Source organism: Aythya fuligula, chromosome 3, assembly GCF_009819795.1.
Source record: "Aythya fuligula isolate bAytFul2 chromosome 3, bAytFul2.pri, whole genome shotgun sequence".
Classification (NCBI taxonomy): domain Eukaryota; kingdom Metazoa; phylum Chordata; class Aves; order Anseriformes; family Anatidae; genus Aythya; species Aythya fuligula.
The window spans coordinates 88496730-88639490 of record NC_045561.1 but is presented as its reverse complement, the minus strand read 5'-3'; the positions used below and the strand labels follow the sequence as shown (position 1 = coordinate 88639490).

General features: G+C 38.6%; 1 protein-coding gene across 1 annotated transcript; it reads right to left on the bottom strand.

Annotated features, from left to right (window-relative positions):
• Window positions 1-67718: 67718 nt before the first annotated feature.
• Window positions 67719-141829, bottom strand: LMBRD1 (LMBR1 domain containing 1). Its single transcript, XM_032184293.1, has 16 exons — window positions 141739-141829; window positions 141006-141182; window positions 132904-132964; window positions 123102-123199; window positions 122333-122400; window positions 117110-117198; window positions 114933-115006; window positions 101545-101670; window positions 99733-99885; window positions 88713-88777; window positions 87850-87952; window positions 86595-86699; window positions 85204-85353; window positions 84174-84252; window positions 69338-69429; window positions 67719-69207 (listed from the first exon to the last, which is right to left on the bottom strand). The coding sequence occupies exons 1-16, from the start codon at window positions 141796-141798 to the stop codon at window positions 69088-69090; spliced, it is 1620 nt and encodes a 539-aa protein (XP_032040184.1). The 5' UTR covers window positions 141799-141829; the 3' UTR covers window positions 67719-69087.
• Between the last annotated feature and the right edge of the window lie 932 nt (window positions 141830-142761).

Below are 142761 nucleotides of genomic sequence, written 5' to 3'. Positions count from 1 at the left end.
GAAACAGAGCTTGGTTAGAAAACACAGAGTAAGGTGGAGCAAGAATTATGTGTTTAGATTACATTTCTAACTCAGGACCAACCCTTACCTATGTGGTTTAAATCCTTTAGTTAATCTTAACCACAGGAATTACTTTCAAACACAGGTTATCTGAGTATGGAAGACACATTTAATTTTCTAGGCACATTTCACATACATTCTCCAGAATTTTTAGAATTTGAAATAAAATCCTTTTTGTCTCATCTATACAATCCTAAATTTTTCAGGTGAGATGAATCCAAGAATTAACACATTCCAAATGTCTCACAGTGGTTCAGTCAACAAAGACATTTCATACTGCAAAAACCAAGGCCAATGCTTGTACCCCACTCAATGTTATTTGACATTAAAAAATAAAATGCATTAAAAAATAATGCATTCTTACTAGCGTGTCTCAGAGAGTAATGGATCATTATAGGTAACTCATTCTTTCACGTTGGCTTCACACTTCCACTAGCCCTCTTTTCCTTGTTGCCAAGTTGTTTCCCTTTACTAGACTCCTACTTACTCCTTCTTACTGTAACTACTCATGTCATTATTATACATTAAGTGCCTCCTTATTTTTTCTACATTTCATGTCTAACAGACCCCATCTCTCAGCTCTTAATGAGGTTCATGGTAAGGTCAGGGAGAGCACAGCTCTCTGATGAGTCAGAAAGGTATGGCAGATGGTGCACTGATGTGTTAATTAACTGGCCACTTTTTCTAAGATCTTCCCATTGCTGACCTCCTGCTGTTAAGAGCTGAGAAATAATGGAAAGGGTTAATGGGACAGAAGATTATTCAGGAGATCAAAGCTTCATTCCATCTCCTGCATGTTAAGTGCCCTCTCAACAGTCAACAGCAAAAGGGATGAAAGTAGGTGACATCAGTGCATGTCACCTACATTATAAAATGATGCAGACTGCCACAAAACTCAGGCTTCCTTACAAATTTTATAGGATAGAAGTGGGGTAATGTTGAAGGAGAAGACTTGTCAAGCTGATATTGCCAAAAACACCGGCGGGGAGAAAGAGTAATAATGTAATAGCTGGAAGGAAAGAGACAAAACAAAAGTCTTCTACCAAGTAGCCAGCCCCACTGTTTTTGTACTTTCTAGGGAACAGAGAAGAACTGTCCCAGGTGAATTCCCTCACACATTTAGTTCTTTCCTATCAGTTTTAACATGTTTACTTTTACAGAGAGAGCAATTATCCAGGGATAGCCTCAGTTTCCTCCCCTCCAAACAGAAGTCCTTTTTACCTACAGCTAGCAGCTCTTTACACCAGCCAACAAGGAAACTCAGAGGCCATTTCATCTTCAACTAATTGTGTCCTCACTAAAACCTTGCACTGTCACATGGGAGTCCTGTGTTGGGTCCCTTCTCATAAGATTGTGCTAAACATCTATGATGAAAAGCTATTATTCTTTCTTCTCATATCTTCCTCAAATCCCATTTTTCTCCAACAAGGGGGAAGCCCACTCACTCCTTTTCCAATACCATTATGCCTGCAAAAATCCACAGTATCCTCTGGTACCCTGACAGTACTACTTGCCTTTTTGACCAATGTCATTTTACTATGTGTGCTCACATTTTACTATGTTTGTTCACATTGTATTTATACCCATCTGCTTTTCCCTTATTTTTATGCTTAACAGTAGCTGGGCCAGGGACTATTGCTTTGTTCTATATTTGTACAGTGCCTGGAGTTCAGGTAAGGTATCTGCTTTATGAATACAGCTCCCATATGCAATGGCAATATATAAAAATAAAACAATGTTAATCATAGAGATAAGCTTAATAACTTACCTAGAAAAAATAAAAATAATAATAATAATAATAATAATAATAAAAAAAAAAATCCAAAGACTTTACAGTACCTCTGCATTATTTCTGAATTTCTAGGAATATTTATAGGGGAAAAAAAAATAAATAAAAAAAATCACACATTTGAACAGCTAACAGCCTTTGTGTGATTCAAAAAATATTCAAGTTTATACAAGCCTTTCAAGCACGGTAGAGCAAATCTATGGTGGATTCATTAATGACAATTCTTGGCAGGCCATCAGTCATCGTACATCCCTCAAAACAATCCTTTTTATGCATCCTTGCTTCACACACCATCCCCTGAGCTTGCATACATTTTAATCCACAACCTTCTACTTCTTGTTTCATAACCAGTTAAATGGGAGCTAATGCTACATGCTTCGCTCTATGATCATAAAGTCATAGAATCAAAATATTTTAGGTTGGAAAGGACACTTAAGATGATCAAGTCCAACCTTCCACACTACCAAGTCTACCACTAAACCACATACCTAAGCACCACGACTACACGTCTCTTAAATACTTCCAGGGATGGCAATTCAGCTACCTCTCTGGGCAGCCTGATCCAATGTCTAACCACCCTTTCAGTTAATACATTCTTCCTGATATATAACCTAAACCTCCCGTGGCACAACTTGAAGCCATTTCCTTGCACACTATCAGTTGTCAACTGAGAAAAGAGACCAACATCCTCCTTACTGCAGCCTCCTTTCAGGTAGTTGTAGAGAGTGATGAGGTCTCCCCTCAGCCTCCTGTTCGCCAGACCAAACAGCCCCAGCCTCCTCAGCCACTCCTCGCATATCTTGTTTTCTAGTCCCTTCACCAGCTTCATTTCTCTTCTCTGAACATATTCCAGCAACTCAATATGTTTCTGGTAGTAAGAGGCCCAAAACTGAACACAATATTCAAGGTGTGGTATCACCAGTACCAACAAAGCCCATCTAGGAGTAAGCAGGGAGAAGGTCAAGATTATACTAAATACTTAAATAAGCTGTTAGACACCCATGTGTTTATGGAAATACCTTTAATCTCCTCTCTATCCCTTTTGGCCCCTAAATTCCTTAGAAAATATGACTAATGACTATCTCATTTGGATTGTGGCAAATTAGTTTCTCTTTGCATTTGGATTTTTTTTTTTTTTTTTTTTTTAAGATATTAATGTACAGAAGAGTAGCATACAGCATGTACATCCAATGCTGAGAAACTGGAGAGGGTATGTTATAGGACTGCTGAGATGTTCAAGGGCTGAGAGCACATAGCCCACAGGACGAGGTGGAAAGAATTAGGCTGGTTTAATTTGACAGAAAAGAGGCTAAGGTGCAAGACAGTTACCTGTCTACTATCACTCCTTGGGAAAAAAAAAAAAAAAAAAAAAAAGCCTGACTTGGAAGTAGCAAGTGATATAAAAAGTGTCAACACCTCTAAGTTGTGGTTTAGAAAGTTCAAATTAGACACTAAAAATATCACCAGAAGGGCATTGCAGTACTGTCTCAGGTTGCTTGAAGAGGTCATGGAGTCTGTGTTAGCAGCTTTTTGGGTCTTCCCTGGGCAATATGGCAACATGGCTGACCTGCTGTGGCAATAGTTCTGTGTCAGGCAGCAGAGATGGACTCAAGACCTTCAGTGTTCTCTTCCAGACAACATTTTTATGGTTCTGTGATTTTATATTGCATTTTTTGAAAGCACCAAGACTCCCACTGAACATTAGAAATGGCAATGTCTTTAAAAAGCATCCCTTTTTACCTTAGCTGATCATCTGTAAAATGAACACCATACCTCCCTATGTCCCAAAGGGACTATGTGGATGAATCAATTAATTAATTATGTGCAGCTGTCATCTACTACATGAATGCCAGATCTTAAATAAATAAATGAATGAATGAACAAATAAGTAAATACATGACAAAACCCTGTGCTGGTCTAAACTGCTATAGTGACTGAAACAATATTACACTAATTTACTACAGCTGAGCTACCAGCCCATGTTATTTATTCATCCATATGAGCAATTGTTAAGTTTAATGCTGCTCAGTATGAATTATTAAAGTGAAGAATTTTTGCACTCTAAATATTGGCTCTCTGAAAAGTGACATTTACCTCAATTTAGTATCACCAGTGGGGAAACTTCGGAGAGAGTTCTGAAGGACTCCAGAAAAAAAAAAAAAAAAGAAAAGAAAAAAAAAAAAAAGAAAGCATTTAAAGGACTATGCTTACTGAAGACTAGTCATAGTAACAGAGTGCTGAGGACTAAAAATATCTGAAAATTCTAGCCAGTTATATTCCTTCAAAAGCATTTACATTTTGGAACTGCTACCTCTTATGCAAATATGACGGACAAATAAAGGACCCTTAAAATACTTAAATGGCTTCTATGTTTGCCTGAAAAAAAAAAAAAAAAAAACAAACAATGCAAAGCCCACACAGTCAAGCAAAGCACCATAAATTTAAACTGTTTTCAGACACGCCTCCCAGGAGATGGAAGAAAGGTTTGTGAAAAGGCTAAGAGTGCTTCACAGAAGCAGAATCAGTGCCTGAGGAGAAGACCATCATTCATAGGGAATGGAAGGGTGCCAAATAAAGATGTTGCTGCCCAGACTTCTCCAACCCTTTCTTAAAGGAGAGGGCTAATTCCTTAAGGAGCTGTTACAGAATTACTCTGTCTCCTTGAAAATGGAGCATTACACAAGAAATCACTTCTAAGGGAAGAGGAAGTCCTTTCTGAGAAGCCAGGCCAACCTCACAGAGGGTGGTAGAGAGACTGAATGTGATAAGCATTGTAAAAGTGCTTAGATTAGGTTAAGTATCTCTTTATTGCTACAGAAAGCTAGCTGAGCTTTGAAGTAAGAGAAGGTGATTAATTTCATATGGAAAAGATACTGCTAGGACTGGTCACTAATTAATTAAATTGGAGAGTAGTGCTCAGGTAAGAGACTGAGCAAAATGCAATACACTTAAGAGCATGTTCCAGTGATTAGCCACTGGCAGTCTGAACAAACATCCATACTGTCACATATAAACCCTATTTACTAGATGATCAGTCCCTGCTAGTAGAGTGCAAGAAGAAAAAGGTAACAGTGCTACTATCTGTAAACACTTGCCATTTGGAACTTCCTGAGGGAAGATATTAGAAATAGAATCTCTTCTTTAATAACAATAAACCATACTTATACATGTACAATAAGAAATATAGGCTAATGGTATCATTAACAGAGAGAAAAAGAACTCACAAAATAAAAACCTCTGTCAGCTACAACGTTTCTTCACAGGAGGCTATCTAAGGCAAGACAGCATTGATCCCTGCAAAACATATAGCTCTGTTCTCTTAGTTCCCCAGCAATAAGGGAAAAGCAGAGTGGAGCACAAAGCAGAGCATGGATGTGCTGCACAACAGGCAAGCACACAGACAACTTCCTTCTGAGCTGCTGTGAATATTTGTATGGGGACAGCTACAGCCAACCCCATGTTCACCTTGCCTTTGTAAATCAGCCCCTGCCTGACATGTAGCCCTGTATAGTACTGAGTCCAAATCACTGCTGTCCTCTTACTGTGCTTTGAACACTCCTGCATCCAGGTGGGCATACAGTTTTCAGCTCCTGCATCTGGTCACACCAAACACCAGCAAACTAAGTGCACTGGTGTCTACATACAGATAAATATACTCATTACATCACATTACATTGCTCTTCATTTCCACTAATATATAATGTTTTCTTCTGTTTGAGTTTCCCTAATTTTCCCTACACAAGTCTAATAAAATAACATTTTCAGTTCATTTCCAATATGGTCAGCAAAAATGACTGATGTGCTTGGACTATAATAGAAATTATTTACTAGCAGAAACTGTGATGGCTATCCAAATAGTGAGAAACCAAGGCTACCTATTGTGTTCACTGAGTAAGGCAAATGTCATCTGAGAAAAACAGCATGTGATTGTGTGATTGAAGATTATCTTAATGGATGCACATACGAGACACAGGGAAGATTGTGAGGTACTCTGGTATTTCCAGATTTTTTTAAACCTTGAGTTTTGGAGTCTTGGTAATGCTTTTTTAACAAATTTCCTAGTGGCATAATTTCAGCCATGACATGAGTCAAGAGGTTTCTATTATGTAGTGGGAAAGAAAAAAAAAAAAAAAAAAAAGTAAATGCCTGAACTGGATAACTGATAGCAGTAGCAAGTTAGCATCATTCAAAATTGAGTCCATATTAGCAAACTGAAGTGTTCCAGGACACGGGCACTGTCTCTGAAATTTGTTCCTCTCTACACTATAAACTGCTAGAATAGCCTCTGCCGTGGCTTGATCACTGATCTCCCAGATCAGTGCCCGGAAAGGCTTACAAGTGGCCAGAGATCAGCAACAATGTGCAGCCACCATATTCTGGAGCACAAATTGGTACAGATGTGGCTAGACAGCTCTAGATAACTTCACAGCCAGAGGACAGGCCCTAGCTCTGTTTGGTTCAATGGTATAGGGTAGCTTTTAATACCTTCCTTCACGAGCTGGTTCTGCCCCAAGTGACATTTTTCCTCACCTTCTTCTTCTTTACTCTAGTTCTGCTGGATTTCCAGATCTTGTCTCCTGGCTCAGTCCCAGTTTTCCCTCTAACCCGTTCATTTCCAAGTTCACGGCCCAGTTTTCTCTGTGGCAACAATAACCCATCTGATAACAGCTGACATTACACTAGGCTATGGGGAGCATGTGAAAGTCCTTGAAGCCAACTCAAGAACCCTGCCCAAAGCTAAAGCCCATGAGCATACAGAATTTTCGTGTCCACAGACAACAAACTCCTATAACCAGATATCATCATTATAAGTACCTCTTTTGGCAACTGAAATAGCTGCTGTAGCTCTGGCAACCTTCTAATCACAAACTAGAATGAAGCTACTTCCTAACAAGCTATTTATTGAGTGCCAGCAGACCAAATATTATTTGCTGCAGAAAAACAGGAACAAATACACATTTACAAGCCTGAGAGTTTTCCATACTTGACATCACTAGGCTTTCAAACCAAAATGGGGAGAAATCACAGAACACAGTGCTAAGTTTTCATTCAGGTCTGCTATAATATGGAGAATGTGCTCTTTGTACAGAAGCTACTTTCACTAGCAGATTAACACTGTTAGAAGAACTGAATTGTGAACAGAGTTGTATTTGCTCAGTTGTGGAGGAAAAGACCACAGTTCTCATCCAAAACAGTAAATTCATGTTCACATGTGCCCCTGTGAATGACTGTCCTGGCACTAATAAGTATTATGATAGTTTGATGCATTTGCACACAGGGTCATGAAAAAGATAAGTATTATAATCTGAAAATAATGTAAAAATACAAGAACATTTAATTGCCTCTGTCTACCCTTGCCTTTTAATCTAGAGTTGGAAAGAGAGATGTTTCCCTATCTGCCTCTGCCTGTTTTATAATGTGTTAAACATTTCTTGCTAGGTTTTCCAATAATTCTCATTTAATTTATGAAAGTTTAAAAAGCTCAGAAAATGGACGAACAGTAAAATGAGAGTTATGTTTCATGGTATAAAAATGTTTCAGTACAACTGTTTTAAGCTGTTGGGATATCATTGCCATTTCATTGAATGAAAGAACTCCTTTTAGTTCTGTTTTTTGGTTATCAGAGCCTTTGGTAATAGATATAACATTTCTCTGAGTACAGGAGGCAGCAGAGAAACATCCCTATCTACTCCTAGAGGAAACCGACATGACAAGAAGCAGTTGATTTGTCACAGTGGGTACAAAAAGGAATTATCGTATAAAACAGTGTATCTATAAATGTAATTTCCAGTAAAGACTAGTTGGGTTATGCAGACTGCTGTCCTCATCTCAGAGGAATTCATAGGAATAAGTCAGATACCAGTAGCGTAAAGGCCTCTTTTGGCAACTGCAATAAGTGCTGTAGCTCTGGCAGTAACTTACATGAAGTTTTAGGCTTTAAAGTCACTTGTATTGGCAGACAGAGCATGGGCAAGGAAAGCTGTATTTTTCTCTGTTCTCTTCAGAAAGCACTGAGGGATCTTTTAATTTCCTCTTGAATAATCACCAGAAACAGGCACAAGCCTGTTTTTGACTTCTTCTTGTGCCTTTTTTAAGTAGGTCATTTTCTTGGATGGCTTTTGAAAACTATTTATTTGAAGCATGTCCTGATAACATAGTTGATGCCAATTATGCACTCTCTGCCCTCTCTTGCAATACTGTTCATTTATTAATTTATTCTAAGTGGCTAACACATTGTGCCTTTAATGCCTGGAAGCTGCAGCAGGGATCTGTAAAATGCTGAGAATATTATATTCTACTGTATTCAGAGGTCCCCTTCTTCATCTGAGGCACCATCTGGGCCAGCCACCATATCTGGGTTTGAGAGCTCCCTCAATACCATGCACAAAGCATTTCTAACAGGAAGGTGGCTGTTGAATTTAAAACCAACAAGCAAACAAGCAAAGAAAACCCTATACAAGCCCCTCCATTTATTTATATCAGAGACCTGTGAAAAATAAAGTATACAACAGACAAAGATCACAGTTCTCACTATTGACCCATCCCAACCAGATAGAGTGCTATTGTCAAATCAGCATATACAGAAATCCTGGGATGGATTTGTAGAGAAAGGCACTGCATTTGGCACTTAAATTAGAATAGTAAAGGGGAAAACAGAGGACCAAGAAAAGGAAGAACATTTTATTGCCTCATCTCTTCAAAACTGAAATAAAATATTATAGGTGGCATGAGATGACTGCTGCCACCCTTTAAAATCTGTTAGCTGGTAGTTAAAAGGACTGTAGACATTATGTCACACAAGCCACTTTTTAAGTTAGAGAACAAAAGTTATCCCACAGTACATCAAAGCCCTCACTGATACAAGGCTGGCAAACCAACCTGCAGTGGCAGTTCGTTCTACTGATGTGCCTGTCCTGTTCATGTCACCCCAGTGTCTAGTACCAGCTACCAGTGCATGAGGGGACATGAGTAATGTTGGTCAAGTCTGAAGCTTTCGCTGAAGAGGAAGAATTTTGCAGGCAAAATAGGCTTCTGTATTGATTTGTTTTAAAATATATATTTTATATTTTTTCCAGAAATATATATGTTATGTAATTATTCTGGAAAATCTGGAGGGCATTAAAGCACCAGCTTTAATCATGATTCCTTGTTTGTAGCAAATCTTTTCCCAAACAATCTCTAAGAAACCTTCATCTGCTGGACGACTGAGCTGAACAGATGAGTTACTGAGTTCCCTTGTGCCTGAGGAAGTACCTGAGGAGTACACTAAGTTGGTCTTCACAGACTGGTAGGAGACGTTTTAGACTATGCCTGCTTGGAGCAACACAATGAGGCCTCTCACTGCAGGAGCTGATAATATATCCATGCCAGGGTATGTCCTGAAATCTGTCATCTTGAACATACTGTCACATTAACACATCTATTTTCCACCCCTCTGCTAGCTTCTTTGGTGCAGACGGTGGCACAGTTCTGCTGTGCAATGCTGACAAACCCATAGATCTTCTAGGCTCAGACCAACAAGGGCTTTGTGGGTAGGAATCAAGGTTCCGACCTTCATGAAATGTTATGAGAAGCCTGTATGACCAACATTGATAACAATTGTGTTACTGCAGACATGCACCGCGATGTTCCATATCAATAATAAGTTTGTAAATGCTAATGATGAATACATTGTGTTAGCATAGGCCACATTCATAAAACAACAAAGAGTAGTTTGAGAGGACCCACTCACCTCCACTCATGTGTGACAGGTGTTTCTAGCCACTCAGGTACAGCAGAAAGCATTAATCATGGACAGAAACATCCAGATCAAAGTCTATCAGGAGAGAATAGTACAAGAAGAAAACAAATGGGCTGTGACATTTCCATACTGTGTCCAAAGCACAACAGAAAAGAAAGAAAACTTAGCTGGGGATCCACTGTATAACAGATTTAAGTTGAATAACCAACACAGCAACTAATAAGACTACCTTCTTTTAATGTTTTTTGAGACTGGCACTACATGTACTTTCCCTCAGTATTCTATGTGGGTTTCTCCATATTCTGTAGTAACTGTTTGTATTTCAGAAAATTCAAAATAAAAGCACAGCTAAACCTCATGTATGTTAAGATAATTAATGGAACATTGTATTGACCTAGAGGTATTTAGTGATTTTGAAAGGAAAACACCTGTTTTTTTTTCAGGTATTCTTTCAGATATTTATGCTAATAACACACGAATGCAAGGAGACGTGGTATTCTCTAATAGAGAGTATAGACTGACACCACAGAAACATGTAAATTTATGTCATCTAAATAATGAATCATGTCAAAATACTAAATCAATTTCAGTTCTTATAAATGATAACAGATGTGATTTAAAGTGTCACTCCTTAGAACTACTAGAGGGATTGCTATAATTAATCATCTGAAATCAAATACATCACTTGTAAGCTTGTTGAAGTCAGACAACCTAACATCCTGGTTTCTAATCATTTCCCAAAGGATGATAGCCTATTTAAAATAGCTAAACTGTTTTTGTTAAAGAGTTGCCACACTTGACTCCAGAAATGATTATCTTTCAGGGGAGAGGGTGAAGAAATCATTATGTGCTGCATTTGTTGCACACCCAAAGTTTTGTCAGTGTAGGCACAGTAACTTTTGTTCTGCATTCAGATGCAGTGGTATAAATGTAGCAACACCATTAAAATCTGTGCAGTTACCATGAATTGACATTAGCGCAAGCAGAATGTGGCCACAGTGCATATTCTTTTTCATTAAAACTCTAAAACACTTTAAAAGCCCTTAGGAAAGAAGTACTGAAAGAAATTTGATGTATATGAACAGTTATTGGTATGTATACTTCCACACATAATAAGCCTGAGCATATGATGGGACAGAGCACAGCTCAGCACCAGTGCCAGGGAGTAACGACAAGCTCTGTACTCCCACTTCTGCTGTGTGTACACTCAGTGCTTGCTCCAGCCCTGACTGCCTCGGCGGCTCTGTGCATCTAGGCTGGAGCAGAAAATCTGGTAGCCCAGTACCAATTTAAAGCATGTGATGAACGAATTGTGATCTCAAAGGTGTGCACATTGTCAGCTACTGATATGGCCTCTGTTTCCACGCTTACTTGAATAGGCATGAATATTCAGGAGCATCAAATTCACAAAGCATAGAAAAACGTTCTCTAATCTGTTTTACACACACACACCCCATACTCTTCCCATTCTAGAGCAGTGGAGCTGGGATATGCTCAGTACAGCATACTCAGCTGACAGCTGGATGTCTGCTCTGCAGCAGCAGCTCCCAGCTCCCTCTTGAGCACACACAACACCATGGGCATGGATCGTGTGAACAAGCACAGGGGTAACTGCACGTGCAAATGCACATTCCCAGATCTTTCCCATTTGTGTCACTTTGTATCTAACACACTCAACCATTTTCTGTAATTGCTCAGAGATGAGCATTAGCCATGTTTTCTGGCCAGATAAACTGTTTAAATGGAGTCCTAATCATCATTTTCTATCTAGCTTTTCCATTTACTTCTGATTCTTACCTTGTGCTATTTCCTTCCTTTCATGGGAGTCCACCATCTGTCTCCTCATGAAAGCCATCCCACCCCCTCTATCAAAAATTTGTTTATTTTTTAGTGTCTCTTTTTTTCCAGCCCCTTGCCAGTGTTGCTAGCAAGGGCCACTCAGTAACTCATCTGCAGACTCCTTGTCAGTTCGAACAGACTCCAGCAGTCACTCCAGCTCTCTGCATCAAGTTGCTAAGCAACATGCTTATCAGAACAGCTTTTTCTTATTCTTATTATTTGGAGAGGCAAACTTTTTTGTTATACTGCAACCATTTTAAACATACGTTCATGACATAATTCCCTTTGATTCAAAATACAGGAAAACGTAGCTCAGGGGAATGAAGGAGCAAAGCAAATGAATCCTGCTGTGGTGCAGAGATAATGTGACATTTGCCTGCATGGGTACCGCTATACAAAAAAAAAAAAAAAAAAAAAAAAAAAAAAGACAGGTATAACAACACAGCCTTATGTTTTGCGGCTCAGAAAGCTTTGCATGCAGGACCCCATCCCGATACTAAGTCTTCACATTCTTTGCCAAGTGACTGGAGGGGGAAGAATTAAAATTAGTCTTAGAAGCTAAGAAACAGTGGGATTATTAATGTTTTAATTAAAAGAGAGGAATCTCGTACACCCGGTGAAGCCTCTCTGTAGACCAAGTCCTTGAAAGCAGAATAAAAGGAGGTTGCAACAGACAGGTACTAAAGAGATTTGTTGGTTGGTGTTTTGTTTTATTTTGTTTTGTTTTCATATTTTTCTAATGTTGTTAGAGCAAAGCAGTAACTCCATTTAAAGAAGTCAATTCTTGAAGCAGTTACTTATAATAGGGAAGGCTAGCAAGACAACGTACTGTGACTTAGGAGCCTGATTTTTAATCCTGGTCCTTCAGAGACTTTCTGTGTAAACTTAGATAAGTCATTTATCTTCTGAGCTTGGCTCTCCTGATATAAATTTGAGGCATTTCCTTTCTATCTCATGGGATTCACCACAGTCAATTAACATTTTACAAAATCTGGAGATCTTCTGGTGGAAGATATTACATAAAAAAAATAAGTAATATTTTAAAGGGCCTGGAACCTCCCATTAAAAAATAAAATAAAATAAAATAAAATAAAATAAAATAAAATAAAATAAAATAAAATAAAATAAAATAAAATAAAATAAAATAAAATAAAATAAAATAAAATAAAATAAAATAAAATAAAATAAAATAAAATAAAATAAAATAAATCAAATAAACAAAACATCTACTCTGGCTAGTACAAGCAAGGCACCTTTGCTCTCCACTTGAGAGATTAATTTCATAATGATTTCTGCCATCTCCCTTCCTTCACCCCCCAAGTGTATGACTGAAATATTCAAAATACATATACATATATGAATTCCATGCTGATGTCAGTGCAACTGAAAGATGCTAGTTCAAAAGGTACAAGGATGGAAGCAACCTAACCACAGGGAAGATCCAAAGCTGGCACATAGTCAGTAAAGACTAGTCTTGACACTGTAGTTTCTCTTCCGGTGCTTGTATGGTTATTTCTATTAATCTAGACATTTAGACACTGGCCTCATTTGAATGTAAACAGTCTTACTCCTCCATAAGGGACTGTTTCTCTGCTTGGATTTAGGCATGTTAAGAGGGAGGCAGAATGAAGAATACAGTCTGTCAAATAGGATTTGTTTCATCTATGAGAAAAATATATTTCTAAAAAACAAAAACAAAAAACAAACAAACAAACAAACAAACAAAAAACCAAAAAACACTGAAAGTCTCCTGCTCTGAAAAGTTAGAGGACCAGAGAAAAAAGAGCAATAACAGGTGATGCAGAAAATGTGTTTATATTCTGGGCTTCACTCCTCCAAAAATTAGTTTGCTGAGGCTTAACAAAATGAAATTTAACAATCAGCAGGAAAGTAAGCCAAAAAAATAAGAAGTTCAATATTTAGTGAGGTAATGTATTCATTTCCGCAGGGCCTTATGACTTTCACCATATGCACTAGGGAAATGGGGTTAGGACAAACTATTTTGAGCCCTTTGGGCTCAAGAATGTTCTCATAAATCTACTAAATTTCAACTAAAGAACTCCCAAAGGAATGGAAAAAGGAAAAAATGTACTATCTTTAAAAAAGGGGGGGATGGGGGGCGGGAACAGAGATCCATAGAATTGACTTCAATTCCCAGAAAGATTCTGGAACGAACACCTAAACAATCAATTCAAAAGAAGTAGAAGACAGCAAGATGATAAAAGACAGCCCACATGAGTGTGTTAAGAACTGATGATGTCAAACCCATCTAATGTCCTTGTCTGCCAATATAATTGTCATAATGGATTAAGGGGAAACAGTAGATACAATGTATCTTGCTATAGCAAGAACTCAGAAACTGTCTTGAGACACATTCTTCTAATAAGGATGAAGAAATATTACCTAGATCAATTGTTCCCACACCGTAAATATAAATACCAGCAATGTTACATGAGCCACTTCAAAGTGAAATGCTGTAGCAGCTGCTTCTGTGCCAGAAGAGGTAGGCATGGGACGTGCACTTTGGGCTTAGCTGCAAGAGCAGGAGAGACAGACTTGGCTGCAGAAGTGAGGTGGGTTTAAGTGAGTGAAAAAAAGGGGATGTGGGAGGTGAAGTATGATAAGAGGAAACAAGAGAAGTGAAAATCATGGGTAGGGGTAGGGCAGGTAGGGAGCATAAGGTAGGAGTGACAGAGATGGTAAAGACATGATAGGTTAGAAACTTGGACTATCAAATTAGAGCATACATGAATGCATTTTTGTTTGGGCAGTAGTCTCACCATAGCAGACTGTGCATCCATTGTAACATTGATCTGTGCCTATATTTTCAAGAGGCTGTGAATTTGGCAACTGATCTGTGTCAGAGCTAGTGCACTGCTGCTCTGTTGGAGCTGACCACAGTCCTGAAAACCTTGACAAGTGCATAAAAATCCTCAGATTTCAAAGGCAAAAGATAGCCTGGCTCTTATAACAAACTCTTTAATGGACAGAGAAGTGAAATGCCACCTGGGAAAGCTGTGGAAATGCCTTCTTTAAAGGCGTCTGATGACTCTAATGTTCATCTGTTAGAAGCTACCTTTTTGCAGCTTTAGAAGAGGATTATGCTGGATAATCCCCTCAGGTCTTCTTCAGACCTGCATTTCCCTGGGGAAATTTTTTTATTACTATTTTTTTTTTTAATCTAACATCTGAAGCAGTGTTACACTCTCTGGATAAGGTCCAGTGAAACAAAGGTAAATTCTTCCACCAAAGCCCAGACTTCCAGGCAAGCTGAAAAAGCTGACCTCTCTTCCTCAGAACCTCACCTGACAAGTGTGCTAGCAAGAAGTCTGCCTGTTATCTGCCCTCCTTTGTTATTCTCAAAAATTGTGTTAAAAGCAAAAGGAAACACCCTCTATATGAAGAACTAAGAATTTACTGCTAAGCCAGTGAGTGCTTTAACAGTCTACTAAAAATATGTTACTGTTAGTCCAGTTGCAGGAATACTGACATTCATTGTCCAAATTGATTTTTAAAAAGCCCATTTAACACTCTTAAAATTGTTATACAAGTAAGCCTACAAATATCGACCCCTTTTTCTGAGTGTCATACTCATCCTTCCGATGCACCTCAGAGAACTCAGGCTGACAGCTTCCTCCTTCCTTAAGCAGAAGGGGCAGGAGGTGTTATGACAGATCAGCAGGAGGAGCATGATGCTCATGGTGGGAGTTATTTCTCCTCAGTCCTGGGACTGATCACTTTCCTTCTCCCGAGCTGCCAGCTGCAGTCTGGCAGTGCCCCCAGCCCTCTGCACACAAAGGGCTGTTGTTTTTTCAAGCAGTCACTGGTGGTGGTGGTGTCACCAATAGGGCCATCCCTGTGTGCCAGAGCAAGAATGCCTCCTCCCAAGAGGGCATCTCTATCTGTGTCTCTAACAGTGTCCTCGTCTACATGTCTCCTTCTGGGTCTCCTCATTTGTGTTCTCACATACCCTCCCAGGTAAGCCCACACGTCTCCTGTCACTAGCAGCTTCCCCTTTTCTTAAACATGTATGAGCAGTGCGTGCTCCCCTGACTGGTATCTGTTATGGGGCACAGTGTGGGGTTTCCAGCCACTGCCAAATCCACAGAACTGGCCATGACCCCCTGGGCAGTTCCTGCCTCTTCACACAGGGTGCCCTGCAGCCCCCAGATGCCCAAACCCCACCAGGTATTCCCAATGCAACCTTAATTGGAAAATTAATCTTCACTTAATACTCAAGACAAGCCTACATGTCCTAAGGAAAAGAAATGGGCTTCAAGAGACATCGTGGGCTAGGACCTGTCTTTGACATAGGAAAAGGGTCCTCTGGGTCACTGAGCCTGCTCTGAACTTAGAAATCAGGGAGCTCTCAGATTAAAATACATAGGATTTCAGCTCTCAGTATAAAGAAGCCAGGTCTGGTTATGAATGACAGAACAAAGTTCCTTTAGCAACCTGGGATTTATATTTGGATTTATATTTTTTTATTGTTCTTTAAAGCTTTGGGAGACATCCCACTCTTACAGTCCTTCTTCAAATATCATAAATATTTGGTATGACATGTTTAATTAGTCAGTCTTCATAGACCAAGCAGTACATCCACTTGATACTGGCAACAGTATAGCTTATTATTGAAAAATGTATCTGCTGCTAATTCCCATGTATATTCCTTAAAAGAAGATTAATTCTTTAGAATAGTAAAAGTCTATATAATTAGGAGTAATGGAATCCAATTAGGGGAAAAAATCAAGGAATCAGCAAATATCCCTGACAGTTAAATCTATTTGGCTGGCGAATGGCATCTCAAGGAAAATAGTGCACACTCCATCTTTTGTTCAGTCTGCCTTTAAATGCCTTGAACTTCAATAAATGTTCAATATAAAGCAACCCTGCACTGACAGAGTGAGTTACAGCCTTACTTCATCTAGCTTCTGATTTTATATCATATTTCTTGAATTCAAAGAAGAGAGCTTTTCACATAAACCATACAAGCCATTATTTATATTCCAATATAGATTAGACTACATTCAGAAATAAATAGTTATAGATACCTAAAGCAACTTAGGGCCTTTTGCATTGATTTATTGATGGCTACTCCAGATTTCAGCTGCACTAAAAGATGCAAACTTTCACCCGAGGCTGCAGTCACTGCTTTCAAATCACCAAGTATGTTCCATCAATATTTACAGATATTGCCTCCAGAAGGATAAAAGAAATACACTGTATGCATCTAAACGGGACAAATCCAAAGCTGCATTAGAATATACCACCCTTTTGGAATACATTGAAATAAGCATTTGTGATTGCTATCAACTGAAGTTGTGTCAATCAATCAGTTTCTTCCATGATTTCCTGAAACTTGTTGCTAAATTTTTAGAAATGGGTGACTTCAGCCACTCACAGGGACAAACTGTGCTCACTAACTCACCAACGGCAAATAAAGCAAGGGATTTTCTTGCTAGGTTAATGACCTCTGACTATGCTGTGCCATGGTATGGACTCATACCATGAATCGGTCCAATGGATACACTGTCCAGAAAAAGAAGCAAGGTTACACTCAGCATTTGTTTTCACCAAAAAACATTGGGATATTTTAATGGGGAACAGGAAGAAACATGCCTCTTATGAAGTGCTCCAGGTATTGAAGAATAGAGGATTTTTTTGTCATTATTTTAATAGATAACTTGGTCTACAGGTGTCAAGTTCTGCTGTGCTAACATCAGAAGGTTAGAGTGCCGCAGCACAGCACTTTGTCTACCATCTCTGCAGGTTAGCAGTGGGTTCCAGCTCCTTGATCTTGCTTTATTTCCATGCTGATCTATAACTTCTCAGGGACAAAGTATTCCACCATAAACAGGAAAAACCACAAATGAGCCTATGTCATAAACCAATTAGTCTGGTAAAATTAAATACTGAATTTCACCTTTTAATGCCATTTTATATTTTCCAAAGTCTCATTCAAATAGAGGAAAGTCATTTTGGTTGAAAACTTAAGGAAAATAACAGTTATTCGGAAGTGATTGATCAGCAGTAAAATCTTTTCTTATTCTGAAAATAATTCCAGACAAACTGTATTGCTATGGGATCCACGTGATTTTATTGATATCATTGTGGAGAATCTGTAGAATTTACAACATGGTTCTGTAAAAAGGACCTTGAAACCTGAAGACACATATATGTCAACAAGCTTCAATTAGACATGTTACAGTTAGAGCTGGTTGAGGAAGACAATTCACATTTATAGGCTGAGACTTATTAAGCTTAGTACTTTCACATCTTGTTCTTTTAACCAGATTCTTTAGCCAGCTTGAAATACCTTGAAAAATATGTCATATGCATCAAACTGTAAAAAAAATAATAGTACGTTTACTTTCAAAAAAAAAATGAGAGGTTCTCAGGGACTTATCATGCATTTCCGAACAAGAGAAGAAAAGAATGTTTCTGCACAACCACAATAAATTATCATCCTTATTGTTGCACCATTTTTTTCCCCTTTTCCCCTTTACCTGGTCTTAATCCATCCTGCCTCTCTATTAATTAAACAGCATTATATAAATCTTAAATCACATTGCAGGGTACTTAGGATTCAGCCCATTGGTTAGCAATTAACCTACCTTGCCTTTAGTCATAAACCCTTACTTCATAGCCCTGCTTTTGATATATGAATCAACAAGTCTGGGAGACTGCAACTCAGTTCAGATTAATAGCTGACCAAATATAAGACAGATTTTTCCATTTAAAGATAACCCTTTCTCTTTGAAACTTACTGCTTTCTCAAAGGTATGTTAACCTGACACAAAGCTCTGCCTTAATGCACCATTAAATTTGAGATTTCACACATAAATGCCTGTGGTAAGATTCCTATTGATTTGCCACCTCTTGCTCGGCATACTCCTGCCAGGAAAGCTCTGCAGGTTTCTGCTGATCTGCTAAGGTACCTCAAGGCAACCATCTGCATCTCCTATTTGCTTCTGTGAGTACAACCTGTCAGTTTAAGAAAGAAAGGAGCACTGGGCATATACATCCTCACAGGTAAACAGAGGGCTCAGTTTGTCCCTTAGGAGATGCCTCACCTATCTCTCTGGACACCTCTGGGACTGCCTTTGGGCCTGCAGGGTGGAGGTAGTGAGACCTTTGCCAGGTCAGATTCAGATGAGAGCCTGATGGTGGATTCTCTACCATTTCTAGTCTACCTTGCCACATAGCTATATGCACACAACTCTCTCCACCCAGGACAGTGAGATAGAGATGCATCACACACACTTGCCAGGCTATGGCTCCATCCTTCCTCTCCAGAAATTTCAACACTTCTGGTAGCACCAAAGGGATTTCTTCTTTGTTTCCTTCCTTTTTGACATGAGGCTGGCCTTCCCCAAGACAGGTTAAGCCATTTCACTGTTCATTTATACTCACCTTGTGGACAGAACAGTGCGCAAGCAGCAAACTGCAGATTTTAGTAAGGCAGTGGTGGGATCAGACAGAGCTGCATCAGGAACTCTGCAGTAACTGATGTAAGCAATAATCATATTTATTCAGGAAGGGGCAGAACTGAAATGGAAACAGAACCTCTTTTTGTTCCCTTCCTTTCCTACAGGATAGGAAATGCTGATGAAACAGAAGAGGGGAAAAAAGCAAAAACACGAGGAAAAGTGAGGGAGGGAGAGATTAGCAAAAAGAAATGGAGCTTCAGCTCAAGGTATCACAGTAACAAGCCCTAAATAAGGCAAAATCAAAGCATAATCATCAATATTTTAAATGCATTTCTGACACCAGAAATTCTGGGGACCTAACTAGATCTAGATGAAACATTAATCTCTTTCTTGATTAGCCAAACTTCAGAAAGAGATATGTGGCCCACTTAAATTGCTAATATCTGAATTACATTTATTTCCCTGTTGACTACAAATAATTGATTTGGTTTCATCATAATGAAATTACTAAGGTTACTTCAAAAAAACAAACAAACAAGCAAAAAAACAGTTTGGGAACATTTCTTGGCTCCTGGCTTCTGTGCAGACATTAGGCATAACAATAACATAGCAACCTATAAGCAGTTGATTCCAAATTTCTCCTAAAGGGGAAGATTTTGAGAACAAAATAAATGATAGTACAACTGGGGATATTTCCACAAGATTAGAATGACCTTAATACAAGATCATGTCTAAGTGTATTTATTTGACTATGCCTCTTTAAAAGAAAAATGTCTAATGCAATAAAATAGGAGCTCATTAGATCATTGCTTAGATCAGCTTTTTTTGGACTCTTTATTGATATTTTCCACCTCCCACAGCCTCATTATCAAACTGGCAAGCTTCTTGCTTATTTTCCTCACTTCTTGTGGAATATATAGATTTCAGATCATTTTTATCCTGTACTTAACTTTCATCCACGCTGGAATTAATCATTCTTTTTCCACACCACTTGAAGGACCAGCAAAATGCACCACCTCACCTTTACCCATTTAAAGTAATTACCTTTAGTATGATTAATAAATGAATGCATTACTGGCATGTGGAGGTGGTTTTGTTTATTTAATATTCTTTGCCTGACCAGCAGTAGCATAATAGCAGGAATATGAAAAAGCAACAGACAACTAACATCACCCTGCTTTCACAAGATGAGCAAATGTTCATATGGACAAAAAGGAAACTTTCCCTGGAAAAAAAGACCTTTTGTTGCCAACTCATTGAGCTGTGTGTGACTCAGGGTATCAAAAGCCATTTTCCTGTTCCAGTACTGATTTCCTCTATTATCTTGTACAAGTTTGCTTAAGCTGTGTGTCTGAGCAAAAGAAACAGGTATCTTCCTTCCTTTAACTGTTGTCGTGACTATTTATGATATGCTCTTCAAGGAAAAATATTTGTTCTCTTTGTGCATGTCTGGGAAAGGAGGGACTGAGCTGCCATGTAGGTAGACATAACCTGTATTTTTCCCTTTGCTCTGCACAAGGGGTATTTGATATCTGAAATTCACTGCTTCACTTGTGCTATGTTGTGCCCAGTGAGCATTAGCCAGTCCACCAGGCTTTTGGACCAGATATGTTACATGCCACAGAGTACTCACTACAGAGCATTGTGGTAGATCTTAGAGCAAAGCTCATACAGACTTCTGCCATTTGGAACACACCAACAGGACAAACATCCTTATCAAGAAAAAGAATTTCTTTATAATGCCACAATTAAGCCTAGTATCATATATTTTTCCAAAATACCACAGGGTAAAATAATAATGTTATTAGGAAGCAGTGCAATTTACTATGCATTTTTCTTCTAATTACATGCAGACACAGATTTAGATATAGCTATGCTTCTCAAATGTAGACTTATTGTTGCTTTTAATTCTACAAACTAAAATGAAAGCTTACTAGCTCTAATAGTTGTTTAAATTCAATTTTCCAATTGAAATTATATTTAAGCTAAAGCACACACATAGACACTTTAACTATCAGTCAGAGATACCTTTATTGGTTGCCTTAGTCTTCTTATGGCACCCACTAAATTATGTCTTTTTGCAGAATGTATGGAATTTCACCAGATATTCTAAACCTGGAACTGGGGAAAAAATAGTTCTATCTGATCTTTTATTTTATTGCTAGGGGTCAAGCTCTACTGATTCTAACAACATCAGAACATGATCCAGAGAGACAGAGTGGAATACACCTCCCTTCTAAGCCACCTACCCTTAAATGTCTACCTAGGCATGTCCACAGGTGTACTAGGTATCTAAATTACCATTATAATCAACCAAGATCTAGCCATTACAGTCAGTGACTAAGGATTAGTTCAAATCACTTAAAATGGGCATCTGAATTTAGTTATTTAATCTGCATTTTGAAACATTATTAGCTGTATTAATTAGGTTTCCAATAAACTGCATTGAATCCTGCCTTATTTATCTCCAGTTGACTACTCCCATACCATCTGTGTTCTATTAGTGAAAACTGACATGTTGCAATCATCTGGAAATCACTAATCAGTTAGTGTAGCCTTGTAATAAGCGGCACTGCAAGGTGCTGTTTCATGAATGGGCTGCACCTGTCACGGTTATTTGTGATTTGAACAACTTCTATTTGTGGTTACACCTCCAGGGCTAATGAAGCCTTGAAATGGTAGATTCACAGTTCATGGGGCAAGGGCTACATACAGAAAACACTGCCCAGAATGCTATAAAATGATCACCCAAGACAAAATAAGAATTCATTGTTACAGCCAGATGCAATGTCAAATCACAGGTCTTGATCAAAAAGTGTCTGAAGTCTCATCTCAGCCTCTCCTCCCTAACTGATGCTTTCTCCAACTCCTTAGCATCAGCACAGTATAGTCCCTAATCTGTTAGCTGATTGTGCCTTGGTCACACCTGGATGCTGGCCTAAGTATTCAGCCCTGTAAGCTCATATGTTGATAGCTGGGTGTCAGTACAAAAGTAAAACCACTGCAATCCTTTCCATACCATCAAGCTCTCTTGTGGTCCAATACAGAGACGGAATGTCCAGGACAGAGTTTGACATGAAGTGGGCAAAATATGTGTGATTGCAGGTGTCATTGTGTTGGGTTTACATGGCAAAGCTTTGGTAGAAGGGGACAGGGGGGCTGCAGGGGTGGCCTCTGTGAGCAGAGCCCAGCAGCTGCCCCATGTCAGAGCAGAGCCAACTCCAGACAGCTCCAAAAGGGACCCGCTGCTGGCCAGAGCTGAGTCAAGGAGAGACATTGGGTGGGTCTCTGGGGGAGCAGACTGAAGAAAGGGGAAAAAACTGCTGTGCAACAGCAGCTGAGAGAGAGTGTAAAGTGAGAACTAGCCCTGCACATCCCAGGGTCAGTGCAGAAGGAGGGCAGAAGGTGCTCCAGACATGGAGCAGGCTGTCCCCCTGCAGCCCATGGGTCCCACATGGAGCAAATCTCCACGCTGCAGCCCCCCCATGGATGGAGGAGCCCCCAGTGGAGCAGGTGGATGTGGCCTGGAGGAGGCTGCGGCCCATGGAGAGCCCCTGCAGGAGCAGGCCCTGGGCTGGAGCTGCAGCCAGTGGAGAGGAGCCCACGCAGGAGCAGGGGGTCTTTGGGGAGCTGCCATCCACCTGTGGGGGACCCGTGCTGGAGCAGTTTGCTCCTGGGGGATGGACCCCGTGGTACGGAGTCATGTGGGAGCACTTCTTGAAGAGCTGCAGCCTGTGGGCAGCCCCCACAGGCTCAGTTCGGGAAGGACGGCATCCCATGGGAGGTACCCCATGTGGAGCAGGGGCAGAGAGTGACCCTGAAGGAGCAGCGGAGACAAAGCTTAAGGGACTGACTGCAGCCCCTATTCCTCTGTGCTGTTCAGAAGAAGGCAGAAGTGGGTGGATGGTGGGAAGGTGTTTTTCATTTGCTTTTAGTTTCTTACTGCTCTAGTTCGCTAGTGATAGTCAATAATTTTTATTAATCTATGTTGAGTACAATTTTCCTGTGATGGAAATTGGTGAGTGATCTCCCTGTCCTTACCTCAACCCTTAAGCCTTTTTCCATTGTATTTTCTCCCCCTCTTCCTTTGAAGAGGAGGAGTGAGAGAGCAACTACAGTGGAGTTCAGCTGCCCAGCAGGGTACAATCACCAGAGACATTCATAAACTGTGCTATGAGTAGCACCAACCACAGAAGCACATGTTAATGCTGTTACTGGTCCATCCAGTTTGTGGCTTTCACATCAAATGCCTTCAGTCAATCTCCAACCAAGGTGACATAAACCTGACATTTTTTAAGTGTAGGAAATGATGTATTAAATTGTGAGGTTCTACATGTTCTGGAGTGAGTTCTTGCACTGCTTACCATGGGAAAGATGATGAAGACCCAATAATCAGATGAACATGAAGGAAAGCATCAATTAGCAAGTTTGGGGATTGAAGAGTTGAAGACTGCAAGCCCAATAATTATTTCTTCCAACTTGGTGTTTTCTTTGGCATGATTACAGCATTACTATGGTCTCCTACTGAACATTGAAAGCTGGAGAACTCCCCATCTGTTGCTGTTATCTGTGGTCCCAACTGTTCACATTTTCAGGAGTGTGCCAAAGCACTGAGTCACTCATTTGTTACCTCCTGCACACAGTTTTCAAAAGCATTAGGGAGCTCAGTCTCACAAAGTCATTGCTGATGCAAATCCTTGATACTGCTGAAGACTTCAAAAGGGAACTTTGAAACCTTTTGCTGTTATTTATCTTTGTAGGAAGTGACAGAGCTACGTTTAAGTCAGGTTCACAAATATTATACTTTTATCCTTTATAATGACTTTATTTTGGCAAGCACCTCATGTGGAACTTGTCTCCTCATTTTAGTTACTTGTCCTCATCAAATGGTCTTTTAGGACTAACATTGACTATCATAAATCGTAATTGCTATTAATTATATGTTTATGATATCACCAACAGATGTAAAGTATGAGACAGTGCAAACAAACATAAGATGCAACACCAAAGGCTTGCAAGCTAAATAAACCATTTATTTTTTGTTTGTTCTTCAGTACATCATTCAACCTTTTGCAGCATTTTTTACTTCTTAAAATCTAGCTTCTTTAAACCTGGCACTTACTGACAGGTCACTAACCTACATGGTTTACTGTGTCTCAGAAGTGTGCCAGCAAAACCAATATCCTTGCATGATACAGAGGCATACAATCCAAGGAGACATGTAAATGTATGGTTTGAATATTCAAATTCACTCATACAGCTAGCTACCAATAAGCCAAAAATCATCTGAACCAAAATAGCATGTATGTGAAAGAATCAAACAAGCAGGATCTTTCAGGAATTGTTCTTCATTTCAGAAAAAGTAAGTAACTATTTCCTTCTTATCCATCCCAGGTTAATACTACCTTATATATATTTATATACTATTTAGAATATATTTACATTCATTATACGTACATATATATACAATTATATATATATATATCAACATTTCCTGTAGACACTTTCAATAACTCACTTTCATCTGTGAAGGGTGGTGCAAAGATTCCTGTTCCAAAGAAGACCAAGGCTTTAAGTCTACATGGTACCATTCAAATACATTATGGATATCCAACCAAGATCTGAAGACAGATTATGCCATCTGATATGTTATCAAAGTCAAAAGGCCATCTCAGCTTGCATGTGCTTTGTGGAAAAAATAAATAAATAAATAAAAAGCCTTCTAGATCCCATCTGGCTCATGCAGAGGCAAGTTAGATATGCTTTTACCGCACTTCAGAAACTTAGTGTCCACATATATCCTTGGATGAACAGGGTGGGAATACATTATCTTAAGAATATTTATGTCTCGTTACCATGGTATTTGCAGACTTCAATTTTTAATTAAGCAACTACTTTTTTTCTGCTTTCCTGTATCTGAAGAACTAAGACCCTGAGTGGTTCTGTGACTTGTATAAAGACCAGAAAGTTTGAAATTAGTATGTAACATCAGCTACTGGCCTATCATATCATACTTCTCCACAAATACCTTTACAAAAAAAATAAAAATAAAAATAAATTTAAATTTTCATGACTATGTAAAGCATTCTAGACAGTTTGGTAAAGGCTGTCAAGCATGAGCTCTTTTGCCTGTGATTTTTTTTTTCAATCATTACAGTTAAAGGAACCATTTTGTTCATGTAATATGGTCCTTAGACCATCAAGAACTTACAAATCTACTTAATATTTTATGAGGGTAATAGCATTAAAGCCAATAAACCTATCAGAAATGTGCCATTAGGAACATCTGCAGGATTTGTCACAAACCCTGCAAGGAAGAAATCTTACTATTCACCAAAATACCACATTGGTAATTACAACAATTAGTGTAAATACCTTCATTCATAGCCCTGGCTCAGTCCCATGCCATGGACACCATGCCATGTGACAGCATCTGATGTGACATGTCTCAAATGACACAATCATGGCCTCCCTGCCCCTTATTTTCATCAGGATACATCTAGCTCATATGATCCATGAGCATGCACATGAGGAAAACAAAAAAATATATTCAGGATTGTAACAACTAATGCCCAGACAATGTGGTGAGCATGCAGTCAGTGAACATTTACTCTACTTCAATTACTGTCATAGCATGAAGGCAGCATGCGATATTCAGATAAAATTAACTCCTATCCCTCCCCTCAAAGGCAGTACTTGGAACTAAAAGCCTGCATCTTCCACAACTAGCAGGCAAAAGAAAAATTTAACTTGTTGCAGTTACCATATTTCTTTCATATCGCTACCCCATCAGCTAAAATTGCATAAAAAACAAGTGAAGGAGCTGCACAAATAAACCATCAGCCTGAATAATACACCATCCTTTTGGTACTGTCTGCTATTGCCCAGAGCAAAATAAAAATTTTATTTGATCAGTGTTACCTTAGGTACTTCTATTACCTTAATTTCCTAAATTAAGTAGTAAAGAATATCCCTCTGCTGATGCTTTTTTTTTATTTCTAGGTAGAGTGTATTTCTGTGCATGACAAAAAAAAACACACGTGGCAGGAATTTTGCCAGGACCTTGCACTGAAATGCTGTTGCTTTGGCACTTTGGTCAAGGAGTGATACAGCCAAAATCTTCAGGATGAGATATTTTCTTGAGCAAAGATGGACATTGTGGAACAAGGAAACAGGGAAGTCTGCCATCCAGCAGTGAGAGAGGGACTCCCAGCCAACAGGACTTTCAATTTCAGCCCGCAGAGGGCCATTGCACACAGTAGTAGGTAGTCAGCTGCTTTCATAATCTATCAAGATCTTCAGCTGGTACGTGAATGTAAATCTGTTGGATTAACAGAAAAGCTAATTTATCCAGTTAAGGATAAAGCTTGGCTTCAGTTCAGCCAAAGATAATATTTTTTGTTGTTGTTGTTTGGTCGGTTAGTTGGTTTGGTTTGTTCGTTTGTTTTTAAATCAAGTTCTCTGACATAAACAGATAGCACATAACGGGAAGAGAGAAAACCTTCACTCTAAACCCAAAATGTGCTTCTGTGCAGTGGAATGAGAATATCATCTTGGTTCCGGGACAGATACAGACATGGATGCCAGAAGCTGGAATAGCAGGGCTTGCATTTTTTAGCATTATAATTCTAACTTCTTCCTTATAAGTTTCTGTTGTTGCAGTATTCTGCTGGATAAATGCCAGCCTCATGAGTATGTAAGTCAAGATACTTTAGTTATAATTGGCATAAATAATTATAGGTACTTCAAAAGGTGAAAAACATAAATGTCTCATAAGAAAGCATTTTTTGTGTTATGTGCTCCTCTATACCAGATAGATTGATTTTCAGTTCACTCAACCTCTTTCATTTCTCCAATTACCAACCTGAGCTTAATTTGGAGCAAACATACCCAGCAGGTAAGATGAGAAAAGGGCATTCACTTCTAACAGCCAATGTGAATCTCCCTTTCATTTATTTATTTATTTATTTAATACTGAACCATAATCTGCACAGATGATCAGGCAATTAAAGCATAATGGAATGTACAGTAAATTATAATGGTATGGTTTAGGAAAAAGATGTTTTTGAGTAATGTATTAATGCTCAAGAACAGGAGACAGTTATTATGCCTTACCAGGCCACTGACAGATGGCCACAAATTATAAACCATTAAGGAATTTTCAAACTGAATTGGGCTAGTAATCTTCATAAAAGAACCACCAAGAAAATTCTTTATCCTAATTGAAACAAAGGCAGACTTGTGCCTCAAACTGCACAATGTAATTGTCTAGTCATGGGGAAAAATGTATTATTCATCTTCTCCCAAGGCTCTAAATCCCTTCCTAAATATACTGTATAAATATACTGAAGAATACACCAGTTGCTTTAGGTTAATCCCTGTCATGGCGGCCATTATATCTCAAATTAGTTTTAAACAACCGTCCTTTTCTGAACAGTACAGCAACCCAGAGCAAACAGCCTGTGACAAACCAACACTGCAAGAGACAAAACAGGGGCAGCCAATGCATATGCATATTTGCATGGTTGTTGCTGTCTCAAGTCCTTGTGCAGACTGAAGGGTGAACACATCAGACTCTGAATCTATCCTCTAAGAGAAGGCTTTTCAAATAAGCACAGATCTCGGTTTAGCAAAACTAATGGTGGAGTAAAGGCTTAGGAAGTGGATAAGGGAGTTAATGCAGCTGTCCATTTTAAATCTATTGCTAAATGAAGATCTCCACAAAATGGTTTCAGATATGCATAATCGAGTCTAATAAATGTTTTATTGTTTTATTAGTAATTCTTACAGTGGGACTTCACTGTAATGTAATATTACTGAGAATATTATATAATACCTCCTAGTAAAATTTAGCTGACAGTCCTATTTCATTTATTCATCTGACACCTTGTTTGGATTTCCATCTTAAGTGGGACTTTAAGATCTACTTCGGCAGAAAGCTTCCCTTCACAGAATGTCCCACTTAAAAATTAATATCTTGCTGCCTCCGCTAATCAAAGCTAGAAGACTTTACATTAGCGTTTTAAGACTAGAGTGCATGGTCCATTAAAACCCAGCTTCAATGGACTTAAATCAGAGGTAAATGTAAAAGGGTGCTAGAGAGACTGAGTCGCTACTTCCTCCTCCCACACTGCATCTTCTACACATGACCTTTGCAATTTGGCCCACTACATATAAGAACAAAGTTATCTCTGCTGTTATAAATTTTATATGATGCCAGGCTAAAGGAGAATAGAAGAAAACTAGAACTCAACAATCATTCTTTTAAATTAATGTCATCCTACTATAACTATCCTATGCCATTCTGCTGGCCTCTGAGCACATAAAATATATAACCCTGGTAAGCTCAACGATCCAAACTCAAAAGTGATAAAAAAACAAGGTTGTAAAATACATAGCCTAAAAGATGCAGATTATATACTACAGAAAGTTATGAAAATGTAAATACCCTTACTTAAACTTCAATAGTTTACCTCTGAATTTGGTCTATGTAGTCCAGAAAATAAAACACACTCATAATGTGTGTTTTCACATTAGTGCTATCACGCTACTTATACCACTGTAGATTATTTTGATGCTTCTTCCCTACATTTCTAACAGCAGTGTAGGTACATCAAAGCTGAAATCTCTTTGAAAATAAGCTAAAAAGAGCTGGGTGCTCTTAGGAGGTTTCCTCTGAAAACAAAACCAGTACAGACCATATCTGTTTATGACTTTAACTTACCTGTTCAAGTACTGTTATTTACTACACAGTCCTTGTTCATTCTGCAAGTATTTCACCCTGCTAAGGCAGAATTCAATTGCCTAAACAAGGATGTCATATTGTCACTTGTTCAGCATCTCAGAGCTGCCTCCACATTCAACGTCATCACCCTATAGCTTCCTTAGCTATACTCACCAAACTTTCACATTTACTTATGAGACTTATGAAACTCCTTCAAAAGTTGAGGACACTCCCTCAAGTGAGAGGAACCTCATTCTCTACTGTCCTCCAACTAGAATGAGATTAGACAGGGCTCATGCAACATCTGGTGCACCAGATGGGTTTGTCACTGACCAGACAGAATAAAATCATTGCAAACACTGCAGGAATCAAACAGTGAATTTACTGCTCAGAGGCTAGAGATGGCTTCCTAAGTTACCTTGACATGTCCTAGCATGTCCTGGCATCACAAGGTCCAGGAGCACTAGTGACGAAAAATTCCAGAAAGCTACCTTCTTTTGCATAGTTTTTCATCTTAATTCGTCTACCGAATGTGTTAATTTTATAAATTTATCTTAATTTTATTAAACAGTGCACTTATTCCAATTAAAATAATTGAAGAATTATATGACTAATTTTGCAAATTGTCTTCACCAAGCTGGTGTCAGCACATTAACTTGTTGTCATGTAAATATCATTATAAGAAATTCACCTTGCAATTTTCCATATGCAAAACACTTCTAACAGAAATCAAACACAAATATATTGTCTTTGTCTTTAACTAAGTCTTCTACCTTGTTCTAGAAGACAGGGTGACTTTTGTGTCTGTGTACCTAGTAAGCAACTTGTTTACATCATGTGTGTTTCTTAGGACTACATTTTCTCTGACTGCATTTCTGTAGAGATAGGAATTGAGTTTCTTGTTTAAGCTCTCTGACTCAACTGGACAGATTGTGATATAGATTAGACAGACCCTTTGCCAGGTGAACATTTGATGCTTTTGTTATCCAGCACAAACAAAAACATTTTTACAAGAGCCAAACAATTTCTTATCTAGAATGCTTCAAATGTTACATTAAACTAAACTGCAAATAGGGCTGGTGGAGATGTCTCTCTCTGGAATCTGCTCACTTTGAAGTCTCAAACAGTTTTGTTCCTTTTCCTTTCCAGAAAAAAACAACAGAAGGTTGTACTGCCATCCAGAAGGACCTCAACAGCCTGGAGAAATGGGTTGACAGGAACCTCAAGAAGCTTAGAAAAGGGAAGTGCAAAGTTCTGCACCTGGGGAGGAACAACCCTGGGCACCAGGACATACTGGGAGGCACCCAGATGCAAAGCAGCTTTGCAGATCCTGGTGGATGCCAGGCTGAACATGAGCCAGTAATGGTCCATTACCACAAAGAAAACCAATGGTATCCTGGGCTGCATTAGGCAAAGAATTATCAGTATGATGAGGGAGGTGATCCTTCCCTTCTGCTCAGCACTTGTGATGCCATACCTTAAATACCAGGTCAAGTTCTGGGCTTACCAGTACAAGAAAGATGTGGACAAAGAGTCCAAGGAAGGACTCTTTAATGAAGGAATGTGGAGTTTCCCTTCCTGGAGGCACTCATAAACCATCTGGCCATGGTCCTGGGCGAGCAAGGGGAATGGACCAGATGACCTCCAGAGGTCCCTTCCAACCTCAAATATCCTGTGATGGAGAAAAAAAAAAAGAAAAAAAAAGTGTCAGTGAGTGCTTTCCTAGCTTCTCAGCTTTCAGAGAGGATTTTCACATACAGTCACGAGAATTTGATAGAGATAGGAATGAATGCCTTTTCTCAGGACAGCAAGTTCTGTCTCCAGCTGCTAAAGGCAAAACAACGCTATTAAAGGATAGGATGAGATTAGGCCATGTAGTGGGTTAGCCTTGGCTAACAGCCAGACTCCCACCCAGCTACTCAATCACTGCCCCCACCCCCTCCCACCCATCAGCAGGACAGGGAAGAAAATAGAACTGGAATGAGAAATCTCATCAGTCTAGTTAAAGGTAGGGAGATTGGTTACCAGTTGCCATCACAGGCAAAACAGACACAACTCAGGGAAAATTAAGTTACTGCCAATTAAAATAGATATTTAATTAGTGGATTGGGCAGTATGAAACAAAGATAAACAATAAAGCAACACTTTTCTGCTACCCACCCCCTTTTTCTAGGCTCAACTTCACACCCAAGCCTTCTACTCCCTTCACCTCTGAGCGGCCCAAGGGCATGGGGAATGGGGCTGTGGTCAGCCCATGTCAGCTCCTCTCTGCCACTCCTTTCTCCTGACACTTTTCCCCTGCTTGTAATGTGGGTTCTTCCTGCAGGCAGTAGTCCTGCAGGACAAACCTGCTCCAGCCTGGGCTCTCCATGGGCTGCAACATGGAGGTGTTGTCTACCATGGAGCACCTCCTCTTCCTCCTCCTCTGACCTTGGTGTTTCCTCTGCTGCCTCTTGCTCTCTATTTTTCTTTCCCCAGAGGTGCCACATTTTGGCTGCCAGTGGGGCCATTGAAGCCAGATAAGGCTGGCATGGGACAGCTCCGGCCTCTCCTCACAGAGGCCCTGCAGCACCCACTGCCACCACAACACCTGCACCCAGTACAGCCTGGCACAATCTATCTCATTTTGGAAAATTACGTGTGTTTCATCCCTTTTCACCTCCAACTCAAGTATTGTTTTTTGTCAGAAATAAGCCTGAATTGTTGCACACTGCTGAATCCAGACATCTGTTTTTGTAGCTGTCTGATTCGTTTTCCTTTTCTTCAGTGATAAAAGTTCAAAAACTCCATCAGCATGAGAGAAATAATTATAGAGATGCTGCGAGTAACAAGGGACAGAAATTATAAGTTTAAGGGGACAGTCATGGCATGGTATGGTCTTCAGAAGTCAGTATAGACACTCAGTGTGTGCAAGCACAGAGGATCAGCATGGCTTATCACTAGGCATGCTCCCTTAACTCTACAAGTAGTCTTAACTGACCCTGTGCAATTAAGGCTACCCATTAGAAATGGATTTTGATTAACTGTATAATACAGGAGGAAAAGGCACTGTTCTCTTTCTCAGGCAGATTAATTCTTTGAAATCTGACAGCTAGTATTATTGAATGCCTTGGTTTGACTTTGCAGTAGTCTTGCAAAAGTAAGTAGAACTATTTGAACAGGAAAATGAGCAAATTTTGTTACTAAATTTCATTTTCTGAGGTCCAACTCATTTTTTTTTTCTATATGTTAGTATGTTTCGTTGTTGCTGTTGTTTTTCCCCAAATACAAAATTCCAGGTCTGTGGACCTTCTGCTGGTTATCAAATCAGTAATGTGCCCTAGCAAGATTAACAGTGAAAAGAAAATAATAAACTAAATAATCTCTTCTCTTTTTAATCCATTTTTATTAGATCACATGAAACCATTATGACTGAAGTACCAGAAAACATGTACTTTGTGAGCTATTATATAGATCAAGAAAAATTTATGGAAGTTGTTTTGGACCCCATATACTCAATTTAACTGTATTTCCATCGATTCAGATTTGAGATTTCTGCTGTGTGTTATATATTTAATAGAATCATAGAATCATTTAGGTTAGAAAAGTCACATAAGATCATTGATTCCAACCACCATGTAACACTAACAAGCCCACCACTAAACCACTGTGCTGGGTCTGGCTGGGATGGAGTTAACTTTCCCTGCAGCAGCCCATACAGTGCTGGGCTCTGCCAGAACAGCACTAGTATCACACCAGTGTTGTGTCTATTGCTGAGCAGTGCTGGCACTGCATCAGGACTCCCTCCAAATGCCTCCAAGAGCCAGCAGGCTGGGGGTGGGCACGAGGTGGGGAGGGGACATCACCAGGGCAGCTAACCTAAACCAACCATAGGGATATTCCATGCCATGTGGTGTCACACTCAGCAAGAAAAGGTGAGAAAGGGGAAGGCATTGGGGAGGCTCTTATTATGAATATGTGTGTTCCAGCATACATTCTTCCCCCCTTCTTCTGAGAAGGGGCAGTGAGAGAGCAGTTGTGATGGAGTTCAGCTGTGCAGCAAGGTAAGACCACCACAACCACGTACCTAAGTGCAACATCCACATGTTTCTTAAATGCCTCCAGGGATGGTGACACTACCACCTCCTTGGTAGCCTGTTCCAACACCTAGCCACCCTTTCCATGAATACATTCTTCCTGAGATCTAATCTAAACCTCTCCTGGTGCAGCACAAGGACATTTCCTTGCATACTATCATTGTCACCTGAGAAAAGAGACTGACCCTCACCCTCACTACAACCTCCTTTCAGGTTGTTGTAAAGAGCGATGAAGTTGCCCCTTGGCCTCCTTTCTTCAAGACTGAAGACTAAAGATTTCAAGTAAGCATACTAAAAATAAAGACCTCTTCAGGTCTCCAAAGGTCTCTTTATTAATTTTAACCAATAAATATTTCATAAATGTCTTACTCATCCAGAAGAAGGAGTCAAAGTTAGACCCTCTCCCATAATAAGGTGCTCTAAAAGCTAGGTAGGATGTACAGTCATGCTACACTTACAGGAACAAGGAGTCTTGAAGTATTTCATGTCAGTGACACAGGAGAGAAGTGAACTCTTCTGTTCAAGGGGAGGGAAGTGAACTCTTTTCTCCCTACCTTTCATCCCCAAATAGCCTAGTGTGAGACATTCTCCAAAGAGATGGGAGGGAGATGGGACTGGGAAGGCAGATTGAAACCCTTTTAGTTGAGGAAGGGAAATTAAACTGAATCATCTACAACCTGCATAAGTGCCTTACACACAAAATTGAACTATAAAGGGGAGGAAACCTGTCTGAGTCCTTCTGTGCCATGAAACAAACAAGAAAACAAGCGATCCTACTTTCAGTATTTGGAGGGATGTAATTAAACATCTATCTTCAGGACACAATTTCAAAGTCAGTGGAGTTTTCTGAAGAGTGCAACTCAGGATATGTGCTCTTACATTCAAACTCTTCTTAAGGATAGCAGAGAACACATGATATATATGGAGATAGGTTTTTTTCTTAGGCTGAGAGGAGCAAACCAGGAAATAATTTTGAACATTATCATCATATAAATTACTGTGTGTACCTTATCATGGAAAACAGTTAAAAGGGTGAGCTCAGGTGACAGTGCTTGCTGGCAGGAGTGCTCGTTGGGCCATCTGATGGTGTTCCTGGACTTGCAGTGTGGGGTTAGAGCCCCAGGAAAGCACTGTGAAATGCTTGTGTTCTTAGCAGCCTCTTAGTCTCTCATTTTCCTACACTGGGACAGCAGAGCTCAAAGATGAGCAGGACCTTTCCCTTGCACATGACCTGCTGCAGAAGCAGGTGGGAGTTGCAGGGGAGTATGGATTCCCTGTAAAAATGTATAACACTGAGGACTGGAGCTTAGCAAGAACTAGAAACTCGGACATCTTCCTGGGAAGTGTTTTACAGTTGTTTTTTTTTGCCTGCTTGTGATCCACCCTGACTCTTCATAATGCACAAAACTCTCAGAAGAAAACTTCCTGAATTATTTTGAATACCACTTGAATTTTTCCCTACAGGAAAGATATAATCACTACCTGTCAGCACCTTTTATTTTGGAGGCAACAGAAACTAAATAGTTCGTGTTAGCAGCATGACCTTTACATTTTATGTTATGGGCATCACATTTTGTGATCTAGCAAAGGAGTGCTTGTTTTTCTTGACCAAGTGTCGACAATATGTAAATCAGACAAAGAAATAAACATGGCTGCTGCCAAACTAGAGACAGAACAGAAGTCTAAGCACAGGTCAGCAAAACCCAAATTATTCAGAAAAATGTGGCCCAGGACCATACCTACTGGTGAAAAGCTAACTACAGAATAGAATGAAATAGAGAGAAAGGAAGAAGGAGAAGAACTGGCAGGGTTTCACTGTTTTCCTCCTGGCACTGGGTCCCAGTGACTGCTGTTCCCCTGCTTTAGGGAAATGGACCTGCTGGGGAGGGGGTGACACCAACCTCCAGCAGTCACTGCCTGACAAACAACAGCCCCTTGCGTGCGTGGGGCTGGGGGCACTGCCAGGCTGCAGCTGGCAGCCTGGGAGAAGGAAAACAAGCAGTCTTGGGACTGAGGAGAGGAAACTCCCACCATGAGCATCATACTCCTTCCTCAAAGGACCGCAGGATGCTGATGATTTGTCATAACGCCTCCTGCCCCTTCTGCTTGAGGAAGCTGTCAGCCTGAGGACTCTGAGCTACATTGGAAGGATGAGCACGACATCCAAGAAAAGGGGATGATAATATGAAGTCTTTCTTGTAACAATTTTAAAGATATTAAAGAGGCATTTATTTTTCTTTCTTAATCAGTTTGGACAGTGAGTGCTGGTATTCCTGTTATGGGACAAAAAATAATTGTTTTCTGTATTTTGATTAGGCTGTTAAAGTGGGCTGACAATAAATTCTTAGCACCATACAGATACTGTGTTCCCTTTTGGCCATAAAAAGATTTTCAGTGCATCATCTGCTGCTTGTTGCCTGGGAGAGCTTTCTATCAGCTTTTTGGGCAAGGGGGAACTTATTTTAGCTCCCTGAGTGTTTGAGTGAAGAACATCTACAAGGGGGCAGCAGTCTGCTCTAGGGACCAGGCACAAAAACCTGTGGCTAAATGAATTACCTGTAACTACTTGGGAAGGCTCCAAAAGAAGCAGGAATTGAACTGAGATCATGTCTGCACTCAACATAAATTCACCCTAACTGTCAGTGCAGCACTTCTGCACAGTACTTTTCATCCCTGGGGTTTCTAAGACACTTTACCTATGAAATCTGCATGTTAATTATTCATTTAATTCTGGGTTCATCTTCCTGAACTACTGAAATATAGTGGTTATGCTACAGGACATAGCAAAAGCAAACAGAGATTGTGGGTACAGAAGTAAATTGTTAATTATATGAAAAATGAATCATAAGGCAGAACATAGTGACATAGCTTAATGCATTTCCCATCTCAGAAACAGCACCTTCAGCAACATAATGCCTGTGAAATTGTCTCCTGTATCAATTTGTTAATAAAAAAAAGTGTGTCCTATTGAACCACTGACATTTTTACAGCATATTGTACACTGATGGCCATAAAGTTCTTAAGGAGTATGACCTATCAGTAAAATCCTTGCAATGAAAATAATCTTTCTCTTAGACTAATCCATTTTCTCTTCTATTTTGATATTTCAAAGTCATTTGATACCTGGAATTGGGAACTAACTGAAACTTTCTTAGAGGCCACAAATTTTCATTACAGTGCCAAATTTTCAAGAACACTTACAAGTCCTTAGCATTTAATATAACAGCGTTTTAGCATGATTGGACATTCCCTGGGAGAAGAAAAATATCATTTCTCCCTCTCCAGCTGGAAGAAAAATGATGAAAGAGAAAGCTGCAAAAGAAGCCACAATGCCACTTTTGTCAGGGAAAATTTACATCTCCACAGTTTTAATGCAAAAGGCTTTCTGCATCCTTCCATTTGCAGAGTTTCATGTCAGAGCTGGCAATTTGCCTGAAGGCCCGATCCTCTGACAGAATTATTGTCAGGGAGGTCAGCTGTAAATTTCAATCCGTCAGTGCAGGGCACAAGGAAAACATTGTCAGGAATATTTCCCTGCAGCTTGGCATGAGATATAAACACTGAATGTATGGCTTTAAGCATAAATCTGCAACTAGTACTTCACCCTGAAAATTGAGAATTTTAAATTCTCACTACAGCCTGCTACTTAAGTACAAATTCTCCACTGATAGCTGCTTTTCTTCACTGTGGATAAATTTTTGCCATGCTTACTGGAGCCAGTGATTTCATAGAAAAGAGAAAGCAAATATTATTTTATTACAGATATTAAGCCCCAGAAATTACTGTGATAATCACATGCTAAGCAGTCAATTAAGAGGAATTATGATTGTAGACATAAGAATTATATTGTGAATCCATCTAAATATTCGCTAAAATAAGTCTAAATTACCATATTTGCATCCAATTTTTGTTGTTGCCAGCTCATAGATTATAATCGTGGGTCTTTATTTTAAAAACTTTAGAGTTAACATTGTATGAACACACCAGCACATTACTACTAATTTAAATGAAACTTAAAAAGCAAAGTCTGAAAGAAGTCAGGGGAAAAAAACAACACCAATAACAACAACATTACATTCCTAACCCTGCCAGTTACCAAGAAAAGCTTGAAAATGGGCCACAAAGCCAGAAGGGGCAAGAGGGTATTTGTCAGAAAGCATACATCTGAATGTGTCATGACACGTCTAAATGTATAATGTGATGAGTTTCTGAGTCCTGACTCACAGTCTTTAAGGTCTTGAAGGAGTGGTTTAGAAATTTCAGTCCCCACAAGGCCTGAGAGTATTCTGCCCTAAATATTCTTTTAGACCCATCCTTCCATATCAACTTCCACATTATGACCATAATTAAACAGAGATATGTAAGCAAATTGAGAAATGGCAGCATTCCCTTTAAAAGTTTTCTTTGTTGAAAATATTATTCCGGTCTGAGATCCCACTTTGCTTTGGAGGTGGAAAGGAGCTTTCAGAATTCCATGGGGTGGAACGTGTGAAATAGAAGACCAAAGGCCATTGCAAGAGTAGGGATAGCTGCAACTCCATTCAGCAACTGAGCTTGCATCTCTGTGCATCTCAAGTCATCCAAGCACTTGTACCCATGTTCCCATAGGTACAGCCCATCTGGATGTGTGCAATTCCAGACCCCCTTCTATTAGGAATGCACTGAACCTATTCTGCAGTTATAGTTATGCAGGGAGAGAAGGAGCTTTCATCCTGGTGCCCAAAGTTACAAACCTCCAGCTTTTCCCATCATGGCATTCTCCATTTCCTACTCCAGTGAGCACAGATTCCAGGTTCCCCTCTGTCTGCACAGCTGTAGGTTAATTTCCAAAGGTCTTGTAGAAGACCCTGTTAATCCTTGTTCTGTCTTCCCTCATACCATGCTAGTAAGCTGCTTGCCTTCTCCCACAGCTTCATAAATTGGTAGCAACTCCCCATCCACTGCACACCTCCAGCAGGCAAGAACACCACCTCTGACTGCCCCACCACCAGCCAGAGGCACTAGTCACTGTCTGCAGTCTGACATGTGGAAAGCTCCATCCCTCCCAGAGCTCCACTGTGCCAGGGAGAGCTGCTGCAGATGCCACTGGAGACTATCCCACCTTCCACAGATTTCGAGCCACCTTCAGTGCTACCTGCTACGTCTGCTGGCCATGCTGGGACTTTGGTTCCACCATACAGAGTCATCTGTATGTCCCTTTGGGCAGGACACAACCTCAGGCAGGGGAATTGTAATTAACTGTTCTGGGTCAGGCTGTGAGAGAATTTGTGACAAAACTTCCTAGGGTGCTCTCCCATGATAGTTACAGAAGCCCTGATTTATGGTGTGAGTGAGGAACAAGGCCTCGACTTATAGCTCTGCCCACGCTACAGACAGCAGTATATCACTTTGACCCCTGTAACTCTGAGGGTACAGCCATCAGCTTTTAGCCACCCTTGCACGTTCTTCCTTAACACTGAAAAAGAGATCATCTCAGGCAGAAAGCTGGAAGCTGCATACATAAATCCTCAGTGGATAGGTTCAAACACAGCACGAGGGAGATCAGAAGAAGGTTCACACAAGGTCTGAATATGAATGATTGGAAGAAGTTCTCATAGTGTTCATGTGAGTTCTCATAGTGCTGCACAGTTAACTTCAGGCCTGCCTTGCTATCACAAACCCAAGGCTTATGTTAACAGGATAAGCCAAACTGTTTTCACTTCTACTTACCACTTAAGACAAAAATAACCCTGGTTCTTTCTGTCCTCTGGGTACAGAAGTCCTGTCTTGCTAGGATTTAGAAAACACAAACTGAAAGGCAAAGGCTGTTGGCATTGTATTAAAAGTTCTTTTACATCCTTGTCTGCTGCTTTTTCAAGAACAGTCAGCTACTCTTGGATATATGCAAGAACTGGGACTACAGCTCAGGATCAAAGTTGCCCTACACTGACAAAGAAAGAGCTATCCAGACAGAATGAAAATAAGGATATCGTCTTTAAGGATCTTCCTTCTTCAGGGTGAAGAAGGGATATTTGAGTCAGAAACATCTGATTTTGCAGTGCTGTGCCAGGATCTTCAATTAGCCAAAGCCTTGGAGTGAAATTATGCCCCTTCTTTCAAAGTGCACCTGCTGTAAGATACAAAAGACCTGAGTAGAACACAATTAACATATATCTAATGACTCTATTAATAGCAAAACCTCATCTACTGGGGAGAAAATAGATTTTCTTAAGAGTGTTAACAAACACTCCCTGACAACGTATCTGCAGCGAGAGCAAGGACTGCATGGTCTCTCTCAGCCCATCCTGCTCTGCCCTCCACTGAGCTCCCAGGGAATGCATGGCCCACGCTGTTCTTGAGAAAAGCACAGGTTCACAGGTTACCTCCTCTACCTCCTCTCCTTTTTTTTTTTTTTTTTTTTTTTTTTTTAAGGAGATTCCATTTGAAACAGGCTGCAGCAGAAAACTGCTCTTTTCTATCCTACATACCTCAACTTTTTTTTTTTTTTTTTTTTTTTTTCTCTTTAAAAAATATGTACAGGCGTTCTTGCCATCACACCAAGAGACACACCAAAGCAGCAGCTCTCACACCAGGAGGAGCTGTGGGGAGACAGAGAGGTCCCAGATAGTTGCAGTCTCATGCCGGGTGCCAGTCTCAGGAAATTTGTAAAGTGGGGCAAGAGTCCAATTTTTACAGCAAGGTGCCATGTATTGCTAGTGAGAATATTGCTATACACAGCACTTGAACTGGGAACTGGAAATAAATTAAACAGCTTCACCCTTTGTATGACAAAGTACATGAAAAATAACCAAAAAAAAAATTAGCAGAAAACAGACAGATTTTTGAAGCTTGCTTTCCCTGTGCTTGTAAGGTGGAACCAAGCTTGGTAAGGAAATTATGTTTTTATTCTTTGCTTTCTGCTAAAGAGTTGAATTATTAATGTGGTGCTAATAAAGCCCACTTAAACCATCTGAGTAGTCTCCTAATAAATCAATTAAGGAGCCAATTTAGCATAGTGACATTTTGCCAACTGGCCAATAATCAAGAGGAGACAAAAATGTTAATGAATAACAGGAAAAATACATAATGTTGACTTCTCTTTGTTTCCTTTGCATCACTATAAACAAGACTTCATGTATTTTGAATAAGACTCATTTTAAACAAATTTCTCTCTTCTCCTTACCTTAAGTGATAGCAATCAGGTTAAACCCTGCAGTGCCAGATGAGTTTCTGCTGTTACACTGATGTTTCACTAGTGGCTGGAGCATGCTAGATTTGCTCCTGGATCACACCTTAGATTTCATTTCACTTGGCACAGCCTGAGACTTCTCCACAGTGCAGTTCAAAGCACGGTAAGTAGCTGTGTAGGAACAGTTCTGATTCACATCAGAAGTCTGCTTCTGTTTTGAATTTAAGCGTATCTGCGTCAACTAAGAGATTTTGGTGTGCTAAGAGAATTTCTTGGCCATCTTCAGTGACACAGCCAGTGCTACATGCCATTTAAAAGCCATACTCTGCTGTGGTCAGACCACATGCATTAATGCATATTGAAAGACAGTGTTTGCAAACACCAAGGGAGGGTAAGATTCTGCATCTGTGCAATATGTTATTTTCCTCAAAGACAGAAGTTAAAGCCAGAAATATACGACTGTAATGCACAGGTCTGAAGACTGCGTTAGCATTTGCAGAAGTTGCATGGCTGCTGTGTTTATAAAGAAGAGGATTTGAGACAAATGTGTAAGAAAATTCAGAAAGGTTGGAAATGATTTTAGGTAGAGCATAATTTCACTAGACTTATCCTTCCCACAAACAATAAAACAGTTTTCAAAATAAAGTTTAAGAGGATCTAAGATATGCATGCCTAGTCCTTGCAGTGTCCTTTTGTGTATTGCAACGAATTTCAGCTGAAATGACTCACAATTGTACTTGATGGTAAATATATGAACAAGCCTAGCTCCCTGAGTAACCACAACAGTTTGTATTTCCCAGGAGAAATGAGGCCAAAGAAAATGCAGAAGAAAGCAAGTCAGCTGTAAGAGGCTCCCCATTGCAATACCATGCCCACACTTCCCAAAATTCTCCAAAAGCATAGGTCAAGCAAACCTGTTCTTGACAGTTCTTAACTTGGTAAAAAAATATTCTGTATCCCTTATTTTCTGTTGTCATGGTAGCTGCACTGAATGGGTCATTAGTTTCACCTACAACTTTACCTGATCACACATCAAAGAAAAATCCCATCACTCAAACATAAAAATTTGGCAGTGAGGGCCAGTCTCAGTTGCCTCCTTTGGGGGTTTGCTAAGTGAGATAAGAAAAATACCACTCCAAAGTAATGAGTAGTCTTTGTTTCATTCCATTGTCAATGAATGTTTCAATATCACTACTAATTGTTTGCTGTGGATTACTGAGCATAACTAAAAACAAACACAGAACAGATTTACATCCTATGTACAGGCTGATGAGCTGAAGATTTGGTGGAATTTAAGCCATCATCCTTTGTTCAAGGAGTTCAACTACTATGTCTAAAGCAAGTCAGCACCAGACTATCAATTATGGAATGTATTTTAACAGCTGCCTCCATGCTGTTGTCCATGTGCACTCAAAGAAATATATATTTTTATTTTTTATTTTTCTCACTCTAGATCTGTGTGCAACTAGCCATACCTTTGTCACATTAAGTTGAATGTCTGAATGGAGTCTAGTGAGTCTATTTATGGCTACACCTGAGGTCCACTTACCTTTTAAAACATTGTGCTCTGAAAGCACATTACACCACAGACAGATTTGCAATAGGTAAGCTTCTTTTAGAAGGAGCTGTAATTCTGATTAAAGGCTTTATAATGGAAGACTGAGTTGCATGTTCTGAGACAAGGCTCAGGGACCAAGATGAAGACCTTGAAAAAGCAAAAGACTTGACAGTAAAGTATCCCCAATATTGAACTGTGTATTGAGTTTACATAGCAAAGATTTGGTAGAAGGCAGGGGCTGCAGGGGAAGCCTCTGTGAGTAGAGCCCAGCAGCTGCCCCATGTCAGAGCAGAGCCATCTCCTGACGGCTCCAAAAGGGACCCACTGCTGGCCAGGGCTGAGTCAGGGAGTGACACTGGGTGAGCAGATTAAAGAAAGGGGAAAATCTCCTGCATAACAGCAGCTGGGAGAGAGGAGTGAGAAAATAGAGATAACTAGCCCTGCAGGCCCTCAGGTCAGTGCAGCAGGAGGTGCTCCAGGCATGGAGGAGCAGCTCCCCTGCGGCCTGTGGAGCAGGCTGTCCCCCTGCAGCCCATGGGTCCCACATGGAGCAAATCTCCACGCTGCAGCCCCCCCATGGATGGAGGAGCCCCCAGTGGAGCAGGTGGATGCGGCCTGGAGGAGGCTGCAGCCCATGGAGAGCCTCCGCAGGAGCAGGCCCTGGGCTGGAGCTGCAGCCAGTGGAGAGGAGCCCACGCAGGAGCAGGGGGCCTGCGGGGAGCTGCTGCCCACCCGTGGGGGACCCGTGCTGGAGCAGTTTGCTCCTGGGGGATGGACCCCGTGGTACAGAGCCATGTGGGAGCAGTTCTTGAAGAGCTGCTGCCTGTGGGCAGCCCTCGCAGGCTGAGTTCGGGAAGGACGGCATCCCATGGGAGGGACCCCACATGGAGCAGGGGCAGAGAGGGACCGTGAGGGAGCAGCAGAGAAAAAGCTTTAGGGACTGACCGCAGCCCCCATTCCCTGTTCCCCTGCGCTGCTCAGGGGGAGGATGTAGAAGTGGGTGGATGGGGGAAGGTGTTTGTAGTTAGCTTTTAGTTCTCACTGCTCTAGTCTGTTAGTCATAGGCAATAAATTATAATAATCTCCCTACACTGAGTCTGTTTTGCCCATAATGGTAATTGGTGAGTGATCTCCCTGTCCTTATCTCAACCCTTCGTCTCTTTCTCTTTTTTTTTTTTCATCGTACTTTCTTCCCCTGTTCCTCTGAGGAGGGGGAATGAGATTGCAGACCCCCACTCTGCGCAAAAAAACAATAGCAATTGTAATGTTTGCAAAGCCTATCATTTCCTTGTTCAGATGATGGTGTTAAAACATGGACATTCACAGAACCTCTTATCTTTATTTTGCATTGTTCGGTATATGGAATAGTTGTATACAGTGCTCTGGAAATCTAGAATTTGTTTTAGACAGTGAAATAAACAAACTGAGTATCTAAAGGTATTGTATTGATACTACTTTTGTTGGAAATTAAGTTACGAAGTTGTGGCATTGCAGCTGTAGTTGAGAAGTTTAGTCATGTCAAGCTCTAAAGATACTGTTAGAATATAAACACAATTTAGGTATTTTTAAGTGTAAGAAAATAGCAATTCAGGCGAAATGTTGTAGAAATTAGATGTTCAAGATTTGGAAAAAAAAAAAAAAAAAAGGATGTAATCTGTATTATTTCTAAGGTCTATCCAAAAAAAAAAAAAAAGTTATTTTTAAATGCCTTGTTAGGCAGAACTTGTTAGTTTTTTTTTTATTAAACTTCATAAGATAATAGATTTAAAAACAAAAGGCTGCACCAAAACAGTAATTTAAACAGAAAGTATGTCCAGGCCTGTGTGCTGGTCCCTCTCTAAAAAACAGTTCATCTTTCATTTTTCCTGAAACAGATTTTTTTCTTTCTCAGAGTCTGAGTCTTAGCATTCACAGCCTCATCACTTAAGCGCAGTAATTCAATTAAATACATTTCCTATTACTGCCTACAGAACTCCACTCCTACAATGCTGCACATCCTGTTTTTGAATCCTCCTGTGAATCTCCAATTGATTTGTTCATTGTTGCTGTATGTGTCTTCAGATTTAAAATGCACTTAAGACTCAAAATTTAATTTGAATTTGGCTTACTCTTGACATCTGCGGCTCTTATAACCAATCCACAGAGAAAGACACAACCAAATTTCTCTAGCTTAGCATACTGGAGGAGATACCTACACTTGTGTCTATCAGAGGCCTCCTCCTCCCCTCTCTCCCCCAACTGCTGCCCCAAAAACGTGGTGTTTCTAGAAACCTCTCTTCATGCATAGTTGCAACAGATGACAGAGTTATGTAGAGTGTGATTTGGTGCAGAAGTGCCTAAACAACTTTCATAGCTTACAAAACATGCATGGAAGTATAAATAATATAACTGTGATTACCACTTTCACACTTGATTCATTGACATACTTCCACCATTTCTTTTAGAGTCTCTCTGTTACCTAAGAAACTCTGGAGTTTTGATCACTGTAGGTAGTCACAAATGAAAAAAAAAAAAAAAAAAAAAAAAGCAACTATCCCTAAGTAATCTAGTTGTTCTTGAAGCACGGGATAGATAAGATGACCTCTCAAGTTTCCTTGCAGCACACAGTCTATTATCATTACAGATTTGCACTGAATTCTCAGTTCAGAAAAGCTTGGCATTATCGTCATCTTATCAATATATATCCAAGGGGACTTTCATTATTGCTCAATAGTGAACAACTTGTGTTCTAAACAGCTGGAAAGCGAGAGGCCAGAATTTATTTTGCTCATTATAAGGTTTCCGAAAGAGATAGTCAACACCATATTAATTTCTTCCATTGTATCACATATTTTAGCCCTTTAAAGATATATATTTCCTAGATTGATAGCTTAAGAGGAAACTATTTGCACATAAAAAGAAAGATACATCTGCAAATATTTCTTCTCAAGCACACTGATACAATAACTCATTTGAAATATGTGAACATTTTATATGTCAAATTCTTGTTCATATGAAGGCTTAAGATAACTCTTGAAGCATATAGTTGTTTGCTAAGAGGAAAAAAAGGCAAAAGAACAAAGCTATATAAAAAAGCTCATCACCATGGTAACTAAACACAGGCTAATTTTATAACCAAATTTTATTGGGAGGGCAGAACATATTGTTACCTCTGTATCGCCTAATCAAACACTCAAAAATTTCAGACAATAAATGATGATTTCTCCATAACATATAACCACCTGAATACTGAATTCTAAAAATGTCATGAAAAAAGCATAACTTCAAATACATTTATATGACATCCTCAAACATTTTTAGACAACCACTTATGTTTTAAAGCCTTCATAGGCTATTTGTGAAGAGGGAAAAAAAATGTGAAGTTAATGATTACCTTACTTCCAAATAACAATGTAATGTCTGAAGGCAAACTACCTGTGCTATATAAAACATTCCCCCCAAACTGTTTATAAAGGACCAAAATTGTACTCAAGTGTTTTTCACTAAGAAAAAAGGAACGAGTATGTTTGATTTGCAGAACTGCATTGCAAGTGGTTAGTTTTTCACCTCAACTACATCCCACCAAGTCGTAGTGGATGTGAACGTCTTAAAATGCCACAGAGTGCAGATGCCTCAGCCAGATCAGTAAAGAGGGGGGGGAAAGGGCTTTCAGACTAATTACTACCAACAGGAAAGAAAGAGATGCTAGATTAATTTCTGTGTCCATTTAGGATTTGACCTTTTAGCTGACGCTACCAACAAAGGCTTCAATTTAATGGCAATTTGATGGCAGTTTCTGTGACATGCCCATCTGTCTATGGCCTTCCACTACTTACCCTTTCCCGGGAACTGAATACCCATCTTCTTATTAGGACCTGAATTGTGCTGAGTAACACATTTTCATGAGTTACTCACCACCTATACTGCACTCACAGAAAGCCCAGACTTCACTACTTCACTGTAATACATTGCATCAAAACATTCATGTGCACTATAACAATTTCTCAACAGAAATACATGAGTTTGGTGCTCATCACTTCATGGCACACTGAAAATTTGATTTCTTTTAGCAAAGAAAACAACTAGGCATTATTTAATATGCAGAGGCTCTCTCTCTCTCTCTCTTTTTTTTTTTTTTTTTTTTTTTTAAGTTCTGGTACTGACCCGTTACTAATGAATATATATTTTTTCTTATGGTCCCAACAGGCCATAACAGAAGTAAGCTCTTACATCTTATAACAAATATGTTATATTTAAAATTCCTAATAAATAAAAAAGACATTTCTCAATAGTATGGAATGCAAGTTTTTTGTTTGTTTGTTTCAGCACTTTCTATCAACCAGATAATTATACATACGTTTTGTCATATATTGATCCCTTTTCCTCAGCTTCATTGTAGATTTGCCTTCATTTTAGCTTCATGCAAACAAAGATGTTTCTTCTTATGTGGTCAGATACCACTTCCACTTACCAATAAATATTTCAGTATTTCATATTAAGTATTCATTGGAGCAGGAAACAAAATGATTGTGCTTTGCTCCCTTAGTGGGTGCCCTAACTGCTAGTCTGTACAGCCCCAGTCTGTTCTGGTTTCTGTCTTTCACCCAATGAATATTTAAGTGGTATATACAAAGTGGATTTATTACAAGACAATAAAACTTAGAGCCTAGTAGAAAAATCTCCTACTCCCTTAATCTTAAATCAATGGTCTCTACAAGTGAGAGAGGGGAGGGAAGACATATACTTAATCAAGTTAGGAGGCATCTAAGTATGTACCAGACCCTCACTCCTCGAAGAGCAAATGTCTGGTTTGTCAATTCTGTCAGTACTTATATAGAAGATAGGAACTAAGTAACTTGATGCTACCAGAATTTAGGCAGTGATGAGTAAAATTTAGCTGCGGAGATTGCAAGTCAGTGATTGCAAGTCTAATGGATATTCTATGAACATTAGCAGGAGCTAAATGTTCTACTGAGGCACTTAAAGGAGCATACGAGTGCATCTTCTTTTTGATGTATCCACAACAGAGTATAAGATTCAACAGGATTTTTTTGATTGCTGCAGAGACAGCAAATAGATTTCTGTCTTAACAATCCTCAGTCTAAAAGTGATCCTCAGGAACTCTGTAGAATTAATTTTCACATTTCACTCATTCTTTTATGGATGATTTTCAATTCCAGATGAAGTGCAACTGGGTGAGAGCTAAGAAAATATTTTGAAGGAAATGTTCTTAGTTCTTGAATGGAAAATATTTTTCTCTAGTTTTAATTATTTTTAATTTTGATGGCAAAATAATATAAATTGTTAAGACTTAAATATCATTTAATCAGAATGCATTATTGTAAGTCAAATTCATGCTATCCATGAAACAAGACCAGCATAATCTGACTACAACAGCAAATTATTTTAGCATAGCATTTCAAAGGATCTATTATGGTCTCCAAGAAGCAGTAAATACCTCGAAGCAGATTAAAAACTACCAGGTATGTGATAAGGAGCAGTATAAGAAGGAGATGGTGAGACAGGTTAAGCAGCTTGGTTTAATGAGCTCAGACTCCTGGGACAGAGGGAGTGCCTATGGAAATACCATAGTACACTGTGTACGATGTACACTAGTAATAAAATGGACAAAAGACAGCCTCAGACAGAGCTTACTAGTAGATAGTAAAAAAAATCCATTAAAAATTGACCTTTTTCCTGACTGAACAACATAGGAAACAAGAATATGCATTCCAAATGTAGCTATTTGTCATTCTAATGCTATTGTTTTCTGAGGGAAGGGAAGAAAAGACAACATGAAGTAACTTTTCTCCCTGGAAACCAAAAGAACCGGGTCTGAAAAAGAAGTTGCAGGTCAAAGCAAGTGCCAGAGAAGAGAAAAAGAGGTGGCTGTTGGGCATACTCAGTTCTCAGCTGCTGCAAAAGGAAAAGATTAAATGGTGTCTCATCAACTCAGAGCACCCATATCTTGAATACCTGATTAACCTGGCAGGAACAAAAAGCATCCAGAAAGAGAAATGATGGGGAAGGACTCCTGCAGAAAGGAACTAGATATTGTACTATTTGTTCTTTCTTTTCTTGGACAGATGGGCAAGCTTTCCCTTTCTCTCCACACTCAGGTAAATGAAAAAAAAATGTTTGGTGTGCTGTGAATTCCTCTATTCCTGTCAAAGACAGGAAGGGCTCTCCTGGACCTATGCCTATAAGGTGATTACTGCACCTTATGCCTAGCTGCAAGGACGTGTTCCCTTTACACTTCTTTTAGATCACTGTATACATTTTAATTTCCAATATTCTACTTGTGCTGTAGATTATTTCTGCTATTTTATACTAAAGACATATTACTTGAATCATAAAGTTAGTGCATCAATTGATCTATCCCTACAAATAATTCAAAGAAACAGAGGGAGTAGCCATCTTGTAAAAAATTCAGCCAAGTAAGGTCTTAATTTACTGCTATAAAAAAAAAAAAAAAAAAAAAAAAAGTTCTGTACTTGGGATTCATAACTAAATTATTGCTTTGTTTAAGCAATAATAAAATGAATAATAAATAAATAAATAAAACCCACAGTTTTCATAGGGCCAAAAGCTCTTTACCATTCCTTTTTCCACTCAAGTATCATAGTAGAACACTTTTATTAGTTATACATATAAAGAAAATTTATATTTTGATTTCCAAAATCTACCTAATCAAAATGAACTTTCTTTCTGGTACCTTCTTCATCTGGACTATCCAAGAATCCCTACAAGTGTAGATACATGCAAACTTTATTTATTTATTTATTTAATGTCAATAAATGAAACACAAGACGAAAAAACAGAGATATGAAGGAGGAATTAAGATGCAAGATAAAATGTCGTGCAAATTCTTCAAGTCTTATTTTTTGTACTTGTGAATGGGAGTAAATTATACAAGCAGTGCAGTTAATACAAGACTGATGAGTCTTGGAGGCAAAACAGAAAGCATCTGAAGGTTGATATAGCTTATGATGGTAGGGGTATTCATCTTCCTTGGGATAGCTTGTGTTGTGTGCCAGGGCTTGAATCTTCCTTTTAATTACTTGCTGACCGAGTGAACAAAACACATTGGTCACACATCCAAGTCTTGCGGCTTGTGATTTACTCCGCTTTGGAGGACCGTGCTAGGCCATTAGACAAATCATCCATAGCAGTTTCTAAGACTGTGAGTCAATGATTTGGATTACTGCCAATTCAGAAAAGTCCTAAACTTATGTGTGCTAAAGTAGCTGTTAGAAGTTGTTCAGTGGAGCTCCTGGATTTTCTAAAATTGTCAGGACTACAATTGACAGGTCCCATTTCATTTAAAATGACCTTTCGTACTCTTTCTGAAAATAATAATAATAAAAAGTCACACTTTACAAATATCTAATTACAAAACCATTATAAGAAATATTCATCACTTAAAAGGCATCTCCATTCTCATGACAGAAGTCACCATCTTAATGTGAAAATAAGGTCATCTGCAACTGTAAACATTAAGACGAACCAACAAATCATGATTTAGCTCTTTGAAGTTGTCTTATTGAAGTTTTTTTTTTTTTTTTTTTTTAAATGAGTTTAACTTTCTGTATGTACCCAAATTAAAAGAATCTGATTTCTCAAGGTACAAAATACCTTGTCGCTCCCACAGGAGTTAGAGGAGCCAATTGGTTCTGCATGTACACGTACTGATAGGGATCCCTCACTCTGAGCCACCATGATGCTCTGACCTCATGTACAGTAACTCTGAGCTTTTCAGCCTTGTGCCTGTACTGCCTGGGTGAGTACATTCAGGACACACAGGACTTGATACTTTTGCAACTCCTTAAATGGGGAGCTTTGAACAGCATAGGGAGTTCTTCAAGATTAAAAATACAACTGAAGAAGACGTATTTTGTAGAAGAGAATATTACAGAGATGCTTTTGTTCCTCAGGGGGCAAAAACCAAACCAAACCAAAACAAAAACTTTCTTTGGCCTCCTAAGGGGGGAAAAGTTTTAAAAAAGTGTAGGAGTCAGATTAGATATGGGGAAGAGAACTTCATAAAGATTTTTTTTTTCCTGTGATCAAGTGAACATTTAACTTTTCACATAGAAAAGTTACTGTCAAAAATTACTCTTCAAAGCCAGGCAGCTGAGTATCGGATTGGAATTTACAAGCATTGTGTGTCCAGAATTGGAACAGCTTAGGAATAAGCAATTGTCTTCCTAAATACATAGCTAACTGAATATACAATTGCCGTACCACAATTATTTTAACTTCAATTCTTGCTAGCCTCACATGTCTAATTTTTTTTTCTCAGTATGGACTTTGTGGAAGGATTGTGGAAATCTATGGCTAGAGCTATAAACTCAAACATTTACTGCTGACTGATTTGATAGCCACGGATTCCCCAAATCAGACATTACTAAAGTGTGGAAATTATTTTCTTTTATATAGGTGGTTTACTCAGATGCAGTGAAGGGAGATGCCAGTCACTTCAGACAGAGAATATTGAATATTCATGAACTTCTAAAAAAGAAATTCTGAAGGAGAAAACAGCCAGGAAATTTCTAAAATTTTTAAGTAAATGCATAACAAATTTCTTCCTTGTTAATCATCACTTTTTTTGGCTTCTTTGATTGCTATTGGAGAAGGGAAGGAGACAGCTAATTTAGACATGCCTACACGAGTTACTAAGACTATAAAAGGAAATCTTGGATTATTTCATGTGGCTTGGTTACTGTGAGCACTCAAATAAGCTTTTGAGAAGAAAAATGATGAATTTATTGCATACAGATCACTTATTTCACTAAAAATAATTAAAAAAAAATATCCAAGACTTTGAAAGTCTCAAGCAGTATTCAGTTAAAAAACAACAACAACGAAAAAAAGACTCAGAGTTGATACTCTTCCAAAAATTTAGAAGTTCTGGTACAATAACGGAGATATGAAATATGACTGAAGGCACAACTTGTGATTAAAAAAAAAAAACAAAAACAACAACAACAACAAAAAAACAGAAACAGGGTATTTTTTTCTTTTTTCTTTTATTATTATTATTGGTAAGTGGTAGTTTAAACTGAAACTGTGCTTTAAATATAAAATCATGCAATGGGGAGCATTTTTTAAATTAGTATTCAGGTAGTGTTTGTCAGCATGACCATGGTCCTCTCACACGTAGGTTTCTAAAGGAGGTGCCACAAAGTAATTTTTCCAGAGCACCATATTTTTGTATTATTTCCCCTACATACCTGAAAAAAATGTTACTAAAACCTTAAGCTAAAGCCTATGATAAGCTACAACAAAGAAGGTGAACAAAGAAAAAGTACTAAAATAACAAATGTGTCATTCACGTAATAGTAACTAAGTTCAAATGAGCTTTGACTTAATTTCTGCCTGAAAATCATAGAAGTCCCTGCACTGCAATACTGAGCAATATAGGAGCAGAAGCCATTTGTCTATACTGCAGGAATCCTGAGAGATGTAGATCATGACTGGATTCCATTATTGCTGACATTTCACAAACCCATTAAAAGAGAGAGGTCTTACTCCTAGCACTTACAGTCAACTACTAAATAAATCTAATTACAGGTGAAGAGTAAAAATTTAGAATGAGATGAGGATGGGAAGGCTGTGGATGCATTTGAGCTGTAATGAGTTTATAACAGCTAAAGTATACAGGAATTCATATATATGCTTGTGTTAAGTGTATATATACACACATACAAGCAGAAGGGCACGTGTCATGTGCATTCGACAGCTAGCTGTGGGTTCCTCACTTACCTCCCCCTAGTCATTAACAAAGGATTGACATTGAGAGCATTAAAACTTAAGCACTCAGTGAGACCATTCATCTCAAGCAGAGGAAAAACATGGGACTAAGCAGATGAACCAAGCCCAAAATGAGAACTGACAGAGAATATGAGCACAGAAAAGAAAGGAGGAGTTTTCAAGAGCTTTTCTGCTTATCAGAAAATAGGGAGATATGAAAACAATGTAGTTATTTTCTCCGAAATAGGCTTGTGGGCTACAGAAATTGCTACCTGATTTTCATGGGATGGCTGAGGTAGAAAGAAACCTCTGGAAGTCATCTGGTACAGCAGCCCCTGCTCAAGCTTGGTCACCTAGACCTGGTTGCTCAAGACCATGTCCAGACAGTTTTTGACTACCTCCAGGAGGGAGACTGCACAGCCTCCCTGGGCAACATGTGCCAGTGCTCTGTGACAGTAGTGCTCCTTGATGTTCAGAGAGAAGCTCCTGAGCCCTGAGCCTCCTCTTCTCCAGGCAGAACAGTGTCAGCTCTTTCAGCCTTTCCTCATACGAAAGGTGCTCTGGTCCCTTCATAATCTTCACAGCCCTTCAGCCATGTGATTCCTTCAGTCATTACTGTTTAATTTTAAATTTTGTCATACTCTTTCAAAATCTGGGATTTTTTTTCTTTATTCTTTTGGAAAACTGATTTTTTTTTGGCAAGTGAAGTTGCTATGCTATTTTCCAGTTATACAGTCAAGGAAAACTATCTTATATTACAGATGTTCTGAAGCTTTGTTGTCTTATGCTATAAAATGCCCTTTCCCAACCTGATTTGAAATAGGCTATGAAACACAATTATTCCACAGTCTTCCTTCTCAAAGCCCTGGCCATAAACCTGTGTACATATATGAACTCGAGCATGTCGTGTTTCAGAGTTCTGTGAGGAGGAGCTGGGGCTTAGTTTTGTACCCAGAAACTAGAACAGAAACAGCTGATGGGAGCTGCATATCATTTGCAGCAGATTCCCACATGAGCTCTGCATCGAATAATGTTGCATGACATTTTAAGTTTATTGTGAGTCTCTGAATCAGACCAGAGCCTTCAGGAAAAGAACTGAGACTCAGAAGACAGAAAATTCAGGCTTATTTTCTCCTCCCACACTGATAATTTTATATTGTCATTACCACTTTTTAAAAGCAATGAGGCCAGCCCGTTGTTCCGAGTCTTCAGTCGGTATTTTCCGGAAACAAAACATTGTTTTGCTACATACTTAAATAAAATTGAATTCCAAGAAAAAATGAAAGACCTTTAAAATTATAAAATACTGTTCTGCTGCTCATGAATTCCTATGGTAACAGGGTTTAAGTTCTGAGCATGTTTGACAGTTTTTCACTATATTTCACCTAAGAGCACAAAAATTTTAGCTGTAACACCCATTCAAACAAAGCAAATAATACTAGCATACAGAGTGAATATTCACAGACTGAAAAAAAAAAAAAAAAGGTTTAATGAGAATGTTATTAGTCATCTTGCATAAATACTTCAAAAGGCTCAAGGAACAGAACTTATAAAGAAAGTGCTGTTTATACGCTATGACTTTGATACAAACAGTTGGGTCTACATTTGAGGTTATAAAATTTCAATACAAACAGAAGGAAGCATGACAACTACTGTTTTTCATCCTTCATAGCTTCAATAACTCAGAATAAAGGGTTAAATCAATCTGCTACATCCAGCAGCAGTTGAGACAATAGGATGGTCAGGTTGTCATAGTAAAACAGGCTGCAAGTATTTAATTTCTGTATTGTTGATTATGACCCTCCAGCAAATGATGCTCTGAAATGAATATGCCAGGAGCTGCAACAAAAGGATGCAGGCATTCATCTGCTTCCTTACAAACTAGTAGAATTTTTAACAGTTCAACTTTGCTGTTATCAAAAGCTTTATATTCCAGATACAAAAGAGCTTTAAATTGTGATAATTGAACGTTCAATCAAATATTTACATGGGATTGAATTGCATGCTTTGGCTCCTTGCAAAGCCAAGAGGGCTTACTTAAGAATGGGACACACAGCAGCTTGTTTTCTGACAAGGGTCAAGGATGCCGTACTTGGGCATCCATAAGAAAACTCAGGGTGCCTGTGGGAAGCACTTTCAGAACCTGACACACTTTAATTAAGACATACCAAAAAAGTATTTTAGCTATATACAACCTGGGGCAAAAGAGAAAGTATAAACATCAGCATCATAAAGAAATAAATTAATTCAGGCAGAATAGAGCAGACAAGGGGTCAGCTCTTTTCCTCCAGCAGACAAGGGGTCAGCTCTTTCCTCTGAGGGCTTTCAGCAACATACCACTTCCTCGGCAGTTGTGTAATGCTAAGTTTAGACCACAACTGACCAGGGCTGAAGGGAAAAGCATTTTTCATGCCTCCTGCCAGCCATAAGTCATCACACAGAAAAATATTAAGATACAGAAAGCTAACAGAACAGCTAAAGGGCACTTTTGAGCCTTATGGATTCTTGGAATCTGATCCTAGAGAGGTTCAGAACAGGTCAAATATCAACTGTTTCATCCCAAGGTGAAACAGCCAAGGGATGTTTTATTGCCAGCACAAGTTTTATCAAACAGCCATTGCAAGTTATGTCTCATAGCACAGGCTATGTATGTACATGTATGTATGGCCAATATATTTGCACTGACACCAGTTTCTTTTGGTCTTTCACAGGTATCAGACCTCTCAGAAATGAATGCATATTTATCTGTCCTGGTTTTGACTGGGATAGAGTTAATTTTCTTCATTACAGCCTCCTATCTTGCTGTGTTTTGGATTGTATCTCAACTTTTAACTCAACCCAGTTCTGCCCCCCATTTCACTGTGGTGGGAGTGAGTGAGTGGCTCTGATGCCTGCTGGAGTTAAACCACAACATTACAATAAATCTATTGTACAAGGACAAAAGCTGCAAATGGATCACAACTCCAGTTTGAATCTGGAGTGCATTTCTGAAGCACGTTTCTTGACCACTCCACTCACTGTGCCTTGGTTCATACTGCAAAGAATTCTAAGCATGTACAAACTGGGATAAATGAAACAAAGCAAGAAGTTGCACGTAGAGTTAACCTATGGAGCTTCAACCACAAATGTGCATTCAGTCCAAAGGTCCAGACCTAATTCAAAGAGACACTTCAAAATACACAGGTAGTGTAGACACAAGGGTCTTCACACCAAGCACTTTTTTCCATAGATCTACTTTTAAGTGTAGCAAAGTACCCACTAATGTAGTTGGTCAAAAGAGAAGAACTCAGTCCTGTAGTTCATAAATAAATATTAAAACAGATAGTTTGTAGGGGCACTACAAAGAGAGACGAGTCCCTCCTTTAGTAATTATTTATTTTAATGGAGTACAACAACTTTGGATTAGCAGAGGCTGAAACAGGCTTAGACTGCCACCAGCCTGAAAGACAGAACCCACAACTGGGATATCTGAAGACAATGCTATTTTTTAAATAGGAACAAAAGCAAATTCAAAAATAAATCTTCCAGGTGAGTACTTGGTCATACCCAATCTACATTCCTACATCTCTTTTGCCAATTACTATTACTCATTATAAATAGTAGAGCAGGTTATAACAACCTTCCTCCATCTAGGCTGTAAACCAACCAAACACCATATGGCTATATTGAACTGGCATTGAATCCAAGCCAATAAAAACAGTGAGGTGAAAAGAAAGTGAAAAAAATAAATAATGTGAGAATTCTGGATGGAAATTGAGAGAAAAGACAAGGCCCCAGTGAACTGCTGGATATTGAGAATATGTTTTGGAAAGCATCACTACAGATGTATTTTTGTCTCCTTCCCTGCGCTTTCAGGATCCTGGACTAGACATGCATTTAGTCTGACCCACTACAGCTGTTCTTGTGTTACCTATTTCTGTTATTAGAACTGACAGATATCAGGGCCATGAAAAGAGGAAATTCCAGAAAAGCTGGAAAAGGTCATTATCTGCCGCTCACTGGGGTACAACAAAAAGTCAAAAGTCATGAAATAGCTTTAATTCAATTCCCAAGGAAAGACTGGAACATAAGAAAACTTATTTGTTAGCAGTACAAAGACAGCTGTATGTCTTTGTGAACCTGTGAAAAAGTCATCAAATCAGCTGCATTTTCTTCTACAGTGTTTTCCACTTTTGTTTTTTCCTTTTCATTTTCTTCTGTGTTCTGAGGATAACATTTTATGGCAATCTTTAACTGAATAGCTCTTGTTACCCGTGCTTCAATGTGAAAACAGGAACACAAATACTCTTTAACAGGGGAATGGGGAGGGAGGGTGAATGTGTATCACTTAAGTGCAGCTTATTACCACATTTTGATTTTCTCTAAACTACTTGCTTACCTTCAGAAACTGTTTCAAATCAGCCTGTTTCCATTATTGATTTTGTATCACTGTAATCAATTCTCAGCTTTTCCAATATTTTTTTTTGCCCCAATTTATCTTAATTGCTGAGTAATCACCAGCAGTAGATATTCAGTCTTGTTTTTTCTTCCTGAAAAGATAACATCAGCTGAAGTCAGAAGTGTAATTTGTTGCTCCTTGACACTATTTTAAAAAACGGTGACAGCTTTGTCATACAAACCACTATGAAGGGGAATTAACTTCTGATGGACCATTTCTTTCTATAGTGTGAATTCAGCGTCTCTATGCACCTAGAATATGCAGTAACTACAACTAATTTACAGGCAACATCAACATGGAAATACCATCACACTACAAATATACTCTAAGCAAACAAACAAAACTATATAATCTCAATTTCACTTACTTTCCCATATGGAAAGTAACAGACTAACAGAAAATCTTGAGGAGCAAAAGTATTGTCCACTACTACAAGACAGATGTTAGATAGAGAGACAAGGGCTCTAACACGTACTCGTTTGCATGAGTGCAAGCCTTCCTGTGACAGCTTAAGCATTTGGAAGAATAATGCAAGATCTTGCAGCTCCTTGACACAGTAAAGGCAGACATCTAATTTCCTTCAAACAGATGCTTAAGAACAGGGAAGACAAATATCTCTCATGATAGACTCCATAACTTTCCTAAACAATGAGTTCACTGTTCTTACTATTAGAATAAGTTTCCCACAAGTTCAGCCAGCCTGTCCTGGTCAGTTATACTTTAACACCTAGTCTTTCCTGTTACTCTCCTGGGAATTTTCTCACATTTGCTTATTTGTTTCTGAAACACACTACACAAAGCAGTAGGAAGTACGGCAGGTAAGGCCTTAAGATTGCTAAGTGGAACAGTAATTTCACGTTTTTTTTTTTGCAAGTCTACTATACTTTTATCTACACAGGAGTGGCTGAGGTCCCTTGGTTTGCTCAGCCCAGAGCAGAGCAGGCTGAGGGGAGGCCTCATAGTGGCCTGCAGCTCCCTCACGAGAGGAGCGGAGGGGCAGGCGCTGAGCTCTGCTCTCTGGGGACAGCGACAGGACCCGAGGGAACGGCATGGAGCTGGGACAGGGGAGGGTCAGGCTGGGGGTGAGGAAAAGATTCTGCACCAAGAGGGTGGTCAGGCACTGGGACAGGCTCCCCAGGGAAGTGGTCACAGCACTGACCCTGGCAGAGCTCAAAAAATGTTTGGACAATGCTCTCAGACACGTGGCTTGATTTCTGGGTGTTTGTGTGTGTGGAGCCAGGAGTTAGACTCAATGATCCTTGTGGGTCCCTTCCATCCCAGGATATTCTATGATTCTATGAAGTTGTTAAGGGAATTAAAAATACTGTGGCCACAAGCTCTACTTATTTAGCTGGTAATGCACAGTACTTTCCAGAGCCTTCCCTAAATTATAACCAGTAGCCACTTGTTCTTCACATTGGCTTTCCTCCTGACCACAGCACCCATTCGTACCATTTGTCAGAGCATTTTAAATTTTATTCTTTCATTCTAGAGTGCTTGCACTCCTCCCCAGAATTCAACTATTTGCAAGTTTATTAAATCTATTCTCCATTCTCTCATCCAGGTCCATAATGATACTATTGTAGAATGTCATCAAGACTGTCAAAATGCTTTCTAAAGCCAGAGCTTTCTTCTCTGCCCACAACGCCCATACCTTCTCAGGGTAGAAAATTGAACCAGTCTGCAAGACAGGTTTTCAGTAAATCTCTATCAACTATTACTTATCTCCTGGCAAGCCTCCAGGTAATTACAAATTATTCGAGTATGTATCTTGGAGAAGCAATGAAGCTGACTGTGTTAGATTTTTCTATTACTTTGAGATCTCCATGTGAAACAAACACTAGATTTGCTTTTTTTTTTTCTCCCCATGTTTCAACATGTCATCACTGAATTTCCCAAAACAACTCTAAGTAACTGGCTCTGAGATTTCATCAGCCAGTTGCTTTTTCTTTAAGGGGGCAAGGGGTGAGAGAGAGGGTGGTATTCTATTTTAGGATCAAGTTCAACAGGCTTAACCCATTCTAAAGTATCACACTCTTAATCTTTTCCAACATTTTTCAAGGTAATATTTTATCATTTTATCTACAGATTAGGTCTTTCAGACGCCAGCCCACAACAGTCAGCCATCCAACCTTTTCAGTAAGCATTGGTGCAATAAAAAGGCAATGATCTTGAGATGATCTTACTCAGGCATGTTAATTACCTTTCCTGCTCTGAGTAGCAGAGAAGTCCTTCCCTGTTTTCTTACTGATGTTTACAAGATTTACCTTTTACTGAAATTGAAGTATCTCCTTTCTGCATGTCATTCTGTGTCTCACATTAGCCTTCAACTTGTGCATTCCACATTCCTTTTATGCACTCCAGTAGCTAACTGAATTTCCTCTTCTGTTGTCTAAGGACATAAAAAGGACAGACCAAAGTACAATTGCAAGAAAAAAAGGTCCGCATTTTTCCTGTACTATACATTTTTCCCCCACTGGGAATACTTTGCTAAAAATAAATGCAACTTGTTCTGTTAAGACACTTGCAAGCTGTTTGGCAATACTCTTATTAGCCTTTTTTCTTTATCCTGCAACATTTTAGAAAAAAGTGCAGAAATATGAAACTGAAGTAGAAACTCAGCCAAAAAATCCAGGGGTTAATAGAGACTGCAGTGCTTATCCTTTTAATCATGAATGGATTTTTTTGTCCTGTTTTCAATGCTATAGTTGAACAAAGACAGACAAAGTCAAAAGCATCCATGGAACGGTAGTAAGAATAAAAGGAGGTTCAAAAAAAAAACCCTGACCATTCTACACAGCAAGACACTAGAAAAATTCTTTTCTAAAATTAAAAAAAAAAAAAAGTCAGGAAGCAGGGAAAAGAAAGAAATCATGGCAACAGTCTTACGATACAAACAAGGATCACTAAAGGAACAGTGAACAACTGTTTTCTATACTTCTAGCGCGAACAAAAAGATGCCAACTTCATTTACAGTAGAGCACTTCGTTAGGTATATCTGAAAGGATAACAGCCATTGAGATAGACTGTCTAGAGCTCTCTCTGAATTAACTCAAAACCACTAATGGGTATGATACAATACTGCACAAATGCCTATATAGTAGTATACGATGTTCCAGTTAGTCTACATGACCATCAGATTTCTTCCAGTCCTGCTTTTCCTGCTGGATTTCTTCTAGCCTGAAACATATCCTTGCAGAAATAATGTAAACTGACTATTTTTGTATATTTAAGACACCATTGGTCTCAGAAAAAAAGCTGAATTCCTTAAATAACTGGTTTTCAAACTGAAGTATTTTCACTTATTTTTTATTTTTATGTAGTATTTCATCTAATACACCTCATTGCATATATTTTTTTTTCACCTGCAAAATCACATACCCATACTTTTGCTAGACACAGCAATTAAACTTTGTATGAAGATAGCTATGCAGAACTTTGACAGGTTTGGCTTTATGATGTTTCCTCTGTTCTCTTCAGATGAAGCCAATTCCCAGAATGAAGCTGGGGATTCCCAAAAGAGCTGGTAAGTAGCCCCTTTAAAACTCCGCTGTGAAACAGCTACCATCATGGAATGAGCTCAGCCATTACACACCATTACCTGCACGGAGCACATACCCTTGGATTTGCTGATCCTCCATGGGTCTGGCTTACTCCAAAGCTGCTGTAAACCCACCTGCTCAGGCAATAAAAATGCACTTCCTTCTTATGGAACAGAAAGCTGATGGAAAGCTGTCCTGTCTCTTTCTGACCAGCTCCTCAGGGACCCTCCTGAAGCAAGCATGCACTGCAACACCTCGCCACAGTCCAAGAACTCTTTTGTAGCTACCTGTTAAAAAGCTTGGCTTCTTTCCCTGTGGGCACTAACTCTTCGCCAGTCCATGCACGTCTGCCACCCTTTGGGTATCCAGGCCACGTGCAAGAGAGCAGGGCATTGCAAAGGCACACTGCAGATCTGCTGCACTCTTATGTAAAAAATGTCACATTATCAACTTGCCTGATAGAGTACATCTAATTTAAGCTACAGAAAAACATTCAAAAAAAAATCTTTTTAAAAAATATATAATCTCTGTACTGCCAGTTCAGCCCACTGAAGCAGGTAAGATTAATGCATGGTTAGAGCTAGAGGCAGAACAGGGGAAGGGATGCGAAAAAGAGGAGCCCTGGGAAATCAGACTGCCATAGGCCACAGCTCCACAGCAGTCTAAGACTAAGCAGAAAGGTCTCCCGTAGCCAAATAAGCATCCTCCAGCGTGGCTAGGAGAGTATCACATCCACCTTGATATCCAAGTCTGCAGCCCTGACAAGGGGCCTTCCTCATCTCTAGTAGAGCACATCAATTCTTACAAGTGTCCTTCTGGAGGCTCCCAAAGGGTGGACAGTATTTCAAAGACTTCCAGCATGATCCTATGAACAACTTGCTGGCTGTCCCAAGAAAGGCAGCCATGCTCCTTCCCCAGCCCTTTTCCTCCACCCCAGTCACGCAGTCCATCCCCTCCCCTTGCACCTTCTGAACACTGCTATATTTTATTTAAAACTATTGAAGCAGCAGACTAACTCAGCTCACAGACAAAGTAACGCTAGATGCAGAAAGATTATGCAGAGAAGGGCAGAAAAAATGGATCAGAATTATCCCTTTTGGCAGCAAGCTGTTAGAGCAGTTCAGCATGATGCAGTTCCATTCTCATCCTATTTCTTCCTTACCCAAGGGAAATGTTATTGTTCTTAATTCAAATAGGCACCATTTCACTTCCTTAAATATATTTTTGTACCTCTCTCGCTAAAAATAATCTGCTTCAAGAAAGAGAATACCCTCCCTGGTTTTGGTGACTTTCGCTTCCAATAAGTCAAAGCATGCTTAAATGCAAAATAATTTACATTATTCTTTATACGTTACATCAACCCATATATTAATAAAACATAGAAGTGTCTGCATTATGACACTTAACATTCCTATCTCTTGGCTGAGATGAGCTGTAACAAAACAGTCGTTTCGCCACTTTGGGGCAATGGTTTCCACTCTGGGAAGCTTTTAAAATCAGATTCACACTACAGCAGAAAAGCATTTTTCATAACCAAGAACTAATCATATGAACATACGAGATGCAAACAGCAGGAGGCATTACTAGCTCTTCTGAGAGTAACACAATGGCAAACAGCTAAATGCGCTTTACGAACAATTAAGAACTACATATAGCTTGCTGGGGAACTCCAGAGATACCACGCCAACACCCCTCTGGAGCACATCAGATAGTTTTTCCTCCTTCACATTGATGACAGTCACTGCACCGGGAACAAGAGGAGATAGCTGAATCCATTACACCATGGAGAACAGCTCTCATCCTGCATGCAATTCGATAGGCAAGTCCAAGACGCAAAGTTTTATAACTGCAATTGCTCACACAGGAGCAGTACAGATTTGGGAGTACTGGCATATTTCAAAAAATAATGATGCTGTATGAGCTGTGATGAAATTTACTTTTTTTTTATTTCCCATACATCTGCCAACTAGTAGCATAATCTTTGCAGTTGAAAAAAAAATGAAGCTTTGCAAAATAATCACTAAGAACAGTTCTGGGAAGTGTCCAAACAATACATCCATGTCAGAAGGCAACAGGACACTAGGTACAGCATGAGTGTACTTTTATTCTTGAGATGATCATGATTTAGGTGAACTCAGCCAGGCAACCAAATTAATTAAATGCAATTCAGACAGCACTCGAGAATACATTTTGCAACATTTTTGTACAAAATGGAGTAGACTCCTCAAAGCACTTTGAGATCAGTTGCCCATGGAACTGTATTGCAATCCTGAAAAGGCAGTTTTAAGTAAATTGTAAAACTAATTTTACAAATTTGCCTAAAAAAAAATCATCCTTGGATAATAATGAGTTTAGTTCTACGCTTAACTTAAGACAAACATGTAAATTTATTTAAGACCCTAGAGAAACAGATGGTGTAAGGTTAAAAGTAACACCATCAGGAGTGATATGCTAGCATTTTTAAGAGATAACTTCAGTCCAAGACAATCGCCGTCATATCAGACAAGACTGTTGCTGCTACAAAGATTTGTGCACGCACTAGCCTAAGAGAGGACACTGATATGGAAACATTTCTATTCAGAGTATATTCCTTAAGACCAATCCATGTATGTGGAGAACAGCCCTTCTCCACATTGCTCATCAAGCCCCACCATAGGTTTGCCAAGCCTGAATGACGTACTTGTCGCTGTGTCTTTGGCAGGAGACCTGGAAGCCTCACTGAGAACTGCGAAGACACATCCAGCAAGCCTGTCAAAACAGGGCCTGTTCGCACATAGCTAAGAGGATGAGACAACCATCCTCACATGACTTCTGCAGGCTGCATTGGAAATCTGTGGAAGCAGTTGAAAAGCATTAAAGCAGCTCTCTGCTCCACTGTAGGAGGATGCCAGCTTGTCGGGATGCTGATCTAAAGCTTCTTCTAAAGCAAAAGTGGATGCGCTCCATCTCTGGAAGAAGGCAGCATTGCTGTTAGTGGGATGCAGGTTTCTACTGATACCACCTATGGCTGGCACCACTTGTCTTGCACGCCAGTGCTGGTTCCACAAGCATCACTTGGGCAGCACTGGTTCTACAGCTGGAAAAATCCTCCTTTCAGCAGGGTAGCATGGCAGGATGAGGGTTGAATGAGTGGTCTTTTGCTCGATTGCACTTACAGGGCAGCTTTTTCTCAATCCTGCAAGATAGACCTAATGATTCTGGAATACCTCCAAGGCCACAAATCTCACTTTGCTGCCAGGCAGGTGCACCACCCTCTGTAGGCAGAGCACCACAACTGCTCTTACCTTGCATGTGCACTGTAGAGCACAGCTCTTTTGGTTCTCTGACATCAAGAGATGTTTAGGTATCTGCAACAGACCACATTCAACAGCAGGGGTAGCGAGTGCTCCCTTAGAACATGGTGATGAGGATACTTTTCTCAACGTGAAAGCCAAAGCTTATTCCATCCAAATTAAGGACAGCATAATGGCCTACCAGCACTGGGCAAGGTATTGCAGCCAGAAGGGAGTGTGTAGTTCCAGCTGCACTTCAGATTTAATGCAATCTGATTTTAGGCACATCTGCAGAGAATATCTCTGAATATACAAGGATCTGAATTAGAGATATCTAGGATTGGACAGCTCAAGATTTGCTCAGACTGAGTTCTGCCCACATCTTTTCATCCATCGTTGTTATGAATACAAGGTAATTCAAGTGACAGGTCTAAGAAAAATTAGATTCAGCCCCTGCCCAGCTTCCATCAAAGATCATTTCTCACCTACAAAAGGTGTAAAGTCATACCTCCAGGTAAGTGGCATATCTATTTATGACTATCTAATCAGGAAGGATCTGATTCCTTCTTTGTAGATCAAAGAACAGGAAGCAAAGTATGAGCCATTAGGTCATCTCTACCTCTAACAGAGAAGTTCTTTTCTTAGCACTCTGGTTTTACATACACTGTCCTTCAACGTTATCTGTCCCCACAAAGAGAAATCACCTAGAGTGAAGTAGCATCTATTAGACATCAGGTTATCTAAAACGTAGTACCGTGCTGAGCTGTACAGTGCAAGCTGTAAGATACTCTATAGATGTAGCACGTGGATGAGTCTTTTCCCCAAGTCGTTGTCTCATCAAGGAAAACTGCTTTTTCATCAACACTGTTTCCCTAGAGATGTCTGCATCTTCCCACATACTGTCAGGTAGCATCTGGATAGGCTTGAAATAGCACAGGGCTAGAAGTCATATCGAATAAGTATTTTAAAAAAATAAGTGTTCTTTATCATTGTTTCCTACCACCATGTTCAAAGGGAGTTCAAGAAAGACGCAATCCAGCTTTTGAACAGAAATCTCTTCTACTGCATAATACTGCTTAATAGAAATGCTGTTCTACTGCCTATCAGAACTGGGGGCACAATGAGGGAACTTCTACCACAAACATGTTAGTTGAGCGTTAATTTATCAAGAATGTTATCTGCAAATACAGAAAAACTTCTGGCTTGTTCAACTCTTCATTAAAAGGATATGCATATATATTTTAATTCCTCCATGAGCTGGAAAGGAAAATAGTTTGTGTTTGAAGTACTTTGGGAAAATACAAAATCAAAGCAGCATATTCCAAAATCACTTAAGATCTGGACTCAGAAGCTTTCAGCTACACCCATCATTTTTAAAAATCTGATCCTAAAATAATCCTGGTATCAGCAGGAAATAAGGACTCATGTTTGTATTGTTCTAACTAAAAAGTTTAGAGAACAAATGCAACCCAGAGAAACTTAGGACTTAAACTCTATCTTTAGATCACACATTACATGTTAGAATTAAATGTTCCAGTCCCATGACATTCTTTCAATCACTTAATACAATAATAAAGTAATAATAAAGTCCACTTGCTGCCTTTTTTTTTTTTTTTTGAGGGGGGAAGGAATAAAATTATCATGGACATTCACATTAATAAGAGTCCTTCTTGCTGTTCTGATTCTGAAGCACTCTTGGTTGAAGCAATATACTTACAGGTTATGGGAGAATTTTCACACTCTGTATAGATCACAGCAACATAATGATTTATGATTAAACAGCTTAGCAGAGTCTCTAAATCAGTCTCTTTTATTTCCTCAAGAGGAAGTTCAATACATTCTGGTGGAAAGCCCACAGACTTAAATTACAGTAGGAACTAGACACATGTTAATAAGCTTTGTGTTTGCTTTGAGCGTTCCCACAGTCCAGCCTTACAGGGGATACGTGGATTCTCACACTAAGAACTCTGACATCACACTTCTAAGTTGCTTGAAAAGTTGAAGCTGTATGTTGTGTCTGTGTGGTTCACTGCTAAGATAAGTTCTCTAATTCCCTAAATATATTACTCTTTTCTTAGAGGTGAATCAGGACGGGAACTACAGAGCTAGTTGTGTTAGACATGCTTAAACTGTCTATTTTAAGTGGATAATAATCTTAAAGGTACAACTCTAAGTGATACCATTCATGTAATCCCCCTGAGCAGGAGGATGTTAAGTCAGCCCAACTTCCAGACAATTTGTGTAACAGAAACAGCTCCCTGAAACTGGTCAAGAACACTGGAATTTGCCAGTTGAGATAATCCAGAGAAACAAGCTTAATTTAGAAACAGAACTTGTTTTAAGATTCAGGCTATTATATTAACAGAAAATAAACTCTTACCACAATCAAAACAACGTGTTTTTTTTCCACGGAAAGTAGTCAAAATACACATTTACAGGAAACACAGGGATTTCTTTGCTTTATTCGTAAGATAGCTGACTTTGCAGAAGTTTGCGAGAGATTACACAAGTGTAATGAAATTTGTTGGAATGATCTATAATTTTAAGGTAAGAGCCTGAAGAATGCTATAACTTATGCGTATTTCAAATTATTTTAGACTTGAATTCAGGAAGGGATGATTTTTTCCCCTTACCTAGTGTCAAAAGGAACGATTTATTTCCTTCCCAGACTAACTTCACCGTTTTAATGCTGTCAGAACAGGTTGAGTATCTACTTACACAGAAATAAGTTACCTTCTATGCTCACTCTCTCAGCTTTTTCTTACTATTTTAAACACTTCAACTGTAATGCTGCTTTGCATGCCAGTAAGTTATCAATATTTTAGAATAAACTGCATAATAGTTTTTCTAACAGGGTAAATTTTCTCCAAATTCTGTCATGAGCCACTGTATAATTCAGGAACTTGCACTCACGAAGTTAAGTAACAAAACAGCTATGAACCCAAGAAACACTTTCCAAACAGTAGAAAATATCTCAAAGAACCTGAAGATTTATGTCTACGCTGATTACTTCTATGCAAAACCTGAGCACTGTAAGATGCAGTTTAAATTACCACACTAAGTATGAAATGAATGTCTTGTGTGGCATGATTCTGGTATAGATACACTCTACCTACCAGATTACTGTTTTGAATGCAAAATATTAAGTCCACCTTCACATCTCCACCTGAAGTCCAAGCAAAAGAATACAAGAAAGGTACCAAATGTTGCTTTGCACTCCACCAGGAAAGGCTTTTCATTAGTTTCTGACAATCAGCAGGAAATCTGCTGCATACTGTCGGCTTTCAGCTAAGAAATGAAGCAGGTTATTACAGGCTTTATTGTATTTATGATTTGTAACTGTAGATAAACCATCAATCACTGCAGAATAAGTAGCAAGAAGAGGTCCCATTTGGCAGGTGTTGCTGCTGAATTCTATTAAGCATATTTGTGGTGACAGTAGTTTAAAATCAGTAAGATTTAAAGCTCACTAGCTTCTGAATGTTCACAAGCCTCAAACACAATAGAAACTGATTAGAAAATACAACCAAAAACCCAAATATATGCCAAGTCTGACTGCAGCACTACACCTATTCAGAAGTTCCAAAAGCTCACGCAGATGAAATTGGAACATTATTCATGTACTCAAAACAGTGAAACAATTCTGATGCTATTTTAAGTGACTTTAGAGCAGAAAAAATTACATCTTTGAAACTTAATTGAAGATGTCAGAAGTTCCCTTACAACATAGAATATTGTGTTATAACATGACTGGCAAGTTCAAATTTGCTGAAAAACCTGCAGAAAACTCTAGATGATCACTTCACAGCTAAAAGCCCAATAAGTCAATTATAGCAGTCACATTACAAGAGCTACTGCAGAAAGAATAACTTTGTGGAAGAAAAGTAATTCATTGTTTTACTTTCTGGTATTTTATTGAACACAGCACAAGAGACAATGAAAAAATATATTGGAAGTTCTGTTTCTTAAAAGTTGCTGCAAGTACTGATCAATAACAAGCATTTAAGTCCTGGCTATCTTACATTCAGCGCTAGTCTACTTTATTGAGTGATACGGGACGTTCAAATCTAGCTGGTGACTTCACACACAATTCAACAGCACCTTGGGCTCATTTTAAAGGCACAGCTCAGTTAAACACGTCAAGTTTCCATCACATGAAGGAAGTGCTAAATAGAGATGAATTCTTATATTCTAGAGAATTACATTAGTGCATACAAAACCTTTTAAAATATTGTCAGTCAAAATTTTCAGCTGAACTCCTGAGAAACTTTAGTGAGGGTGGGACAGGTGAAAAACAATTTGGATTATGAATGCTGACAATTATTTACTACTTGTATTACAAAAGGTGAGAGAAAATAAAAAATGAAATAAAACTTCTGAAGTCTCATGGCCTGCTTCTTACTAGTAATAAGGGTCTAGTTGTAAAAGTCTTGGTAACAGCTGGATTAGACAAGCAGTACTTACCAAATCCTCCTAAGGAAAGAAGGAAAGAGGCAAGAGAGTCAATGCCACCACATCAAAAGTGGATCAGGACTAGATTGGGAAGAATCTAGAAATTAAGAAAAGCCTGGAAGCAGGAGAAGCCAACAGAGTGACAAACATCCAGGGATGGTTAAGCATCCTGGCCTGGGACTGCATGCAACTCACAAGCAGCTGCATGGCACAAAAGCAATACCCTCCTGCCAATCTTCCCCAGACAAGTAGCAATCACCTCAGTGGGAAGCTGAAATTGAATGGATGCAACTCTACAAAATTGGGTATCACAGCCCAGTCTTAGGATCAGAAATATTAATGAACAAACCTGTGTATGACACAGCCAGAGAAGGGAAGTGAATTATAATCAATTAAATCTTTTGATGAAATATGAATAAAACCCTCAAAAAAAAAAAAAAGGACATCTGAGCAGTTAACTTTACTTAAATTAGCTCATGTAACTTTTCAGCCAGTGCATCCACAAAGAACCATTTGCTGTAAAGTCTTGATAGCCTCTGGATGCAGCTTGTAAGGAGCTTCCACACAGCCAGCATCAGGCTCCACTTTCCATCTGAGTCATTTAACTTGTTATAATTCCCTGCCAGTTTCCCCATGGTCATGTTTAAATAGAATTTAGCTCATTCTAGTAAAAGGTAACTCAGACTGCCTAATCAACCTCCAGTACCTGCTATCAGCATCTAAATATATTTCTGTCCTTTCAAACATCACACTGGCAGCAAACAAACGTGTTACCATTAGTTCAGCAACCTTGACTGCATACTTGCAGCTTATGATCAGGATCTGATACCCACGTTGCCACATGAACATGGATATTGGAATACTTGGCACAGAAGACTTTCATGTTTTTGGTTGTTGTTTTTTTTTTTTTTTTTGTTCCTGTGAGAGTCCAAACATTAGATCCCAATATTCACAAATTAACTAAGCAACTCATCTAAGACTCCCTAAATACTGGAACTGAATTAAAATTCAGAAGTTCCTGCTGTTCTGAAATACTACAGTGGGAGGCATACTGTTCTTGAAACAACTGAGCAGAAAGCTGTCAGTTTTAAAGAATTTGCCAACATCATACATAAGCAGAACATAAGGTAAGTTTCCGTATACTTCAATAATTACTTAACTTATTAAGATGACCTGAATTACATTTCATGTGTTTGTGTGGACTATAACATCCCCTCAGGTAGCACTAGAACTTTAAAAACCTGTAGCTGTAAATATTTGCTCTTTCACAGGCTGCCAAAGAATTTCTTCTGCCTCAAGAAATTTATCAGTCTCAAAAATATAGCTCAGTAACTATATATTTAAAGATATATGAAGGACAAAAACGTTTATGGACTGTTTTTATATAAACTTTTTGGCTTGTAAACAAGTTGACAACATTTACATTAAAAATTGAAAAGCTTCAAACTAGACAATATGCCTTAGAGAAAAAATAAATTGACAGTTGATTAAATCTTAATTATTCCATTGGTTATTACTGAGTCAGGCACCTGGCAGCTTCAGAACTGAGCCACACTAAAACACTGCAACAGTGCTGAATATTGTCATTTACACTAACAATTTTCCTTACAGAGCAAAAGCCACCTCGTGGTTACTAGAGGATTCTACTGTAGCTTTATAGCGATAAGACAGTGCAAGTGACTTATTCTTCATATACTGGGAACTTGCTATGTACCTCAAATTCAGGTTTCTGGCATACTTCAAATATGGTGTCGTACCAGCTATAGTTTATTATGGGAATCCCAGAAATATCAGCAAAGTTAATGCAGAAGTTAAGTTGCATTCGCCTGGAAGTGAAAACTTGATCCACATCTTCCTAGCAATGTTTCTATCAGCAATTTGCAGGATTTTAGCCCACTTTATTTATGAGCTTGAATAAAAAAATAGTGTTCTATAAGTTAGGTATGAAATCATTTATGAAGCATAAGTTAAGAGATAAACAACATGAGTTACGAAATAATTGCAGTCAGTTTATCAAATCGTACATCAGAAAGTTACACATATACATTTAATCATAAAACAGTATTTTCTATATATTATTCAAATCCAGTTTCACTATTTGCTCTGATATAACAGAGATACTGAAGTGACATTCAGTTTTTGACCCCCTGTAAGCAAGAACACTTATTTTTACAGGTACAAGGATGCTTATTTGAATAGCAATTCATGGATATTATTTTCAACATTATTTTACGTTACGTTTTCCCATCTTGAAGGTAAAAGGCTATCAACGATAATAAACAGACAGTTCGTCATCACTCATATCTGAATCATCTTCATCCACTTCACCTTCAATGACTGATTTCTTGCCTTTGCAGCATGATACAATTAATCCAATTAAAAAGACCTGAAAATTTAAAATAAGTAAAGTTAATTCTTAGTCAATTAAGGGCAACAAATGTAAAACTGAATAGCAGTGTGGTGAGGCAAATAACTCTGTGATGATTATCAGCGATCTCCAAATTAAAAGTACTTACTCCAATGAACGCCCAGTTGCCAAAGTAGTAGACAGCACTGAAGAACCAAAATTTGTGAAGGAAAAGGTATGTCCGAGTAACAATACACTGATCTAAAAGGAAAGCAAATAGTACTGATTAACACAGACCAAATAAAATCAACTAATTCCAATTTACTTATAGGATAGCAATTCAGCACTTTCAGAGGGTATTCAGCTTTTAAAAACAATTCCACTCCACTAAATCAAATGTACTATCCTATCAAAATTATATAGCAGAGGGATATTTGATTATTGCACACTGAATGGCACTGAAAGCTGACGGTTACACAGGTAATCCCATTACTACTGGGTATTTGTACAGATCTATCAATTATTGCTTCTTCTGGCATACATCCTATTATAATCATCTTCCATTTTACATGAACTGTAATCATAAAGAGGAGATAAAAAGCAAATGCTGTACTAAAAATGCACCTCAGTACCTCAAAAAAAAAAAAAAACAACAACAAAAAACAACCCTCTCCTTACTGTAAGTGCATACATTTTGCAAAAATTTAAGTCAACAATAATGTTGAGTTGTGTAGGCAACACACATGTACACACACTGGATCTTTGGTGACACAGAAAGCTGAAGTGTTATTTGCACCTAATACCTGACAATGCTGGTCAAATCTTATTCTGTAAACTGTAAACGCAGCCACATTTAAAAACATGCAAGTATTCTTTGCCATTATAAAGTGGCAGATTTTTATTTATTTATTTATTTTTAACAATTAAGAATCAAATTGTCAAGACATTTCTAAGACTGCAGCCTGGTAGCATAAAGGCTTGTACATGACACAGACTGTAACATTTGATAGATCATGTAAGAGGGTAGTCAGCAGGACATGCAAGCCAGTTGAATCACTGCTCCAAAACAAGGAAGAATGCATTGAGTTCATGCTACAAAATAACATGACCTCTTATTTTTCTCATTTACTATGCCCTAAACCTCACCTAAAGGCTATTTCAGTGCAGAGACTGGCATCTAAACAGTTTGAACACTAGAGAACACAACCAAATCAGAATTTGGCTCATTTTCAGTCACTTCTTACACCAGGTTTGGAAATACCCCCTAGATGCAACTGAGCTTTCCACTTCTGAAGTTGCAAGTGATAATTAGGTAATTTCACTCTAAGAGCCATCTAACAAGCTACAAACAGACAAATATCAGTTTCCAAAGGCAAGTATTTTGTTTAAAGATTACAGTTCCACATCAGAGAAGCTGCTTTAACACCACCACATACTACAGCTCACTACTTCTGGAGAGAGGAAAAGTAGGGGTTAAGGATAGACCTTCTCAGGAAGGTCTTAGGAAGGTCTGCTGCTTGGCCTTGCCAAGGTAATCTTCTGTGAAACCAAATTTCTACAATGTCTAGAATACCCTGTATCTAAACAGACAAAACTCCCGCCCAACAATCCATCAATGAATTATATTTGATAAAAATAACAGAATAATAATTAAAATATTAAGATAACTCCTACTTTATGCAGCACATCGATTTCCATTAGCCTAACAGGCTGCAAGTTAGTATCAGCAGACAAAAAGAGCTGAACTGGGATTTCACAAGTACTCAACACTAGGCATACAACACAGAGACATTCTACAAATAATTAAAATGCAGAACAGTTCATGTAGAGAAAGCATGCTTCTCCACTAGCATCAAGTGAAAGTACATGGCAAGTAGAGGAATTTTGCTGAAGCAATCCTTCCTGGCGTTCCAGTTTTCTTCACATAACTAAATTCAGTTTTGTTCCCCTGTTGATACCATTCAAGAGCACATACCCTACACGAGAGGAAAAGTGAAGTAGCACACTACATTCCATCATTTGCTAGGATGACACTGCCATAAGAAAGGTGAAGTAAAGCTAAGAAATAGTGGTAAAGTAAAGATGCTTCATAACTGCAGATAGTATTGTCAACACCATCTGCAGCTCTCCAGCTGGTTACTTGAATTAAAGAACAGCTAAAGGACTTTCAGATGTCTCTCTACTGTAATTGGATTAAATAAACGGTAGTAAATATTTTAGAACGATTTGACCTTGAGAAAACATTTCAACTGAATGTGTGTCACAAGTTCAAGTAAGTATTAGTTCTTCCTTCTGAACTAAGATATTACTAAATAGGCTGATGTAACAACATTTAATTTATTCCTACAATGACAGAATTTAGAATAGGTTAATGAGCAACCTGAAATAAGATAAAAATCTTTTTATTAAGAATGATACTTGTGAATAACACTGACAGTATCTCGACCTTTTGGAACAAAGGCATGTACAGGAAAACTACCAAGCTTCTCATAGGCAACTGTTACCACTAAGAATTAAGCATATTATGTAGTGCTGACCAAGCAATCAAGCCAAAAAACAAGGATTCAAGACAGAAAGGTTTCTTAAACAAAGGATACCAAGCAACAAGTGCTAATAGCCATGATTGCTCAAAAAGACTACTACATTTTACTTCAGGTCCACTGAAAGTTTTTCATTCTGGTGAATTAGAAAACCCTTAGGCTCAATTTACTCGTAACCTTGAACAAAGGCTTTTTCTGGGAAGTGAATTGCAAGGATAAAGAAATCTGTTGATAAACAAATCAAAGAGCCTAAACAGCTATAATCTGAGTCTTCAGTGCATAAACCAACAACTTATTTACATATATTGCAGTCTGTTTTTTCTGCATCTCAGAACAGTGAGCTCTCATAAGAGGATGTTAAAAATAGTCTTAGAGGAAAGGTACAAATAGATGTGAAAAAAGTAATTTAAAAAACCTGGCATTCTTTGGGAGTCAGTATTGAGGTGCACACTGGTTTTACCTGTTCATTAATGAACTGGATAATAACAGATTACATCCTCACTAAGTCTCTAGATCAAATTATAAGGAAGCAAGGAACAGAGGTCCAACACACTATGTGGTAAGGATGTTGTCCAGAGGGAGCCAATTATTGCAGCCCCTTTAAATGATACTTGAAGCTCAATCAAGACAAATGGGAAGTACCTGGAACAAAACAACACAAAGCAACAGTGCAGGCCAAAGATCAACCAGCTAAAATGCAACTTTGCAGAAAGTGTCTCAGTGTTCTGGGAAACAAACTGAAAGTGGAGTTACCAATGTGTAACTGCAATGGAAAAAATGTAACTGAAAACCATGCCTCACTAAGAAGAGTAGAGCCAGCAGGACCATGGAAGAGAGATTACTTCCTTCTACTGGAACGGGAACTGCATCTGCTGAGTTATTTGAGGCTGCCCAACATAAAAGAAATATTGGCATACTGGAGCTAGTCCAGCAGAGGACCACTAGCCAGAGTGCAGAGCATACAGGGAAGACATGTTTGTTCAGCTTGCAGCAAATGTAGTTGCAGGTGTGCCTTATTGCTATCTCTCCTATCTAGTGGAAGCTTAAAAAAAATAAAATACATGGCAAGATTTTCCAGACCCGCATGGTGAAATGACAATGGATGACAGACAAGCTGCATCAGAAATATTTCAATTAGGTGACAGGATAAACTTCACCACGAGAATTGTTAAAACATTAAAACAGGTTGCCCACGAAGGCTTCAGAATCTGTGGAGACATCCACAACTGGATGGGTTTGAGCAACCTGCTCTGTTTGACCCTGCTGAGGGATTAGGCCAGATGATCCCTCTAGGTCCTGTGTGCTCATAACCATTACAATTCACATTACATGAAGGTATATTTATACATGGGGACAACACAAACAGACCTAACACTAAACATGGCATTTTGGATGAAAAACCTAAACTCAGACTGAGTGTGTCAAGCACAGACAAAGTTTACATGCCTGATTTTGAGCAAAACATATTTTCAGTTAAAAAAAATACACTCAAAGGTACTTCCAAAAGAAAACCTGCAGCTTTCCTCTGTCTGTTAGAATGTATAAGCACTGCATATTCTGAATACTAAAAGCATTGAAGGCACGGCTTCAGGTTTTCAGAAACACTTCACATTTCATATGGCCCTGCTGCCAATCATTCAGGAGCTGTGTGACAGAAAGCAGCTGCTGCTGGCACTCCAACTTGCAACTTGAGCTTCAAGAAAGGGTTTGATGCATTTATAAACTTAAATCATCTATCAAGTTCCAAAAGGTTTGAGATTTCTCCTGAGGAAGTGTAACGAAGTGGAAACCTACGTTTCATCCTCACAGGCATTACTTCCAGCTGTGCTGCTACTCCTAATTTAAGTCACCTAAAACTTGGATAAGAACATTAAGAGAGGATGATGGTTACCGCACATCTTCAGTGCCCCACATGCAGCAGCACTTCAACAGCTGTGACATCTCAAGCATTCTCCCTAGTCTTGTTGGTTTCCAGATAGCCTTTCAGTAGCACAATGAGGAATAACATGACACACCTATTACTGACTGCCATTCCTGTATGCTGCACTTGGGTTTACGTGACCCAAGACAAGCATCATCTTGTACCACAGAATGAACAGCATTCCTACATTACAGTCCAAGCCAGTTCCACATTGCAATAAAACAGTCAACTGCCTTTAAATTACATATAAGATACTAGAGTTTTCTTACCGTGGCTTTCCTGCAACAAAGCTAAATCATATTTTGACAAATAGGGTGAGCAACTACAGCAAGAATAGCTGGTTTTGGACACAGTAACTTATGGAACACAGCTGGACAACTTCTGGACACCTTTTGAGATGTCATCTGGAACCTACAAGTTGTGTATCAATATTAATATTTTTCTTGGAAACACCTGCCATCCATTTAGTAAATTGCTTAAGGGACATACCTAAGGTAAAATAAGCACTCTAAAAAACCTTTTTATTTTGTATAATGGCAGCATTTTCCTCTCAGCAATATACATACAATGCTTTCTCAAGCTCCAAAATAAAAATAATTTCTTAATTTGATATCTCAACTTAGACAAAAAGTTGTGATTTAACTCACACCTTATGAAATACTACCGAAGTGTTCAAGAACAATGGATTAATCTATGGCTATAGAGCACACAGAATAGAAGTGCTACTATCTAGTTTTGTCTTGCAATTCAACATTTCACTAGGGAAGTCAGACCAAAAAAAAGTACGCAATTTATAGTAATCAAACTGACCAAAAAAGTAACGTTGCATATATAAAGAAACTATGTGAGGAAGTTAATGGCCACATCTAACAGTGTAAGAGACCCATAAAGCAATCACCCTGTGTAACGTCCAAATCATTTTTCTCAAGAGGGCAACAAAACTTTCACTTCTAGTATGATGGTATGTTGAGTGATCACAATCGCTGTTGATGGAAGGGGTGCTACAGCACTGTAAGCTATCCCAAGAGACAGGTACCATTTTTTGCAGTTTTGAAAAACATTTTTCATTCACACAAAATAGTGGAAATAGGCAACAAGTAATAAAATTTAAATACTCTGCTAAATAAAGTCTCAAGAGACAGAACATGAACTTGCTTCCAGTGCTGGTTCTGGTCGCAGACCAAAGATGGACAAGAGAAAATAAGCTTCAGGTGTCCTCAGATAAAAGTAGGTATACCAAAAGTTTTCTAATTACAAGTTTCCCCTTTGCTTTTGTACTTATCTAGCAATTTAACAGCTTCATCCAGCCTTTCTGGAAGTGTTAAGGTCACTCCAGGACTTCACACTGCCACCAAAGTTTGTTGTTTAAGATTCTATTTCATATATCACTTTCACAGGTTTCAATGGAAACACATTCATGGAGTGGCAGTAACAGCTGCCTCCAGTCACAAACAATAATTTTGTTGTTAGATAAACAGGGAAAAAGGGACTGGTTTTGTTGCCTGTTACTCAGCAGTTTCTACACAAAAAGTGGCTGCTAGCACATTCCATCTAGCCCACTTGTCCTATATTATTATTTACTGGGACATACACACACATACACAGTTCATACATTCAGCTGTTGAGACTGTCTTTGTGCTTCATGACCCAGCCCCTCTGCTGCTGCCGCCTCCCTGGTTTCACTAGCTAAAATTGATCTGCTCTAGGAAGCTTTTAAAATGTTTAGTTTGTAGCATCACATACCAGTTGCCCCTTTCCCTCAAAACTCTTCCCAGAATTTGTTTAAACTTTCAAGTTGTTCTTTCGTCTTTCACAATGACACACTAGCCTCAAGGTCAACTCTGCAATAAATTTACCTTTGATTCCTTTTAAGAATGGAAATCACACTGAAAAATGCACTACTGTAATTGGTTCATTCACGTAGAACAAGGACCTTTCCAGCAGATTGCAGGCAGCTACAATAGCTCCCCATTTAAAAAGACATGAATCACTAAGCTTCTGACTTCTCACACTGACAGCACTTTAAAGTACTACAGGACACCCAAGATAAATATCAAATCACTCAGATGTTAAACAGCAGCCATCTACAGTCTTTTCAAATATGTCTAACACACAAGCACGAGAAGTTGGCTACTTTTTCAACCCAGCCTTTTTGTTTGCTGAGCTGGAAGTGTTAGTGAGATGCATGTAGAAGGGACCTGTAGAAACCAAGCAGAAGTTGAGCTGAATCAGCCTAGCTGTAGTTCAAGAACTACTTTATTCAACAAGAGCTGCTTATTACCTTCGGAATCAAACCCTGCCAAAGGAAAAGACTTTAACAAGTTAAGCGGGAGCCAGGAGCTTGGAACCTGGAATGTGCCCGTCATTGGAAACAGAAAGAGGATCCCAACTTCCCAAGTGCTCAGAAGTACATCCTATTTCCAGTGGAAGGTATCTGAGTTTCCACAAACACTCGAAATGAAGTTAGCAGTGTTCCAGTAGATATTTAAATTCTGAGAAAGCTAGTTTCAGATAGAATTACACTCACTCTGAAAAGGCTCGTTAGTTCTAAATTAGAGTTGCTAACAGTGTTATCACATGATTTCTTAAGTGTCAAGTAAACCATTTAGGACAGACTATCATTTGGAAGGCAATTTCTGCTTTTTCAGTGACTCCAGCTATAGATAGGTATACCTGATACCTTATACAGCATATATACAAGTCAAACCCAACCCTATTAGAATCCCAGACAAAGCTGGAAAACGACGCAATGAATGTGAATCCTGGTTTTATCAGTTTGATCTGATTTTGTAGCAGAAGTAAGATAACCAATAGCTACATAATTACTCTACAGTAACTTAATTACTGTAGCAGTCATACAACTTTTTGATAATTACACACTATGAACGTTCACGTTAAACAGCTCAAGAACCTGCAAGTCCTGACAGTGCAAGCAGGACTTCATAGCATAAAGAGGCTTCCCGTGAGATCCTGCAGGTCTTGGAGCTGAAAGGTGAAGAAAAATGTTGAATAGACAAGTCTCAGGTCAGCTAAGTTTCTGAACACTAAATTTTGAGAATGTAGTTGAGAATCTGGGTCACATAGCCAATGCTTAAATGTGACTATTGAGGAAGAAAAGTGGCTTGGATGAACAGGAAGTGCAGGCCACAGCTGCAGAAAGAGGGCACTAGATCTTACAGAGAAAGTACAAACAAGCTTTAGCTGAGCATAGGCAAGTTCTCACCACTTCTCTGTATACTCTGAAAGAGCCTATCAGTACTCTTTTCATCATTTTAGGTTTGGAGTTCACCTTAAAGCCATTGCATTACAATGGAAAATGGCACTCAGCTATCAGGCTTCTATTGTAGTCGGGTTACAGAGTATCATAGAGGGTGCCAAGATTTGCATATATTTACAGACTATAGGGAAACCTTTTAATGAGATTCAAAGAGCTAAATCTGTTAATCTCTTTTTTCATAAATTTCAAGGATGATTTTACTTCAGTTTTTAAATGCTGTTAAGTGAAGAATATACTAAGTGCTGAAGGGCCATGTACCTAGTGATAAGGCAGAGCATTAACCAATGACTGAAATCTGAAGCCACAAATTCCAGAGATCACATCCTTCTATAAACCAATGGATCAGACAGTAGATGGCTCTACAGTAGATTTTCTGTTTCATCTGCAACTGGATATGATTGGCAATGCTGTGTACAGTTTAGGTTAATCACCATAACTAGCCTGAAGCATTTGGATACAAGCCCTATAATTGCCATTTCTTGCCTTTAAATCACAGACTTAATTTGAACTTCTGCAAGAGGTATTTTCTGAGAGTCTTCCTTGAACATTTGTTTTTAAGTAACAGAAGACAAACAATTCCTATTTTAAAGACCCAGATATTTATTAACTTTGAAGGCAATATCCTAGAGAGGAATAAGGATACAAGATTCCAGAAAGCAAGCAACCAATGGTCAAAATAAAATAACATTTTCACTTTAATCAAGCCACTTTCCGTTCACCACCTATCCCCTTTTCCAGTATCAGCTTTGTACAAGCTTCAGCTTACAGCAGTTCAGAATTCCCAAAACTACATTACAGCACCTGGCCTTCAATGTTAACTTCACATCATGTTCTTTCCACTTCATACTGCCCTCTGCTAACCACTTTAGAAAAAAGTAAGTCTGTCCTGTGTGACTGAAAAACTGCCCCACCTCCCTCATCCCTCCCCTTCCTGAGAGGCAGGTAGATGGAAAAGGATTTGGAGGAAGAGGAGGAAGAAGAACCTTTAACAGATTGATCTTGACCTCTTAACATCCTCACATGGAATACTCCTGTAGTCCTTAGAAGAATTTATATCTGGTTAATACTCAGAGGCATTTCACAAAGCAGCACAACTTTCCATGCTGGAACTCCTTAATTACTCTCTGGAGAAAAAAAATAGTTACGACTATCATTAAAGAGTCAAACTTGAAAGATCTGATGCCAAATCCTTTTAAATAAAAGTTTGAATGTGAATGAGTGATTTTATCATTAATGATGCTCTCAAAACAATGGCTACCCATTCTTTCCCACTTTGTCTTTCCTTTACACACAGAATTTACAATGCATGTGTGTACTCTGGTCATATTCTTCTCTCATAGTTCAGATTCTATTTTTCAGTCATCCATGCAGGATCACAGATCCTAGGCAGTGTAATAGAAAGGGCCTATTCATGAAGGTGCTCTAAGTCTACTGAGCAATCCTTATTCAAAGATGGACAGGAAACATCTGTATGTAGCTTCATCAGCCTGCTGCCTATTTTTTTCTGTATGGCTGTTCTTCAGCATGTTATGATATGAATTTGTCAGCTGTCTATACCAAAATAAAAGAAGATGAATTTGATTAGACCAGCAGAAGCAGCTCCCACCATTTTACTGAATATTTCTAATGTGTTATATTCTCAGTTTGAAAAGATTTGGTGGCTTTTGCCATTTAAAGAGACCAGATATAATGCCTTAGTTGGAAGTACTGCCTTAGAGGATCATTCTGTAGGCATTGGTAGGTTTCTTACTCAAATGAGTACTCACACTGGGTTCCTTACTTCCTTTTAAGAATAGGTACATACTCCTCAATCGTTTTTATGGAGTTTTAACTCTTACTCCAAAGTATTGATAATATCAGAGCATCTCACTTCACTGCTGGACTTAAATCCAACAGACGTTGGATTAAGATGTTGATCCAAGAAGACAATACACAGCTGCTGTTGCTTTACTGCTGAACTCCAGTTAACAGTTCAGAATACTTAGTAAGCACGGCCTTTTTGCTCTCCAGTTAAGATCTCTTGGAGGGAAAGAAGGAGTAATTCAGAGCAGCTCATATCTGTTAACAGTGGTAGGTACAGAAAAAACAGGTGTAGGAATTCGTGTTTCTGTGACTATGTTAATGAACAGTGTAATGCAGAAAAAAATAAAGGAATCTTAGCTACTCACACCATGCACAGCTGCTATATTGGGCTGTCTGGAGTCAAACATGCACCATTGTACTCATTTATTGAGTTGTTATGATTATGGAGAACTTCAATAGTGTTAGCTAAAAGTGGAGGTTCAGGACTAAGTACTAGGCAAGGTCATCCAGAAAAGTAACAGGAAAGGGTAACAGTCTGTGCTAAAATCCCTGTTTAGGACTTTTGTGGAGCTTTTCATAATTGCAAATTAATTCAGTTAAAACAAGCATTTGGAAATAGCAATCTATGGTCTTAAGATGCTTACTACAGAAGCACCAATATTAAAAGCACAAGCAAGTAGCTCAGAACATTCACTTTACACGTCTCCTAAATTTCTCTTTTTAAGGAGAAACAGAACATGTTCCTGTTTTGGCATTCAAATGTGTGTCACCTTTATAACTCGAGTGAAATCTAAATCTAGTCTGCATTCAGGCTAAAATAAAACCTGAGGTCTTGCATTTATTGACTTCCAGGTAACAGCACAGTCCTATAAGAATCATAGAATCATTTGGGTTGGAAGAGACCTTCAAAAATCATCGGGCCCAACCACCCACTTAACACTATAAATTCACCACTAAGCCACATCCTTAAGTGCCACATCCACACGTCTCTGAAATACCTCCAGGAATGGGGACTCCACCACCTCCTGGCACAGCAGAACCACCCTTTCCCTAAAGAAACTCTTCCTGATATCCAATCTAAACCTCTCCTGGTGCAGCCTAAGGTGCTTTTTATAGTAAAGTTCTGGTGATTTACATTATTGTAAAATGATTAATGAGAAAAGTATCGTAAGTTATATAGTGCATTTCAGCTAATAAAAATGTAACAAGACTGAGTGTAGCAAGTACTGTATGGGTGCCTAACAGATGTAAAATCCTCTGCAGCAGGGTGCAGTACATTTCATGCCACACCTAGGCAGAAGCTTCCAGATATTTTCGTTGGATAGGTACAGACTTCCTACACAGTGCAATAGTTTAAGCAAGCTGTACCTTCTTAGTCTGTAAGAATGACATTCAGAACCCCACATGTAGGGTGGTTTACCTTTTTTTTTGTTGTTTGTTTTTAAGTACACAGTCACGTGGTAGAGAATATTCTCATGACGTTATTCCCATGATGTATGTTAAGAAAAAAAGGCAAAACACAATTAAACAGGAAAAGTCATCTTCCAGAGATAAGAACAATGCCACGGCACAGTAGGAATTGAATGCTACTGCTGTAAGCTGCCAATTAATACAGGAAATCCTGCTCACATTAATGCTTAAAAAATTGATACAATCTTTTTTCTTTCTTGCTTTATATACAGTTGAAATCAGTGTAGGTCTATGAAAAAGGCTCAGCACTGTGCCCAGCATTTAACGGACCTTGGGTAAGTCTCATTTTTCCAATTAAGCAAAAGAGTTCAAATCAAAAGGATTCACAGCCTGTTTATATTATAAAAACACTTATGTGATTTCCAACCTAGAAAGAGACAGATACTGTTTATAAGATCTCACAGTGGAGGCTGGGAAAAGTCCTAGGTAAAGGCTTTCAGTTGAGTCACTGTTCACTTACATTAAGTCCTGTTAACCAGTTTAGCTAAACCTATAGCAGTTTTTCAGTGCATTAGTCCAACTCCAAAAGTTCTTCATCACATAATTGAACCTCCTTTGCTTGACCTTATGCTCAGTTGAACTATGCACCCAGCACTTCAGCTAGCAATACTCCCTGAAAACAACAATCAAGTGAGATCTTTACCCAACTCTATCAAACACTGAGAACTAATGTTTGTTTTGCCTATAACATAGGAAATTTGCCATTCCAAAGACTTCTTTAAACTTTACAAGAAAGAAGTACGTATGAATCAGAACATAAGCCTTTTGTGCAACTAAGAAAAGTCATTTTGAGTTACAAGATGTAACCTGCTCTATTACTTCCTGACTTCTGCTTTGTCTGTTTCCTGTAGTTTGTGCTATCATGGCCTTTGGCATTCAGTATAAAGCAGATTCACCTGCATACCAGAAGGAAATAATGCATAAAAGGTTTAGTGCATGAAAGCAGACAAAAACATTAAAAATTCATGAAATATATATTTAACCCTAAGTATCTGAGGGTTTTTTTAATACTAAAATTGTATTTTAACTGCCTTACGTTTCTTTGGAAAATGTAACCTTCACTTTCCAACTGAACACTGGTTTGAAACTAGCACACGGTTAACATTCCCCATTAAATACTGAAGTTTCAACAATAGCATAGTTTTCCAGTATTAATTGCTATAACTATCATAACAATATCAGATGAAGCTTCTTCTACCACCTCTGAAAAAAGTGCACTAATAGTAGAAATCATCTCTATAGTATTTGAGTACTCAATACTACTGAGCTGATTGCTATAAGCTCATCAATCAGCATTGTTATTAAAAGGTCATAGCTCTAAGTAAAAGCACCAATAAGAATGAATTCAGTTCAAACAAAACAAAATAGAGTAAGTGCTGAGAAGACAAATCAATACTTGCATTTAGTTCTAGTTCAGTGGTTTTCATAAGATAAAACCCTAGCACCAAAGAGGTCAATAAAAAAAACACAAGTGCTTAGCCAACCTTTCTCAAGTTAGTTGCATCTGTTTTCACTATGCATCTAATATCATTATCAAGAAGAGAAATTACATTTAAAACCTAGTTTCTATCTTCAGTATGTTTCATCTGACAATGTCTCCTAGCGGATCACAGAGTACCGAAGTAGGATCCACAACAGTTGTTTCATTAATTTTCATTACCAGGTACTAAAAACAGCAGGTACTCTGCAGGCAAGTACTATATTTCACCTCCCTAACACAGTCCATCTAAGTGACTGGATGAAAGAATGAATGGTTTTCATTAAACATTCATTTATTAAAGTTGAAGAAATTTTTCTTTTTTGTATTAAAAGATCATAACCTGACAGTATTTATAGATACAAAACTCCACTAAAGCCTTTTGATCGCATTAACATTCACATTTAACAAAAATCCATCCATCTTCTACTTATACAAGGCTAGCATAAGACAGCATATCAATACCTTTGCCACCTCTTTTCTATTAAAGCAGGCAAACATGATGCATGTTAACAATGGCAAATCGAAGTCATCATTTACACAAGCCAATTTTTGCATTCAGCCCATCAGAAGACAAGCTTTAAGCACCAGCTATATTGTTTCCATCGCTCAAAGAAAATTATGGAAAAAATCACAGCAAGTATTTAAAGTACCATCAACTACAGGTGGAATCTAGGGAATTTCTCAGTCCAACCTCACTTCCTTCGATTAAGAAGCAGTCTGTGAAAACAAGACCACTTGAATTTCTCCCAGGAAAGTGAAGACTAATGAGCTCAGTGATGACAATGAGTACATTCTTCTTCCAAAAAAATATTTGCCAAGACAAGAAGCTGTTTAAAAAAAAAAAAAAAAAAAAGATCTGCATAGCTTCCTCAAAGTGATCTTTCATATTGAAAGATGACTGATTTTACTCTTCTGAACTTTGCTACAGAAGAGCTTCTATTTCTAATCACAACAATATGGCAACTTAATTATGAGTTGAACTATCACATTCCTCAAAAAAATACAGCACTTCACATATTACATCATGGCTGAAAGCAGCCATCATAAATAGAAAGGTGAATGAAGTATCAGGGAGACAGGAAAAAAACTACCCCCATGGTAGTTTTCCATGTAGTATTCCTTCCACCAGGAAGGAATAAGAGCAACATCTACATACTAAATTTGATGACAAGTGTAAATACAAGGGAACCATCCTGTAAAAGACAGACTACAATGTGAAAAATTGGGAACAAAGAACTGATGTCCAGTTAACTGCAACAGTACAAAAACGTTTAAAATTAAATATCTTACCCAATAACACACACAAATGGGATGAGAAGCTGAGGAGTTGCTCAAGTCTTTTAGAAGCATAGTCAGAGATCAATAGTTACAGAATGAAAAGATGAGAATGCAATAGAGGTATTTATCTATTTTAATAAATACAGACACCGTCAAGCCTTTTAAAGTATACTAAGGCATGTACAATTCAACTTCTCTTTACACAGAGAAGCTGAAAGTTTGCCAGAGAAAGGAATTGAGAGCTTCAACTTGAAAAAAATCTGGACCATGCTGAAGGCCATAAATCTTTTGCTGAGATCAATTTTTTTTAAACAAAAGACCAAAGCAATCAATAAAAATTGATAGTGGCCTTAAATGGCAGTATCGGTATTGAAATGGCTAGTGCAAGTCAAATGGTGCAAGAATTATTTATATGCAGAAGGGAAGACAACATTAAAAAAATCCACCATGACTTCATTTAGCTTGGTTTCTTAATGAAATTCCCAGCTTTAGCCAAGTTTCAAAGAGGAACAAAATCTATACAAAGTGTCTCAAAAAATTCAGCATTAAGGACTGCAAAAATGGAAAATCAGGGAAGGCTCCCCCATTATTCATCTGCTTGCTAGTCATTGCTCCCCGCTCCAAATCACCCATGGCACAGTTTCTGCCCAAACAGCAAGTCAAAAAGGGATGGTTAATAACAGATGAGAAAGTATTACACTGGATGTCAGAGGGAATAGATTAAAATTAAGAGGATTACAGGACAATAGCTTAAGACATCTAGTTCCTCTGGTATTGTTGCTCTAGGAATAGCCTATACTTACATCTTAATAAAAATTGCAGAATTATCATCTGTAAATTCACACTGAGAAAGTCAGATCTTAATTTTATTGAGTACATTACAAATTCTGATAGAATACTTCTCCACATATTTCTATGGTGAGCATACACTAGTGTTTCAGATGCTAAGCTATTCAGTGCCTAGGGTTTATTTTTAAGGTATTCTACATACATACTGAAGTAAATGGAAGACTTTAAAAGTTAATTGCAATGCCCTGATGTACACGGATTCTACTAAAAACAATCTTTTCTTTAAACATATTCAATAATCTGTCAGTATGAATTTTCTGAATGTAACTGTGTGTCAAAGCTTCATATTACACCAAAGCAATTCAAAGTCAACAAAGAATTAAGCTGCTTATTATGGCTGAGCATGGACATACAACATAGGAAACACAAGAAATTAATTCATCTTACCTTCAGGTGCATCTGCATCACAGTCTTTAGAAACAAATGTTGTGACATTCCCTGGCTGGCCATCAGTTGTCTTATTACTCTGCATTGTAAATATGCAAAATTAGTACACCAAACAATCGTAGCATTTTTCCATAAACTATGGTAGTCTCTTAAATAAACACCTTTCAATAAATAAATACATTTAGAGAAGGGTCTTCCACTAACCTCTTACACATTCAAAAGTATTAAGATTTTGAACAGTAAATGTATTAAGTAAACTATCATTTAAGAGTAATTTAATATGGAATTTATAAGTATGCTTTCATTTAGAAAAAAAATAACAGCTTGTGAAAACTCATGCAAAATAAAAACTTCATCTCCAAAATTAAATCTTAATTTTTCAAACATAATTTGGAATTCATGTTTGGTGATGAAGACGCTATGGAATTGTTAGGCTTGAATAATGATACTGAATCCAGTTTTATTCTGGTTTAAGATGATAGCATCCAATATAATTAGATATCCAGGGAAGAAAAAGATCACGCTGCAAGTGAACTACTGAAAATCTCAAACACTCCTGTTAGTGTCTCAAACTGCATTGCAGCTTTAAATAAATGACCCTAAAATTCAATTAATCAGTACACACACATTTTCTTTTTGATTATCCTCTACTGTACAAAGCTGTATCTTTGTCATCTCTCATAAACATGCACATAAAGACAGCAACTGTAGAATAGCAACGCTTCCTAGCCACTCAGCAACCTAAAAGCATATCAGCACAAAGCCCAGTGGAAGCTAGCAGCTGTATTATCAAAAGAAGTGAAGCAATATTCAAAGTTTTGTACTGTGTGAAGATGCTCAAGGAATTAAATCACATTACATACAGTACAGCCAATTTTTGGCTTGTGCAGTAACAAGAGACCTACTAGTAGTTGAAAAATCCTGGCTAACAGATCCTTTAAAACTGAAAGTGAGCCTGGCTTTCAGTCACTGTAAACAGTATGTTTATTTTTTTAAAAAAACAACCCCCATACAGCATGTTACTTCTCACCTGTACCAAGTATTTTTGGCTTCCATACATTACATATTGAGGAGCAAGACTGTAGATCATGTAACTTGTATGAAGAACTATCAACAGAAGTATCATACAGAGAAATAAGAGTGCCTGAGGTCGAGTTTTTCCTCGTCTGATTTTATACAGCTAAAACAGAAAACATACAAATATTAACAACTGAAATTCAAATTTTTATTTTTTAAAATCTTACATTTCTCTTTAATACAAGTACAAGTAACAGGTTTAATCCTCTCAACAGAAGTGGGAGGCTGCTATAAATTCTCCTCCAGCAACTCAATTCCGTTGAGTTAAAGCAGACTTTCAGATATTTTCCTGAAATTCTAAGTACAACTATTCAACTATTACAATTGTACAAATGACCCAGAAAATTTATAGATCAGGAAGCTTCCTGAAACAGTTATTAGTAAGATTTAAATAGTGTTGCTTATCACTGATATCAAGCCCTGCCTTTGTTTGTCAAATAATATTGTATCCTCTAGTTAAGGTGAGATGTCATCTATCACTACCTCTCTGATCAGATCTAAAACCAGAGAAGGGAATCATGAGATCATAACCCCAGGCACTGAGAAAATTGGTGTGCCATACAGTTGCATCTTTTCCACTCTCCTTTGCAGGGAGTGACATAAGCTGTTGCTGTTACCTGTAGATACCATTCTACTCCTGTGATCCCCACAGGATCAGCTGGAGTGCCATAGTAAGGAGAAAGCAAACAGCAGCTGAAGAGTAAATGACGAAAGACCAAAACAGGCAGCAGGCCTCGTAACTCACTGCTTGGACTCAGTGTCACTGTTCACTATTTGGGAGTGTCACTGCATGAAGGGTTGAAAGTGGTCAAGTGAATGCAGAAACAGGGAAATATTAACTAAGGATCATAGGTATGATTGGTATACTGTTGATACTGAATTTGAAAAAACAGCTTTGTAATATTATTTATGTCATATTTAGATATGCCATATCTATGTACTCTTCTCTTACCAAATTATAAAACCTTGCTTCCCGCTTAAAAAGCGAGCTAAGCCTTACTGACTGCACATTTATTTTGACAAAGAAATTAATTAATACTTCCATTGTATCAGAATCATATTGCTTCAACTTAAAGGCAGAAGCCAAAGTGGCACTTGTTTCATACTTGACAGGGGTCAGCTGACTGCACTGCTTATCAGGCTCATCAGCTTTGGTCTGGTAACTCTGCAAAACAGAGTAGCTTTCAAAAAGTGAAGGAGTTGTACAGTATGCTTCTAACAGTCATTACATATATAAACAACACTTATTTGTGGCATCCCAGTATTTATAAAGTAGTACATAAATAGTCATCATTATTTATAAAACATATTCAATGTCACATTTTTAAACAACGTGGTATTTACCCTTATCCAGAAGAACCATATACCCATATTTCGAATCCCTGCCATCGATGTGAAGATGAAGTACATAACAATAGTTGTAATAAGAATATAATCGAGTGGAAAAACCTAAAACAAGAAGCATACAAGCAATTCAAATGACAATATGGTCTTCAAATCAGAAAACAAGCTATTCCCCCAATGAAAGCAAGCTAAGTAGTTTCTACCTATAAGCATCTGAGGCAGTAATTGTCATTCTCTTTAAAAGCTACATAGCTAGCCCCAACTAGAGCCAGAATAGCTTGCTTCTGTGAGAGCCTACACCATTAGTTTGTGAAAGTAACTGATCATTTTTCTTAATTTAAACCTTGCCCTAATTTTGAATGAGATTTTATTAAGTTTTCAGGCCAAATACCTGATTCTTTCAAATACCTCGTCAGAACAAAATCCGCAGCGGCAAAAATCATCTTAAACTACATGGGCATTCTTTTTGTGATTATTTCTGAACAGGCTTGAATACAAAACGTGACTGAACAGCCAGGCAGAACACTGCTCTTCGTAGTGACCTACAAACTGAAGTATTTAATCGTTTTTGAAACTATGGGGTAAGCAATGCTTCGTACCAACCCATTATACTGAGAAGGTGGAAAGAACTCAGCTAGGGGAGGGTAAAGCATTAACTTACAATTACAGCTTTTCCTCTTAGCTTACCCACTGCTGTTCGCAAAATTTCTATGTGGCCATGCTGCATTCCAGCCCTACTGAAGTTAGTAAATGTTTGTTCTAATGTAGGTTTTCTTTCAAAGGGTAATGCATTATTGTAACATATAAAACTGCACAGAGTGTAGTGTATCTTTTCAATGGGTAAAAATAACATTAGAACCCAAAGTGCATTTACTGCACTTACGGATAATAAGCTATTAAGCACACAAACAACTTCAATGTAGGTAGGCATGAGAAAAAAAATCGGTTTTAGTCTGTGCATAACAACTGGTGTCACACTTGACCATTTTCATCATCACATTTTCAGATACCAAATAGCCCCATGCACTGCTTTCCTACAACAACTGACTTCTACCCACCTGAGAGTTTCACATCAGTACTTGATAACTAAAACAGATCACTGACAAGGAAGTCACCTTGCTTTTACAGAACATGCATCTAGAGAATTTTCTTTTAATGAATCATTTTAGAAATGTAGTTTGCCTTTTAGCAACTTAGCAAAAAAAAAAATAAAAAAAAATCCTTATATCTATACACCACCAACTCATTTACTTACTGTTTGAAGAACAGGTAACAGCATATTCAATGGATTAGTCAGATTGGTTCCTAAAATTATAAATCCAGAGTCGAAGCCAGCTGAATGTAGAGCCTTGTCTAAACTGTGGTAATAAAAAAAGTGTGTTACGGTTCTTCAAGAACTTTGTCTTCAGTTCAATTAAAAAAGGCAGGTCAAAAAAAGCTGAACTAAAAACAAAGATTAAAAGCTTTTCTGTACTTATATAGACACATGCTGTTTTACCAACACTCATTGCACTTGTTCTGTGGAAAGGTACATTGATTTTTGTATCTCCTTGCCACTTTATTTTTTCCCTAGTTTGGAAACAGTTTATTTGCCCAGTCTGAAAAATTAAAGAAGCCAACATTTGAGACTACTGGTTAAATATCAGTCTTCATTGAAATCACTACTTTTGCAGCTCTCTAAATTGCTTTCAATTCCATGAAACAATTACAATACAATGCACGTGATAATGCATTATATGTCATTTACTGCAAGAATAAGCACCTGTTACCCAGCCCAATGAGTACCTACACGTTTAGATTCACTCAAGCACTCAAAAATACTTCTGCAGTCTGAATTAAGCTTTCTTGAAGTATATCCTTAATTTCCCTGCTGCATCAGAACTGTTTTAAGCAGCATGCAGTTAACCAAGCTGAACCACATCCTTCTTTGAACCTGTTTTAGCACATTTTGTTCAATTTCAATGTTTTATTACAGTGAGAAAACCAGCTCTAGCTATGGAAACGTATCATAGGAAAGCAATGTGCTGACTCTTGAAGCAAACCAACCCTGAACTGACTTTGATGTTAGAAGAGAAAGTACATAGTTCAAGTGGATAAAAAGTGCTGAAATGTACTTACTTTGACAAGAAGAGAGAGACAGTGAAAAGCAGTGCCACGACAATGAAGAATACTCCCCACACAATCTAGAAGCAAAGATATATTACAATGAAACTGAAAATACTTGCAGTTGATACAGTAAGTGAAAACTTGTCTAAGTTTCAATGCAGGACTAATGATGTTGGACCAGATCAGAGATCAAACACACTTAAAATAACTTTTTGGTACGGATTTGACAGAAGTGCTAACAAAAAGCTTCTTTAGTTAAACAGGTTTTATGTCAAGCGTTCTAAAAGACAATCACCTGAGATGAGAACCACCTCTTTGTCTGGTGGATACACTAAACTCAGAACCAAGCGTTGTAGTACATCTCACAGAATCCCAGGATGGTTTAGCTTGGAAGGGACCTTTAAAGATCACCTAGTGCAACTGCCCTGGCACAAGAAGAATTTCTTCCTATGATCTGATCTAAATTTACCCTCTTCCAGTTTAAAAGCATTATTCCTTGTCCTATCACTACATGCCCTTGTAAAGTCTACCTACAAGTCAAACGTGCTACTAAGAACACAGATGTTATATTAAATGAACACAGCATTTACCAGAACACACTACCTGTACTTACTATATAAAATGGAAAACCTTAACTACACGCATGTATTTGGGTTTAATTAAGGGAAATTAGAATTTATTTCCATGGCCACATTACCACATCTGTGTGCTTCCTTTCAACAGAAGACAACCTGTGCAGAACTTAAAAGGCCTAACTCACCTTTCCCAAACAAAAGTTCCCTTCTGTAGAGCAACTTAGTAACACTGACAAAATCAGTTGGATGGGCTGACATAAAACTCAAGTAAATCAGCCTAAATACCAGCTCCATGTCTTGCTTCTGTCTCCAAGTCCTCAGTTAGTAAGTAGCATTGACTATTTCAAAGTAAGTTTCAAGCTTCAAGTTACAGAAAGCAGCTTTCAAAGTATTTTGACTCAAAGGTTTAAGTTACCCAGAAATTTACCTTTGAAGTGATGTGATGACTTCAGAATGGACCAGAAAAAAATAAGATGCTTAGAACTACCAAAGTAGGAAAAAAGACACTTGAGCTTCAAAAAAAATGTAGATTCAACTTAAAAAACTATCATTCTAAAACACATCTTAATCACTCATGGATAAATACAGATGAGATTACCATGACCACATCACAACAGCCAGATAAAGGCCTCTCTTCTACAGAAGGTTCTAGAAGCACTTCCACACCCCTTCAGCTGCCCAAGGGGAGTCATTTGTCCCTTCTTTGGGCTGGATACTGTACTCAAGAATTTGAAAAAACAAAAACCAAAAAAAAAAAAACATCACCTGCTATGTTTACTTAGCCAACAAGTCATAAGCATAGCTAAGCACAGATAACTAATAAGGACCACTGTAACTGAATCAGCTCCAGCTACCCTTTATAAAGCCAGAGGTAGGCAGCTTTTGGCAAGCTTTTGCACAGGGCAATCTGGATCACCAGTAGAAAACTGCCTGAGGTACAAACTAAGAAGTTTCTAAGATCATATCCCTTCACAGCAGCCTCCCACTATGTGTTAGCTATACAGGAAACAGATGTTTAAAAACAATTAGGACCAGGAGTCTTAAGCCTGTATTACTTCATTACTTTCTGCCGACTGTAAACAGTAGACAGGTATCCTTAACTCATCTGGTATACACAAACAAGACAGGGATCTCCTGGAAAGAGTCCAGCAGAGGGCCACAAATTTGATACGGGGCCTGAAGCATCTCCCCTGTGAGGAAAGGCGGAGAGACCTGGGTCTGATCAGCCTGGAGAAAAGAAGACTGAGAGGGGATCATATTTACAAATACCTGCACTGGAACAGGCTGCCCAGGGAGGCTGTGGAGTCTCCTTCTCTGGAGATATTCAAGGCCCATCTGCTAGAGACCTAACCTGCTGTAGGGAACCTACTTTGGCAGGGGGGTTGGACCTGATGATCTCTTGAGGTCCCTTCCAACCCCTACAATGCTGTGATGACCATGTTTTGAAATAATGCATTTCATTATGCTCTTAAAAGTAGATAAGCAGTTAAAAAAGCACTCCTCTTCCTGTTTTAACCTCAAATCCAAAGCCTTTTCTATCTCAAACTTAAGGACCTTTATTCTGCCTTAGTTCATCCTGTGCTTCTACAGTGCTATTAAGACTACTGAGCCACAGGTTGATATTAATTGCAAAATGCTTATTCTCACACAATTTCAAAGCATCTATTGACTTTGGCCTTTCACTGAAGATATCCTTGGGTTATCTAGATTCTCCTCATAACTGACAACAGCCCAATCAAGACTATTTCTACTCTATTAACCAAAATATAACTGATGAATAAAAGAATACTAACACTCAGACTAATAGCTGAGCTCACAACTTGTGCAGTTGGTCTGAGTCTTACCAAGTGAGATCAACCTGACAGTGTCACATGTAAAGCACCCTGCAGTTGGGTTCCATTTTGTATCTGAAGTATAGAATAAGTACTTCCTTTCCTCCCTTACTTCCCCCCTAGTCTATGACAAGCTAGAAAGAAGTTGCAGTTGAGGCTATATGCTCACTGTTGCCTTTTATTTGTCACCTATACAAAAGACAGATCTGTCTTCTACAGACAGGGTTCCAGAGATATAACTGTACTGTTGTCTACTAGTTCAAGCCAACTAGAATCTCTTACAAAGATTTTAGGTACAGCCATGAAAATTCACTAAGTGCTTTAATCTTTGTGTTACAGCATAAATGAAAAGCAATCCAAACCCCTGAGAACATGTTTGACTTCAGAGCAAAGGACAAGACTAAAACAAACCTCTTGTTCTTATAACAGGACTATTTGTCAATGGGTGTTAAAAAGCTTTTAATATGAGAACAGGCAAAAACAAAAAGCCTGGGTTTCAGCCAAACAGCACACAGAGGAATTTAGGAAGGTCATTACTCAAGGAAAAAAAAGCAACTCTCAATCTACATTAAAGAGAAGTTTAAACTTCCTATGCAAGATGAGATTTCTTCATACTCCATAGTTCTTTTGAAAGCAGGACCTCAAGGCAATCACAACTCAAGCTACATTACCATCTCCTTATTACCAGAGCTGCTCCATTGCCAGGCCACTTCCCCAAATCCCTCAGCTACGAAACACAAACCCCATCCCCACTCATACTCAAAACATTTGCTGAAGAGCAGGTTGCAGACCTGCTGCCTTGCATTTACATCACTTTGATCAGCTGTGTCTGCTTGGGTCTCCTAATCCACAAGTCAAGTAACCTTATAACTATGTGGTTCATTGTTTTTTGGCAACACTGCTGACACTACAAAGACAATAAGCAGAAACACTTGCTCCTACAACTGATGCTGCTCTCTGAAATAAATCCCTTTGGCATCTTTGTATTATAAAGCCTCTATACTAGCATGTAAGGAAACAGCTGAAGCAGAAGACAGTTAGAACTGGTTTATTCAAAGCTTTGTTTTTACATTTGAACATATGGAATTAAAGAGATATGGATAAATAAAAACCAAGACAAAAGTGTGTAAATTGGCACATCTCAATAGTAAAAGTGTGTCACTTCCAGGTCATGGAAGAAAGCTGACTTGTATTCTAGTCTAATAAACCAGAGCAAATGACTTCGGAATACTAATAATTATTGTGTTTTTCTACTTCAACTGTGCATAATCAAATTACAAGCTTAAGCTCTTCTGATATTATTCATGTTCTGTTTACACCATTTTTCTTAGCATTTCCCTTCAACTACCTAAACCTTCCCCCCATTATCACCCTTTGAGTTATGCAGTGAGCTCTTTGCCTCCTACTCCTGCTCCCAGAAGTCAGTCAAGCTAAGCCATTTCATCCCTGGATAATTACAAAATGTTACTGAGATGATCATGAAAGTTAAGCCTCGGTTCATTTTGAGCCGGCGTGATCTGCTAAGCATACCCCTCCAAAAACAAACAAACAAAAAAACTAAAAGAATACTTGCTTGTCTAATTGCTTCCTATGGTGAAAAAAAAAAAAAAAAACACAACTGCAAATCATCTTGATACAGTTATTCCACGATTTGGAAGCAACAATGAAGCAAAATGAAAATTTAAAGGAGCAGTCATCCTCTCAGAGCTGGTATCCATTAGCAGAACAAAGAAAAGTGGTAGCACGGAAATGCAACGTTATTCAACGGCTACACTGGCCAAGAAACAAAGCTGGATTTCTCACAGGTAAGAGCTGCTATTTGGATTGGGTTTACCTGACAAGGTGCTGGCAGTGGTGGGGCTGTAGGGTTGCTATCTGGTAAGAGGTGGGGTGGTCCTACATAGGGAAAGGGAAAAGAGCGCGAGGATGAAGGAGCTGCATAGAAGAGGTGTTTTAAACTGCACTGCCCATCCCCCTGTGCCATGGGGGAGTCAGGAATGAAGGGGGGAAGCTGAACCTTGGAAAAAGGTGGGGTGGGTGGTGGAGTGCTGTCTTTCTCGCCTTTCAAATATATTTTAATTAACAACTGAATTATTTTTCCTCAAGGCAGTACTGCCCATCACGGTAACTGGTACATGATCTCCCTGTCTTTATCTCAATCCACAAGGTTTTCCTATCTTATTTCCTCCAATATCCTGTTCATGAAGAGTGAGGGAATAGCTGGCTGGGCATCTGCTAACCAACTGAGTCAAGCCATGACATGACCTACTTTCCACATTGTGTCAGGCAACCTGGGAAAGAAGTTAAAAAAGGAGTTAAAAAAGATTGTTGGTATTAAGTGTTTTGCTTAACCTAAGTTTCACTGTTATCATATAAACTTAGGACGTGAAATAGTCACATCTCTTGCTTGTTATCTTCTCAGCCTCCCTGATTTAGAAGATGTGATTTAGCTGTGATTGCAGGAAGAAAGCCTGTCAGTTTAGCTGCATCACCTCCTTGAAGCAGATGAACTGACTCATGACAGCACCTGTCTGCACAAGCACATCACCAGCACAGGTATTACCCAAAGCCCTGCACAGCTATTGCTTACTTTCCCTTTTTTCACTTCTCTGGAGAGAGCTGAAAGATCAAAAGCCCACAAAAAAAGAACAGAAGGGATTCATGAGGAATAACCTAACTCTCCACCCTCAATAACACATACTTAATACTTCTCCGAAGGCCTTCAGCAACAAGTAGAGAAACTGAAGCATCTATATATACAAAAAGTCCTTGTGTCCTTAAGATTAGACAGAAGAACAGTTTGTATCTCCCTTCCTGAGTTCACGTGCCACCTCCTACTCACCAAGAGAACACTGTTCTCTTTGTAGCACTTTCCATGTACTTGGACTGATGAAAATACTGTTAAGTCACCGCTTAAGGTAAGGCACTTGAGTTTGTTTGCTCTGCTCACAAAGGGAACTCATTTTCAGAATTGAGCACTTATTTTCTATTATTGCTCACTTTAGACATCACTTCAGTCCAGAAATGTTCTTAAGTCCCCCCTGAAAAACCAATGCAATACTCAAAACTTACCGTTGTTGAGCAGACTTCCATGTTTCACAACTTTGTTCACACATTGAGAGCAAGCCTAACTACATGCTCTGTAATTTTTTCCTTAAAGTTTCTCTATCAATAGAAAAAAAAATTCTCATTGCTGAGAGTATCAGATCAAAGTGTGATAGACCATAGTAAAGAAAGGAGAAAGAGTAGACTAGCTATCTACATGAAAGGTTAGATTCTGTAGGAAGAAATTAGACTAGTTTGACTTCACGTAATAACTCCATGTTGTCCACTACTCACATCTTTGCGATCTTCCAGATGTCTTGTTTTTAAGTGAATTAAAAAATTAGCAGCTTTGTGTCTGAGTTGAACTTTATGATTCTTGTGGGGCCATTCTGTTTTGAATTTGATATAATTTTATACAGCTTTGAGTAAAACAAATGTAGTTTGCAAAATTTACTTCAGTCCATGTCAAAGAAAACATACTCTTCAGAAAAAATAAAGTTTTGGCTTTGACAAACTACATACTACTACCAGATATTTAGCTCTAACAAAGTAATTAAAGCAAGAGTGTAAGAAGACACTATACAAAAGCAATTATTATTAGGAAGTCTGAATGTAAGCACTAAATTAACACCGTAAAAACAAATGAACAAAAAACAAGACTGAAACTAAGTGTTGTTCCCAGGCATATCATCATAGTCTGTCAATCCCAGCAAATCTACAACCCAAAACAAAGCAGAGATAGCACTCTCCTTATCTAGTAACTGACACAAATAGTTCCTTTGAGGTTGAGGTTTGAGAGACTTTTCCGCACTTCTACATTGATCAGAAATATTATACATGTCTATAAAAAGATTTCTTCTCTTCATCTTGGGATAGAGGCTAGAAAGCTGTGCAGAGGAAAAGGATCTGGCAGAGTTGGTCAGTGCTCACCTGAACATGAGCCAGCAGTGTGCCCAGGTGGCCATGAAGGCCAACAGCATCCTGGCTTGTGTCAGGAAAAGTGCAGCCAGGAGGACCAGGGAGGAGATCGTCCCCCTGTACTCTGCTCTGGTGAGGCCACACCTCAAGTACTGTGTCCAGTTTTGGGCCCCTCACTACAAGAAGGACATTGAGGCCCTGAAGTATGTCCAGAGAAAGGCTACAAAGCTGGTGAAGGGCCTGGTACACAAGTCCTGTGAGGAGCAGCTGAGAGAAAAGGGTTTGTTTAGTCTGGAGAAGAGGCAGATCAGGGTGAGGCCTTATTGCTCTCTACAACTATCTGAAAGGAAGGTATGGGCAACTAGGGGTCAGCCTCTTCTCACAGGTAGCTAGTGATAGGACTAGAAGGAGTGGCCTCAAGTTGCACCAGGGGAGGTTCAGGTTGGAAATGAGGAGACATTTCTTCTCCAAGCAGTCAGATACTGGAACAGGTTGCCCAGGGAGGTGGTGGAGTCACCATCTGTGGGGGTGTTCAAGGAAAGGCTGGTCATTGTGCTTGGTTTAGTGTGTGTTATCACTAGTAGGGAGATGGTTGGACCAGATTATCTTGGAGATTTTTTCCAACTTTTATGATTCTATGATTCATAAAGCCATGAATTGAGCCACTCAGAAGTTACATGTGTGTGGAGGCAATTCAAATACTATTGGACTAACAAGTTGAGATGTTTATTAAGGTGATGGACATTATCACTTTCATAGGAGAGCTCTAGGAAAAGTGAAAGTAAACACACACTTTGTAACATGCTTCACAGTACAGCTTTAAGTTAAAATTTGCCAAGGAGAACTACTTATCTGCAACTCTACTTTTTTAGTCCTGGATTCTTAGGTCAGCTACTCACTGAGAGGGTAAAAAAAATAAATTCAAACCACAAGAACAATAAGAGACACTGAAAATACTACCCTGACCGTAAATAGCTAATGGTATCGTACACTATCCCATGAGAATACAATGAATTATTCAAGTCCTACAGACACTACATGCAACCAACACATTTCGCAAAATTAAGGTTAATGTTAGAAGTTAAATAAACTACACAAACTGTTCACTTCGATAGTTACAGACATTCGTCTTTTATTCAAAAGGGTTTAATCTAGATTTTAAGTTATCATTGAAAGATAACTCCACCAAGAGTATTACACTGAAAGCTTCTGTCCAGCTTTAATCTCAGCCTGTTTCCATTGGTACTCAGAATTAACAATGGCAGTGGCAGGGCAAATTGCTCATAGCCCCCCTCATCTTTACAAAGTACAGGCTAAAGTCATACTAAAATTACTACCTGGAGTTGGCAAAAAAAATACTTTATATGTCAATACTGTTTCACAGAAGTACTTTTATTTTATTTTTAATTTTATTTTTTAAACCAGGTATATACATAAGTCAACTAAGATCAAAAGACCATGATGAAAGCTTTGCCACAGTAAGCGTCTCTTTTGCACTAGTTAAGCATCAGGATTGAAGTTCTACACATCCAGCTTACTATTGATCAAGCAATTACTTCACAAGATGCTCATTCGAAATGCATATATTCTTGTCAACATCTCTCACTTTTGCTGGCTACATGTAATTTCAACTAATCAACTGACAGATATGGAATTCTTTGTTCTCTTCTTCCTATTTTCACATGCTTGAGAAAAAATAATGAGATTTTCCATGGCAATAACACAATAGTACATTTCACATTCCCGTATCATACGATGTTTTCAATATATTGCACCACTCCTAACTGTTCTTAACTACCTTATGTTCAGCCACAATGCAAGCTCTAAAAAAAAAAAAAAAGTCATATATAGATATACATAAATCTTCAACATGTGTTCACTGTACCCTCTCTGCCCCCCAAGTAACTACTATTTCCATGTCCTCTCTAGAGGAAGGAGCTCTTTTAACCATGCAAAATAAGTTAAAGGACAAGGAAAGCGTGACATATTTTAAAGAATAAGCAACGAGATGAAATAAAAAAGGATCTAGCCAATCAAGTTAAAGACAAAAATAATAAGGTCTAATTCATGATTAAGTCTATTCCACCCCACATAATCCAAGGTAACGATAACCATAAATCCATGTCCTTTTTTTTTATTTTTTTTTATTTCTTTCATTTTTTGCTTTTGAAGCAAATCACCTTCCAATTATATGACCAAAGCTGCTAGAGCTACTTTTTAATCAGATATACACCAAGCGTGGGTACTGCTTCCAGGTGTATATTTACATTCCTCTCTTTGGTTTATAACACCTCTTTAATCCTCTCTTCCTTAGCCATGAGACAGGCAGACACATCTGGAAGATGCATTGAGCTAGACATGTTTTCTCCACAACCTGTCAGTCAAGCAACTTAAGACTTGAGTGAAACAGGTCTTAGCCTACAGGAAACTATTGAAAGTGTTATATCTATTATTCTCCACAAGACGTCAATCTTATTTCTGTAAATGCATCTATTCAGACAAACTAATTTTGAAAATTGCTGGCACTTCTGGTTAGTCTGAAGTAGGTCCTACATGTGCATGCATTACATACACCATTTTATCTGCACACACAGGCTTCAAAAAGAAATGACAGAAAACACAATAGGTTGGTGTATAGGGTATGAGTAGCAAGGTTTTAGCAGAGGTTTTTTTAGAGGCTGCAGGGGTGGCTTCTGTGAGAAGAGGCCAGGAGCTGCCTTATACTGGACACAGCTGGTTCCAACAGCAGGACACAGTTGAGCCCATCATCCAAGCTGGTGGCACCTCTGTAAATCATTTAACAAAGGGCACCACACAGCATGACAGTAAGGGAGAAGAAAAAAAACTGAAAAATTGAAAACACTGAGATCATAGAAGGAAGAAGAGGAAAAAGTACTCTGTGCCAGAAAATACGATTTCCTCCACAACCCATGAAAGATGCTGTGGTAGAACAGGTAGAGTCCTCCAATCTGTAGAGGACCCACATAGGAGCAGGTTCCTCCTCTCCCACACCCTACCCACCCAAGAACTGCAGCCTGTAGGAAGACCCATGCTAGAGCACAGGGAAAGCTTGAAGAGAAAGGAGATGAACTGACAATAAACCTCCTTGAAGACAGTGGGGAAGAAGTAAAGGGATCACGTATGGAGTGAAGTTGAGCCTAGGAAAAAGGAAGTGGGGTGGTTGGAGGAAAGTGTTTCGAGTTTTATCTTTGATTTGATATTTATTTTGCTATTTTATGCTATTGCCAATTTAGATAGATTTGGGTAAACTAAATTACCTTCCCCCCCCCCCCCCAGATGAATCTGTTTTGCCCATGATGGCAATGGGCAAGTGGTCTCCCTATCTTCATGTAAACTGCCAATTTTTTTCCCCCACCTCATTTTTAATCCTTAGCCCATGGAGAACAGGGAACAAGAAAAAAAGCTTGGTTGGTGCCTGGCAGCTGGCCACTGGCAACCTACCACAACTGGGAGACATACTGTAAAAGAAATCTGCATGTTAAGAAACTCCAGATTCTTCAAAGGACAACAGTGTATGCAGACAAGGGAAATTAAATTAAGGGGACTGAGGAATGCTTTGAGAAAGGAATCAAAGTTTCTACAGCTAAGGAACAAGGAAGCAGACAGCAGATTCGGTCATTTCTCAGAAAGGAGGTCACTACAGGGCTAGAACAAACTCAATAACATTGAGGATAGGTAAAAATAAATGCTTAAAAGAACCTCAGCACAAAGTGATGAGGATAAATGAAATTCAAGGTATAATAGATAAGTGAAACACATGGGTTGATATACCCAGAGGAGCTAGATTAGGGTTGGATAAATGTAACTGGTTTGTGTGCGTGCATGAGATGAAGGCCCTGTTTTCACTTTAGAAGAGAGAAGAGAAGGAACCTAAGCTTTGAAATCAGTGATCAAAGTGTCAATCCTCTATCAACATGATTACAAGCCAGTGTCTTCAGAGAATCCCACAGAGACAGAGTTGCAGCATTCGTTTCCCAGAAGTACAAAACACAACACCAATTTGCAGTTAAGCAGGTAGCACTGTTAGGAGCATTTTTCCCAAGATCTCTAAAATTGACAAAGAGTTGGTGGTCACAGTATCCAAAATCAGCAACTAGCAGCTTTTTTTTTTTTTTTTGTATGAGTTGTAGAATAGAAAACATGGTATCAGAAAGACAAAAATGTAACCTCATGCTCTTGGAGGCTCTGCTAGGTGAGAAGTGAGAAGTCTGGATGAGCAAAGAGCAGCAATGTGCCCCCTACTCTCCCAACCCCCTGAAGCCAATCATCTACTCAAGGAACCATTTTATTTGCAGGATAATGAAAGTGATAGAATAACACATTTACAAGTCTGCATTGGAAGCAGTCCAAATATTAATATTTTCTTTGTTGTCAGGAAAAAGGAGTAAGGTTATCATAGCAAAAGCTAAACAAAAGTTGACCACAGAAATAAGATAAAGGTCCTTTTAGCTCCAACTTAACTATCTATCTTAGCCAAGCATCCATTCTGGTGTTTTAATCACTTGCTGTGAGGTTGTCATGGGGTATACTAACCATAAGCAGTTGATACTCAGTACGGTAATTGTCCTATGATACATATGGGAAGAAGCCTGGAAGGTATTACATGCAACTTAACTCTCAAAATGTGTCAAAACTTGTTACCTTTAGAGGTCGGATAGCTTCACAGAACTTCGCCCACCAACTTTTCTCAATTGATTCCAGATGCCTCTCTCTCCTTCGAAGTGTTCTTAGTCTCTCTTCTAGCTGTTGTACAGTCCGTCTATCCCTTGATGACAGAGGTCGACCATCTCTGCACTGATTATCAAAAAGTATTGCAAGAGATCAAGGAACACAATCAAAGAATAGACTTGATACCTAATGATCTAAGATTTGTTGGTATATAATTCATACTGTTTCTATACCACTTCAGGTATAGGAAGGCATCTTCCCCATATGCTCTTCAACACCCTGAAGTGACTTAAAGGAAAAAAACTTTTCAAAACCAGCCTAAGCTGTAAGACTAATTGAATCCAGAGGGCATACTAATAGCAGAAGACCAAACTACATACCTAACCTGATGTAAAGATTGAGTAAGATACATTTGTAGTTCTGCATGTTTTCATTGCACTCATTTCATTGCCTCATTTTCTTCATGATTTCTCACAAATGTAATTGACTAAGATTTCAATTAAATACTAAGGCAGAATCCTGACCATAATCCATAAATCAAAGAAAATTAGGTGGTACCAGTGGTCACATTAAATTATAGAAATAACTAGAACAAAGTCATTCTGTCTTTTGATCTTAATTGTCTTGTTACCAAACCCAGCTAACACTAGGTGCTTGCAAACTCTCATAATCCTACAGTCTTCTGTAGCAAGCAATGCTTTATTTTTCCAGGACTTTCTCATTTCTCTCATTGATTTCAGTAATCAAAATGCCTTTGCTGTAGCCATATTTTGCACAAAACCAAAAATGTTACAACTTAAACCACAGAAAGCTACTTTTTAGGTTTCATTATGCAAGATTTGTAGAATGTAAAGATATCCATGCTATATGGAAATAGCAAGTATCAAGCAGAGCCTGTCAGAACCATTTCGACACTGCTGGCAATCTACCACCACAGAGCACGTAACAGCACATATGGCCTATCAGGATGAAAATGCTCACACCTTAATGCCCCTTCTTTCCCATCCCCCCACTCAGGGCTATGAAAACCACTGGTCAAACCATTATCTGAAATGGGTTGGGAAAAGGGTAGGTGATTACCCCCAGCACCTTACACATAGAGGAGAAATCTTATCTCTGTTCAGCACTCCCAAGTAGTTAGAGCTTTCCTGCTTCTATTATGCGCAGCATTTCAGTGAGCTGCAAAGCCATCACAGGTTTACAAATGGCATTAGCATCCTGATGTTTAGAAATCGAAACGTATTTCCAAAAGTACACATTTAACAAATAAATGTTTCATAACAAAGTACATTAACTTTGAAGCACGAATATTTAGAGCTGTTACTTATTCATAAAGATGATTAATACTTTGATGAACCTGACTTGTGGCAGCTCCACGCAGCAAGTATCCAATGCTGATAATAACTACACTGAGTAAGCATCAAAAAAATTGGATGCTATAACTGGTAGTAGACTAGAGTGAAGTTAACATTCTTTGCTTCCACAAGGTGTGTCTCTTCCATATATCTAAGCAGGACTGCAGAAATTCAAGCTTAGCTCATCAGCACTATTAGCAGCGAGGTACAAATAACTACTGCTGTTGGACTGATAAAGAAACCCTCATCTCTACTACACAAGTACCCACGCGCATTTCCAAATAACTCAAGAATTGCAAGTGCTACTCTCTTCTAGCTTGCTATTCTTTACATTTGTCTGGAACAAAAGAATTCATAGTAACGACCATAAACTGGTAAGCCAAGCAAGAAAAAAAGATCCTTAGGTAAGTGAGAAGCGTAAAGCAGATACCTTGGACTTAATCCTTAGCATACGTTGCTCCACTTCTTCAATATCTTCAGTGTTCTCCAAACGTTCATAAGCTGCACTGGTAGTTCCTTTAATCAAGTTTAGAGGCAAAGCTGACATACCATAAGCCTAAAACAAAGAGGAAAGATATATACTCAAATTCTCTGCTAGACTGTTTCATCTGATTAGTCTACCATATGTTGTAGCTGTAAGGTATCACAAAGTAGTTTTTTAATTCGTTTTTGAGTAAAACAGAAGGAACACTATGCAGGTTCCAGTGTCCCACATTGCTCCCAAAGTAAATTTCTCAAGATCGTTGAGACAATAACATACGTTAAGATGTTATGAAAACATAACCCACTGAAGACTTTTCAAGCTAGCCCATTTTTGGTCAAATCATTCACCTTTCTAAAACCTTAACTTCCTCAACTCAGATCCTAATCACAACATCGTATAATAAAGGAATTTGTACATAATGAACCTTAATAGTTTTAGAAGTAAAGCATAAACAGCTTCCTTGTAGCCAATAGCCCTCAACTTATTTTTTTTAAATGAAGTTACCTAGAAAAGTTACCTGATTTACTATAAAAATTTCAGTAGTAAAAAGAACAGCATAGAAGCAAGCTAGGTGAAAAGCCTAAACTCATTTATATTCAGAAGACTACTTAAATATCCATTCACATCCATAAACATCTGTTAGCCCCAACTCCTAGTTATAAATCCTATACCATTCAAAGTGTCTGCCTATTTCTATGCCCAGATTTTTCCAATGCAGTGTTACGTAAAATCTGCAAGCTTTCTAACAGAAAGTATGTGAGGTGAGATACGCAGAAGTGTTTCATTGATTCTTCCCCAATCCCTTCTGAATTTTACAGACTTAGGCAAAGGTCAAAAAAGCTAGCTATGGCTTATTTGTTTTTTATCAGGGGTGGGAGGCTACTAGTGACAGGTTTTCCATAGTGCTGAGCTCAGCAGCAAGGTTCCTGAACAGAATCTCAAGGAACAAATGCTGTATAATAAAGTGCTTAATATCTGAATATTATTTAACTTCAGAAAGTAGCAGTTTCATAGATGTTCATAGGCGTACTACTTCCTCCTTCAAGCACAGCTTTACATTTCTTACAATATTTAACACAAATGCTAAGTTGCCATAAATGTCTCCGTGCATGCTAGGTCAAATCACATGAGCTTTCTATATGCAGAAATTGATTTGACCTCTTTGACGACCTGCTCAGACACCCTAATGTCTCGTGAACAGTACACTTAAAGCAAGAAGCCATACATTTTCAGCATACTTCTCAACATGCCAGATGCCCTGCCACAAACAGGTATTTCTATGCCCCTTGGACAAATGAGTTTATTTACCAGCCTTGTAGCTCAAACAATTCATTATTTAGCTTAATTACCATTTCACCATAAATATATGCCACAGACTTCAGTTTCTCTCTGCAAATGACAATACTTGTTTCAAAACATTTTTCTGCAAATATTAGGCTAGGAAAAATTGAAACAGAAGTTTAGTAGTCTCACAGTCTTACTCATTTATTGGGGAATTAGGCTTTTTACATTCAGAGTGACAGTTACCAGTAAGCTCGTGGAACAGCGTTAATTAACTTCAACAAATGTACAGCACATGTCTCTCTCAACAGGGTTCAAACCCAAGGAAACAGTGGTACCTGTTAAATCACCTGAAAGCATTTAAGAGAGGGTAGGAGAAAAGTATTCTCCCTAAAATATTTCTTGAAATGTTCATTAGTGAAGAACACATTCAGCTAGATCTTTCACAACTTGCACTACATAAACGTTTTCTTGCATAGGAAGAAGCAGTATTAGAAATGATTTTAACTTAGATGCCTAGAGAATAAGGTAGACTAAGATCTCTCTGATCATCAGTGGGATAGTAAGACATACTGCTCCTTCAAATTATCAATATAGACAGAGGATGAAGTACAGAAAGATGAGTGACCTAGTTTTGGGTTGGAAATGAGAAGACATTTCTTCTCAGAAAGAGCAGTCAGGCATTGGGACGGGTTGCCCAGGGAGGTGGTGGAGTCACCGTCCCTGGGGGTGTTCAAGGAAAGGTTGGACATGGTGCTTAGGGACAGGGTTTAGTAGGTGACATCGGTGGTGGGGGTATGGCTGGACCAGATGGTCTCGGAGGCCTTTTCCAACCTTCATGATTTTAAGTCACATGGAAACAACAACTAGCTCAACACTGTTTATGCAGTGTCAGTAGGTATTGAAGAACAGAGAGAATTATACTCCAGCTGTTCTCAGTGTGCCACAGAACACAAATATACTTTTTACTCTAGAAATCACTAAGATGCCACATTAGAGATTACACTAGCATTGCTTCAGTTTGCATCGTCTTCAGGCTTCCCGTGTTCTCTTTCATTCCCATCTTGTCAACAGCAGATCCAGCTACTCTCCTCACATTCTCCAGGAAAAAACATAAGTTCAGGAGTAACAGATGCTGTTCTCTTCCTTTTGTCTCTTGCAGGCTCAGCATCTTACAACTCCTTAGGGTTGCCAAAATTCCCCAGCCTGTGACTACATAAGGCATTATTAGTCTGTCTGACTAGTCACCCGCTAAGTTTATAGTCATCTGTAAGTACAAGATATAAAATAAGTGACGCTAAAATAAGTTGTAAAAATCCCATTTTACAGAAGTTGCAGCAAACAAATACTTCAGGGATAAACTCTTAATAAAATCCAGAAAGGCTGGGAATCGTAACTGCTACTCTAACTTTTTTTTTTTTTTTTTTTTTTTTTTTTTTAAGTTGCACAAGCTACCAAAAGATTTCCACTGAAGGTGTATTATGAAGTTGGGAACGCCTAATATGCAACCAGATGAGCCATAAGCTCACAGATCAGTCATGAGTGCAGAGGGAAAACAACACATTTCCAACGTGAATGTAGTAGATGCATTTAGAAATGAGTTAAATACTTAAAACTACATTTTGAACACCTACTGAAAACGCCTGAAGCTATCAAGCATTATAGGTTAATTAAAAGCTGATTATGTTTCATAACCTACATCTGCTGTGTTCAACTAATAAAATATGGTCTAATGACTTAAACGTGGCCCAAGCAATAATCTCTCCTTGTTAAAGATCAAACAGAACAAATCGATTCTGGTCTTGGTACACAACTAGCACTAAAGCTGGTGAACTGCCATCAGTTAAAGTTAAAAATACTAAGAACTAAGAAAATACTTGCATAGCATAGAAGAAAGTCCCTGTTCTTTTTATTTTACAGGTCCATATAGCTGATACAGCTTTTAAATGCTTTCCCTAAGGTGTTTTAAAAGTGGTGTGCACGTGTACAGTGCAAAATGCCTAGAAATTAATCCTGACGAGCATCTCTTGCAGAGCACTGCCCTCTAGCGAAGTTGCACGAAACAGCCAATTTAAAATACAAGTCACTTTACTATTGTATCACTGCATAAAAGGCATAAGCAAGTAACGTGCTCACAATTCTAAGGGTCCAAAATAAACCCAGAAGTTCCCATCTTCTTCTAACAGCCCGTTTCAAGACTTCAGCTGAAAGTGAGACCACAAAACACGCAATTCTAACAACTAAACCCTTATCAAAAAGGAATTCATTCAGCTTAGATACCTTAAGATTAGGATATGCAGCGCTTTAAAGACATTCATGTGAAATATAGATTAGTTTTCCATGGTATGAAGGTCCCACAAAAAAAAAAAAAATCAAAAATATTTTGGTATAGAAGGGGTCTATATTCACTGTTTTTTGTTTGTTTTTGAATTACATTAAATGCAAGGGAAGCCACACGATACTTTTTTTTTTCCCCCTTTATAACATACGATATAGTTCAGTTGCCTATTTCATATGGATACAATACAGCATTGTTTGTGCTGGAGCAGGCAAGCTAGTACAACTGAGTCAAATGTGGTGCACTTTAACATGTCACACCAGTATAGGCAACACTTGTATATAAGCTTGTAAGTGCTGTATATACACAGCACTTTTTCTTTAAGCTGTATCTTTCTTTTCTGCACACCTACACAGCACTTTTTTTTTTTTTTTTTTTTTTTTACATAGTAATCTGACTCGACAAGTAATAGTCAACTATTTCCCTCACAGCAAAAAATCTGTCTTTGTATCTGGCTGTTTACTCATACTATCTTTCTAAAGATAAAAGTCAGAATTAGAGAATCTTACTTCCAGAGCAATATTCTAGATGGCTAACAATCACAATGGTTCACAGATCTTCCCTAAATTGTGAAGAATAAAGGAGAAAGCCTCTTAAATACATCTGAATATGTAAGACCATCTCATGTACAGGTTTTTGTTGTTGTTTGTGGGGTTCTTTTTTCCTGAATGCTCATTTCATATGGCTTGGGAAATCATTCAATCTATTCACTAGCTAAAATCCAGTTCTCTTATTTTAAGTTTTATTAAGAACTGAAGATTGGTTATGAGAGCATAATTTTTCACAAAACACAATCTCAGATCACAGAACAAACTGACATTACCGAACATACCAGTTCAGTTTGGCATTTCTTACGTCATCTCCTGCACACATCATGAACAGTGAACACTGAGTACCTGTTCACCAGTTCCTCTAACTCATCGCTACAGTACCTTTCTGCTTTACATTAATACATTCACCTTCATATTTCATATTAATGAGCTTTAATTTCCACTGCACAGAGTAAAAAGAAACACCAAGGAAAAATATGAGACTAATCTGGCCAAAAGAGTGCCATTAAGGTTTGTAAGATGCGGAAGCCAAGGAGTTGCAGTACTTACATGTATGTTCAAGGACAACAGCCTCTGCTCTGCAGCATGCACAGTGAGCTTGTGCTTGCTGGACATGTTACTGAACTGTTAGAAAACTTAACTTTATCAGTTGAAAACCAGAGCATAGCTATTATACCCAGTTGTTTTTCTGCATTGCTCCATCAGGCACAGAAGAGCATTAGCAACTAGAAGACCAACTTACTTTCAAGGTATAATCTCTAAAACCTCAAAGGTACAAAACTATCATTGATCCAGCAGTTTAACACATATAGATTTCTGTGGCTGCGGTAGGAATCAGGCTATTAAAACAAAAGAACAAGGTGATTTGCTATTACGGATATTTATTTTTTCATGAAGAAGTGACCATAATCAAAGAACTAAGTTTCTTTTGTATTTAAGAAGCGATATTGAAGTGATTAAGTGGTAACAACCATAAAAGCTGCTAACTTGTAGGTTTCTCAGTAACTGTTTGAAGTCTACATAAGAAATTCAGTAGTAAATGAGTGCTTTTAAGGTTAGGTAGATTACAAAAGGCTTTAAGCTTTTTCCCCTTCAATAGAAATAAGTCAAATGAAGGAAAAGCAAATTATACTCTGGACAAAAATTAGGTGTGAGAAGATCATTAAATTTGTCAGCAGACAAACTGAGTTTTGTAACGTCTTCTCTCTCAGGATGAAGGAGAAAGGATCACTTTACTATTTCACAAAAAGTCAAATAACGCTTATTAAATGTTTTGGAAAAATTACAAAGCCAATTATAATCATCCTTCAAGGACATGTTAAATGAGATGCAAAAGATCACTCAAAAATTAATCTGTCTATCATTGTGTGAGTAATATGTTATTCTGCCTTGAATTCAAATAGCAATCTGCAGCTGACAACAACTATTGCATTAATACCTAGGGCAATGTAAAACCATTCCCATGCAAAATACATTAATGAAAGAATAGATTCAAATTACATCATCTGTGAAACTATTTCAAACAAAGCACTGCAGCCCTGATTTATCATTTTCTTATTATATCTCATATTTATAGACACAGAAAGCTGTCAGTATAAATCATCAAGGTCATGGATCCGTAGAGACCCCCTAAGGATCACTTATTCACATTTTTTACAAATGTATTTTAAAAACCAAGTGCTGTATTTCAGTATTATGCATTACATAACACCAAAAAAAGCAGATTTGAGCTATTAAGGTTTTGTAACAGAAAAGGATCCAACAATTAAAAGCTATACTGGAAGCTGAGCCACACCAAGAAAGTAGTTCACACAACATTGCTACTTTAAACATCGCATGTACTTTGAAAAAATGATATAATTTCACACTCTTGTCAGTAGTATGGACATATCTATGATGTGAGAAATCATAACTGACTTTACCTATACTTTTGATAAAACCACTATTGCCCTCTCAGAAATAAAATCTGGAATATACACCTTTCCTAGCTGCACCTTCTTCCCCCTTCCTAGTTTCCAGAAGGGTTAATTAATGCCATGAATTAATGCCAAGAAAAGATTATTTTACAAACCATTCAGCAAGGAAATACAACATGAAGTGAGAGTTGTGGCAGTACATTCAAGAAGACCAGGTTAAAAACAAGGATCAAACCAAAGATGGACACAAGAAACTTAACTGCAATTTCCAAGGCTTAGAATACTTTTCCTCCGCACCCATTTGCAAAAGCATGCAAATTTGTTTCTCGTACAATCAAGTCACTGAAGTTACAAGGTGAAGAAAAATAAAGAGATTTATAATGTTTAGATCATGAGCAAGCATTAAGTGCTCCCCCCACTGCAGAACAACTATCTGCACTCCCCTCACTTGCACAAGTAATTTTGGAAAATTTGCCTCCTACCACACTAAATTATTCCTTAAATGCAGTTGCTATCCTCTGGCACAGAATTATCAGCACATAATCTTGCAAAAGGTCATAGTTCCTAGAACACAGAACTACCTCCTTCTCTGAAGACACTGCATACTGTTATTAAACAAAGGGCCCAACATTGTTTGAGCATTAATTCCACGGTAGTGAATAAAGAGAAATGTTAAAAAAATAATCTAATAAATCATTTGCATAAAAGAAAAGCTGTGTTAGAACAGAAATTTTGCAGTGTGGTCTAAGTGAGGTTATAAGAGCAAAACAAGTACTGTGGATAAAATGAACCAAAGAAAGAATCACTCATCAATCACTGTCCTGTCAAGATTTTCCTCAGCTAAAACCTAGCTTAAGCTGAGAGGACATGTCACATCATCAGTTATAAACATGGCAGGTGTCACTCTTCGTACATTTCTAAATGCCACAGGTCCATAAGGTAGACAGAATCCCAGAACTAACTCTTGAGATTGGAAGGGATGTCTGGAGATCATTCAGTCCCAATCCCCTTACTCAAGCAAGGATACCTACATCTGCTTTCCCAGGACCATGCCCAGATACTTTTTGAAAATCTCCAAGGAGGGAGACTCCACAACATCTCTGGGCAACCTTTGCCAGGGCTCCGTCACCTACACAGTAAAGAAGTGCTTCCTGACGCTCAAAGGGAATCTCCTGTATTCCACTTGGTGTCCACTGCCTCTTGAGTTGATAAGGTATGTTAGCATGTAATAACACTACATGAGTTCTATGTTTTTGGAAAACTCGGAAAATTTTGTGCCCATATTCTAATTTTGTGCCTACCTTAAACACCAACTTGTCCATTGGAAAAATATACCTCATCTTCTATATTAAATCATCCCTGGAAGTAGTTAAGGAAATCCTGACCTTCCCTGATGTAAGCAATTTCCACATTAATTCCTTGAGCTGTTACTTCTAGGTTAGTATTCTCCTAGTGCTTTACTTTGAGGGACAGGATGCTTTCAGGTTCAATACATATTATTAACCCCCTCCTAAATTTATACATAATATTTAGCTGAAGTTGAAGAACTCAGGAGTTTTTCCATACCAAAATGTTTCTCTTTAGCATCCTGAGCTTTAACAGTGCATTTCATGATACTCCACTCAGAAGCTGGGGTGAAGTTCACAACACAATGACGGTGTTGTGTGTTCTGACTCACACTATGGAAAAAAAAAAAAACACAAACACCTTCTTTGCATCAATATGTCAAATTTAGTGGATAGATTTTGATATTCAAGCCAGGAGAAAATGAAAACCAGCATGCTAATCTGACAACAACTAAACAGAATTGTAGCTTTATCTTTCACCATAACAGTACCTTGACAGTTGTCAGCAATTCTAATCCAGCATGATGCTTCAACTTATGTCCCCCCAGGAACACCACACCAAATGTATATGGTGTAGATTACATTGCATAGTCTGGCAAGTCTGTTCTTTGCTGCTTGAATAGCTCACCATAGATTTCACCAAAAAGCAATACATTAAATCAACAGTTACTTCAAAGAGGCCCAGCATGTTGGATCAATGCTGACAGTACTCCTTAAAAAATAGATTTTAACTAGATTAGTCATTACAGTAAATCTGTTAGTTCCATAACTTAAACCGTAGTCATTTGCAATCTAAAGAGCATCACTCTCTGCACCTCTCTTCCTGAGGAAGCAGAGAAGTATGCTTTCAGAGAGAAAGCCTAGGAGCATACACATACAGAAGTGAGCTTTTGCTCTCACTATCTACTCAAATTCAAGGTTGTCTGGTGCCAATGCCATAGCTTCTTTACCTTAACTTCTCAGTACGGTATATTTTCACAGCACAGAAGTGAAGTTTCTGAACAGCTATAACCCAATTCTTCACATTCAAGGCCATGCACAACAGTCCTGTTAACATTTGATTAATTGTAGAATGGATGAGTTGTATTCCAGGCAACATAGGCAGAATCCATTAATTATCTGCTTCATGGTACTCTTCTAGATGTACCATTTAAGATGAAGTTAAAGTCAGCTGCAATAAGTGCAGGCACAGCATCACTGTTTACTTTTAGTGTTTTGTGTTCAAGTTCACAGAATCAAGTTGTAGATCTTCAACGTAAAACCACTCTTTACTTAAAAATTTTAATACAATTCAATGATGAAAGCATTTGCTAGCCTCTTACTATGCTACAGCCTTCACTACATATATTACATATATATTTTTGATTAAAAATATTTTTATGAAAAAAATATATATTTCATATATATATATATTATTATTTTTTACAGTAATATAAATTAGTATACAGAAGACTGGATACATCTGTTCTTGATTTTTTCTTATGACCACATACTCCTTTAATAGTGCAAATAAAAAACTGGCAATGGAACAGGTTGAGGATTTTCAGAAGTCGGGAACCAGGGGAAGAACTTCCATCTTTACTGCAAGTCCTCAACTGAACAAAGATCACCACTGTTCAGAGAAGGAAATTCCAGTAACATGTATTACATTCTCATTTGTTGTCTACCCTTTTCTCATAAGCTGCCAAGCATTTGTGCAAAGATTTCAAGATGTTCTTGTGCTCACCCTTATAAAAAGGGTATTCCTTTTGGTGTTTAAAAACCTACCACCAATTACTAAAGAATAGTTTAACAACTAAGAACCATGACAAACAATTCTATATGCCTCCAGAAGGTTGTCTAAAAATACAGGAACTTAATTACTTGTCAGATGTCTAACATCACAGGCAAGCATTACAGACAATGCATCAAACTTGCCTGAGCACTGATGCTTCTTATTATCTAGAGGCATTTTTTTTTTTTAAATAAAATATGACATAAGAATACAAACCTAAAAGGCAGACTGCACAAAGGACTGAACCGTGAAGTTTACAAAAATAAACAGTTACTCCTTCCAGAATTATGCTTGTTTTCCTCTTAAGTGTAAGGACTAGAGCTATCCAGACTGGTATAGTGTAAGAGGCTATACTCTTACAGCTCTCCCTCTCTCAGGCTCAGTAAAGCATGATGGTGTATGAACTTTTCACTGAACTAACTTCTAAATTAAGTCCTACCACTGTGAAAAGCAGTCCTCAATACAAACCGCAACCCAGGTGTGAGAATTAAAGCGTGCTTTCGCAGTGGAAAATTCCACTAACCTTGCATATTTAAATGTGATTGTGCAGGCGTAACAGTCATGAGTATGTTAAGCAGATAAGGGGACAGTAGAAGGTCCCACTGTTCCAAAATAAGGAAGATAGCTAAGAAAAACAAGAAGAGCAGAGCAAAAATCAGTAAAAAGAAGAAATCATGGGCCCTCTAGTCATAAGAGAAGAAGGAAAAAAAGGAAAAGGAGAAATTAACAGAAATTTGTACACATCCATGTATAGTATAGTAATAAGCATCGAGTAGTTTGTGAAGCTGTAGTACTCAGCCAATGAGGAAATTGGGGAGGAATTAAGCATTGGGTAATAGGGAACATAAGGTTGTGATATACTTTTGCTGGGCGCTCCTCCTCACAGAATGTCTTCTATTGCAATTGCGAATAAAATGCTACTTCACTGAGATCCTTGCCTGAGCCTGTATTCCTGGCTGTGATTGTTTCTCACACAGAGACATGGCATCCGCATGGTGCTCAAACTGTCTGAACAGTGAATTGAGAGCAGTGCTGTCATGCTGTTACAGGTAGAAACTGCATACTTACAGATGCCTAAACACCACTACAGTGGGCAAAGTGTTATGATAAGACAGAACCTAGGAAAGCTGTTCCAACTCCAACTTTGAGAACGTAGACCTTCTATTCAGTGGCTTTCACTGACCATGATGCATTTGTACCTCAGTCCACCAATGTATCAAAGTTAATTCACTGTTTTGGTCTAAGATTTTGTGATTGCCTGTAAACAGTGCCAAAAAGTACACCACCAAAGATGGACAGCAGTCCTCCCCTGTGAGCTCATGCCCAAGTCTTCCACAGAATAGTTCCTCCATTTCTCCCACCATGTCGTAAACCCTACGGTGTAACAAAAATTATGGTTTTAGAAGGACAAAATGCAGCAGTTGAATGCAAATGAATAGTAATTCCATGCTCCAAACATTTGCATAGACAGCTCCAAGTTTTCCAAGCAACATATTAACCTTAAAAATGTAGTAATTAAGGCATTCAAAGAAAGCTATTGTAGTTCTCATGCTTGATATTTCACCTGAATGACCACCACCCACTATCTGTACAAGTCCTAAATACAGTAAAACTAAGGCACCAGCCTTAAGAACAGGTTTTGTCTTCATTTGATAAGCCCCAGACAGCATAGCACACTGAAGTTACTGAACATTAAACAGAAGTCACACATTCCCAGATTCAGTTAGTCTCAAGGACAGAAGCATATTGTGACATGCACCTGAACAGTGCCTAGAAACAGTCTGGGCTCAGCAGTAAATCCCAGTCGGTGGCATGGTAAGGAAATAAAATATAGGTGGGGAGTATTAGCAATAAATTCAAAAGCTTTCAAATGTTACTTTCTGAAACACTGTTTACGCTTCAGTCAACAATAAACTTGTGTAAAACAGTCTGCATTTTAAATACTTATTGATGTTCATTAACAATTACAAAAAAGAAATCAAACTTGGGTAGCTGTTTGCCAGCTTTAATCTGGAAAAAAAAAGACCAAAACAGTGAAGATACTCTCCTAGCTAATGACTTTGTTCTTAATTTTAGTTTCTTGAAGGTCAAAAACTCTACACATGCTCTGCAGTAATGTAACTGAACAAGAGATTAATCTCTCCTTCCATAATTAAGGGAAACAAATTTAAAAGCTGACATGTTATTACAAGCTAAGTGAAGGTCTAGGTCTTTTTTGACCAGGACATGATCTAGATGTCAGCAATATAGCCTGAACAATTTAGCACCTATGTCAGTCAGAAAGGGCTTAAAAGTAATTAAATTCATGATTCAGTTCAAAATAAAGCACTTAGTCAATAGAGCTGAGAGCAGCTAGGTGAGCTGAGATGCTCTCAGTTCTATTGACTTAAATACTCCTATTCGGTGGTCCACCGAAGTGCTCTCCTACAGCAGTGTGAGCTGTCTCCTACAGCTGTGGCTCAGTGGCCTCATCACCACTCAGCTGTTGGCATTCAACATCCTCATTTACAGCTTTGTGCTGAATTGCCTCCCAGAATCCTGCTGTAACTTATGCCAGCTTAAAGGCATTAATAAAAGCATAGCTAATAACTTTGTCTCTTTATTATTAAATTTGGACTTGTTCAGGAGTCAAAAGATTTAGCAGGCACTTCACCCCTTTATCTAGTTATGACTAAAGGGCTCTTACTTCTTATCCTTGTTCTGCAATGGTTTTGTTCACTTATCTTTTGCCCAAAGACAAGCTAGTAGCAGTGCTTCAAAATAACTTTTATTGTACGAGCTATTGTTACTGAGCCACTCAGCATTCACTAGCAAAGCTACTCAGGTCTATTGTGTTAGAGCCAGGCTGCAATGAGGAGAGCTATTTCAGCAAGGACACACATTTAAAAGATTAACACCTATTAAGAAAACATGGAACTCATACAACCTTTAAGTTTCATCTGCAGTTAACTGTTAGGCTTTAAATCATCATCTTAGTTGCAGAATTTTATCCCGATGACAATGTAATACTGTAACAATACAAATCAGCTGATATTCAGTGACTGAATAAACTCAATAGATAAAAAAAAGAATGTGACAACATGAATATGAAATGTTGGCCGAATTATTACAACTGTCACTTGCCACACACAAAATGTGTGGCATCAGTTATCATTTGTCATCAGTTATCAGTGACAAGTTACAAACAATCAAAAAGCCTGTAAATTAAAATGCTTCCTTTTCCTTCACACTTAAAAATAGTCAAATAGCATTAATCCTATGATTCACAATCAGTTACTGAATGCGCTCTTCTGAATCCTTTTAATCTACATTAAGAACTGCAGTATTTTAATTGCATGTGTAGGACTAAAAGAACACTCCCCAGGCTTTAGAAAACACGCTTCTACAGTGTTTAAACTCAATTTGCTTTTAACTTAAGATCTTCCGGATTTCTGAAGGTATACATGGCAGAAGATACTGCAGATTCTTCGTGTGTAGAACTGAATATTGACATGTATAGATATGCACTTATACTCACATTCTAGAACTATAGAATTGTGAAGCAATACCACCTGCTGAAGAAATTGCTGGTTTGTTTACTGAATGAAGAACAGCCTCTTACAAGAAATGTAGTTGTAATCACGAACATGTTGCATGTTTCATTATACATCAAGTTATTCTGTCAGACTTCTGCTTATAAAGCTCTGTAGGAATAAAACCATCAATGTAGACAAGCAGTAGTAAGGTTAAACTCAGAATGACCAGACCAAGTCTAGGTTATGCCATCGTGCAATGTATAAATAGCAGTATTTAGTTCTCTATGGCTGAATGGAGCAAGAGACAAACCTTAGTACAGTAGGAACCAGTGAAGTTGTATTACAAAGCATAATGAAGAATGATCTCCCCTTGCAGGAATACATTGAAACTAAATCTGAACTGAGCTCAAGTTCTGAAACAGTGGTTCTTAAACTGCAGTAAAGTTATTCCTCATATTCCGAGAAGTTGAAGTATGATTTCAAACCATGAATAAACAGAGCTAGAAGATACTGCTGAAGCTACTTACCATGACGACTTTTTTCCATACAACTGTGGTTCGTGATAACAGCAAGTACCATTAACATATGAAGTTGAAACATACTAACAACTTACTGTGTAAGTGATAGCTGCCAACATCCCAATCACAGTCAAGGAACTGATGGAAAATGAAAGAGCAGTCAAGCCATCTGAAAAAAGAGAAAGCCCACTTAAGTTTCCTACAATAGAGATACTCATTTTTCTTCAATTATTTTCCTAAAATTTAAGTTCATTAAAGAAAAAAATGAGCTGTAATTACCAGCAATATTAACTTAAAAAAAAAAAAACAACAAAAACAAAACACAACAAGCTGCACTAGGTGAATTTGTCAGCTTTTTGTTCCTCCTCCAATACTTGAAGAAGCAGAACAGCCATCCCTCCCTCACTACAGGCTTGAAGATAATGCATTTAGCTAAGTGGTTGAATAGCCACTGATGAACTTAACTCCCACCACTGTCTAATGTCTCCTTCAGTATCTATTTACAGCCTCCACAGAGTATTGTGGTTAACCTTCCACAACTTAAGCATGCATTCTGGATGGTTTTATCCTTGATTTGTTATCCCCCAGCTTCTCATAATCGAGCACTACACAAACAATCAGGCAGACATAGATCCCTCAAACAACCAAACAAGCCAGGGACTGTGGGCTTAGGCTTGACTCAGACCACATGTATCCAGATACAAACTGGAAAAAGGTCAGGGAACTGAGTAGTTACTGCAGTCTTGCTATCACTTTAGAAATTAGAAGGGAATGGAAGGAAAGAATGATACCAAACTCATTCCCAAAGGCATCAAGCTTCTGGAATCCTCCTGCATAATTCTGCATAACAGCCCTGTCCCTAATCCTGCCTATGAGGACACAACTTGGCAAGCTTCCTTGAACTTCTCATTAAATAGCAGCACAGTTGTGCATAGTAGCTATTAGAGAAGTTAACTTTGACAGATGTGTTTCGTGTCTGCACACAGTCACGGAAACTGCAAACTGAGCCACTGCCTCGTGTTCTCCCTCATATCCTTCCCCTTTCTGTGGTTGATTCAAGAACTCTGAGCAAAATAGCTTTCATTCAACCTGTTAGCCAGCATCCATTCACTAGCCTGTTTCCAAGAGGCTGGAGCACATATCATACACAGGTTGAGGGAATTGGGCTTGTTCAGACTGGAATAGAGCCAGCTTTGGAGAGACCTAACACAGCCTGCCAGTACCTCCAAGGTGTTTATCAAAGAGGTGGAGTCCAGGCTCTTCCGTGGTGTACAGTGGTTGAATGGGAGACAAAGAGCAACAGCATGTACATTCATGCTGGGTAGAATTACTATTTTTCACCATGAGATGAAGGTCTCCATCTGTAAGGGTTTTTCAAGAACTAGCTGATAAAGCCCCGAGCTGCTTGATCTGACCTTACAACTTCCAGCTTTGAGCAGGAGATGGACTAGATAACCTGAGGTCTCTTCAGTCTGAAGACTGCTGCCTGGTCCTACCAAATTAAAGTCACAGGAAAGCGCCAGTAGCAGTAGAGCCAAGAAAACAAATCCAGGCATGCACATCCCAACCCAGCATCTTGATGACCTTACTAGAACTAAACATTGGCTATGCTATGCTGCAGAGCAAAGACAGCTACAGAACTGAATATTTAATTGACAGCCATGTCAATGTTGCTTAGAGAAAGTAGCTTGCATCTCAGTTCAACTACTGTCACTACCCATATCAACAGTTTAGGAAACATTTTATTCCATTCTGTCAGAACACTTCTCTAGCTTCAGACAAACAAAGTGACAGCAAAATTTATGACAAAACAATGCACTTGGCTTCCTTATCACTTGTGCTTGCAGGAAAAGCTTAAAACAGAGTTCATATTAAGAAAGACTTTGCAAAGAGCACTGCTATTAACTGAATCCTCAGACCTGTGCGACAACCACAAAATTAAAAGCAGTAACAGAGCTAAGTGCCTGCTGCATTATGCATACAGTAGATGCACAAGTGCAGGAACATGTACGGGACAAAGAAACCAACTCTGGCAACCTAAAGTGCCCCCTGAAATGTAAACTAATATACTATGTTCTCTTTTTAATTATTTAATTCTTTACTGTGGAATCAGCAGCTCAAAGCATTCCAAAGCTTATTCTGAAGAATAACTGCAGGGGAGTGAGTAAACTCAAATTAGAGAACTGTCACCAGGAAAGTTACCTTTTGTTCAGTTAATGGTAAATATGACAGAATAAGCTAATAGCAAACTCAGAAGAGATCTCAAACTTACGGCTACTTCCAAATTCTTCAAAGAGGAGCTTCACTTTCTCCCACTCCGTGGAGTTCTTCTTATTGGGAATATCCAAAGGAACAAAAGCCCTGTAACAAAACAGAAAGTCGTCTCACTTACCCTAGTTAGGCAAATATCAAAAAGTTGTACTTCCAACTTAAGAAAACAGAAATCCATTTATTGCCGAAGAAAAAATGTTTGATATTAAGCTTCAAAAATTCTGAAGGCCATGTTTCATTTAATACACATTCCTCACATATGGAATATTCGGATCAGCAGAGTTCATGTGTGAGCCTGTGCACAGTCAGGTCTGAGGTCAACAACCAATTTTTAATTTTACCAGTCCTAGCAGAGGCAAGGACCTTACACTCAAGCATCAGTAACCTATGTCCTGTGTTTATTTACTAACCTGGCTTAACTCCTTGGCAGAGACGTTAAAAACAACAACAACAACTATCACTTTAGAAGGATTCTTTTATAAAAATTACATTACTGAAAACTAGTATAAAATTACAGATTGCCACAGAAAGCATTTAATTAAAATTTAGTGGAACATAGACGTGTCCCTCTATTACAACTATAGAAACACTTCTTACGCATTCCACTTGTTTGGTGTTTTGCCTGAGAGAACTGAATTGCAGAGAAGCCCTGTAAGTATTTTTGACCTTTCAGGGAAAGAGATTTGAAAAGAGTGCTTAGAAGAATGCCACGTAAAACAGCCATCCCATTCAAAGTCCAATAGTAAGACTGCCTCTTCAGCACCTCCACAGACAACAGCTTATTACTGAAGAGCTAGAAAAACAGTACTTCCATACCAATCTGAAATCACAGCTTCCAGACATTCAATATGTGAAGGAGGCTTATCAGAAAGCTGGAGAAAGACATCAGAGCCCACAGTGACAAGACAAGAGGCAATCGTTTCAAACTAAGAGGAAAGATTTAGTTGGATATTAGGACAAAATTCTTCACTCTGAAGGTGGTGATATACCGTAAGATGTTACCCAGAGAAATTGTGAATGCCTCATCTCTAGAAGTGTTCAAGGCCAGGTTGGATGGGGCTTTCTGGGGAACCTGATCTCATGAAAGATGTCCCTGTCCACAGCAGGGAGAACTGGACTAGATGATCTTTAAGGTCCCTCCCCATCTGAACCATTCTGTGAAAGTCTACAAGTCACAAGGAAGCCAGTTTGGAAGTAAACTAAGAGAAATTTAGATAAAGAATATGAGAACAGAAAACAAAAATCCAGAAAGAATGCTCACAAGTACCTTTTGGACTTTTGCATAAATAAAAGTACAGAATGGGATTCTTGCTTTAAGATCCAATAAACGAATAACACATCTTCCAGGAATATGCCTTGAACTTCAAGTATAGAATACAAGCATGTGTTTCAGAGATTAGTGTTAAACTATGTACACTTATCATTCAAAAACAAATAACTAACCTGCAAACAAAATTAAAGGGTCTTATCTAGACTAAGGCTAATACTTGAATTGACACATGCTTGCTGGCTTACAGATTCAGTCTTGTAAATGCCTCTCGTACTATTTCTCTCTTTAAAATTGTATCCAGACAAGATCAAATCACAGGTACTAAAACAAGTTAAGTAGAACTGTCTACTTGCAAGAGATAACACAAAAAACTGCAGTTTATTTGCTGAAAAAGTTTAAAAATAGGAGGCAATTGCAAGCCAAGTGAGCTCAACTCCTTTCACTTCAAAAATCAGTATGAATTTACTGTCTGTGGACCACATGGATGGAACAAAAGAGATGGAAGACTATCTTAGAATATAACTTGCCAGTTTCTTCCTCCAAGAGCAATAGTTTTGGTGGTGGTGGTTTTTTTTTTTTTTTTTTTTTTTTTTTGCACAAACCAGCACATCAAAGGACCATAAGCAGAGTAGAAGGCATAGTACCCTGTAATACATGCTCTTCAATTAGCATTCAGCTAAATCCTGACTCCATGAGACATCTCTGATTCTGCTCCTGTTCAACTTCCATGCAGCAAGAAGGGCCTTGGAAAGGAGTGCAGTTTCTATGAATTCACAGTCTCCAATCCCAAACAAGAATCTTATTTCACCTTCAAGAACAGGGTCCCCCAACTAGAGGCCAGCTAAGCCAGTAGACGGTAACCAGCCTGCTTTGACTGCTAACCTCTAGCTTACCAGGACACAAGGTAGGCACAGCCAGCATGCCTAGCTGTCTACAGACCAGTATCCAGCCCACAGTCCCAAAACAGCTCTAAAACACAGCCCATCCATTGTGCCATCATGATACTGATACAGAGCAGTTTAGGCCTGTTTTTCATGCACATTAAGCAAGAAAAAATTTGACAGAAGCCAACCATTTTGCTACATTGATTAAATGGTCAATGGACCATAGGAGCTATCAACATAGTAAGACAGTGACTTGCTAAGTAACTATTCACCTGCACACTACAACATGTCAGTCTATTGACAGTGAGTGAATAGAGTGCAAATGCCAACACACAGTTTTACAGGCATAACTGGGAATTCAGCTAATTCAAGTGAACAAAGCAGCCAATACTGTTGTCTTGCACTTGCAGCTCTTTGCAGAAAAGAAATTACCAAGTGTACTAATGTTCAGAACAGAGTCAAACCAATCTCCCACTTAAAACAATTCCTGGGAATATCACGATCAAGATCTACCTTGCAGAATGAAAAATAGATGCTAGACAAGCAATTTAAGACTATTAACATTTGGCAGAGCTAACAGCACACAGGTGTACACAGGTCAAATTTGATCCTTAAATCAAAGATGTAAGATTTACTAACTGTGGTCTCTAGCAACAGAGTTCCAAACTAGTTTTAAACTCACTTCCCTAAAATGAATTCTGCTATAAATCACAATTATTTATAGGTTAATTAGGGCTATGTACATAGCTTTTTAGAACATAGTACTTCCAGAAAATGGAAGGTAACAAGTTTAATTATAAACACTGATAGTCAAGGAAGCTATGCTCAAAATCAGACATTATTAGCCTCAGACTGGAGTATTTTAGTTCCAAAAAAGGTGCTGTATAGAGGTGCCTTAATGTAGACTGTAGTACCTCAAGCTCCTTGCCTCCAAACACATGACATTTAATGGTAAATACTAAATTAATTTTAAGAAGGGAACTGCATTACAAGTAAATTTAGTTTTGAGCATCCCAGTGTAAGTTTGTCTATTCTTTGCTTTTAATTTAATGATACTTAGAATAAAAAAAAAAAAACACAAACAAGGTGAACTGGCAGAAGAAAAAAATATTACATTTCCCAAAATAATAACATTGATCTCTAACAGAGCAAGATAAGTATTCAGATAAGAGTAAGATAAATTTTAGACTTCCAGCTCAGCCAGCTTTTATGGTTTCTTTGAGGAGCCCTGCACAGGAAAGGTTTCCCCGAGAGGTCTTTGCCCCTATCTTTAAAGGGGCCAAGCTACTTATAGATCTGTTAGTTATACAGACAACTTGCTAAACCAAGATCACTTCTGGTACCATACACTAACCATACAAGCACAAGAAGTCAGACTATAACCTAATTTCACTAGGAAGTTAACAGGAAACATTCTAGGTCCCCTAGCTATTGCAACCTCTGTGCATGCGTCTATCCACTAAGCATGGCCTCCTAAAAATAAAATCAGTGCATAAGGTCTGCTTTAACGTTGGTCTGATACTGACCATGTGTTTACCTCTCACAACCAGCAGGAAAAATAAATAAATCTGCTACTGCTAGGTATAATAAGTAGTACTGCAAGATTGTCCTCAGTCCCACCTTTAATTAACCCCCTCATGTTGAGACTTGAACTCCAACACTCTTTTAGCTCTTTCCTACGGCAGTAGGACTTCTGATATTGCTCTTTGCTGTTGCTGTGCAGACAGCAGACCAACTCCTCCATAACAACGTGTATATGAACATTCAGAATACACCCACTATTACTGCAGACTCAAGTCCACATTTTTCCTCAGCACAATTCTCATTTTCTTCCTGAACTGAGCTGTTCAGTCTTGTAGTTTCCCTTATAGCGGGCAGCCAAGAGTAAATTTTCTGCAACAGCCTCCTAAATAGCAAGGGTGCTTTTCCAATGCAAGGGCATCGGTTTGATATTAACATCATCCTATCTTTAAAGAAGCAAGCAACCTCCTATTTCTAAAAAGCAAACAAAAGAATGATTCTGATGACAACCCAAAATATACATTATACAGTACATTTATATGAGTATGATTAAAGTCAATGATTAGAGAAACAGCTTTGTCAGATCATTTTAGTAGTATTTTTAGACCCAGATTAAGCTAACTCTAAGTCCTTTAGTCTCTCATAGCAGCCAACAAGCTACTTTTAATTGGAAAGACACTAAAACTCTTGGGATCCTACCTTGAAGTTTCTCCAAACTAGAAACGATACTATAAAACAATAAGGCAGTATACAGTGAGAAACATTAATTTTGCTAGTTTCTACTTCACTTTCTAGAATTTCATTATGTATCATTTTAACACACATTTTGTAAATTTTACCAGCTTTACTGCTGCAGTCAAAACACATATGGCACAGCATACATTAGAAGCATTAAATATTGGTGTGCATGTCATGTTTAATGGTGATCTTAAATTGATTTTGTAATACTGGAATTTCAGAATAATAGTATTTGTTGCAAACAAGTTACTCACTTCAGTAGTATCTGCATATTAAACAAATTCCAGTGAAGTGTTTTTCATACAAGGCACAACTCTATAAAGTACTACCCCACACTATATTCATGTTTTTTCACAGAAGATCTCCATTTGGGGGTAGTACTAAAAACATTACATCTACTCACATTCCCAAGAATTGATTTTGGATGTCCACAAAAGCATTTGGTCATAGAGAAAGCAAGCAGGAAAAGCACGAATCTTTTACACCCTGGTGTACTTCAGGTATCAATACAATTGTAAATAGAAGTTGCAACCATCACATCCTTGATGGATATTCACACTGCACAAAAAGTCAGAACTTGGAAGCACAAGCACCTCTGCAATTAAGGAAAATATCAGCTTGGTTTCTAGTTAAACACTTGCTTTTCAGGTGTACAATACCCAGGTTATTTAAGCCTTAATAGAGATAAGCTAGATATTGGTTACATTATGCTGTGCTCAACCAATATAACTTTTTAATCTTGCACAGAACAAAGTTCCATTTAGGGCTCTATTTCGCATATCCTTCTTTAGTATTCAATGTAAATACTTACCCAATTAAGAGAAGAACTGCACAAATTGTGAGGAATCCCAGAGTATATTTGAGTGCAGTTTTAACCTGCTGTATATTAAAAAGAAAATTATAATATTAACATAAATCCAAAGGGATTTATCCAACAGGTTATTAAAAAGCACACTCAACACAACAGATTTTCAAGAGAACCTCCAAAATAAGCAAGAGTAGTTTTAGGTCCAAGTCTGTAGTATACGCTTTTAAGGAGTCTTGTGGCTTGAGGACTACGAACAATGATACTGAATTATGCTTCCATTAAGCTATGCACTTGGGCAGCTGTGGCCAGAAGCCAGGGTGTACTTGTTCAGGTCAAAAACACTCAAAGAAAATTCTTACTACCAATATTTTATATTATTGCTTATTATGGCTACAATTAGAGGTTTTTCTCCCTCATGTTAATATTACAACTGAATAGGGTTGAAAGGGACCGTGATTAACGATTACAAGACTCTAAGAAAAAGATTCTTCATTTGAGAAGCTCGCAGCTTACTGGTGTGCATTTGTGTTCCTTGGACCGTTATGCATATCAAAAATCTTCAGTGTATTACTGACATCAACTGCTAGCTTCACATAAATTACTACCGCCTACTTTCAGAAAATGAAAGCACAAGATAGTCAGATTTAGTTTCTACCCCAGAATCAGCATAATCCTTCTGTCTTCTGCTTCAGAGCCTGTTCACAGGTATTTCCAGGAGTTCTAAGAAAAATCTCGTAAGAACTTTTAACTCCCTTTGTTATGGTACACTTACTGAGCATGTGTTGCCATCATCTTCTTCCTTCTCCTCATAATAGAAATAGACAAAGGGTATCCACAGAAAGACGCAGAACAATATGATGGAGTACAAGGCTAGGAAAAAGATTAATTAAGTGAAAAGACAGTTATATTGGCACTTCATTTACAGCATAGTAATTCAAAGAAAAAAAAAAGACTAGTTTCTTCTCATTCTAGATCTCAATTTCAAGCACTGAAAAGTTAAAAAAATTAACAGTCAGCCTGTGAATTATTGTTGTTTTGTTCATTCTAAAAGTCCTTTGGAGTTAACCTGTTTGGACTACGGATTTCAGATCAATCTTGAATTCATCAATTACAGAAAGACTAAAGGAAGCAATCGCCTGCACGTAGTGACATACAGGACTAGCACACTGGGAACAGAGAACAGGATTTAACAACATTATTCCTTACTTAGTTTTGTTACTTCTTATCTTGGATAATATATTCAGAGTACCCAGCTGCTTACACAAAATCTTTTTAAAAAAGCATTTTAGCTGATGAAGCCAAATGAAGTATTGAGACCTACTACCTAGATGTGAATGAGAAGTTTAAGATAAGTCATTCTTTGAGAAAACATTTCAAAGTGTTATGCGCATCTACCATTTAGCATGCTGAATTGGTGTGGGAATGTAACAAACGGTGTAACAAATAGCTCTTGATTTGTTTGTAAACTGTCTCACATTCAACACAAATAAAATTCAGTTCTAGATAACTTGAAACAATCTTAAAGCATTCTTAGATGCTCTAGAACAGCATGTAAACTGCTTCAGTATTGTGTTTCAAGGAATCAAATCTTTCAAATCTATGATCTGCCTTTTTTTTTAGGCAAGTCCTAAATATAAACTGCACTATGATAGTTGGTTATGCAAATTACAATCATCATTAAAGATCTGAATAATCAACCCATAGAGGTCACTGCAAGCACAGAAAACACCCTGCTTCCAAGTTTAAGTCTTGTAAACCTGCTTCAGCATACTTTACTCATATGGGGTATGGCCACAACTCACCAAATAACAGGACAATCCATGCTTCCTCCAAAGCAATAGAGGAAGAAAGACTCAAACCTCAAAAATTATCTACGATTCGAGTGAAATACTGTTACCACATGCCACTATACCAAACACTGGTACTACCTAAAAATGCTATTACTGCAGTATCTTGATTCATTTTTTAAAGGCAACATTTCAGGTTTCTGATGCTAAGCTTAGAGACTTTTTTGAATTTGAGCTGCTGCCACTCAGTTACCAAATACATAGCTAAATATCTATCTTGAATTTGATTTTAAACTATTTGCTTTTTGAAAACTAAGTATGGTATGCTTTTATAGGATAAAACTGTTTTTGGTAATTTCTCTTAATTCTTCCTGCTAATATCAAGAGCTTATCTGATCTACTACAGTATGGAGCAGAGGACCTTTCTCAATGGCCACTGACAATCACCTAATCACCAGCTGAACTACTTTTGCTGAACTGTCTTATTTAACTGCATTGCTTGATGCTGTTGAATTGCTGTATAGCTTGCCCAGCCTTTACAAAGGTTGCAAAAAGCCACTGGTACCACAAGCATCTGAGCAGCATACAGTAAGACAGCTAAGCAAAGTTTTCAACTCAGTACAAGAAACAATTCCAAAAACTATTTCCACATACTGCTATTAACACCACCACATTCAGCTTTTAAAAGATGGTCACAGGAGTTTAGTAAATTCGTTGCCAAGAATATAATATGAAGATTTTGTCCAAAAGTAATTCATTCCAAGCTTCCAGACTGTAAGTGGTGCCTCTCAACTCATGCTATGAATTAGCAGGCTTAAGCTATTACAATAAAGTTTAAAACAGAGATACTTCCATAAATGAAACATTTTACTGAAGTTTTAACAGTTCATTACCATGACCATATAAATACTTAAGTCAAGTTCATGCACCAAATAAACGCAGCTGATTTAAGTGTTTTTATATAGATCCAACTTTTACAGTAAAGAAAGTCCGAAACATGACCATAATAGTTCCACAAACCCACTATTCAGAGTAATATATTGCAAGACGTAAAGAGTTCATGTCCATACAAAAAAACACAAACAAGTGCAAGACATCAAATCAAGGTTTTATCCAGTACAAATTCAATAAGAAATAGGTATTGCTACTAACAGTTCTATTCGAATTTAAACTCATTTCCTTTTCTACATCCAATGGCTCACATGAAAACCATACAAGAGGTTTAAGATAATGTTTGCATACCAGAATACTTAAAGCGAATTTAGATCCAAGTCTATGCAGCTCTAAATAGAGTATTGTATAAAACTCCCGATGTTAAGCTCCTGACATCCTAAGTTTCATAACTTTGAAGTTAACATCTATAAGCTTCTCTTATTCGCCAATGTAAGCAAAGCAAATTCCTATCCAGATTAGCCTTACCAAAAGGTTAAATAACTGTACTTTCCTTGAAGTCATAGTTAATCCAATCGAAGTTCTCAAAGATGTTTCCATTTTATTATTATACTCAGGAATTTATCAGATTAAAAAAAATCACACTGGCTTAGTGTCATGCCAGCAGAACAATAGAAGAGAGTTTAGCCTTGCTTTTGTGCAACCCAAAGTAGCAGAGCTTTGAATCCTCTGGAAAATGGAGTAAAGCTGGGCATAATGAAGGATAAAACCTTTTGAAGATCCCACTAAGCCCTCTTATACCAAGCTGACTCTCAACTAATTTGAGAGAAAGTATTGCCCATCTCCTTTTGTACACGCTTCTATCAACAGGCAGACAAAAAGGCTTTAATTCATTGAAACTTTAACTGGTAGCAGTGGAATTGTTCTTCAGGAATTGCCTGAGCAGCTGTGATCAAAGTCAGCCAAATATTAAAAATGCCCCTTAACTTCCTGAAGAGGGAGCCAGATGTAGCTCTTGGTCTTTATTAAGAAGAGCCAAGCCACATCTGGCCAAATATATATTCATATTCAAATCAGCAAGATACAGTAAGAGCTATTTTTGGATAATACTTCTATACTAACAAGAAATACCTACCTAGCTGGTCCCACGCTATCTACAGAAGGGTGGGGAAAGACTGATTCCAATGGGTTAGTCTCATTCCAGATTGTATCAATGAATGCCTTTCACACACAGCTCCACCAGCAGAAGCCTTACACACTCCAAAGAAGAGGGTGCTGGCTATTAAACTAGGGGAAGAATCGAACGAGCAAAACCTTGCAGAAATAGAAATCTGTTTTCTGCAATTCTCAATACAAATTTGAGAAAACAATATCCTGGAACAGTGGAACAGTGAGTACAGAATACAAAGATCTGGTCAGACTGATAGTTTATCAAACCCAGTACTGTCTTCCTAATGGTGGCAATAGGAGGAGGTATTTAGGGAAGTCACGCAGGCCTGGTCACTTTCTGCAGTTTCATTCCTCATGGCTCCCTCAACAGCCATAACTGGAGTTAGTCAGACCTAGTCCTTTTCACAGAGGCAAATGACATTAAAGACAAGCCAGCTGCAAGACTGATGCTGTTATGGTACCGACAAGGAACTACAATTACACTTGGAGGAGCAGCAAGTATAACCAGATGTTGAAAACTGTCATCTGCTATTAGAGAATAATGGAATGGTTTGGGTTGGAAGGGACCTCAAAGACCACCCAGTTCCAACCCCCCTGCCATAGGCAGGGACACCTCCCACCAGACCAGGCTGCCCAAAGCCCCATCCAGCCCAGCCCTGAACACCCCCAGGGATGGGGCATCCACAGCTTCTCTGGTCATTTCTTTTGTTTCTGTGGAAGAGTTTTCACTTTTCTCCCTCAAGGAAATATGGTTAGTTTTGATTTTTATTTACGGCTGTTTTCTTGGTTGTTAGACAGACTAAATCCATAGAGATGAATTCTGCATGTGAAGTATACCCTTACATGCAGGAGTTGCTTTTAGATGCAATTCTCCTCCAGTCCACAAAGTACATGCCAAAAATATTACTAATTCATTTAATACATGGGCAAAAGCTGTATTACAGGGATATATCCTACTTCCAAGTTCGATGAAATAGATTACTTAAATATGTACTGCATAAGTATAGCTAAAAACACTGTTTTAACATAACTATTTCTAGACAAACATTTGAGAGGTGGACAATGAAGCACATCAGCATCACACACTAAGAACAAAAAAAAACACAGAATCATGAGTATTTACTTGATCATATGTGACTGGCAAATGCTGAAAGGCCTTCTTCAGTGAGCAAGCTGTATCTGATCCAAGGAGCGGTCCCACCTCCCTCTCTCCTCCATCCACCTGTCATGTTAACACTTCTTCGCATCGCCTCCAGTGTGTTAGACCCTGTGCTGGGTCACCTTAGCTCACCACACTGGCAGATGAGACAAATCTAGCAGTGTTCTCACAGCAAACATAAGAAGGCCAACAGCATCTTAGGCTGCCTCGTGCAGTGTCACCACCAGGAGAAGGAAGGTGGTTGCTCCCCTTGACTCAGTGTGGCCCTACTAGCACTGCAGATCTGGAGTGCTGCATCCACTTCTGGGCTCCCCGTGTTAAGAGACACACATAAAACAGAGGGCTTAATGAAGATCAAAATGGCAAGGAGCACCTGTGAGAGCTGGGACTCTTTAGCCTGGAGAAAAGAAGGCTTAGGAATGAATCTTATCAATGCATATGAATACCTGATTATGTGGTACTCAGGCAAAGGATAAAAGGAAGATGGGCACAAACTGAAATATAGAAATGTTCACTTAAGCAAGAATTAGTCTGCCTATGGCCAGATACTGACACAGGCTACTCAAAAATGTAGCAGAGCCTCCAGCCTTGGAGATACTCAGCATCCAGCTGGAGACTGGTGTGAACAAACTGCTGTGAGCAGCGGCCTCTTTCCAACCTCGGCACTTCTGTAAGTCAGAGTGAATTTCTGCTAATGCCTAAGTCTGGGTTAGCACAGCACAAGCACCCACCAACTGCTAACTTACCCTCCCTGTTGCAACAGCTCTGCAATTTGCCCAGAGCAGATTCAAGCGGTTGAAAAGCCATGTTACCATGGTAACTTCACAGGACCATACCACTGAAAAGTGAATTTAAAAGCAGTTTTGTCTTTGCATTTCCCACACACGATCATTTTAATTAAGACCTTTTCATTCACTCATCAGGTAAAGTCTTAAAGCTTCCTAGGAGAAACACCTGAGAGGCACACGAAGAAAGCTTCCTGATTTCCTCTTTCTCCTAAAAGAAAACTTGCTATACAGCTAATAGAGTAAAATGGCTTTTCTTCCTATTATATCACAAAGAAAATTTTAAAAGACTTGGCAGAGTTCCTATCAATACAAGGGAACAGACTGATCCGAGTTGCGAATTTTTGTTGTTCCCAATTGTTAAGAGGAACACCTTTCATCGGCTCAAAAGCGTTACAGGCAAGCATCTAATTGCCTGTTGTTCTGCCCACTAAAAGGGCTGTTTGCTCCCTGGAAAGTTAACCTTCAAAGTCAGAAGTCTTGCAGCAGCAAGCAGTCAGCCAAGTGATAAATATTTCCTTACCCCTGGCTCCCTTGCCTGTGACCTTGTGGCATAACTGACTGAGTTTTCCTTATTTCACTTCCATGCACTTCAGTTTTAACTCAGTGATTGCTCGTTGTACTTGCTCACAGGCTCAACTGCCATTTCAAAGCATTTCTTCTGGGTTGTATCAGAAGCTTGAAGCAATACCACTGCAAGAGGGCTTCACCATATAGGCAGCATAATGCTGATTACTGTCACAGAACAAGTCCAAGCAATCTGCAGCAAGAATTCTGCGGTAAGGTTTGTTTAAAGGACAATTTGTACCACATCAATTCAAAGACACTTTAACAGCGAGACTCAGACTTGGCAGTAATCTTCCAGTAAATTATTGCCATGGTCCCTTCATTGTGTTTTTCCTTGTTTTTTTTTCTAGAAGTACGTGAGGATAATTAGGAAGAGTAGGAGACAACAAGGAACAGCAAAGAGCACTAGGTAGAAGGAACTAGAACACCTGAAAGGCTTGGGAAGATTTCATGCAGGGTATCTGAGATCAATACAGTTCCTGAAATCCCTTAGAGACTACAGGAGGCTCAAGAACCTTATACGATCAAAAATCTCTACCATCATGCAAGCCATCTGCTCTTCCAGATGGCATTATATACTGATGCCTTGCAGAAAGGCTTAAAACAGTGCTTTGTTATATACTCCCTCACTTCCACTGCAAATCTGAGTTACGAGCTACTTTTGAAGACCTACAGACAACTGTTTCTTCCCCAATATATTCCTCACATCTAACAAAAGGCTCGGTAAAACAATTTTTAAAGCAAGGACAGCCAGCTTGTTTTCCCCACTGATAGTTAACGAATACAAAGCAGTAGTGAATTCCAGGTGTTTATCACACAACACTTGTTTGAAGCAGGACAGTTACAAGTACTTTAAAGTGCCAATACTCTAAAGTCTTCCAATTTATGTTCTAGCACACTGTAGTATGGTTCTCAAAAGCCATATTACTTAGGAGGGCAGTGGTTTCTCTGATAAATGTCACTCTGTTTGTGTCACTCCAGTATTTGTCATGTACAGCTGTGCAAGTTTTGCACAATATTTAGCATGCTTTCACTTTCTGACCATAGGAGAAGGCATGTAGCTGCGTTCAGCTTCCACCTACTTCCTAGAAGCCCAAGTCCTTGGGTCAAAGACCCAGTACCAAACACTTGTAAGATGAGTATTTAACTACCTGAGAAATAACTAACACACTAAGCTGCTAGGGCTTCAAAGCAATCAGTAAACCATTTTCCTATGCTAAGCACTTACATTAAATCCCACTTTGAAACAGCTGCATTTCAAGCTTCATTCTGAGTTGCCTTATTTTGCTTTCTACCAGTACACAGCGATTTCACTTTTCCATCAATAGTCAAGCCAAGCAATCTATCAGAGGGGTATGAAACAGGACCGCTTGTGGAGCCTACCCATTTTCTTTTTTTTTCCTCCTCTTTAAGTTTAGTGACAGCTTTCTCAGTAAATCGCAACACAGGCAGTAAAATAATCCTTAATATTCTGCAGCAGTTAAACCAAAGCCTCCAAGTGACTTGTACTAGAGGGCAGTGACCTAAACTTATCAACTTACCATACTGTGAATTGTAAGTACAATACAGTTACAGGAGAGATTGAGACCTATACAGCTATTAGTGCACTTTTGGAAAGAGAGTACTGGTATGCACATCCCTAATACTAGGGCTAGGTACAAAAAGCAACTTCACTCCAGTCACCCCATTTATTTTAAAGCATGGCAAGACCCCATACTGTTAGAAGATAGGAGTAGAAGAAAACGGAATAGCATTACAAGACTAGAAGAGTTGTTTAATTTATTCATTCTCAGCTTTCATTTCATTGTGCCGCGCAACAGCAGCAGGGGAACTAGACCTAAACAGACAGGTGAACTATCAAGTTGCATTTTTATACAGGAACGATGCTGGCTTCTGAAAAATGTTACTACTGTTCACTTCAGTGTTGTTATAAAAATACATCAATTCCTCAAACCAAAAGTTACGAAAGAAAAATATTTTGAAGCATCTTAAAAATCTCTACCACCATCTGGAGGATATACTATGAAATAAAATGTTAGTCCTACAAAACTTCGGGCAGACCTGTCCAGGTAAAATAAAATCAAAAACTTCGAAGTTCTTCAGGTTTAAGTTTGAAATCTATCACAAAAGTTAGTTCAGGATTTACTAGGAGATATACTGCTTTTAAAGAGACTTATCTTTGCTATTTAGACTAATCCCAAATATAAAAGAAAACAAACCCTTTGAAAATGATAATCTCGCATCTGAACTACAAGTAAGCACTGGGTACTGTACATCTATGGGTACTGCACTGCAGTTTAAAAAGGATTATCTCCCAAAACTTCTGAACTAGAAAGAGTTTGGCAATGCCTTAACACTTTCTATATCTTAATGTGGATAAAAGCAAACCATACTAGAACTGGTAGTCACTAATAACCTACTAAATCTGGGAGATATTAAACTAGGTTTTGAGTTGTAACGGCATTTCAAATACAAGGCAGAAACAGGTAAGTTCTCCTCAGAGAAGTAATGAAAATGAACTTAAGTAGATTTAGCTAAAATATAAGCCAGTCCATAAAATTTAGGTCTTTAAACAAAAAAATTTAAAATTAAAAGGTTTTAAGTTTAAAAATAAAAAAAAAAAAAAACTTTTAAAAAGTTTAAAAAGCAACTGTAAAGACAACTTTTAGTGCAAAGCCTAACCTAGAGGTATCTCCACAAGCATCTGCTGCAGAAGCAACACAGAATACTCGTGTACAGTACTAGATGAAATCCCAGTAGACAGATAATTGCAAGGTTTTCCAGTCTATAAAAATCAAATTCTATTAAAAAAAATTAGCTGATTTTCACTAAAACTCAAATATGTGAGCTTTGTAAAGAGTTCATATTTTAACATTTCTCATCCAAAGCTCAGTTGGATGCAGTCTCAAGTTATTCAATAACAAAAGCAACCCACTCAACTTATATCCAAAAGTAAACAGCCTGAATCAATTATACACTTGATCTCATTTCAGAAAAGGCATTTGTGGTCTGAAAACATTTTCCAGTCTTCCAGACCACGTTCAATGGTTAGTTAGCCCAAACTATTTTATGGGAATTCATTCATCAGTTTAATGTATCTATACAGATGGTACAGAGAAAAGGTTGAAGAGCATTCACATCATTAGTGAAGAACCTAACAAAGAGTAGAAAGCACATGTGACATGATTCCACTATTCTAGAGTAAAGAACTTTTGTAGAAGATAAATTAGTAGTTACACAGCTCACTTTTTAAACCACAGATTTACTTTTTTTTAATTTTTATTTTTACCAGTTCTGGTTTTAGGCTTCACTCAGCATGAAACTATACATTCTGGTTTGTGAGACTGGCTCTGTCAGACAACACATGCAACCTCACAAGTGAGGAACTGATTTGCTATTTGCAAATCACAAGCTATTTTGAACTGATTCAAAAAATATATATTTTAAAATATATAAATATAGAATTATTTAGGTTGGAAGAGACCTCTAAGAGCAGAGTCCAATCATTAGCCTAGCACTGCCAAGTCTACCACTAAACTATGTCCCTAAGCAATACACTTTTTAATACCTTTAGGGGTGGTGACTCAACTACTTACTTGCCTTTGCAGCCAGTTCTCAATGCCTTACAACCCTTTCAGTAAAGAATTTTTTTTCGTGGTATCCAAACTAAACATCCACTGGTGCAACTAGAGGCCATTTCCTCTTGTACTATTGCTTGTTGTTTGGGAGGGGAAGCCAACCCACACCTAGTTATGACCTCCTTTGAGGCAGAGCAACAAGGTCTCCCCTGAACCCCCATTTTCTCTAGGCTAAATAACCCAAGTTCCCTCAGCAGATCCTCACCAGACATGAATATGGTAGTTGTTGAATCTTAAAAAGTGCTATGATCATAAATGCACTGACTGTACACACGGTAGGCAAGTTTCACACCACTGCATATCCTGAGTGCTAAAAAAAAATAAATATATATATCAAAGCCATCAGATGACCTAAATGAACCTCTAAATACATACAGTATACATGCTAACAGCAGATTGCGTGACAGAAGCCATTAGCCTTTTCCTGGTTTAGCCTTCAGTGAAAGGCTCTAAGTGTGGGACTAATGTAACCAAATAGCAATCATCCAGTATGACCCCTGAACACTTAATATCTTTAAGTAAAGGTATGAAAGTGATAGGTCCTATTAACTGGAGGGAAAAAGTTAAAAATACTTACTATAGTATCCATAAAGTACAGTGTCTTCAATCTGTCTTGAAACATTAGCATCAGCCCAGTCCTAGTAAAACAGAATAAAAGCATTTAGCACCAAATAAAAAGAACATTTTATTCAATTGCATTTTTATAGAACTGAAAAACATTTTTATATCAAAAGCCTAATGAAAAACATTAGGACCCAGTTTGTTGATATTAAGTTGAACTTATCTGTGTAAGTGAATAAGTTCAAGCCAATCATTATGATTAAGAAATGCTACCTTTAACATGACAGACACTACAGTAGCATCCCAACTGCCTATATTGATTTTGGTCATTAGCTAAAAATTTAAAGCTCTTCCCCCTCCCCCCCCCCACCCCCCTGGAAATTAATACCCTTAGTTACAATATATTAATTTTTAATGAATAATTGAAATAAAAGTGTTAGTGTAATTTTTTTTTTAGCAGCTGAGTATATTTCCTGTTGTTCTGTACTTGGTATTTAAGTGGTCATCTGAATATCCACTTTTATTAAACTAATTTTCACTTAATATGTATCAGACAACACAACCACCAAGTTTGAAGCTTAATCTAAACAGTTCTTCAAAGTGTTTTGTTAAAAAAAATCCTGGAGATATGATTATTCTCAGTCCTAGCCCTTTTCCTTCTGGACTGTTGGAGTAACACAGTTGACATTAAGCATATAGGCCAAGCCTTTACATAGACACAGCTGTCCTCAGAATGAGTTTCCTAAAAAAACAACATATGATAGGCTTTGAAGCAGGACAGTACATCAGAAAAAGATTTTACAGGCAACTTAGCTGTATGAATAGCCCAGCCCCGTAGTCAGATGTGTTGCAGCTTGAACTGTCTTAGAGGCTTGCCTACATTAAGCTGAAAGCCAACTGAGAGGGACGTAATCAAGTCAATGATGTACTCATTTTGAGGTTATTACCTACCTCTCAGTCAGAAAAGCATTACTTTTAGATCAAGTCTGACAATGGGAATTGCTAAAAATAACAGCCTCAAAACACCACTTGAGGCTGGAAGTGGCTTAACTGGATTTCAGCCACAGAAATGGCATCGCACACTGAAGTCTGGGAACACCTTTCTAGAAAGAAAAGCTCTGTAGTAGAGATAAGCATTTTCTACATGCAAGCTGATAGAGAGAACAGAGTCAAGTTTTATAAGCAGAATTTGCTCTGTTGGGAAGAACAGCTGATTTTGTATACATAGCCTTTTAAGGTATCGAAGCTATTTTTCAAGTGTATAGGTCTAGATACTAACAGTATACAAAAATCCACGACTTCTCAGAAGCTCTGCAGTACTGTACCTCAGTTCCTGTTCCAACTGTATTTAGCAACACTGAAATAATCACACATTAAAGAATACAAGTATATAATGATAGCTATATCCTCTTATCTATCAGTATTACATAAATACAAATACAGAAAGGCTACTTCTAAAGAACCTACTGTCTGTAGAATGCTAGCAAAACTGGAAATGAGTGGGCATGGAGGAACAAGAAGAGGACCATTTGATGAAGAAATACTTTTCCGAAACAAAATACTACAGACCAGGTAGAACACCGAGTTGTTTGGGCAGCTACCAAGTACACTGAGCCAATTCCCACAGCACTTTGGGAATGGGATCTCTTAAGACACCTGATGCATGCAGCATTCCTGTCATAGAATAGCCAGGACTAAGATTTTTTGATGCAATAATTAGATATGAGAATGGCAAAGACTTTATTATGCTATTGTAGCTTATAGACTTGTTTTTCTACTAATTGTCTACCCACTTTAAACCCTCGTCTTCTTTTTCAGAAGTTCAAACTGAAAAGCAAAGGTTAACATAAGACTTGAGTTATATAAACAGTAAGCTTCAGAGACCAGTACCCTGTATCAATCTTTTGAAGAAATACTGGATTACTCAATATTTCACTTACCAGTGGAGCTTAGACACTAACTGTATGCCAGCCTTGAGTTTTTGGCCTAAGCACTGAAGTTTTTTACATAACACCGAGGGACAGACTGTTTTCCTCCTGAAATTCCTATATGAAAGTCATGTGTTGAAGCTAAAATTCATCACTGAAATTAATAAATGTATCTCAAATCTTACCTCAGAACTGCCAGAAACCCACCCACGCATTTTAAAATTTATATCCCAGATGTAGCAGCATTGACATCCATTATTCAGCAAGGGAAAAAGCTAACAATTTTCAGAATCCAGTTACACAGCACTCCTGGGGAATTGTTCCGAAAAGTGAAGCAAAGATGCTGCTACAGCTACACTAGTAATTGCACCCAGCTATTCCTTTTTCCTTCTCTTATTGGAACTATAGGATTAAGGAAGCTTAACATGACTGTAACATGATTGTTGGCAGCCCAAATCAGGCACTGGATACAGAGGTGCAAGCCTGTCTGTACAGATGAAACATTCCAGAACTGCTCCGGTTTTGTGGGATCCACTCTACTCACAGTCAAGAGCAGAAAGATACCTGTCCAGAAGCAAAGTTTTTAGAAAGCTAACTAGTTGTGCTGGTATGTCTCCAAAATACATCAGTGGAAAAAGAAGAGATCCAGTAATATCTAAGCTCCTTGCAGATCCTATGCGTAGGGTTTTTTCAAATTGGTGAACTCAAGCCCTTTCAGTTGCTGTAAGAAAGCACACACTGATACAGCACATATGAAATACGGAAGTAAGAATGCTGCTTAAGACTGCACAAGATAAATTCAGACACTTGCTTTACCAGTTCTCTTAGAATTGCCTCAATTCCCATGGAATGTGGACTTGATGACAGACCATACCCATTTCAGATGATAGCCATTTTTCTGTGATCTCAAGAAATCAGCACCACCTTCCTTGAAATTAATATATTAAGATTCCCAATAGGCCACTTTACACTGAGCATTTAAAGTTAGATCATTATCCAATTGGAATTGGAGTAGAAAAGCATACAGATATTTTTCATCAGCAAAAAGAAAGCGTGAAAATACTTGAACAGAAGGGCTAGAAACAACACTGCCTAAAGTTAAGTGCCTGTCACATACACAGGAAGCCCAGACTTTGAAAACTGTCAGGCCCAAACCCTAACAGTGTTTCAACAGAAAAATTTCTAGGCATCTGTATGACTGTAAAAAGAATTTGACAGTAACTAAGTTCAGAATATTAAAGTGTTTAATTTGCCTGGTGTTAAAAATAAGGCAGTGTGTTGCTTTAATTACGCCTCGGGGAAAAAAGTGCTAACTGAACAGGTGGCACTTTCAAGTAGGTCTCGGAAAAAGGTCTCTCCCACAATCAGAGAGACTCAAAACACACACCAAGCAAGAATAAGTAAGAAAAAACAACTGTGGGTCTTAATGTTGCTTAACCACTTTACCACTGTTGCACAGCCACTTACAGGAAGAGGTAGCTAGTAATTGATAGGACTTAACTACCAAAAAAAGTTTTTTCTCCACCTCCAGAAGAGTATTAGCAGGATTCATAACAGAATAAAAATACAGAATTTCAAAACATCATAAACACTTAATTTTGTTGCTTGAATTAAGCAGCGTACAAGACCACAGTAATAGACCAGGAAGTGTACACGACAGCTTATTAAAATGCTGAGATGATATCTTACATTAATGTATGGATATAGATACAGAGATCTATTTCACCACAGCACATTTGTGCCCAAAGGTAAACTTTGTATTACTCTACAAAAGAAAAATCTGTAATGCAAGCCAGCTTAAGAGCAGAGCATACTTATTGTGCAGGCTTCCATTCAGCCTCTCTCTACTTAGTTTTACACCAACTGAGGTAAAAATTGTTGTTCTTACCAGCAAGTTATCTGTATGCACACCTCATCAGCAGCAACCAGTTCCTCTGAGATGTTTTAAAAGCTAGTGACAGCAGCGCTGCCTTGTCAAGGGACATGCTGCTGCCTTTTGAGTGTCAGAGCTCAGACATTGTCAGCAGCAGTGCTGGTATTTCTCAAATTGATAGGCATATAAAAGTTTACTGGACAAGCATGTACAGGACTCAGCTAAGAACTCATCTGGAGAGCCTCTAGACCTGGCCAGTTTTCTTCTCCACCCGTTATGACCCAAATTTACGGAATACACAGCAAATACCTTAGATACACAACAGATTAAGAAGGCGAGATTTCACTACTGCCTTCTGTAACTGTTTAAGATGTGAAAGTGTGACCACAGATTCTCTTAAGATCTGCTGAATTCACACATTCTGCATTGTTCTGCTGCACTTGGTTCTGTTCCATGCAGTTTAGCAAGAATGCATCACACCACCTTTACAATACCTGTAACAGTGCGTTGTATTGACAGATAAAGGATTCAAATTGCAAGGACATACAATGAGTAGGATGGCCTACACTAAGCTAATACTCTTAAGTACACATTAACATGAGTTATGCTGAAGAACTCAGGAAATTTAAATACAGTTACAAGTGTTAGATGTAAACACATCCGTAAAACATTGCTGTGTATACATGAATATAAAAAAGGCAGTTTAAGACAGATCCATTTTACCTAAATGCTGAAACCAAAGAAAAGCTCCCTCGAGTGCTTTTTTTTTTCCTTAGTAGTTATATTCATAGAAAATTAGTTGTGAAGAACATTCGCTTCTCCTGACAGTATGAATCAGAGGCATCTTCGTTCTTCCCTCAGCAGCTGTGTCCAGTCAGCAACTTATGATAATAAGGCACTGTTGTTCTGAAATACAATATTTCAGTTGTTTTTGGACTCTAATATTTGTAGGTCCCTTTCAATTGAACTATTCTATTCAAGGAATTCCTTTTCACACAGAATAATGACAACCCAAGTCCATTCACCACTGCTCCTTTCCTAAAGGACTACATGACCTTTACAAAACTTTTGTAAGTGCAAAACCTCTATGTACCAAAATTGCTCAATTTGCTTGCATTACCACTGTCGCGTCTCGGGAAATACAGTAAGACATATGGTGAGACAACCAACAGGTACTAACCAACAGGTACCAGATGCCACAAGCCATTTGTTTATAGTAAAGAATAACTTGTCATCATGGAAAGATGTATAAACACTCTGTTAAGCTCCACAATGCCATCGAAACTGACAAAACATCAAGGTTAACCAGGGCTGACCATGTTAGAGTACATAGCCCGTGTCAAGGAAGACACCTCAGGCCACAGGATAGAAAATGTTTACAGAACACTGTTTTAAGAAAATTCATCCAAAAAACAGCACCATTTTGACAGTCTTCAGAGGATAATCTGGTACAGGTGATTATTACTACTATCAGGACAATTAAACTGACCCTTGTAGCCAGGACACACACCTTCACTAGTCAGTGAACACATACTATTCACAGAAACTTTCAACCACCAGACTAACCTTGGCTTCTGCTTAGCCTCTGCTATTAGCACAACATATTTGTCCTGGTTTTGGCTGGGAAAAAGTTCATTTTCTTCATAGCAAGCTCCTCTGATGCTATGTTTTGGATTTGTAATGAAAATAGTGGTGATAAACACACAAATGTTTTAGATGCTGCCGAGCAGTGCTTATGCAGAGTCAAGGACTTCTCTCCTTGTTATGCTGCACTGCCAGGAGGCTAGGGGTGCAGAGGAAGCATTGAATAGACACAAACAGGACAGCTGAAACAAAGAGACCAAAGGGATGTTCCATGCCATATGGTTATCATGCCTGGCAGTAAAATTGTTCAGAGTGATGATGTTTTTCTTCCCAAGAAACCATTACCCATGAAGAGTGCTGCTTTCCTGGAACTGACTGAGCACCTGCCTGGCAAAGGGAAAGAGCAAAGGGACTCCTTGGTTTCTTTTGCTTACGCTTACAGCTTTTGTTTTACCTAGTAAACTGCCTTTATCTCAGCCCATGAGTTCTCAGAGAGTTTTACCCTTCTGATTCTCTCCCCGACACCACCTTGGGAGAGCAAGCAGACAGCTGCGTGGGACTTCACTGCCTACCAGGGTTAAATCACAACAACACTTCTCGTAGTTAGCTACAAGAAAAAAGTATCAGAAAAGTCAATTTATTGACAGGATGGTCAGATGGATTAAAAACCGACCTGAGAGTCCATATGTAGTACCCCTTAAGTTGAATACTCAACTCAGAAGTTGAATACTCTTGACTCTCATCTCTTTAGCGCTGCCACTGTAAATCACAGTTGAGAGGCAGAGAAAAAAAAAAAAAAGATTTGTAAAGCAAAAATCATGCACCTAAGAGCTGTGTAATTGCCACCACTCTTTTGGCACAAGTTCTGAAATCGTCCAGTTGAAGGATTTTTTGATGAACTAATAATTGATCTACAGAGAATACGGTCCACATCTGCTACCTAGAACTGTCTCCAAAAGTTTACCAAGGAAAAGTAATATATCATATGCCTAAGTCACTTTGGCTATTGAAAATAAAGGATTCTGGCCAGAGTCATAGCCCAGCATCAGACGTGGATGTGCTAAGCACCAGCCTTGGAAGTGCTAGGCTTGAAGCAATGGTTTAAAGTAAGTACAGTCAATTCCCAGAAACACTCAGAACCCAATCCAGCCTCTTCTGCTTTTGAAGTTGTAGCAGAAAAGCAATACACAGTATCCAGCACAGCGTTAAGAATCTTAATTAATCATGAAAATCAACATGTCAACATGCTGACAACTTCCTAGCTTCAAATTGAAATTAAAGAATCAAAGCCTATTGCTTACATGTAAGTCTGTATGTTCTGACTGCAGATTCACTCAATTTTATCAGGAAGGCCAGGGTCATATTTTTATTTCACAACTTCAACACTTGTGTTGCATTGAATCAGAAGACCTCAAGTTATTGCTGCAAAGCTAGAAACTCACTGAGTTAAACACTAAGAGAGAAGGAAGAATTCTTCTACAGGGCAGTATTGAACGACACACCACAACTAGCATCTACAAACGTTAGGAACTAAACAGGACCAAGAAGTGTCAGAAACACAAGTAAAAGTACTTGGAAGAAATAAAACCTTTACCACCAGCACAGATGCTTGCTGCTTTCAGGCACAATTTTAAATAGAATCTACCCAGCCTTCCATTTACCCACAGCACATGGCCACTAACACAGTTCTAAACCTAGAACACAAACCAGTATTTTAAATATGATACTGTTCCTTCTATTAATCACATTTCTTTAATTAAAATTGTACTGACTGAATGACTACATTTGGCCTCACAACTGCTTCTCAAATCATGAAAAGAGTGCATTCACCAACTAGGCCTCCAGCTAGATCCCTTTACAACAGGAAATTCTACTTAGTCCCTTGCAGATGCACTTTCTCATCTGGAATTATTTTCTCATAGCTACTTCTCTACCTTGTCAGGCTCAATATACTTCTTAATACTCAGTACTATTCTCAATGTATAGTATGCTAGTATCCTTGTATTCATCTCACTGAAAACGTGTTACACAGCAATCCCCTACAGTTACTGTGCAATAGGTCCCCATACCTGTTTAGAGGTGTGGCAGTATCTAGCAAGAATAGATATTACTATATTCCCCTGCCACACACATCCACTCCCCTTAAGGGGAGTTTCACCTTTCCCTAGTAAAGCTGTATTAAGCTGCTTTGCAAGCAGCTAACCTCACACTCTACATCATAGGTAAAGACCTACATAGAGTCACTATGCTATGTTTCAGTACCAGAAAAAAATGAATGCTTGGAAAACAAGTATTTAAACAAATCTTAAAACACGAATTAGCAAAGCAGTATGTTTCTAAGTAATAGAGCAACAAGTTCCATTCTAGAATGCCCCATAACAATGTACAGAAGAGCAATATTTACAAGATGTATCTATAACCCAAGGATAGTATACACACTCCTTTTAACACAATAAAATGAGTAAGTGTTTGGAAACAAGTAGAATTTGGAAAGCCTTACAGGAAAAAACATAAAGTAATAGAATTGAAAACTAAAATCCAGTTCAAGTAATGAACAGAGCAGTGTTGTATTTGCAGTCCTAGCACACAGCTTTCCAGGAACTGGAGCAACAGCACTGCTGCTAGCAAAAGTTCTACATACTTTGACTAAACACGTAAAGGAAACAAAATCCTCTCTCAACATGAGAGAACTGCCTCTTACATAGAAACAATTAACATTTTAGAAGTACATACCTTAAATGTACCATTTTGATTTTTCATATACGAAACCAAGAAGATGTCTACTGGTAACAGTGCTGATGAGATCAGTGCAACTGCCAATGCGAAGATAGCTGTTATAGTAGAAATTACTTCACTTTCTCGTCGACTTTGATACTTGCGTACATAAACCCAGCAGAAAATCAGAATAGCCTGTAAAACAGGGAAGGATAATTACAATGAACAGAACAAGGACATCAGAAAGCAGCTACTAAAGTTAGGCCCTGTCTCGGGCCACTTTGTACCTGAACATCAGCGTTATATTCTTCTAAACGTTCACTCTTTTTGCCTTCACTACTAGTAGTTGCTGTCAAAACCAGAGCAGCAGTCACAGCCTAAGCCCAAGTAGCACCGAGTACACCGACAGGTAGACGAGGCGGCCACACACCCTCACCCGGACCCTCTTTGGCGTCCCAACGCCACGGGACCAGTTCCACCAGGGGCACACGGGCAGCCAGGCAAGGGGAAAACCCCTGGGGGTGCCATGGTTTTTACATGGGGGGTCTAAAAGGAGAACGATAAGGGAAAGGGGGGGCTGCCCGTCCCCTAAAGGGAAGGGGGACGGGGAACAGCGGAACGGGAAGCGAAAACGAAGGAAGAAGCCGACCCTCTGTAGGGCCTGACAGGGGCAGCTGCGAGCTCTGAGCAGCCCCCGACCGAGGAACAACCACGCCGGGGACACACGAATGCCCAGAGAGCCTCCTCTTACCAGCAACGCGAGGCCGAAGAGGCACCATCCCGTCAGCAGCTCAGAAGCGGCCGCCGCCATCTTCGCTCCGTCACAGCCGCCGCCCGCCCCTGCGAGGCGGGGCCATTACGGAGGCGGAGGCGTGTCGCCGTGTCACCATGGGCGCCACGGGCACCGGGGGCCGCCCGGCCCGGCCGAGGTGGAGCTCCACCGGCCGGGCTGGATTTGTGGGTGTCCCACTTCGCATCAGTGGCTGCTGCCTCGCGCCTGGGTCGTGCCCTCCCTTTTGGTGGGCAGGCTGAGGCAGAGCAGCCTCAGGGGATTCCTGTTTAAAAGGCAGCAAGAAACGAGAGAAAAAAAAAAAGAAAAAAAAAAAAAGAAAAAAAAAGAGGAGGTTTTGGGAAAAGATACACTAAAAGATATCAAGTAATAAAGGTATCAAGTATTGTCTTTTTTTTTTTTTTTTTTTTTTTTCAGTAAAAACACGTGAGATGTTTTAACTACATACAAGATCAGAGAAAGGCTGGCGTTGGCAGTGCCCTCTGGAGGCCGTCTGCTCCAACCCCTGCTCCAGCAGGGCCACCCACGGCAGGCTGCCCAGGACCGTGTCCAGGTGGCTTTTGGAGGTCAGCAAGCAAGGAGACCGCACAGCCTCTCTAGGCAGCCTGTACCAGTGCTCAACCGCCTGCACAGCACAGCAGTGCTGCTGGTGTTTGCACAGAACCTCCTGTGCTCCAGTTTGTGCCCACTGCCTCTTGTCCTGGCACTGGGCATTGCTGAAAAGAGCCTGGCTCCTTCCTCTGCACTCCTTCCCTTCAGCTACATCATACACATTGGCAATAACCTTCCTGAGCCTCGATTCTCCAGGCTGACACATCCCATCTCTCTCAGCCTCTCCTCATGGAAGAGATGCATCTTAATAAAAAAGCCCAGCAGGTGTGTTAGGGTCTTACGTGTTTACAGACACGGGGAGATTTTCAGATGCATAAACCCATGACATGGCACAGAATAACAAAGCCATGCCAGTTTTGCTACCCTGGGGGC

Excerpts from the sequence above, each read along its gene's own strand:
- LMBRD1 (XM_032184293.1), bottom strand. The coding sequence starts at position 141,798 with ATGGCGGCGGCCGCTTCTGAGCTGCTGACGGGATGGTGCCTCTTCGGC. Across the intron at positions 141,183-141,738 it reads TCTTCGGCCTCGCGTTGCTG|GCTATTCTGATTTTCTGCTG; the intron begins GTAAGAGGAGGC and ends CCTGTTTTACAG. Across the intron at positions 132,965-141,005 it reads ATCAAAATGGTACATTTAAG|GACTGGGCTGATGCTAATGT; the intron begins GTATGTACTTCT and ends CTGTTTTACTAG.